The sequence below is a fragment of the Heterocephalus glaber genome, unplaced genomic scaffold (assembly GCF_053883595.1).
Source record: "Heterocephalus glaber isolate CG9 unplaced genomic scaffold, H.glaber_assembly_v1.0 deba00001444, whole genome shotgun sequence".
Classification (NCBI taxonomy): Eukaryota; Metazoa; Chordata; class Mammalia; order Rodentia; family Bathyergidae; genus Heterocephalus; species Heterocephalus glaber.
In genome coordinates, this window is record NW_028258297.1 from 10,477,267 (window position 1) to 10,599,162 (window position 121,896).

At 54.3% G+C, this 121,896-nt stretch overlaps 4 protein-coding genes and 1 long non-coding RNA gene across 10 annotated transcripts; 3 read left to right on the forward strand and 2 right to left on the reverse strand.

Moving 5' to 3' along the window:
* Positions 1–7,984: 7,984 nt before the first annotated feature.
* On the reverse strand, positions 7,985–10,159 carry LOC147827472 (uncharacterized). Its single transcript, XR_015452301.1, has 2 exons — positions 9,151–10,159; positions 7,985–8,273 (listed from the first exon to the last, which is right to left on the reverse strand). It is a non-coding gene; the product is annotated as an uncharacterized LOC147827472 (long non-coding RNA).
* A 3,790-nt stretch (positions 10,160–13,949) lies between these two features.
* Positions 13,950–36,499, reverse strand: Cyth4 (cytohesin 4). 3 transcript variants are annotated; one of them, XM_004845664.4, is made up of 13 exons: positions 36,263–36,499; positions 29,646–29,728; positions 27,731–27,795; positions 27,315–27,381; positions 26,377–26,495; positions 25,603–25,683; positions 24,581–24,693; positions 23,164–23,312; positions 19,050–19,161; positions 17,193–17,269; positions 16,863–16,934; positions 16,268–16,422; positions 13,950–15,237 (listed from the first exon to the last, which is right to left on the reverse strand). In XM_004845664.4, the coding sequence occupies exons 1-13, from the start codon at positions 36,279–36,281 to the stop codon at positions 15,165–15,167; spliced, it is 1,185 nt and encodes a 394-aa protein (XP_004845721.2). In that variant the 5' UTR covers positions 36,282–36,499; the 3' UTR covers positions 13,950–15,164. The 3 variants fall into 3 exon arrangements, with proteins under 3 accessions (XP_004845721.2, XP_087070060.1, XP_087070061.1); XM_087213934.1 differs by lacking the exon at positions 36,263–36,499 and adding an exon at positions 29,819–30,695; XM_087213935.1 differs by lacking the exon at positions 26,377–26,495 and having other exon boundaries at positions 36,263–36,495.
* Positions 36,500–66,355: 29,856 nt separating this feature from the next.
* Positions 66,356–79,030, forward strand: Rac2 (Rac family small GTPase 2). 4 transcript variants are annotated; one of them, XM_004845666.2, is made up of 7 exons: positions 66,356–66,548; positions 68,370–68,441; positions 74,836–74,953; positions 75,563–75,625; positions 76,062–76,221; positions 78,007–78,138; positions 78,430–79,030. In XM_004845666.2, the coding sequence occupies exons 1-6, from the start codon at positions 66,514–66,516 to the stop codon at positions 78,135–78,137; spliced, it is 579 nt and encodes a 192-aa protein (XP_004845723.1). In that variant the 5' UTR covers positions 66,356–66,513; the 3' UTR covers position 78,138; positions 78,430–79,030. The 4 variants fall into 4 exon arrangements, with proteins under 4 accessions (XP_004845723.1, XP_004845724.1, XP_087070063.1 ...); XM_004845667.2 differs by having other exon boundaries at positions 66,371–66,548; positions 78,632–79,030; XM_087213937.1 differs by having other exon boundaries at positions 66,371–66,548; positions 78,471–78,607.
* A 17,370-nt stretch (positions 79,031–96,400) lies between these two features.
* Sstr3 (somatostatin receptor 3) lies at positions 96,401–104,243 on the forward strand. The gene is made up of 3 exons (XM_021259039.2): positions 96,401–97,023; positions 98,008–98,158; positions 100,841–104,243. Exon 3 carries the CDS (start codon positions 100,876–100,878, stop codon positions 102,172–102,174), a length of 1,299 nt encoding a protein of 432 aa, XP_021114698.1. The 5' UTR covers positions 96,401–97,023; positions 98,008–98,158; positions 100,841–100,875; the 3' UTR covers positions 102,175–104,243.
* Positions 104,244–110,803: 6,560 nt separating this feature from the next.
* C1qtnf6 (C1q and TNF related 6) lies at positions 110,804–118,479 on the forward strand. Its single transcript, XM_004845669.3, has 3 exons — positions 110,804–110,981; positions 113,086–113,338; positions 116,171–118,479. Exons 2-3 carry the CDS (start codon positions 113,092–113,094, stop codon positions 116,716–116,718), a joined length of 795 nt encoding a protein of 264 aa, XP_004845726.1. The 5' UTR covers positions 110,804–110,981; positions 113,086–113,091; the 3' UTR covers positions 116,719–118,479.
* Positions 118,480–121,896: the final 3,417 nt, after the last annotated feature.

The following is a 121,896-nucleotide window of genomic DNA, read 5'->3' on the forward strand; positions in this document are numbered from 1 at the left end:
ATGCAAAGCCTGGGAAAATCGCTTTCTCTAAGCCTCAGTTTCTCCATCTGTCAAAGAGGTCCATCCCACTGGCCTTGCTGTGGTCAAGGCCCCGTGTGGAAAGGAGATCTGGGGTGCCATGGAGTGGGACCTTCAGAAGGGAGGCTGAGCCTCAGGGGCCTGGCAGATGTCCTGAGCCCAGGAAGCAGACAGCTGCTTCCAGCAACCAGGAAAAGCTGGTTGGTTCGGAGACAATGACAGCAGGACTACAGACCATGCCAGGGCCAGGCTCAAAGGCCTGAATGTCAACCAGAGCACTCTGCCTTCCTTCCCAGGGCTGCAAGAGTCACAGTTGGTTCTAGAGAGAGGGAGGAAGCTGGAGGATGTGCACTGGGAGCGCCTGTGTCAGGGCCCTGAGACTGGTACCATGGACAGCAGCCTGGGCAGTCACCCTTGGACAGGCTCTCCAGGGTCACTGGAGGGCACCCCCTTCCTTGGCCTGGATGCTGACGTGGTTAGGCAGAGGCGTTTATTTGTTACCATCTCTGGGGAGGGGTGAAGAGCTGGGGAGCGAGGAGGAGTGTGGCATGAGAACAGGCCAGGCCTGCAGCAGGTCACCGATGAGGTCCCCTGGGGACATTGCACACGGGGGGCTGTGTCTTGTGGGGGTGTGGGAGGGACGCTGGTGGGACCCCAGGGGCTGCCCCTGCTGCTTTGAACCACCCCTCCAAGCCGAGCTGTGAAGAGGGGACTCCCTGAAGCGGGGCTGGGAAGCCCCTACCACGTGGGGTCGTGGAGGCTGAGGAGGCTGAGCTGTCCCCACCCCTGCCTGCTCCACCTGGGAGGTGGCCAGGGTTGGCCGGTGGCCAGGGGCTGCTGCACAAGGTGGGCTGCGGGGGGCAGGGGCCGTGCAGACGGGAGAGGTGGAGAAAAGAGACCAGAGAGCGGAAGCCAGCTGGGCGAAGTGACAACGCAAGGAACGTCGCAGGAACTCCCACGCACGTCACAACACAGGCCAGGTACTAGCATTATTTTTAAAGTTTAGCTTTGTAAATGTTTGTGTTTTATTTTATTTATTTGTTGGAATTACTAATGCATTTATACGCTTCAATATTTAAAAGGTAAGTGTGCGCCATACGGAGACTCAGCCCCCTCCTTCCCTGGGGACCAGACTCCCTCCTGGGAGGCAGCCAGCTTCTTCCAAGGTGTTGGCTGCCAGGCAGACATGTGTGCAAAGTCAAGCTGATACCTGGACAGTCTCCCTCTCTAACCCATTACAGGGCAGCGTTCCATCATCCAGCACTTCTGGCCTTGGAAGACACTACTGAAGTCCAGAGAGGTTAAGACATTAGTCTAGAGTCACACAGTGGGAGTGAAGAGGTATGCAGCAAATCACAGTACACACGTAGAGTGGGATGGGGGGCCAAGATCAGTTTCCAGAAACAGGGTGGGACCTCTGTACACGCAGTGGGGGCAGTGGCCACCGGAGCCCATGCACCTCTGATGGTCTCTCTGCCTGCAGTGACCGCCTTCCCCTCTGCTCCTCTCTCCGTCCAGCCTGGGTCTGGCCCTAGCTGGCTGGCCTGTGTTGCGCCACCTGAGTGTGGAGTGTGTGGAGTGCACTAAGCTGACCGAGGTGGACGAGGCAAGTAAGGGACCATGACGCCGCCCCCTGCCCCATTTCCCTCACCCAGCTCTGCAGTGCTGGGCCTCAGTGAAGTCCCTGGGGTGCTGGGCCTGGCAGCTCTGGGACCTGGCACTGCGGCTGGATCCTAGAGAGTGGCCTGCTTGCCCAGTCTGGAGTTCAAATCCCAGCCCAGCCATCTGTCCCTGTGGATCCAGCGGAGAGACCCCTTCTGCAGCCCCACTCTGCTCTTTGCTTTGCTCGTTCACTCGTGGGATGGTGTGGAGCAGAAGTCCTCTTTGGAAGGGTGGAATGCACAGAAAGAAGTAATCCATGGTGACTGTGTAGCTGGGCTCCTGGACCCAAGTGCTCAGTAAATGCTGCTGTTATTACTGTTAATTATTATTTATTGCAGTTTCCACTGGCCCCACTGGAGGCATCTTGAGCCAGCCTGCACCATGGAGAGATTTCATGGAAGTCCCCAGGGCCCTGATTTTTGGGGTGCCCAAGGTCTACACCTAACACCAGGAAGAGTCTCAAGTGAGAATTTTTGACTCTATCCCTCTCCACAATGCTTCACTGTCTGGTATGGAGCTCTCGGCCTTAAGCCACCCTCCTGCCTCAGGCTCAGAAGCAGCTGGGGCTACTCTGTCTTCCCCCATTTCTCTGAAACATCTGAAAGGGAAGGGCTGTTACCATCCTATAGCCTGACACCTCATCTTGCTGTGTGCCCCTGGGCTAGACACTCAGCCTCTCTTGGCCCACATTCACACCTGTTAGCTACCCTGGAGGTTTCCAAGCGCAGCTGTATATTATGATCATTTGGAAACTTTTTCAGAAGCTGCCTGGTCCTGGCCCCTCCTCAGACCTGGGTGAGCAGAGCCCCCCAGATAGTCCACCTGGCCTAGACTTGTACCTGTGATGAACCGGCTAAAGGGCCCTCTAACTATCGACCGGCAACCCTCTGAGGGCTCCTCCTGGCACCAGTAAGGATCCTGGGCCCAGAGAGTGGGAAAAGCCCAGGCTCCTAGCCCCCCAGTCCCTGCCCTTGCTGCTGGTCATCCCCTCGGCTGCCTCAGGCATCTGATGCCCACACTGTGATCCAGACCTGGGCGGTGGGGTGGAGGTGGGAGGCAGGCACCTGGGCAGCTGGCCCTGCCCCTGCGGAGCCCCTCCCTGTCACCTGCCCTGTCACCTGCACTACCTTGGGTAGGGTCAGCCTCACCTCTCTGAAGCCATCTGGGTTCTCTCCAATGGTGCTCATAGACCTCGTCCCCAGCCGGGCCACAGAGAAGGGTGGTATGGGGGATGGGAACGACAGGCCTGGGGTGGCTGGCAGCACATGGCACCCTCCATGGCCCAGAGGGGCTCGAGCTCTGGTCCCTACACAGGAGGAACGGTCTGGGAAGGAACTGATTGAAATGTACTGTTCGTTTTGGGAAATTAAAGTCCTCAATTTGAGAGCATGGCAGCAATTAGTGTTTAATCATGGGCGGATGGAGAGGGAGGCACAGGCTGGGTGGGGTGGGCTGATTGCCCTGCTTCCTGCTGGGGGTGCTGGGACAGATTAAAGGGTGATTGGAGCCATCAGTTTGTTTTCTGGGGTGAGGGGGAGAGAGGGGAAAGCAGAACTGCAATAGCAGCTGGAATCCTGTCCTCCAGGAGTCTCAGGGAGGAGGCAGCCCCAGAGGGGAGGCCCAGCAGCTTCCTTTGAAGTTCCCCATAGCTGAGTCCAGATCCTCCCTTTGTCCTTTACCAGCTGGGTGGCCTTGGTGCATATGCCTCAGGGAGAGTGTGGCACATAGTAGGTGCTCAGTAAAGGAGAGGGCAAGCTGGGTCTGCTGGGGTGGGAGGAGGTGCAATCTGCATCCAGCCAACAGGTCTCCAGATTCGGGACTTCCAGGCAGGAGGCCGCAGGAGGTCATGCAGGGATTCGGGAGCTGGGGTCACCTTGTCCATCCTGCTAGAAGTGTCTGTGTTGCCCCTAGCCAAGTGGGTTCCCAGCATCTGCCGTCTCCTCAGTGCCCCTAGCAGAGCCCGAGAGTGTGGCTGGGGCAGATGTGACAGTGGTGCTGATGCGCGGTACCCAGCCAGTCCTCCTTCAGAGCTGAGCAGAGTGAACAGCTGGGTACCAGTGGCATAGGTGACAGGCTCTGGCTGGAGAGGGCCTGGCCAGGAGATCCAGCTGCAGCAGAGGTGACAGGTGGTGCTCAGACCTGAATGCAGATCCTATCCATTCCTAGTTGTGCCTGGAGGCTGATGATACTGGAAACTCCTGCCCCCACTGGTTATTAATATTGGTAGTGTTTGCCTCCTTCTGCCTCCTGGGTGGTGGGTGGCTTGGGGGAGCCTCACTCAGGTACAGGACATAGTTCTGCATACTGACAGGGCCCAGGGTAGGGAGCCAGGCCTCACATCTACTGAGGATGAGCTTTGTGCCAGGCCTGGTGCTAGGCTCTGACTCCTTCCTCTTCCTGTAAGGGAGGGGTAAATAAATCCATTTTCCAAACTGAAACCGAGGCACACAGCAGTTACCTGCCTGGGTCATGCTACCCAGGGAGGAGCAGTTATGACCTTGGGGCTCTGGGAGTCAGAGCCAGGGCACTGCCCAGGCCTGGCTGCCTGTGGGAAGGCAGGGGTCTGGGGTGGAGAGGCTGCAGCTGGGCATGGGTGGACAGCAAGGGAGCAGGTCCATAGATCTTGGCATAGGTCTCCTGGTGTCCTGGCACACACGGGGCACAGATTGAGCAGGAAGGCAGGTGCATGCTGCAGTGGGGCCAGGAACTCTGTTGCCCCTTCCCCTTCCCCTGCCCCATTCCTCAGGCCAGGGAGGAGGTGGAGGGGGCCATGTGTGCCAGGCTTGGCCTCTGACTGCAGCTGGGCCTCAGCTTTGGCTTCTGCTCAGTGTGTGTCTGATCCTTCCTCTCCTGTCTTATTCTGAGTATTGAGGCCAGAAGGTAAGAGGATGAACCTCCTAAAATCAGGGGAGCAGCCAGGCATGGCGATGCCTACCTGTAATCCCAGCTGTCTGTGAGGCTGAGGCAGGAGGACCAAAGGTTTGAGCCTAGCCTGGGCAACTTAGTGACTTAGAAAGACCCTGTTTTAAAATTTAAAAAAATGTTAAAGGGGCGGGGACAGCTGAGAATGCAGCTTGGTGTAAGGGCCCTGGGTTCAGTCTCCACTATCGCACACACACACACACACGCGCACACACACACACAAATGGGAACAATTGCTGAGGTCACCACAACCCCCCCACCCTGCAACCACAAAATGCCCCATCTTTGGGGGATGCAGGCTGATGCTCCCGGTCTTACCAGAACCTTCCTCCCCCTACCCCAAACAGTCCTAGCTGGGGACTTGCAAAGCCAGGCCTGAGTGGGTGGGTAGGTGGTGCAGGCTCAGCCAAGAAATCCCTGCCTCGGATTGGATGCTGGTTTCCATGGTGACCGATTGATTGCCCGAGCTGCAGACTCAAGGGGAATGAGCAATGGGCCTTCCTCCCAAGCTGGACAGCTGGGGCCAGGGCCTAGAGGCTAAGGCAGCAGCGACAACTGTGTCTCCCCCTCCTCAGGGCTGATGGGCCCTTAGGAAACAGGAGCACTTAGTTCAGTCCAGAAGCTACTGTCGAGCACCTGCTGTGTGCACATCAGTTATGGGGTGCTAGGACTTATGCAGCACCTACTGTCTGAAAATCCAGCTGCAAGGGCTCAAATTGGACCCAACAAATCCCAAGCCTGGAAATTTGACCACCAGGCTAGGAGGCATCTCTGTGATATTCATGGGGACTAAACACATTTATGGGGGCCCAGTGTACACCCCTGAACCAGCAGAATGCAACCCCGCAGGGTGGGACCATGAGAGTCAGGGGTCACTCACTGCACAGGGAGATGGGGCTGGGGTCTGGGAGGATGGGATATTTTGGAATGCAAGGAGGGAAGTAAATAGGTCTCAGATGAGCAAAGGCAGGGTGGTGGGATGGGCAGGGCACGTAGGGCACTGAGCCCTCATTCTGTGATGTGGCCCCACTGTGATCACCCTGTCCCCCTCTCCTGCCGCCTGCCACCTGCCTGGGTCTGGGTGGAGGCTTCCAGGCCCAACTCTGGGCCTGGCCCTTGAAGGGGTAGGTGCCATCCCCAGGCCTCCGGCACCCTGAGTGGCTTCTTCCCCTCTTTGCCCTACTCACTCTTGCCTCTTGAATTCCTTATTTCACCTCAAAATTTCTCCACCTCTCCCCTGGACTAGGACCACCCACACCCTCTGTCTCTTTCCCTACCCCTAGAGGTGACTGCCCCAGCCCCATCTCCACTGGGACCTGGATGGAGCCTGCTATGGCTCCTGCCCCAGCCCTGCCCCCATCCTGTCTGTCCTGGCCCCTGCCCTGCCCTCTCCTCTCCAGCCCCTGCCCCTCTCTACCCCCAGCTCCTACCCTAGCCCTGCTTGTCCCTTATTCAGAGTCTCTCCCGGCCTCCACTCACCTAGCTCCTGGCCTCATTGTCATGCTGTCCACAGCAGCCTCTTGGCTGGCTGCAGACACTGTCGGGGGTAAAGGAGAAAGAGACACAGGATAGAGCTTCGGGTTGAGGCGGGGTCCAGGTCTGCTCCCTGAGGCCCCTGTCTGCAGGAGGGCTCCGCCAGACTGGAAAGAGCCCCCCATATTAAGCACCTTCGGGGGCCAGAAACCTTAGACTACAGCCTCCCTGATCCCCAGCACCCCCTCCAGGCCTACCCTGTGCTTACTCCAGGTGTGATGCAAGCCACAGACGTCTCCACAGCAGGCACTTACAGGATGCACCTGAATGAGGCCCCTCTACCTTTTGCAGTGGGGTCTGGGGAACCTGGGAGTAGCTGGCCATTGCTTCTGGTGGCCCTGGGTCCCTGAAGCTTTCTGAGGCCCTTAACGATGTCCAGAGGTCCCCCAGGCATACATGGGATGACTGAGGAGGGCAGATAGGAAGGGGGAACACAGGGGCAGACGCTTGTGGGACAGGGCTGTTTGGGGAGTTCAGACCTGGGGATGCGGTTCTAGCCGAGGCTGGGAAGTGACCAGTGCCAGCTCCTAGAGTCCTCTAAGGGAGCTGGAGAGCTCTGAGGGTCGTTGAGCAAGGGAGGGAGAAGATCTCATCAGTATTAATTTAATTCCTTCTTTCATGGATTCATTGGCTCTGAATCCTTTAATCTGGAAGGAGGAGTCCTCTCCCCAAGCACTCACCAGCTAGGAAACCCTGAAATCTTCCAGGGCCTCAGTTTCCCCATTTGTAAAGTGGGGCATAGCAGAAAACCCACCTGCAGGGTGGTTGCAAAGCCACAGTGAAGATGGCCTGGGAACGAACGTGCCCTGTCCCTGACTGCCTCGGTTTCCCTCCTGCACTCTATCTCTGAGCCTCCCACCTGCCTCCCACCTGCCTGAGCATCCCTGCCTCCCACCTCCATCTTTGCCTTCTTAATGCCAGAACAACGTCCTGGGTGTCTCCCAGCTGCCTCCTGCGCTACCATTGGTTTCTTACAAACGAGGCTTCCCCTGGGGTGGCGGAGGAGGTGGGGAGGGGCAGCTGCCCACTGGAGCTTCCCTGGTGGGCTGTGGTGGCTGCTCAGGGCCCTTTCGGGAGATCTGTGGCTGATTAATATGGAAATCAGGCCCAGCGACTCAGGAGGGGGGGCTCGGGAGGGCACCTGGTTCTGCTTGCCTGGCGGCTCACGGGACCTGCTCTGCCATCCGGGGGGAGAGGTGAGGGGGCCATTGCAGACCCTCCTCCTGGGGCCAGCGTGGCCCCTTGCTGAGCTAGCACAGCTGACAGGCAGGGCAGCAGCGGGAGGTCCCGAGGTCACCCTCTGCTGCCTGGATGCCCCTGGCTGGTTCTTTTCCAAGGAGCCCTGGGGTCACGGGGCCCAAGATGCTGGGTATTTTCAGTTCAAAGAGAGAAACAGGCTGTGGGGCTCCTGTCACCGCCCAGCAACAGTATCAGGCCTGAAAAAAGGCCCTGTTCACTGAGCACATCCTTGGTGTGGTGGCTGTTGATCTATTTAAATCCTACCCTTGACTTGGGCAGATCTTTGCCCATTTTGTACATCAGAGAACAGAGGCCCGAAGAAGCAAAGCTTGCAGGGCCAAAGCAATGGGGGAGAGACCCAAGGTGCTGGTTCCACACCTGTGGCCACCCTTCTCGGGCTGCTGGTGGATGACATGGCCTTCCTGCCCCCTCTGCTCTGGACTGCCCTGCCCCTGGGGGTGGGGGCTGCAGGTGGCTATGCATGGGGCAGGGCCTTGATGGGAGTGCTAGAGACCTCCAGTTCCTGACACGGCCTTATATCGTGACCAGAGGGTCTGGGTTGAGCCAGGAGGGCACCCCCTTCCCCTTACAACCATAAAGGGCCAGGAAATGCCATCATTCAAAGCCCAATTCCTTTTTATTTGTCACATTCTGGGGAAGAGCAGCAATCTAAGCTTAAAAGCAATAGAGGAAATAAAAATGGGAGAGGCAGATGGATTTGGCTACTCTGGAAGCCAGACAAATGGCCCCAGTAGAATGGCAGGCAGCAACCTGAGCAAAATCTTTGCAGCAACAAGAAAGGCCATGGTGTTTGTTATCTCTGCTCTGTAACGAACAGGTGAAGGAAGGCAGACAACACGCAGATGAACCGGGCAAAGGGCAGGAGCCGATGATTCACTCTAAAAAGGAAATACTAATGCTTAACCAGGGCATGGAAATAATTCATTCCTACTCAGATGTAAAAGGAATGGAAATTTTAATAAACGCAATTCCATTCAAATGAACAAATATTTTAAAACATGAAGTTATTTAATCTACTGCTGAATAACGATCACTATCTTTAACTGAACTCATCACATACATGCCTGGCAGGTCTCTCAAAGCTCTACAGTGTTTGCTATGCCAATCTCCATAGAGATGCCAGTGCACAGAGGGGGAAACTGAGGCTGAGAGGTTAGTCACATCATGTGCTCAAGTCACACCGCTGGTGTGAGGCTGAGCAGTCATCTATCAGGTTACAAGCAGGGTTCATTTAATTGCTAATAGTTCTCAAAGTGTGGCCTTGGATGTGGAACCATGGTAGAAACGCTTGGGATTAGGATCTGCTCCTGAACTATTGAATTCAGAAGCTGGGGATGGGGCTCAGCCATCTGGTCCCGTGCTTCTGATGCTGCCGGAGAGAAACTGCTGCTCTGGGCTGCGGGTGAGGGAACAAATAGCGGGCACCTGCCTGCAGGTGAGCTCTGCCAGCCCAGCTGTGTTGAGTTACATAGGGGCCATGGGTATGCTGAGCCTGCAAAAAGGCCAGGAGTCGCACCTCTGAGAAGCCCAATGGACAAGGCTTCCTTCAGGGAGATAATTTAAGACGGTATTTATGAACACGTAAAACAGGAAGCAGTCTGAGTCTCTAGCAATAAGGAACTAGAGGGCCTGGGATTTAGCTCAGTGGTTTTGCCACCTGCTGCGCAAGCGCAAGGACCCAAGTTCGATCCCCGGTACCAAAAAAAAAAAAATACACACACGCAATAAGGGCCTAGGGAAAAATCCGTAACTCACCTGTAAGATGGTTGCTGTGTGGTTTTGAAAAGTGAGTCTGTGAAGCATCTGTAACATGGTACAATGAACATGACAACTGGTTTGCCCAGGACTTTCCCAGCATTAGCATAGAAGTTCTGATTCCAGGAAGCTCTTTGGCCTGAGCAGGAGGAGATTCTTGGTCACCCTAGTTATAATCAGCATTACATTGGTGCTGCACACCGGGTATTTCTGTTCTTCCTTCCTGCTGGGTAAGTGGTTCATGGTGCAGTGGTAGCATGGTACTTCCTCTTTCCTTGAAGTCTGGTGACCACGTGACTTGCTTTGTCCAGTGAAACGTGAGCAGAAGCAACTCATGTCTAGACAGGGCTCCTGGAAACCCTTGTCAGTGGGGCACCTGCTCAGCCTGGGTCCCTGAGTGCCTGTGATGAGCAGAGACCCCCTCCAACTCTGGCCCAGGCATGCAATGTGAGCAAGTCATAACCAGCTGTTGTATGAGAAGCCACTGGGATTTGGGGGTCATTTGTTACTGCAGCATACCCTCACCCGCCCTGACTGGTCAACACGGGGATACGGTATTTAAGGCAGACACAGGTTACAAAATTGCTTTTGGTGTACCCTTGCAGAGATATAACTCTTAAAGAAGGTTGTGTGCTGGAAATAGTTGAACCTGCTTGGAGAGGGATATTTGGGTGTTCTGCCCCTTGGTTGTATGGTCCAATCTCCCACAATGCACGTGTCTTATGACTTTTTGAATGGGAGACATTTTATTAAAAAATTTCTTTGGAGCAAATGTCCTGGGCTCTTACTTATTCAATGAAAATCCTTTGGGGCAGAGAGGAAGAGAGTTAAGTGTTAGCCTGGGAGGATGAAAGGGGCTGGAAAGGTCACAGAGCTAATTCTTAGTTTTTGCTGAGCTCCTGCCAGTTGCTGGATCCCATGGTGATCAGATGCCACCAGCTGATCTACTCTGGGCAAGTCACAAACTTCCTGAGCCTGCACACCCTCATTTGTTGAATAGGAATAAAACTATTTACCCGTGGGCTGCTGGGAGGGTCAGATGTGACACAGTATGTTCTGCTCTGTCTTTCTCATGGAGCCTGTGGCAGGTCTTCTAACAGCCAGGAAGGGTAGTTTCCTCTTGAAGGAGGGAAGGATGTGATATAGTCCAAGGAATACCTAGATGGGTGTATCAGTCAGCTTTCCTACCATTGCAACAAAATACCCAACACCCACACTTTAAAGGAGAGATTTAATTTGGCTCATGGTTTCCGACAGTTCAGTCCATGGTCAGCTGGCTTGAAGGCAGAAACATCATGGCAGAAGGGTGTGGTGGAGCAATGGTGCTCAACTCATGACAGTCAAAAAGCAGAGAGAGAGAGAGAGCGGCAGAACTGGGAAAAAGAATACACCATTCTGGACCGGGGATTTAGCTCAGTGGTTCTGGCTCCTGCCTCGCAAGGGCAAGGTCCCAAGTTTGATCCCTGGTACTCCCCCCGCCCAAAAAAAAGAATATGCCATTCTAGTGACCCACCTCCTCCAACCAGGCCCCACCTCCTAACAGCACACTCAGCTGTGAACTCATCAATGAATGAAGCTGTTGATAGTACAGCACCCCATGATCTAACCACCTTCTGAAACCCTCCCCAACACATGAGAGTTTAGGGGACACTTTAGATTTAAACCCTCACAGTGGGACTAAGGCCCCATGCAGAAACAAAGAGGTGAGCAAGGAGAGGTTGTGGGCTTCGTCTCCTTTGGAGGTTGCAGGGCCAGCATACCTGCTTTTCAGAAACCTTAGGGAAGCCTGGGAGGGGTGGGGTCAGGGAGGCCCATGAAGATCATTATCTGTGCACATAGCACTTTGGGGAGATGTCCCGACTTCCTTGCTGAGCCCTTGTGAATATGTCTCATTTGTAGGATGCCCATGCCCTGGGGCACCGGGCAGTCTTGGTTTTCTCTTGTTCTTGCAGCATCCCTCTAGTCCAGCATCATGGCACTGTCAGAAGGGCCCCACCGTGGGTGATCACCTTGTGGCCCCCTTTGCCTACTGTGTTCCAGATCAGCCAGAGTTGTTTCCTCATGGACCCAGGTCCTCTGCTGAGCCTGGGTCCTTCCCCATGGGTGGGGTAACTGATTGGTCTTACGTGTTCAGGGGGCTGGCATGTTGGCAGAGGTCGAGCATGAGTGGGTGTGCCATGTGACATATGGATGGAGGACAGGGTTGGGGACAGAGGTGACTGGAACGGAGAAAGTACAGGGAGACCCCCCCAAGGTTAAGATCTCTACTGGGGACAGAGGTGGTAGGGGCCTCGTGACCATGCCTGATGCTATCCACCTGCGTGTCGTGCAGCTCCTCTGGCTCAGGGTGAACAATTCATCTTCCTGGCCCCCAAAGCCCCACCCTACTTGTCCTCTTCCGGAGCTGGACCGTCCTCCCCGCAGCCCTGCCCCACAGTGGGGGCCTTCTCACCTTCCTCTGTCTGCTCATCTTCGCAGCAGCACTCAGATTCATCCCTGCTCCCTGGAGCCCAGAGCTGGCTGGAACTTGGCCCTGGAAGCCTGCATCCTCTATGTGCCCAGTGAGGCTCTTCCCCTGGAGGGCAGTTGGTGGCTTCCAGGAAGAGGGGCCTCAGCTTCTGGAAGGAGCCCAATGTGATGGGAACAACTGCATCAGCCAGGAGGGGGAGCGGGGCCAGGCTTGGTGGGCCGGGGCCTCCCTGGTGAACGTGAGTCCATAGAGGCTCATCCACTTGTCCAAGATTTGGACCTGCCTGTCTAACCCGAGGTTTCATTCTTCAGCGCCCTGGGTGAGGTGTCGGGGGACTGGGGGTGTGCAGGTCAGAGAGGCGGGTCCTCCCATCACAGGAAGCAGGGTTGAGGCCGGCAGTGCCCTCGCGGGAGGCGGCCTACCTTTGATTCTTTGATGCTCATACTTGTGAACCCCTGGGGGACGCCTGAGTCATCACTGAGCCGGCAAACATATTTAGCTCCTTTCATCATCCCTAATGAATCAATTTCTCCAGGTCTCACACCTGCCTCCGGCTCAGGCTGCCCGCCTCCATCTCCTGTGCCCTGGCACTCTCGCCCCTGCCCCATCCACTCCTCTCAGGACCACCTGTGCCCCCTGTTCAGGGAGCCTTGGTACTGTGCTGGCCTCTACTCAACAGCTGTTGCCGAGTCCCCCACAGCTTCCTGTGGTGGAGCTGGGGCACAGGGACTCAGGGTCACAGCACCGTGCTCAAAGCCCACCCCCGTCAGAGCCTGGCATCCCTTCACCTTGCAACGTTGTGGCCCCCCGGGCTGGTGTGTGGGCCCAGAAATCCCTGGCCTTGTCCTGCACGCTCACCCTGTCTCTCATGGGCCCCCTGGCTGGAAAGCCCAGGCCTCCACTGTGCTTGCCTTAGGTCACCTCTTCCAAGCAGCCTTCCAGGATGTCCTCCTCCGCACCCTGGCTTCTCCTCCCTTGGCCCCATCTTTGCCTCCCAGGACAGTGCACACAATCTGCCTGTGATAATAATAAACCCAAGTAGCCAGTCAATGCTCTCCTGGGCATTCTGCTTCTATTCAGTGATTCCCATTTTATAGAGGAGAAGTTGGAGGCCCAGAGTGCTCTGCAAACTTTCTTAAGGCTCATGATAGAGCTGGGCCTTGAACCCCAGCCATCTGCATGGCCCTCACTGCTGCCCCCTGTGGCCTCTCATGGTAAGTGGCTTTCATTCTGGTGCCTGAGACCCTGTGCATGAGAAAGTCTCTTTGTCAAAGGTTTGTGCTGCGGAACTCAGCTGGGCCAGGCCCCAGAGAGAAAAATCACTGCGAGAGGGGACACAGCAGAAGAGAGCGAGTGAGTCCATCTTCCTGTGCCAGGCAAGGCAGGGGATGAGGAGCCGGTCCCCGCTAGTGTGGTCCATGGGCCTCTGCCAAGCCTGCAGGCCCTACTGGGCCAAATGCTTCCCACCCAGGATGTCCTGGCTGGGGCTCCCGGCTGACAAGTCTCTGCCAGGGTGGGGTGGGGCCCCAGTAGCTCTCATACACGTGTGGTGGGCGCCCCCTGCTGCCCAGAGTGAGGAGTAGCAGGATGGCCAGAGGTGGGCACAGGCCGCCTTGGCAGGGGTAGAGACCTGGGCCTGGGCCAGCGGGTCAGAGTGGGACCCTCCCATTTCCATGTCCTGATCATCTTTGAGTCTCTGGCTCCGTGGACGGATCCTGGTACACAGCAGATGCCCAATAAACATGGGCTGGAGGCAGGAATGTGTAGGAGAGTTGGCCAGGCTTCTTAGGGCCTTTGAGGACTGATGGGATTTCGGGTGGGGGCTGAGGTAGTATGTGGAGTGCCCTTAACACCCTCAGGGGGCAGTCTCATGCCCTAGGACTCAGGAGCACTAGAGGTGTGAGCCCGGGCACCAGGGACTCTGTCCTGTTCTACCCGTGCCTAGAAGAGTGCCCAGCACAGCACTGTGGCTCAGGCATGTTTGTAGGAGCACAGAGAAGCGAGCCCACAGAATCAAGTCCCTCCAGCGACAGCCTGTGCTTACTCCAGAGGCGGGGAGACCATCAGCTGTCTCTTGCCGCAGTGACTTTTTCTACTTGTAGACCTCGAGGCCAGCTCCCTTTCCCTGGCCGTGGCAGAATCAGCTTGGCCCTGCTCCTTCCCCTGCCCCGAGGGAGCCCTGCCTGAAGTCCAGTCCCTGGGCACTTCTGTCTAGTGTGGCAGCCCCAGTGTCCTAAGGACGGGGTTACAGGGCCCTCTGGGTGCCCCGCTTCCCTGTCTGGGGAAGGGACGAGGGCGAAGGTGTTGGGGAAGGAGCCTGACTCACGAGTTGGACCACTTGCTTTATTCTGACTTCTGAGTGAATCGCAGAACAGCTGCGCAGGTTGGTCCTACGCCATCAAGGATGGGGAGGAAGCTGAGGACCAGAGACGGGAGGCAGTGGACTAAGGGCACACAGCCCATGTGTGCCAGGGACAAGAGAGGACCTCAGAAGGCCCAATCTCCAGCCCAGTGCTCCTTCCACGACCTCCGGTGCCCATTCATGGGCCAAACGGGGCAGCTGAGGTGGGCTCAGCTCACATCCCCAAATGTTCTGCAAGGCCTCATCCAGAGCAATATGGCTACCAGGTGCTCGCACACCCTCGAGGACAGGGGTCTCACCCCTTCACAGGTGGCGACGCCATCCTGACCTTGTGAAGCGTGCTTGTGTGGGGGCGGGAAGGAGGGCGGTTGCCTGGCGACCTGCGGTTCCCCCTGGGGAGTCTGCCTGCTACACTCACCCACTCAGCCTGGCAGGGGGCAGAGGCATTTCCTGTTGCCCAGCCAAGCAATCTCCCTCTGGGGGCTCCCTGGGCCTGAGCGAGGGTGTGAGACATTCTTCTGAGAAGTGGGGCCTCCCAGAGCCAGAGTCGCCTTCGGTACCAGGATGCAGCGCCTCTGTGACGTGGCTGCAGAAGGCCGGGATCCTGGGTGCTGGGAGCTGGCTCGCTGGCCACAGTCCAGCAGGGAAGTCCCTGGCGAGGCTGTCCACCCAGGCCTGAGCCCTGGGTCCCTCGGCTCACCACTGCTTCTGCACAGCGGCCAGAGAGTCTGAGGCTGGGGCTGGGGCTCCTTTTGTCCCCAGTGTCCTGGCCCTGGGGCTGGGCCACAAATGTGCTGAGCTCTGCTCCAACAGGTGGAGCCGAGCCCAAACTGAGGATGGGGGGCTCACAGAGACACCCTGAGCAGGGGGCAGCCTGGCTGAGGGCACGGAGCCCCCAGGAACCCCAGGGCCTGCCGCTTTGGGGGCTGATGGCATCTGAGGGCAAAGAGCCCTGAGAGATGATGCAGTTCTGGGGTCTCACCCTCCGCTCCTCGCCTCTTCTGTATCACGGGGGACAGGGGGCAGGGCCGCTGGGTGCCAGGACCTCAAGATGGGTTCTGCACCCTCTGGGGTTCCCACCTGGCCCTAGAGCTCTGCCTCCCCCATAGTCTTCTCCGGGTGACTGGGGGTCTTTGGCCAGGAAAGGTGGGAGGGGCCTCCCCACGCCACCTCCCTGGCAGCTCACTGCTTGCTGGCAATCTTCTTCTTCCGGGCAGAGACCAGGTCGTAGAAGGGGACGCGGGTGATGCTGGCCCTGCAGTGACAGCAGACATGAGGATCAGGGCTGAGCGGGGGCCACGGAGTTGGGACTCCTGGGGCTTGTGACTGGGGGTGTGGGGCTCCCAAGGAGGTGACCCCAGCAAAGCCCACACCCAGTGTCCCGTGGGCAGGGGCTGAGAGTCAGGAATCTGCCTTTCTAGCTCCCCGGGGAGACTGAGGAGGAGGAGAAGAGGAGGAGAAGAACCTGGGTGGCACCAGAGACCAGCTTAGGGGCCCAGCACTGCACCTCACTGGCTCTGTGACCCCGGACAAGTTTTTAATCCCTCTGGGCCTCAGTTTCCCCATCTGCAAAATGGAGATGAGAAGGGTTCTGGCCTGGCAGCCTCACAGGGCTGCTTCAACGTCTGAGTCAAAAAATTCTTCAAGCCCCTGGGACAGTGACTACCCCGACTACTTCAGGTAACAGTCTCCCCTGTACCAATTTCCTGCCCAGAGCATGGTTTCCAGCTCGTCCCCACTGGGCTCCCGTCCCCTTTCTCCATCAGTGGCCACTGTGGTGACACAATCTAGTCCCCACACTGTGGCTTTTCTCAGATGTCCCTCCCTATTCACCACTCTGTGGCTCCCCAGTGCCCCAGAGGAAGCTGAAGTGTGTCACCATGGGGACTGTAGCCTCACTCTCTGTGGTGTCCTCTCCCACTGCTCAGTCCCCAGCCTCACCTGGGCCCTGGGGTGGCATCCAAGGGGCCCCCATGGGCCTGTCCTCTTGTCTCTGCCCATGGTGCCCCTGCACCTGGAGAGCCCTTCCCTTCCACCAGGGGCGGGTGGTGGGGAGGGCACCATTCAGAGGGCCAGGGGATGGGCAGGAGCTTCCTGGCAACTCGCTCCCACCAGCTCCTAAAGCTGGTGCCTCCCTCCGGGGTCCTGGGCCTGGCACGGAACCCGGCTTTCAGGGCATGATGAGGGGACCCTCGTGGGAGGGACTGTCATGCTAGAAGCTGAGAACCCAGAGAAACAAAGGCTCTGCGCGGTAACAGGAAGCTGTCCCACACTGCCGCCCTTACTGAATGGCTTCGATCCACTGGTCACGCTCCTCAGTGCTGGCCGCTGAGATCCGGTAGGACCCGTGCTTACCCTCCACCACCCTGCCGTCACCATCTGTCTTGCAGGCCTTGATCCTCTGGCCTCGGCAGCGGGGGTTGTAGAGCTCCAGGCAGAACTAGGGGAGGGCCAGGGCTCAGGCGGGCGGGCAGGCAGCCGGCCCCGCTCTCTGGGGGCCTCTAGGGGAGACAGGTGCTCTAGTGACCCCCAGGAGGACACCCCCCAACCCTGACAGGTTCAAGGGCAGGGGCTACATCTGCAACAGGCCCGGCTCCAAGTAAATCACTGCTGTCCCATAAGTCCCCATATGACAGGTGGGGACACGGGCTCGGGAGACAGCTGTGACTTATATGAGGTCTCCCAGCCAGTGTCAGAGTCAGGCTCTGTAAAACAAGTGGGGCCAGGCCCTTTTGATGGCACTGAGCAGACCCGAGGGTCCACGGTCCTAGGAAGGAGCATGCGGAGGGCCGTGTCCAGGAAACCCTGCTTCCTGACCCTCCTCTCCCCTCAGGGACACTGCACAGCAGCTCTCTGGGGGGCGGCCAACATGACACATACTGGCTTCTTGGGGTCGTCCACCTTCTGCACAGAGAGGTTCTCCAGGGGGATGATTCCCCGTGGCTCCTTGTCCTATGCGGGGAAAGAAGGCAGTCGGCCAGCAGAACCCTGAGGCCGAGGGCAGGGAGCAAGGCTGGGCTCCCCACACCCAGAGAGGGAGCCCATCTTGCCTGACTCGACCCAGCCATGGAGGGGAGCAGGGAGGAGGGCCCGCCCTTGGCCCGCCCCTGCCCACTCTTTGGCCTCACTTTCCCCCCTCTGTAAAATGGGCTCTGCCAGGTGACGGCCTGGTGAGGGACAGGAGAGGGGCCAGGGGTAGGGGTGGCTCACAGTGGTGAACTCGAAGTAGTAGAGGCAGTTGTCAGTGAGGATGAACCAGCGCCGCTTCCAGGTCTTCACACGGCCCCCTGAGGGAGGTGGACAGCACAGCCAGGTCAGTCCTCCTCCTCCTGGGCCCCGGTGGCCCCTCCCACACTGACCTTCTGCACCCCACAACCTTAGTGGCTCCAGAACCCAGGCTCCCCCTGAGCTGCACGCAGGGCTGCCCCAGGCCTGGCCTTGGGGGCGACAGTGCCCTCCCTACCCTTCCTGGCCCCTGCTCCCCTCTGAGCACCCCTTGGTCACTCCCCCCAACCCTGTGCTAAGCATCGAATCTTTCATCTGCCAGGCAGGGTTCTAGGGGACTTAAAAAATATTCTCTTCTCCATCCCCATAGCCACCCATGAAGAGGGACCATGTTCATCTCTATTTTATAAATGAGAAAACCGGGGCAGAGAGAGAGACTCAGACATTCGTCAGGGATGGGCTTTAAACGCCGTGTCCTGATTCCGCAGCCTGAGCTCTTGGTGGCTTTGCTATACACTGAAGTCTGGGAATCTTTGTCCCTGATGTCCAACTGCAGAAACTTGGGCCAGGGTGAAGGAGCCCAGGCTATGAGACTCTGAGGCTCAGGACCGGTGACAACACTTATTTCCCCGGGGCTGACCAGGTCTGGGGTCAGACTGGCCATGGCTGGGGTCCTGCAGATCCCTATGCTGCTGGGCCAGGGCAGGTGCTGGGGCCGTGTGGGGCTGGAAGCTGCCTGACCGAGACCCCCGCGTCTCCTCTGCTGCCTCGAAAGGCCACTGTCCCTGGCTGCCTGTCCCTGTTGGGAGCTCTGGAAGTGTGTGTGCAGGATACTGGGGCAGGTAGCCTGCCCTGTTATTCCCTGGCTATACCCTGCAGCTGGTTCCACTGCCACACCTACTATAGCTGCCACCTCCCATCTGCCACAGCATCCCCTGAGCCACATCCTGTCACACTCCCTCCCCTCCTGCATCCAATGCACTGCACCCCTAAGTCTGCCACTTGCTGTCTGTGTGACCTTGGGCAGATGCCCTACCCTTGCTGAGCCTTGGCTTCCATGGAAAGGCCACCCAAAAGCTGGGCTGTACAGGCCCCTGCACCTTGGCCTTGCTTATTAGGTCCTGACTAACTGGTGTCTCTCACTGAGATGCATTTCCCCAGCCCTCAGAACTGTGTATGGGCCTCTCTGCCTCCTGCCCTTACAGCTCAGCCTTCCCACGCTGCTTCATTCCTGGGCCAGTGGTGGCAAACTTACAGCACGAGTACTGCAGTAGGCTATTAGTTATCGTTGAAAGCTCAAAAGGTTCCCCATCACCGCCTGGGACCCATGAGTGGACAGAGGGATGGATGGATGGACAGGTGTATGGATGGGTCTATGGACGGAGGAATGGGTGGACAGATGGGTGGCTAGATGAACAGATGGGTGGATGAATGGATGGATGGATGGACAAATGGGTGGGTGAACAGATGGATGGATGGATGCATGGATGGATGGATGGATGGATGGATGGATGGAGAGATGGGTGGGTGGATGGGTGGGTGGACAGATGGGTGGATGGATAGACAATGGATGGGTGGATGAATTGGTGGATGCATGAATGGAAGGATGGAGCAGGCAGACCATTGTGCTGTGGTTCATGAGATCCGGAGCTGTGGCAACCCGACCCCCAGGGCTGCATGTGACCATGTACACAGTGTCAGCCATGAGCCTGCACTTGCCTGAGTGTGCATGTGAGCTAGGGTGTGTGTGCAAGTGTGCATGTGCATCAGAGTGTGTGCGAGAGCATGCATAAGCATCAGCACGTGTGCATCGGGGTGTGTGCACACAGACAGGCCTCTCACCCAGCTTGAGCAGCCAGCCTTCTCGGTCTGGATTGAAGAAGGTGTAAGTGAGGTCACTGCCATCGTCCTCAGGGATGGAGAAGGGCTCACTCTTGATGCTGTCGAAGAGGTTCTGTAGGGAGCACAGAGGAAGGACCTGAGTGTGTGACCTGAGTGTGCGGGAGGGCCCTGTTCCTCCTGTCCTGCAAACCCTTCACTCCTGGCTGCTCTTCGTGGCCCCTGGGGGGCCCACTGGTCTCCCCCTTCCACCCTGGGCCTGGCTGCACCCAGCTCCTTGACCTGCCTCCCTATGAGGGAGGTCAGGGTCAGCGTCTCAGAAGCAGACCTGCATGTGCACATGAGCTCCGGGCACAGCAGCCAGCGTGAGGACCACCCCGCCCCAGGACAGTCCCTGCTTCTGCTTCAGGGAGCAGCTGAGCCTTTCTTATGCATGCAGGGTTGGGGTCACAGGGATCCCTGGGGCAGGGGGTATTGACTTCTCCCTGTGAGTGGCCTGGTGGAAGGAGAGGCCCCGGAAGGGGTGCCGACTATGCTCTCCCTCCAAGTCCCCTTTCCCAAGGAGCCCAGGCTGTACAGGCTCCAATTGCAGGGACGGGGCTTGGGGGTCCCTGAGAACAGATTTCAGGTCTCCATGGAGGACTCTGGGAGTAAGAGCTGCCGAGATCTGGCAGGTGCAGGCCTGTAGAGAATGAGCTCCCTGTCCCTGGAGGTATGCAAGCCAGGGCTGGGCCTCCCTGAGGGCAGGGTGCAGGTGCTGCCCTGGATGCTCCTGTGTGTTTTAAATGTCCTGCCACAAGGCATTGATTGGATTCCAAGAGCCGCCTGCCTGGATTTCCAGGCTTCGGAGGAACACTATAAACTGCTTGGCTCTGCTTGTTAAATCAGACAAGACTCCATCTGAAATAATGAAACTGTTTCCTCCTGTTGCGTCTGTGTGGGCTGCTAATGGTTTCCTTGAGATTTTCAATGGAAAATTTCACGAGTCTTTTCCATTCTCCCCAAGTTTGCGAAGTGGTGCTTGCTGGTTGTTTACTTCCTTTCTGATCTGAGAGCTTGGGGGTTTGGAGTGGGGTGCAGGCTGAAAGCCACTTCCCTGGGCTCTGTAGAGGTGGGGCTTGGGCCTGTCTTGTAATCCAGCCTGGCCGCGGTGGTGGGGTTGGGGGAGCAGGGACCCATGCCTCCCGGGAGATCTGCTAACGCCAGGCTCAGCCTCCCCTGGGAATTGCTAGGTGGCACCAGCTGGTAGAACAAGGGCCTGTGGCAGAGGAAGGCTCCTTGGCAGAGCTGTCACCAGGGACACACACGGGGAGGCCCAAGCAGGCGGGCAGGGGTGGGAGGTGGCCTCCTCCAAACCCACAGCGGGCCCTGCAGCCTTTGCGGTCACCATATCAGCTTGCACATTCTGCCACCACAGAGAGGCAGTTTAGCTCACCCACGCTTCCTGTACCTTGTAAACACCCTTGTATCCATTGTTACCAGCCTCCAGCCCCACTGTCCCATGATTGGGTAGATAGCAGAAACACTGGGCTCCTTCCAGGAGCTCCGCTGGCCCTGAATCTGCCTATCCCCCAGGCCTGCAGAGTCACCTCCCCGCTAGCTCTCCAGGGCAGGGTGTTTGAGGGGGGTTAGTGCCCCTGGGCTCCAGAAGGGAGAGAATGACTCACATCTGGCTCAGCTGAGCCTGCCATGCCCCTGGTGCGGTGACTGGTTCAGGGTGGCATATGTGACCCAATCAATAGGTCAGTGAGCCTCAATTCTGGGACTTGAGTTGAAGCAGCTCAGAAGGAGGATGCTAAGCCAGCTAGATGCCAGCCTAGATGCCCTCTGCCATACTTGGGGAGAGGCTGCTTAGAGGGAGGCCACCTCACAGGAGAGGGGCACTGAGACATGGGGCCACAGAGGGACGGGGCTCCTGGATGAAGTGCTCATGTCACTGAGTGCCTGGATCTAGCTGAGCCTGAAGCCAACAGTCTAAAGGCCAACTGATTCCTCATCTTTTTGGTGACAGGAGTTCAGGGTCCCCTAACCAGGAAGTAACTGGCTGCTGGGAAGCAAAGCCAGGTCCTCTGTCCACAGATCTTGCCTTCTACTCTCTAGAGAAAAGGGCTCTGGAATCAGATGTAGTGTGTACTAGGCCTCTTCACAGGTGTATGCCTTCTGACCTGTTGTGTCCCTTGGAGCCCAGTGTTTTAGCTGTACACCAGGGAGTGGGAAGTAAATGAGAACACATAGCACCTACAACTGTGCCTCATACACAGGATGCTCTAATAGAGGGATCTGGAAGGGACCCAGAGGGTCCAGGGCTGAGAGACTTGGCACCTGCCTGGGCCTCAGTTCTCCACCTGTACCACCAGAGGATGGAGTGCCTGGTCCCCCTGCCATCCTCCCTGCTTGCCAGAGCCCACCTCTGCTTGTAGGAGAACACTGAGTCAGAGTCATCACTCCACTGTACAGATGAGGGAACTGAGGCCAGTGCCCAGTGTCACAGCGGCAAGGGTAGAGCTGGCACTGATCTCCTGGCCCTGTCTCTTTGCCTGGAGCCCCCTGAGCTCTCTGCCTGGCCCCTGTGGATCAGCCAGGGCCTAACTGGCTCCAGGCACCTGTCCCCCACTACCCCCTCACACCTTGAAGCCTTTCCCACCTGTGCATCTGCAGGGCCCCTGTGTGCCCTTGGGGTGACCTCCATTTAGGTCAAACATCTGTGCCTTTAATATTGTACATGGGGCACAGGAAAGTATTATGTGTCCTCTCCAGCAAGGGCCTGTCGGGGGTCTCTTCATCAAGAGTTCTCTTCCACAAAGAGGCTGAAAGCCCTGCGTTTGCTGATTTGGGGAGAATGAGGCCCAGAGAGAAGGGCAGAGGGACCCCAAGTCCTTGCAGCTACCTGCGAAGCTCTTTAGTGGGGTCAGGTCCTGTGTGCTCCATGACAATGCCAGCAAAGCTTTGAGATTCTTTAGCCTCTCCCCCTACCCAGGCACTTTGCTGAGTGCCCAGCACTTCCACACTGACCTCCGAGCAGGGGCTCTGGGAGCCCAAGCCCGTCGCCCGAGATCTCAGCCAGGGAGGGGGCCAGCTGGGGCGGCGGTGGCTGGGACTCGGCTCTCTTTTCTTCCCTCCTCTGTGCCACCTCTGGGCTGCCAGGAGGATAATAACCCTTTGCAGATCCCCCAGGTGGAGTCAGAGGCTAAATGGAGACAATAAGCTGACCCAGCCCTGCGAGATGATGTTCCCAGCTCCACGTACACTCGAGCACTGTTATTAACAAAGACCCGAGGTGGAAATGAAGAGCGAGGTGCCAAGGAGGCTGCTGGCAGCTGGCGGCAGGGATGCGGCATCTGGGATACCTGGCAGGGCTAGGCGGGGCCTGCAACTCACACCTTCAACCAATGCCAAGATCAGGGTGTGGCCAGCAGCGCCCACAGGCCGGCAGTGACCAGGCTCGCCAAGCCTCTGCTGCTGCAGCATTTCACCACGTGCTGTTTGTCTCAGTATTAACCGTCCTGCACAGGGACACGAGCCACCGTGCAGAGCCCACATTGGGCACTTGGCCCGGGCTGCGCCCTTTACATTGGTAAAATTGCGACTCAGAGCAGCTCTGTGACACAGGCCCAATTGTCCCCACCCTCTGTGGTCCCCAGTGTGTCATTACCCAAGGTCACTCTGCGGGCAGGCAGGGGCCGTGGGACCCCTCACGCCCTCATTCTATGGCCTGGCCCTGTGGTGTCAAATGTCCTGCTCTCGAAACTGAGGCAGCCAGAGGCTCAGAGAGAGGCTCTGCTCCAGCCAGGGACAGAACCAGTCCAGAACCAGCCCTGCACCCTGACTACTGAGGCAGGAGGTTCTGGGGATGCTGAGCCTGAGTGGGGCTGTGCACATCCCCTTGGGCCCTGGCCATTCATGTGGCCAGGCCAGGCTCTGCCTTTCTCCCGAGCGTAGATTGCTCCTGGCTCTGCACTGCCCTGAGCCTGTCACTCAGAGGCCGGGACACACTGGCCCACATTCCTGCCAGTAGCCCGCATTGGGCTTGGCTGCATTTGTGATGGTTCATCTCAGCCATCTAGGGACCAGCCCTCCTGGCCACCCACCTGCCTGCAGCAGTGACTGTGCCCCTTACCCGCAGCTGCTCCTCGGGCAGGTCCCCGCCATCGTTGATGCCCCGGTTCATGGACACGAAGCGCTCAAAGGGCGGCCGGTCGCGCACGTTGGGATTGTGGAGGCTGGTGTTGAGCATGATGATGGAGAAGGACAGCACGTAGCAGGTGTCTGTGGGACCGGGCCATGTCACAGGCCTGGCAGCGCTGTTCAGGCTCTACCTTGGGCTGCCCTTGTGGGGCTCGAAGCCAGTTCAGCTCCTGTGTGGCCCCCACTTGTGATCAGGGTGAGGCGCGGGATCCCTGCTGGCTACTCTGGGCCCTACGAGGGGCCTCCGGCTCCTTGCGACCTTGGGAAGTACTCAGCGCCCTTGACCTGCAGCTTCCCTGTCTGTGGCTTCCAGAGGTGGGGCACTGCTGCGGCTCCATGTTCTAGAACATGGGCGACTGCACCTCTGGCAACTGCAATGGCTCGCAGGGTGCTGCTCTTGCTGGGAGCGAGGCTCAACCTCCCCATGCTGCCCTTGCAGGCAGCTCCCATCCCTCACCCCGTTTCACAGAGGGTTGCCACCTAGTGCTTTGGAAATCCCTTCCTCCCGCCCTGGGATCTGTTGAGTACCGCACCGTGCTGGGGCCTGAGGCCCTGGTGGACAGGGCTGACATGGCCCTGCCCTCGTGGGATGCGTATGTGGCAATGTATAATGGCTGGGGAGGGCAAAGGCTCTAAGGACTTGTCCCTGGACGTGGCTGAGGGGCTGCACATCTGCTGATGTCATCCCCTCTCTGAGTCTGGAGGATACAGACTCAGGGACAGACACAAGTAGTCATGACCTTGATGCAGGCTGGTAGTGACCTTGCACCCTTGTACTCTCCAGTCCCCAGGCCAGCTCCATAAATGGAATTGGCTGGTATTATTTTACCTCTAGATCCACAGAAGAGGCCAGGGCAAGTGGGCTGCATGGCCCCTTGCTCACCCTGTCCTCTGGTGTCTTTGTATGGGCATTTGGTTAGCCCTGGGAGAGAGGGTGGAACACTCAGCTTTGCTGATCTCCTTCTATGGTCTTTGTCCCTTACACCCTGCCCCACCGTTTCATGCTTCTGAGCCTTTGTTTAAACTGAAATTCTAGCCAAAAATATCATAGAGAACTCCTATTCATCCTTCAAAACCCTACTTGGACTTTATTACCTCTGAGAAGTCATTGTGGACATGCTGACTCCCCTACCCCTGCACTCAGACAGGGTTGCTGTTGCTTTGGCACCTTGTGCCACCATTCCTTGCCATCTCAGGACCGTGTCCCCAGGCAGCTCTGCCTGACAAGTGCCCAGCAGAGTGCCTGGCATGGAGGTGGCACTCAGGGAAGGCAGAAAGGTGTGGGCTCCAGGGTCTGGGGCTCAGGAAAGACTGTGGGGGTGGAGCCTGGCCGTGCCAAGGGGTTGCACCTGTGGACTGGAAGACGCCTGGGTTGCAGAGGGAGTAGCGGGCGGCGAAGGCCTCCATCATGCGGTCAATCTTCTGGGCCTCACCTGGCAGCCGGAAGCTCCACAGGAACTGCCTGGGAGGAGCGGGCAGCAGAGGGGCTCATACAGGCAGGCAGCAAGCATGGACTGTGAGAAGCACTCCCCGTACCCCTCTGGACTGTGGCCCAGTCTGCCCCAGCCACTGAGCCCCGGGATCTGTCTGTGCCACCTTGGGGAAGTGCTTTCCCCTGGCAGGGCCTCTGTTTCTGGAACCTACGCTTCCCTCCTGCGCAGGAAGCTGGAGATTGCAGGGTGAGCCCCCTAGGGTACAGGCTGTGCCTGCTCCTAGCAGGAGACTCTAAGCCATCTACTCCTTTCCTTTAAAGATTGTGGGAGATGGAGGGTGCTGGCTTCTTTCTTGCAAACTCCTACTCATCCTTCAAAGCCCAGATCAAGTGCGCCTTCTTAGGAGCTGACTTCCCTGGCATTACCACCAGCAGCAAGTCTCCCTAAGCACCTCCTGTGGGCCGGTTCCAAGGGCTTCCTCATTTAGTACTCACAGCCCTACGAAGGCAGTACAGTTATTACGCCCACTTTACAGATGAAGAACCTGGGGCACAGAGACTTGCCCTGGGTCACATAGGCAGAGTGGCAAAGCTGGCACTGGACCTGGTCAGTCTGGCTCCAGAGTTTGTGTCCTGAACCCTGTGCCTGATGTTTCTCATAGTGATGAAATTGCAAATCGCAATAGCAGTATCCTGACCAGAAAGCACCAAGTGCAGGACATACTGGGTGGTATTAGTTAAACAAAACCAGCACTGCCCCCAAAGCAGCACCTTCCCAAGGGGCCAGGCCCTGGTCCGTGCCTCAGCCCCAGGCAGGGGCAGTCTCCAGGCTCCCGGGCTCTCCTGTTTCTTCCCCATGGCAATGTCTTTGCCTCTGGGGATCCCAACTCCACACCCCCAGGCTGTCGCCCTCCAGGGCAGGCCCTGTCCACCACTCACCTGAGAGCCTGGACGAGGTTGAGGTTGGTGAACTCGTGGCAGTCCACGAAGGCCTGGAGGACTTGCAGGTTGAGGGGGTCCCTGGGGAGAAGGTGGGGGTGCACTTGGGAGCTTGCCGGTGGCCCCTCCTGCAGGGGCGGCGAGGGAGGAGATGTCCAGCCTCCCGGGATGCCCCCCAGTGCTCATATCCAGCCACTCTTCCCCCGCTGTGCCCTCTTGCCCTCTGCTCCATCCCTATGGACTAGCAGGAGGGTGGTTTCACATCACTCCTCCACCCAGGCCCCTCCCGCAGATCTTACCTCAGCCCTACCACGTCCATCATCCCCCTCACTCCCTTCAGTCTCCCCAGCCTGCTGTTCCCTGAGCTGCTCCTGCCCCAGGGCCTTTGCACTGGCTGTTCTAGCTGCTTGGAGTGCTCTTCCCCAGATGTGTGCACTGCCCACCGGCCACCTCCTGAGAACTTTCCTGTCCATCCTCCCTACAATCACAGCAGGGGACCCAGGGCCATCGGTACTCTGACCCCTCTGTGCCTTTTCTGAACATCAGGCAACTCAGGGCTGTATGATGAGTGGCACCCACTGGCATCCATCTCCCCGCCCCAGGGCAGGACCTGCTGTCTTGGGAATCAGGACCTAGAGTGGTGCCTGCAGCAGGGAGACCCCAGGGACCAGCACCTGTTCAGTTCATGAGGAGGGTGTGAGCAGCCCCCAAGCTGTGACTCCCCTGTCACTCTCTCGCACACCCCCGATTCTGGCCACCCTGCCCTGCCCTCACCTCTCCCCCAGGTAGGTGCCGATGGCCGTCTTGTTGAGGCCCTCGCCCTTGTACAGGAACTGGGCAATGTCCTGGGCGCAGGGCGGCAGCAGCTTGTGCTCTGTGAGATACTGGATGCCCTGGGGGGACAGAGCCTGTGGCAGCCCCGCCAACAGAGGCTGACAAGGAGGAGGAGGAGGAGGGCAGGGAGGGGGAGCCCGGGGTCCCTTGTTCTGGAGTGGCACAGCCTACTCTGGCAGTCTGTCCCTCCCTAATAGAAAGTGCCTTTGTGAAGTGGTGAGTTCCTCATCCCTGGACCAACCAGGTTCGTGCCAGGCACTCCCCAGGGTCCCCTTCAGCCTGGAGCCTTTGCTTCAACAATTCTATGCATTCATCATTCTAAGATTCAGCCTTTTCTTTTGTTCCCCGAAAACTTACATTATTTAAAAATACTGTTTCTCTTTGTCACACAAGTAATCCATGTCCATTGTATAGAAGTTGGAGAAAAAAAAGAGCTAAATCCAAAGGGCAGGAAACAGCCCAAGTCCCCCATGGCCCGCAAGGTCTGGCTTCCGGAGTCCGGAGTCTGGGACCAGTCCTGCTCCCCTGGACGGGGCTGGCAGGTGGGGTCTGGAGGTGCGTGGCGGGGGAGGGGCGGGAGGCGTGGATGGGGCCCGGGCCTGGCTGTGGCTGTCACTGTGAATGAAGTGTCACTCCGGGCTGGGCTGGGGGAGAGACAGGGCTGGCCGGTCAGGGGGCTGCTCTGCGCGGCTGCGGATGGGGGCCTCCATGCCGGCAGGGGGCGGTGGTGAGACCCCAGGAGGGTTCCCCCCAGCCCCGGGCAGGAGCACATCTTTGGGGACCGAGCCCTAGATCTAAGGATCCCACTGTGCAAAGAAGGGAAGGAGAGGACGCTAGGAGGGTCCCCGGGTGCAGCCCCCACCCTGTCCCCCGCTGACCTTCACGGGGTCCATGTTGAACTTCTTGCGCCCGATGCACAGCTCCTTCTCTTTCTGTGCCATCCGGCTGCGGACCCGAGGGCAGTCAGTGAGCGGCTTGGGACCCCGCGCCCCCCTCCCCAGGGCCCTTCCGGGGAGCCACAGGGCCTGGGGCTGCAGGTAGGGTGAGGGGCGCAGGCCCCGAGATGACTCCTGGGTGCAATTCCCAGCTCACCACCAGGGGGAGCCGCTTTGGGAGAGTCACTCCCTCCCTCCAGGCCTCGGATTCCTCATCTGTAAAGCGGGTGACAGCACCCCTTGCCTCCACACTGCGGGGCGTTAGGGCGCTGAGAACCGGGGGCGGTGGGCTCTAGGGGCTCTAGGAGCTGGGGACGTGGCAGATGTGCCTAGCGCGCAGCCGCTGCAGCTCCCCTCACCTGTCCTCCGCCCTCTCGAAGCAGTCGATCTGGGCAAACACCTCTGCGATCTCGTCCTTCAGCTTCTGCGGGGTGGAGTCAGGCCCTAGGTCAGGCCCCTGGGGTGATCCGGCTCTGCCCCTCTTTCTGACCTCTGCTCTCAGCCCCAGTCTGAGGACCCTCCTCGGAGGACGGCCCCTCTGACGAGGTCTCAGGCCTTGAAGTCCCACGAACTCGCTGCCTCTGCGCTCATCTTGCCCTTGCTCTTGTGCCAGCGGTCGACTGGCCCCATTTCCAGCCTTGCCTTCTCTTCCCACCGCTTTGGGACATCTCATGCCCAGAGCCAAGCCTACTGCTGGGCCCTCCTCACCCGTGGGGGGCTTTCCCAGGCATAGCTTGGAGCCCGCCCTTCCAGGCTCCAATCCCTCCTGGGGCTCCCTGCTGCCCCCTCCATTCGGTTTCCTCGTTGCGGTCAGGCCCCTCCCTGCTGGCTTCACTCCGTGCTCTGTCCCTCTCTCCTGTCAGTCCCTGCCACCTGCCAGACACCACAGGCCACCAGGACATGGGGCTCAGGGCACAGGCCCTCTTCTCAGGGACTTTGCAGCTCAGTGAAATACATTGAAGGGGACACTGAGGCACAGAGAGGTGAAGTGAGGTGCCCAAGATCTCACTCCAAGCTGAGCTCTCTGACCCCACCCCAGGCCTTTGTCATCTTGACCCCAGAGTGCAGGAGACCCCTGACCTGCCCCTCCAGCCACATACTGGGCAGATGGGGAGGTGGGAAGCTGGCCCACATCCCCAGCAGGCAGCATGTGAGCACCTGCCAAGTGCCCCCAGTGAGAGTCACCCCAAGATTTGTGGGGTGCTGGGCATGGGCTGCTCCTAGGGGCTTTTTCTAGGACTCAGCGATATCGTGGGGGCCTAAAAGCCCTTCTCTGAGCCCAGGCATCTCCTGTCCGTGCTATCTTGGGGGAGTCATTAAGTGATCCCCACATATAAAGTTGGGGCTCGCTGGAAGGTATGGACCATGCAGAGCCTGCATGCTCTGACAACTGGGCTGGGCAGCCAGGACTGGGCTCTGCCTTCAGGGAGCCCATGGTCTGGTGGGGCTGGGACCATGCAGCCATGAGGCAAATGAAATGACAATGCATAAAATTATCAGAGGGCTTGTACAGAAAGAAACTGGGACATAGTAGGTGCTCAATGAAATACTAACTGAATACATGATTTTGTATAGATCATACGTGTGCATGTGTGAGTGTTGATGGGAGAGGACGGCGGTGGTAGCCAGGGCAGTCAGACAGCCTGGAGGAGGAGAGGGAGAGTTTGAGCCAAGAATGAAGTTATGAGAAGCAGAAGCCAAGAGGGGAGATAGGAGAGCCCCAGGCAGAGGGCCTGGGGCAGGACTGAGCAAGGCATCTTCCAAGGACCCAGGCCTGTCTTAGAGAGTGCTGAGTCAGATGAGCACGTGTGTAAGAAATGACGAGGAGGGCTGGGGACGTGCTCAGTGGTAGTGCTCTTGCCTAGAATGTGTGTGGCCCTAGGTTCCACTTCCAACATCCCCCCAAAAAACCCCTCCATAATCCTAATCAGTGGGCTGGCAGATGCTGGGCACACAGTGGGCATCATCTTGGCTAAACGGTCTAGATGGGGAGGGGCAGGCCTGACGGAGGCCACACAGCTGGATTCCACCTGTGTGCAATCAAGGGGGCGAGAACGGGGGTTACGGGGCTCAGCACGCGCTGGGCACTCTGTGCGATTGCTCCCCGTCCTCCCAGGGCCCAGGCCACCTCTGGAATTCCCGCTGATGCCCACTGTTCTTGCCCCCACCATCAGTCCCAGGTCAGGTTGGGCCAGGAGGGAGTGGGAGGTGTGTGTGTGTGTGTGTGGTTCTCGGGGGTCCCGTGCATGTGTGTGTGGATCTGAGTGCACACACCTGGATGTCCTCCAGCAGCTGCTTCCGGTGCCATTTGATCCTCTGCAGTTCCTCTGTCTCCCTGCTGCTCAGCTCGGCAGACTCTGGAGAGAGAAGGCCCTTGCTTTGGCCACTTGCACAGCGCCTCTGTCCCCAGAAGCGGGCCTGGCTTGACCTTTGCACTTGGGCCTCACCAGGGTGCAGCCTCCTGAGAGCCTGCCCCGAGCACGCTGGTTCTTCCACCCTTGAAAGAGAGACACTTCCCTCTTTCCCCGATTAGACTCAGCTCCTTGGTCATTCAACCATTTTGCTTTTTGCCCACTGCTGTAATCACAGCACCAGTAAGGACTAAAATATGTTTTGCTGAAGGCCATTGTCCTTCCCTGGAACTCCCACCGACTTCTTCACCAGCTCCTGTGACTATTATTTATTTACCTACTTACCAGGAAGTGATATAAAATTTTGCCTCATACTTGATTGGCCTGAGCATAGTCACATGGCCACCCTAGCTGCTGGGGAGGCTGGGAAACGAGCCTTTAATAGGGTGGTCCTGACATCCTCACTCTCCAAGACAGGGAGGCTGGATTTGGGAGACATTTGACAGTCCTTGCCCCTAGAGACTGAGGCTCAGAGAGGTGAGGTGACCTGGACAAAATCCCAAAGGGACATAGTTGCTGATCTAGGCTGAGACCGTGGGGTGGGCTGGCTGCAAAGCCAGTGCTTGCTGATCTGGAAATGAGTTCACTGAGGCAGTGGGTGTGGTGCTCTGTGCAAGATGGGGTGACCTGCTCTGTCCATAGCACTCTGTGGCTGAAGTCTCCTTGGACTCCCTGCCACTGAGAGGAAAAATCTTCTCCTGCCTCTGGGCCTTCCCAGTGTCCCCAGCCTGTCCAGCCGGCCTTCCTCCCACCATTCTGTACCCGAGCCTTCCAGTCCAGCCTCAGGCAGCTCCTGTCCTTGGAGACGCCCTTTCCCATCCATGTATCCAAATCCCCCCTGAACTTCTGGTCCTAGCTTGAGAAAGGGCCTGGTCACAGTGCTTAAAGTTTTCCCCAGGGTATATGTCCTCTCCCCTGAGTGAACACAGAGAGAGCACCGAGCACCCCCTTTCCCTGCTCCCCACCCCCTCTGACTGAGCAGCCAGCTTGGACTTGGAGATGGAAGTCCCATGTCGAGGTGGCAGGCACCAGGGGAAGGAGCCTGGTTGCCGGAGAGTAGTGTCCTGCAACGCCTTAGCAAGTGTACAGGGTGACAATCCTGCTTCTTCCCTAAAGCACCACAGTAACCGTACACTGGGAAACAAGGGTCTCCAAATATGTTGAGGACTGCCAGCCACAGGATCCAGGCCGACCCTGGCACTGGGACTGGAGTGTCACCCTGGGCCCCTTAGAGGGTGGAGGTTAGGTGGCTGATAGAGTCCACCCAGGTCCAGCTCGCAGTGTGTCCACTTGGTTTGTAGCCACTTTCCTGGTCTACAGGTGTCATTGGAGTGGACTTGGGGGTGCTTGACCCATACCGGACCCTGGCCTGAGGGTCAGGGAGTCATGGCGGTGGGGAGGTGTTGGGAAGTCTGTGAGCTGTCCGTCACCCACAGCTAAGAGGAAAACACAGTGCAGGCCGAGGGGAGAGCAGGGTTATGGCCACCCTGGGACTCGCAGGGTGTGGACGATGGCCTTCATTACCCCCTCGCAGGTCACCAGTCTAGAGGGCAGCTGCAGACCCCACAGGCTAACCAGACTGTGGCAGCTGCTGCACCAGATGTGGGATCTTTGCTAGAGCAATGAACGGGGCCTTGGCGCGTGGTGCAGGCATCAGTCTGGCAGATAAATTCCTGTCACCTGTGTCGGGAAGGAGGGGTAGAAAGGGTGTGTACCCCAGGGCATGGACAGCTGGGCCCTTGGCAGCCTTGCCCCAGGATCAGATCCCCCTCCTGCCCTCCATCACGACGGAATCGGAAGAGGCCTGACCATTGCAGTGATGACAGCCACCATATAGGTCACAGCGTGTTCATGGACAGACGGGTGAAGATGACAGGTGGATGGGAGGCCTGGGTGAGATGCACGTGCCTGGCACATAGCGTGCAGCCTGCCAAGGCCAGCCTTGCCACATCAGCGCAGCCTTCCAGGTAGGGACAGGTGCTTCCTGACCACTGCTCGGCCACTTAGGTGGAAGCCCATGCTGCTGGGCCCCTTGGCATGCTAGGACAGGCACTCCTGGGAGACAGGCAGGTGCCAGCTTGGAGTGAGGCTGAGGCTGGAAGGTCTCTGGAGTGGCCGGGCTGGGGTGCAAGACCCCACTGGTCCCACCCATGGGGAATGCCCCCCTCTCTGGCTGGCTGTGCGGGCAGGGGAACTCCCGCTCCTTGGTCTGTGGACAGGGCACACCTGCTGGAGGGGCGAAAGGTGCTCCAGGCTTCGGATTTCTTTTTTTTAAATTTTATTTTGAGATAGGGTCTCCTTAAGTCACTAAGTTGCTCATGCAGGGCTCTAACTTGTCGTCCTCCTGCCTTAGCCTCCCAGATTGCAGGTGTGTGGCACTATGGCCGGCTGGGCTTCAGTTCTGATGGGTGGTCCCCAGTGTGGGTAGCCCAGTCCTGGGCCACCTCCCCTCTTCCCAGGGGCTCCTACCTCCTCTTGGGCTCAACTCCTTCTCTGAGCTTTAGACACGAGCGCCCCCTCTGTACTCAGCCATTGCTGCTCTTGTCATTGTGCCCAAAATTGGTCCCCTACAATTCTGTTCCACCTGCTCTTCCTGCATCCTGAGCTCCCAGGAGCCAGCCTGAGTCCCTCCTCACTCTCGCCCTGCACACCCCTCTGTCACAAGCCCTGTCCATTTCCCTCCTGCTGTCACGGCCCCCACCTGCACCCTGCATCTCTGGGACTGGTATGCTGCTGTGAACAGCGGGACCCCTGGGCAGGACAGGCCTGGGGGCGAGCACTGGCCGTGTCTGGGCCCTGGACGCTCTAGCTCCTCCCATCCGCCAGCTCAGGGACTCCCCAAAACTATGCAGCGAAGGTCTTTCTATCTCACCCCGCACATGAGCACCTGGGGCTGAGAGGTTAGGCGACCTGCCTGGGCTGATTCAGCCAGGAGGAGGCAGAGCTGGGCCAGCCTGGGGCTCCCAGACCTCAGTCCTGAGGTTCACTTTGAGAAGAAGGATGGGAGATGTGAAAATGCAGGGATCCTCCTCAAAATCCTCCCTCTCTCTTCAAACACACCCATCCTATCACCCTTGCCACTGTCTGAAGCAGGTCAGAAGTCCTCTTTCCCGAGTGTCTTTAGTTGTGCTGTTGTGTCTGCCTTAATGTCGTGAATTGATTCAAATTGTTTATTTTTCATAGTTCTTCTCATGACAGATCTGGTGAATAAAGTAGATAAGGACACATCATAATGTTTTTACGAGCCTGCCTTTCTATAGGCTGGCACTTGGCAGCAGCATTCACTGTATTTTTGATCATGTCTCATAGAGACACTCATGAAAGAGGACTTCAGGAACTGCTTCAAAAAGTGGCAGGAACAATGGGATAAGTGTGTTCAAATTGAGAGCGAGGATTTTGAGAGAGATTCATGGCAATGTGTTTTACTATAATAAATTTTTAAAAATTTAGGCATTCATCTATATTTTGATCACTCCTCTTACCCCCATATAAATTGCCGAAACCCACTCAGCACCAACCCTGGACATCCTGACAGGGAGTAGTTACATATTTGAGAATGACAGAGATGCAGAATGATGCCAGTAGTTGGGCCTCCAGGCCCCTCCCAAGCCAGCATTGTAGAGCTGGGGAAACTGAGGCAGATTACGGATGGAAATCAACACAACAGTAACAGTTCCCCACAGAGTGGTGCTGCATGGGTACAGTCAGGGGTGGCTTATGTCTTCCTTTGCACTCCACGGTTGGCAGGTGTATTTGGGGACCTCTCAGCGGACTGTCCCCTTCTGTCCAGATTGTCCCCAGGGGTTGGCAATTGGCCAGGCACATTCCAACCCTCTGCACACCACTGACGGTCCCCAGCTGCAGCCTGTGACACGGGGCATGTGGGGGCACGGGGGCCTGTGATTCTCTGTCTGACTGCTTCTTAAAAGGGGGGCATTTCTGCCCACTTCAGAGCTGAGGACCCTGAGGTTTCAGGTAGTGAGGGACCACTTTGGATTCTCAGCCCGGGAAGGATGGGATTTCAGACACGGGAGATGTAGTTTTGATAATATTGCACAGAAATAATAACATTTCCATTCTGCCCACACTGCTGAGCCCTGCCTGCTCCCCCTCAGTGCTGAGTCTTGCCTGCAGCCCACAGGCCCTGTGGTCTGCTGACCCCTGTGCCTGCCCTGCAGCTGCCTGGCGCTCAGGCCTGCTGGGGACCCACTGGTTGCCCACTGGGTATCTGGTGCCACCCAGCCAGCTCCCTGGGTCCTCTCCACTTCCCCTTTGTCCTTCCTCTTTCCTATCGTATTTTTAGAAATCTTTGTACTTGCAGCCTGGTTCCAGGACAGCTGGATCCACTTCCCCTTTCTTGAGGGGCAAGGGGTCACCTTCCTGGCTCCCCGAGGCTGGAGGCCCCCCAAGAGGCTCAGTGTGAGGCGCTGGGCTTAGGGCCTGCCCTGCCTTGGCCCCAGGCCCCAGAACCCTGCAGATATGGCCGGGTGTGGCTTCCTGTCCCAGCCACACATGCTCTATTTTTAACTGTGCTGCCCGTGGTCCTCCGCAACTTGCCTGGGGTTGATGGCCTGTCACCATCCCTCCTTCCGGACAGGCCCTGGGGAAGGCCTAACCTGCTCCGCATGGATGTCACATGCCATGGCGGAGGTGGGAGTTGGCCCCACTGGGGGGAACCTTTGCCACCACCCTGTGCTGAGTGAGGATGGGGAAACTGAGGCCCACATCAGGAAGGGGCTGGACAGAGCTGGATCCAGGCTCATCTGCTGACTCCAGGTCTCTGCTTGCGATGCTCTTCTGCATGAAGATACATGACATCACCTGACCACCAAGCACCTCCAATTAAGATCCAGCCTGGGCAACTAGGGGTGGTACCAACCTCCTCCAGGAAGATCTGCCAGATCTCCCCTCTGGTGGGAGAGATGCTTCCTCCCCACCCCAGGTCAGGCTCAGAGCGCTGCAGCATCTGTGTCCCTCTTTCCTCTGAACCTCAATCTCCTGGACCCGTAACTCCCCCACCCTGCACATTGCATGGAGGACTGTTCCGAGAACCAATGAATGAATGAATGAATGAATGGATGGATGAATGAAAGGACAAATCAACCCTTGGAGACTCTGGGTCTCCCCACAGAGCCTGCGCTGAGCTCTTCAGCGCCCTTCTTCCTGGTCAGCCCACAGCAAGGCAGAGACCCCTCTTTGGTCCTGGGGTGCCCAGGTCCTCTCCACGGCCTGGGCCAACCTGGTGTCCTCTTCTCTGTCTCCAGCCCTTGTCCTTGCTCAGCCACTTGACCTGGAGCAAGCCAGCCCTCGCCTCCAGTTCACTTCTGTGAGCTCCGGTTTCCCTACTTGTGACATGGGGCAACAGGCCCTGTCATCTCAGGGTGCTAGGACCCAAAAAGCCAAAGTCATAGTGGTGGCCAGGCAGGCAGGTGGTGTGGGAGGGCCGCTTGTCACGGTGTCACTTGCCTGCCGGGGACTGGTGAGTCAGGCCCTGCGTTGCCCTCAATCTCTTCTTGCCTCTTGCTGTCTCCTAAGCCATGGCCACTGAGCCTAGTGGGTGGGAGCCGTCTGTCCCCAAAGCCCCTGGGAGGAGAGGTGGCCTGGGGGGGAGAGTCCTGCCTCTGCCACCCTGAGAAAGTTCTTTCCTGGCCTCTGAAGTCCAGGCTTCTCCCTAGGGGACACCCAGGGTGGCCCAGCTGCTCCACATTAGGTTTTGTTTGAAGAGCACCTGTGCTTCTGCTGGACCCGGGGAGCAGCCAGCTCCTGCTGCCCTAGCCTTGGCTGCTGGAGTTGCAGGCGGACGTTCTGAGAATCGGGGCTCAGCCCTCTCCGGGGCCCCCTCCACCTCCCAGGGAGCAGCTCAGCAGCCCTCATCGTCCCCTTTGCCCCTGGAGCTGCTGTCCTTGTCCCTGAGGGTCACAGTCCAGTTCTGTGCTGCCCGTGCCTGGCCTTCTGCTGGCCTGAGGCAGTGTCCCCTGCTCCCCGAAGGCCACCATCAACCCTCCAGGGCCAAAAAGGGGCTTCAGGGCTGTGTACCACCCAGACAGGCACCACTGCCACCAACAGTATCACCTTTTTCACAGTGAGTCATCGTCCCCCACCCCACTCCAGGCCTCTGCGCGGCTGCTCCTGCCTGGAGGAACTCAAAATCTCTGCTCCCCTGCAGGGCTGGGCTCCAGCGCCATCTCCTCCTCAGCGCCTTCTCCCCTCTGCCTCCTCCTGCACTGCTCTTGTCCTGCCTGCTACCAACTGACGTCGCTGTCACACTACCTGTCATCTGTGCCCCACCCCCAGGGGCAAAACTGCACAGGAGCAGGGATGGCACCAGCCCCAAGCCCTGCTGGATCCAACCTGGGCTCTCCAGGGTCCTTGCTGGACTCTGTGCTTCCCTCTCTGTCCCTTCCAGGACCCGCAAGGCAGCCACTAGGTCCCCGCTCTACAGAAGAGGACACGGAGGCTGGAGACTCTGCCCATGCTTACCTGGGTGGCACAGGTCCATTCCGAAGCCCTGGGGGAGCAGTGGCTGTGCCCCTTGTCTGCTGGCCTAGCTGCTGCTTGGGCTGGCTGGGCAGGAATGTGTCACCTTGCTGGTGACAGGCCCTTCCTGCCTGCCCTGCCTGCCTAGTCCTCGTGGGGAGGAAGTAAATCCAGGCTGCTGGGGTCTGTGCAGCCTTCTGATGCCGCTGCACTTCCTAAAAGCACTGAGTTTTTACTTTGCATCTGAGGTGTGGGAGGGGACACAGTGTGATAGAGACAAACACGTGCTTAGGACTTGTGCAACTGTAGAGGAAGAAGTCAATGAGGACACAGCCTTTTCCAGGAGAGCGTGGGCATTTGGCCCCCCTGCACATAGGTCAAAGGACAGCTCAACTTGTATAGTCCTGACAGCCCCATATTCTACCCCACAAGGTTTCTTTTGTGAACTCCCACTTGAGCGCAAACAAATGAATTCAGTGCTAGGAAGGGCTTTGCTTTCCTTCAAAGACATGCCTGCCTGGCTTTTGGCTATCTAGGGACGAACTGGGTAATACGTCCAGTTTCCTGTTCCCCCCAGGCTGCTGGGAAACTCACTATCAAAGCTGAGCTGCATCTACAGCTATTCTAGGACAGTATATGGAGTGCGGGGCCAGACTTAGCTGACTGGTTGTCAGCTGTGTCACACAGGACCTTGTAGATGTGGCTAGCCCGTTCCCTGTGGTGAGCCTTACTTTGTTTACCTAGGAGAGGAATGGTAATCTTCACCCCAGAGAGGCGGAAACCATGGAGCAAGTGGGTGTGAGTGCTCGGGACACAGTGCTCACAAAACACTTTCTCCATTTAAGCTAGGCTTTCACTTTCTCCCCTGGTTAAAAGTCAAAGTTTTATTGCTTATACTTTTCTGGCAGGGTCACTCAATTCCTTTACAGAAAAGATGCTGTGTAAAGAAATAACTAGAAAATAAACGTTCATTTCTTGTAGCTCCATGGCTCATGTGGGTTTATTTGTCGTTTCCCCATCTGTTTGGAGCCCTGGAGGACAGGGTCAGCTCTGTGCCCTAGACAGCCTGTTCCAATGGGGAGACCGGTATCCACTCGAGAGGTGGAGCCCATTTCTCCTCCCTTGGAAATTCATGGTCCTTGGGCTTTTTCTGTGCGCAGTGGAACATGGAAGAGATGACGTTTTGGATATTTTTGTTTTTGGTGCTGGGGATTGAACCTGGGGCCTTCATATTGGGCTATATCTCCAGCCTTTTTTATTTTTTGAGGCATTGTCTCACTAAATTGCCCAGGTGGACCTTGAACTTGTGATCCTCCTGCCTCAGCCTTCCACACTTCTGGGATTATAGACCTGCACCCTGCACTGGCTCGTTATGGGACTTTTGAGACCAAGCTTTAAAAGTCCTCACAGCTCCCACTCTGGCACTTGGGCTCCTGCCTGGCTGCCACCAGAGCCAGCCTGGGCCAGCTGCTGAGGGGCGCAGAGTCACAAGGACACTGGACACCAGGCCTGGCTGCAACCAGCTTGTCAAGGGCACACAAGAACCATCAAGCTGAGCCTACTGTGAATGGCTGCCCCAGAGAATTGCAAAAATAATAATTTTTGCTGCTTTTAAAGATTTATTTTTAATAAAAATTTTAATGGACACATACTTTGAACCTGTACCCCTCTCCTGCTTCTTCCATAACTCAAAGTTATTTTCCGGGGAAACTTGTTGACATGACCTTCACGATAAACTAGATTTTTCTTAGCACATTTGGACCTGGGGCACCACACACTATTTCCTGGGTCATCTCAGAGAAGTGTGGAGAGAGACAGAGATGCTGCAGGCCCAGGGCTGCTGCCTAGGGACAGCCAGGCTGTCAGGGGCTGCTGTGGGGACCTGGAGCTGGACACGGCTCCCGGCTCCTCCCTGATCGGCGACAGTGACTCTCAGGCTTGGCTGCTTGGGCGAACAGCAGTCTGTGCTGTCTCTGCTTTCCTGCTGTCACTGTTGGACCCTGGCAGGATTAAGTTCTGCCAGGCTCAGACCCTTGGCAGCTGGGTCTGGGGTCCTGTGGACGCCCCTGAAGGCCTCTTGGCGGCTCTGGCTCTGGGTTCTTTCCTGTTGTGGAACACAGCTGTGAGCACAGCCATCTGCTGAGTCCCGGAGTCCTCCTTGTGAGGCATGGAGCCCTGGGGGAACCCAGGACCCTGACACTCCTGGGGTAGACCCAGTGGCTGGCCAGCATCACACTGGGCACCAGGCTCCCTGTCCAAGGGCTGCTTGAGGGATTCAATTGTTATTGCTGCCCCATTCCCAAGGCTCAGACCCCACCTCCTCTGTGAGGAGCTGTCCATGATGTGCCTCACTCCCTCTGCCCTCCCTGCTGGGTCCTTTTGAACAACTCGTGACTGTGTCTGGCCCGGGAGAGAGAGACTCTTTCCTGGTGGGCAGCAGAGTTTGGTGGGATCAACTGCAGGGAGCCACTGAGGTCTGGGTTCAAATCTTGACTCCTCACTTGCTGGCTGTGTGATCATCCCCCTCCCCACTGAGTCTTATTTTTTTCGGTACTCTCTCTTTTTTTTTTTTGATACCAGGGATCAAACTCGGGTCCTTGCACTTGCGCAGCAGGCGGCGAAACCACTGAGCTAAATCCCTGGCCCTGAGTCTTATTTTTTTGTCATCTGCAAAATGGACACAGTTGCTGGGGTTGTTTATCTGAAACAGAAAACCCAAATGATGATGGTTTAAAGAAATCAGAGATTTGCTTTTGTCATATGGGAAAGAAACCTGAAGTAGTTAGCATGGGGATATGCAGCAGTCTGGTCATGCAGCCAGGCACCTCTAACTTTCTACTTCTATCCTTGTCTCCTCATGGTCCAAAGTAGATGCCTCATCTCCAGTTATTGGGCCTAAATTCCAGGTGGGAGAAAGGATGAAGGTGGGAAGAGGCGCCTTTACAGCTCTTTCTGGCCTGTGCTCAGTGTTTCTGCTCTAAATGGGGCTCTGTTTCCCATCTGTGTACTAGGGAGGAGATCCAACATTGGTTATGGGACAGGACAGCATGTGGAAGTTTTCAAATGGGTCGGAAAGTCCTTCAGCAACCATCATTACCATTGACAGAGCACTCTCTATGTGCCAGGCTCTGCTAAGTGCTTGTTCATCATTTTATTTAATACCTTCCAAAAACCAGTGAAGTATATTGTTATAACCCTTATTTGGAAACGGAATTCAGAGAGGTTTAGTCACTTGCCAGGAAGAGGCAAAGCTCAGACTCGAACCCTGAGTTGTCTGACTTCAGATTTTTCACTTGGCACATTTAGGAGGAAGTTCCTTGGGGTACCCTCTTCCTTGCCTGTCCCTGTCCCCAAGGAGAGATGGGAGGGCCCAGTCCCTGGATGGAATCATAGCAGCACCACGGGGTGACACATGCTGCTTGTCTGAAAGCTCAGGATTCCGCATTCCGATGGCGCTTGCTCAGGGGCAGGGGAGTCAGGAGCTGAGAAGTGGTTTCATTCAATGACCTCATTCACAGATGGGAAACTGAGGCCCTGAGAGGGAGAGGACTTCTCAGAGTGGATTAGGAGCAGAATCTGTCCCTGAACCCATATTTGGCTGCACCATCTGAGCTCTCTTCATTCATTCACTCATTCATTCTCTCACTCACTCATAACCCCTCATTCATCCATTCACCATTCACTAATTCATTCACTCACTCATTCCCCTATTCATTCATTCATTCATTCAGCTGATGTTGTTGGTGGCCCACTGTGCAATGTACTGTTTCAGCATGGGCACAAGACAAAGACCTATCCTCCTACACATGTGGCTGGGACTCTCTAAACCCAGGAAGGGATGGAGGGCGAGGACAGTGGGTCAGTGGGTCACACTGGGATGCTCAAGTTCATGCCTAGGAATTGCCTCCAGCACCAGGCTCATCCCAGCACCCCTGGCACCAGTGACTTTGGGGAGCTTCTGAATGTCCTCTGAGAGTGAATGGTTAATAAATAATGCTATGACAGGAAAATGGGCCAGTGTGAGTCATTAAAGTGAATAATGATGATGGTGAATTCAAGATCATCTCTTTTTGGTTTTAAGTAAATGTGACTCAGACTGGTTTAAACTGGAATTTACTGTCTCAGTCTTGGAGAGTCAGTGATGGCTTTGGACTTGGGAATGCAGATAGATACCAGAGACTCAAATGTCCTAGCTTATTCTCTTTCTCTCTCTCTTTTCCACTCCTTCCTGGGCTTACACCAAGTCACTTTGGACTTTGAGACAGGAACTACCCCCCCCCCCACCCCGAAAAACTCAGGGAGACACTCTGATTGGCCTGGTCTGGGTCATATGCATATCCCTGGCCCAATCCTTGTAGCTGTCTAGGAGGAACACTGTGATTGGTCAGGCCCCTGGTCACATGCTCAGCCCTGTTGCCAGAGGCAGGTGAGAAGGATGGATTTCCCTGCTAGAGCCATAAGAAGGGCAGCTCTTTAAAGAGTGAACCTGGGCCAATAGAAAGAATAGACCTCCACTCTTGTTATTTATTTGTTTATTTTTGGGGGTAAGTTCTTGTCTTCTCTTTCTCTTGTGTTTATTATCTGGATAATCCTAGATAATATTGATTAACATGGAAAATGGTCCTCAGTATAGAAGCAAGCAGATGTCTGTTCTCATGTAGCACCGGGGCTGGAACTTCCTGTCCTGACTGCCACTTCACCATTTTCTCACCATGGCCTTGGGCAATGGATGTCACCTCTCAGGCCTGTGGTCCCCCCACCCCCCAGCACTCTGATGGTGAATGACTGGTGTGGGGAAGCATGAGTCAAGCCACGTCAAGCATGTGTGACATGGGTTCAGCTTTCAGTGAATGTCAGCTCAGAGCAGTGTGACCACCCTGAGCCCCTCAGGGTCAGAGGGGTAAGCCACTGAGGGAAGTGGGCCTCCCAGGGACACAACAGGAGTGGTGGAGACTCTGGTAAGGAGAGGTCTTGGCCCCCCATGTGCTAGGCAGCTGGTTCTCAGTGACGGTCACCATGAAGGGACCAGAATGCAGGAGGGCCCGATTGCTCTGTTTTCCAAGGACAGCTGGTTTTATAAACTTTTAGATCATTTTACAGATTTGCCAAACGCCAGGTTGGAGGTCATGGTGAAGGCCAAGGATGCCCCGAGGGAGCCACAGTCTGAGGACAGTCACCGTTGTGCAGCTGACATTGTCCCCGAGGTGTGAGATTTAAAATGACTCACACCCTCTGTGCCTTTTATGAGTATTTAGACGTTTTATTCAACAACAAAAGAGAGGGTGGGAGCTGGGTGGGGAGCGTGGGACAAAGAGGTAGGAGGGAAATGCAGATCCTGAGAGTGTGGGTGACCCTGAATCAGCCTCCCGGTAAGTGACCAGCCTCAGGGCTGGGCCAGTCGGGCTGAAGCTGAAGTCTCCATATCAGTGACTCTCAGGTTTCTGTCCAGCTTCGCAGTGTGGCGTGGGGAATGTGCCTTACCCTTGGTGCTGGCTTCTGTAGCTGCTGGGGGAAGGTAATAAGTCTCCTCTTCTCCTGTGTTCCTGAAGAGATGGCAAAACGGGGCGCACAGGCCTGGCCTGCATTGGGGATCCTGGGCCAGCTGCCAACAGTACGACATGTGGTGACCGTAGACCATCTGTCTGCAGATCCCGTGCCTTTGCCGTCTTGAGTATTATGACCCAAGGGTGGGACTCTGGTGGTGGCATCTCAGGCAGAGGCCAGCAGGTGGCCAAGAGTCTTGGGTACAAACTGCACCATGCTGAGTGCTGGGGATAAATAAGCAGCTAGCACCATGACTCTGTGATAAGCCCGAAGTGAGGGGCTCCTAGCCCATTCTGTGAGGCTGTGGCACACCGGGATGCCTGCCTCGAGTCCTGGAAGCCACTCGGGAGTCTGAGTCAGGGAGAGGGCGAGGTGGGGCCCTGAGTCAGGAGTGGCGGGTTAGCCTGGTCCTGCTCGAGTCTCTCCCTCTCCTGTCCTCTTCCTCTCAGCTGGGCTTCTCCCCTCCACTCAGCCCAGGGCCCACTTCCCCTTTCCACGTGGAGGGCAGGAGTTTCAAGAACAAGACCTTTTCTGCTGGGATTGGAGTGTGCAGGGCAGAGTGCATGCCCGGCTCTCTCCCTCCCACCTCATGAACAGAGGCCTGGAGGGAGCGGAAGGTCCCCTGTGGGCCCAGGTGGCTGAGCTGTGGGCTGGGAGGGACTGAGGTCCCAGGCAACCAGAGGGAGTGTCTCTCTGTGTCTCTCCTCCTTCAGGGTTACCAGATGGCTGCTGCAGCTCCAGGTGTCTCTCTCTCTCTTTTTTTTTTTTTTTGGTACCGGGGATCGAACTTGGGTCCTTGCGCTTGCAAAGCAGGTGGCGAAACCACTGAGCTAAATCCCTGGTCCAGGTGTCTCATATTAACTTGACAGTGCCCACATGGGCATGCTTATCCCATTTGGCCAGAGTGGGTCAGTGCTCACAACTGTATGCAGAGGATCCTGGGAAATGGGGCCCCTGGCATTTGCAATATCTAGGTGGGAGGTGAAGAGGGGCTGTCAGTAGGAGTGAAGGTGCCAGCCTGTGGGGCCCTGGAAGGGACCAGGTGTGGTCAGAGGCTCCAAAACAGGGTTGGGCCCCTGAGCTCCTATGTGTGAGCCCCTGGGGGTTTGGGATGGGGAGAGGAGGGAGGCTGAAGCAGCACAGACCAGGAGGCTTCGGTACAGAGTAGCCACAGGCTGGCCACAGGCTGCCCACAGCCAGGGTGCAGCCCAGGGTCTGGCCCTGATGACTGAGTCCCGGAGAAGTCATCTTTCTGGGATATCAGGCCTCGCTGTGTCCTGCCGAGGGCTGCACCTGACACTTGTCAGCTTAAGTCTACCAGAGTCTCAGGGTTTCCCCCAGAGGTCCAGCCATGGGGCTTTAACACAGCCTCTGCTCACACACATGTGTACCCTGGGTCCCTCCATCTCTATCGTGCCAGTCTGGTCTTATCCTTTGATGCCTATGTCTATGCTCATGGGCCCTGGCTGGGGAAGGTGCTGGGTTCGAGTCCCAGGCTGGGCTTGCCACACCATCCAGAATTACCCCCACCCTAGGGCAGTGCTGGGCTCCTGGGACCTCAGCTTTGAAGAGCAGCTGACCAAGCTGTTCTGTGGGCCCCAAGGGCAGTGCTGCCTCTAGAATACACCAGGATTTGCATTCATGCAGGAGTGGTGAGGTCAGTAGATGAGGAGGCACCTGCCACTGGGAAGACAGAGCATGCCACACAGTTCCCAAGAGCAAGAGGTGTGCTGGGGTACACTGGGAGGCACGAGGTGGCCAGGAGGCAGAGGGGTGAGGGTAGGGCCTGTATTGTATTTTATTTATACTTATTTTGCAAGCAGGAATGGGTAAGGCTGAGCAGACTTAGGATGGGAAAATTGGATACTCCTGTGGTCCTTCATTGCCTGGTGCCCAGCCCCGTGCAATCAGGGCAGAGGAAGGTTAGGCCACACAGTGGGGAGGATGGTTTTTGTACCCATGCAACTTCTGTCTCTAGGAATTACCTCACCCTGGCAGAGACTGTCTCTTCCAGTCAGGGGACCCCAGATGCCAGAGCACCAAGAATACAGAAAACAAGACATATAGCTAATAGAGTTGCATCCCATTAGTGCTTGGGGCTGGTGTGGTTTGCGCTGTGTCCTCTGCACTTAGGGCAAACCTGGCACACAGCAAGTGCTCAATCCATGCTCACATCAGAGATGAGATGAGGCTTGGGCTGTATCTGTGGAGGGCTGACGTGTGCCACAGCTGGGACAGGCTCTCCCTCGGTGTCACTGCAGCCCAGGGGATCCTGACCAGTCACCCTGGCCTGAGTGCCTCTGCCTCGGAGCCCTCACCAGGCTCAGCATCCTCATTTGTAGTGACACAGCAGCGGCCTTTAGAGTGCCCTAGTGGAGGCGCGCTGGGGAAGGCAGGGCCTTGCTTGGCATCCTTGAGATCCAGGAAAGGGGGTCTCAGGTAGGCACCCAACACCTGGATGCCAGAGCCTGCCAAGGCAACTCTAAGCTTCTGCGGGTGCTCTGGGGTGGCTCTTTCAACTCATTCTCAGCTGTAGGGACCCCAGCTCCTCTCACTAACCCCGTCAGTGTGTGCCCAGAGCTCCAGGCTGCAGTCTTCGACAAAGATATTGTTAGGAGAGGAACAAGGATGCCACATCTGTGCCGCTGCCGCCTGCTAAGGCAGGACTGTCCCGCACCTTGAACTCAGCGCCAGCTTCTTTAGCAGCTGTCAGGAAAAGCCAGCTCTCTGGGCCGCTGCTGCACTTCCCCTTTTCCAGGAAGGAGAACTAAGGAACTTGCCTATTTCTCTTTTTGTCCCAGCTGCCAGGAAGCAGGCAAATCTACAGCTCAGCGGTGGCAGCCTGGCACCGGGTACATCCCCTTCTTTTCTCCTCGGCCCAGCCTTCCACTTTCATGTTCCTAGCTTTGTGTGTAATGGGAGATGGTCTGGGGGCTGCAGATTTTCCAAACAGAAGGAAGAGGCCAGGGATTTAGCTCACTGGTTCTGGTGCCTGTCTTGCAAGTGCAAAGTCCTGAGTTTGACCCCCGGTACCCCCCCCCCCAAATGTCCCAAATAGAAAAAAGAGAAGAAGGAAGGAAGAGAAGGGAGAGGGGGAGCATATCTCCAGAAAAATATGGGCGCCATGGTCAGGGGAGGCCAGACTTAAAGTTTTGTCACCAGCCAAAGGGTGGCCTGGGACCCCTCCCCTCACTCCCTGATTCCTCTGACCTCTGAACTCCGTACTGGTCTCCTCTGCAGGCTGCTCACTGTCTGCCTGTCCTTCATTGATCTTGATCCTTTATTCATTCGACACATAGCTACAAAGCACCTACCTGTTCCACTCAAAGCTTCTCAGCAGATTTAAGCATTCATTCTGCTCACAGATCTGCAGCCCGGGCTAGGTCAGCTGCTATCTGCTCTGCTTGGCATCCGTGGAGTGTTAGTACTCAGTGTCCTGGGCTGAAGGTCTGGAGCAGTCTGATGTATCCCTTGGTCTCCTAAGTCTCCCCACGCAGCCCCCAAGCATGGTGCCTCTGATTCCCGATGACAGGATCTTCTGACTCAGAGCTGGGGAAAGAAGACTGGGCCAAACACGGCAGGCAAATGGGTTCTTGGTGAGAGAGCTTTAGTGGGGCAAGGGACAGGGCAGGGGCTTCAGCTGAGTTGGGCTTTGGCTAAAGGGGAGCCAGCAGTTGGTGGAGAGAGTGACTCATACAATAAAGATTGATCCCTGGGTGGGGCTGGTGTCCAGTCATTACCCCAGCCAGATGTTTCAGGTGTTTCTCCACATGATGGACTCGGATGGTCCAAGGGTCCTGGTCAGCTTGTCCTCAAATCTGTTGACTGCTCCTGCATCTGGTGTCTTCTTCCTGTGTGAAACATCCTGGCCCAGGGGTCCATTCCTGACGAGGCTGAAGGACTTGGGTGGTTGGGCTTTAGTGGCTTCTGAAGAAACCCGGGGGTGGGGGGTGGGGACAGAACGGGGAGGGAGGAAGAGAGAACTTAGCCCTGCTCCCAAGGGCATTGGGCTGGGTTAACCCTCCATAATAGTCTTGGACCAGATGTGTTTAAATGGTTCATGTGTCTATGAGAAGAGCCAAGTAGACTGTCCAAGGGTGAAAACAGTGGAGCAGACAGACACCACATAAGGACAGACTTCAGCCTTTCCTTTCATCTCGGTCACCATCAGATCGCTAGGCTACTGGGAAGGGTCAGTCATGTTCTCAGCAAAGTCACCTTCTGGTCCCTAAGGAGGTAACCCAGGCAACAGTCATCTTCACCCACAAGTCAGAGGTGCTGGGAAGCCGGTGAGGTATGGCCCAGCTGTGTGGCCCTTGAAAAAAGTCATTTCTAAGTTGACTAAGAGCTGGCAAGCCTGGAGGGCTGATTTAGGCTTCTCCTTGGTTAACAGCTTTTCATTTCGGGCAAATCTCCTGCCTCTGTGGTTTTGTCAGGGCCTCACGATGGGTTTGTTGACACATGCTGTGCTGCAAAGGGTGCTCACGTACTGGAGCCAGCATTCCAGCCTCTGGCCCATGATGGTAAAGGCATGGTGGCCCATGACTGTTTCAGCTCCAGGGCAGCGGTGGCCTTGGAAGCCACAGTGCGTGCCCTGGGGGAGCCAGCTGGGTCTGGGTCACCTTCCACGGTCTGCAGTGCTGCTTCCACTGTCTTCACTATCCACCAGCCCCCAGGGAGGGACACAGGGTTGGCCTTTGGTGGCGGAGTATCAGCATCACATCGTGAGAAGATGCTGGAGACAGGAGACAGTGGTGTTGCTATCTTTGGAAAGTACCAGCTGCCACTCTGTCTGGTGCCAAGGAATACACCAGGCCCTGGGGACGTGGGGACAGTGGTGTGGAGGATGTCAGGGTTTTCTTAGGGTTTATCACAGGGCCTCTTTCCTTATCAGTAAAGGTCCTGTCCCCACACTGACACCCCAGGACCCCAGCATGCTTGGACTCCTGCCTATATGTCATTTCCTGCAGGACATCTCCGTCTTCAGGTCACAGTGGGTCCCAAATTGGGTTCTCCTTTCCCTCCTGTGTCTCAGCTCAGCCAACAGCAACCCTCCCAGCTGGGCTTCTGGACATCAGCTTCCTCCTTCCTCCTGTCCATGTGTCCAGTGTCCCATGGAGCCCAGCGTTCCAAATGGCTCAACTCTGATAATCTCACTGTCTGTTGCCTGTCAGGGCCACCACCGTCTTCCCAGTGGGAGCCCCTGGTGGCCCTTTGGCCTCTAGCCCTGCCCTGCCCCACCCTGATTCATTCCCCTCATAATGTCCAGAGGGATTTACTAGAACAAATCTGATCTGCCATGCATTTCCTCTTTGTTCCCAAGCTGGGCTTGTGAGCTGCTCCTCCTGTCACTCTTGGCCCAGAGGGGATGCGCTCACCCAAAGCAGCACCAAAGGGTGCCCGTGGGAGAGCTCCTGCTTGGACTTGACGTCTGGGGCCTTGCAGGTTTGGGCTGGGGACATGGGAGACAGAGGGACACGGGCAGTGGGGTCACGCAGACCCCACGCTACTCAGCCACACCGAGCCTCGGTCTCCTCGCCTGCAAAGCAGACCGATTGCTGTTACTCAGAGAGGGCAGGTGCTGTCTGCGAGGCCCGGGGCTGTGAACATCAGCAGTTGGCTCCTCCTGCCTCTTCCCATAGTGCCTGAGGCCAGGTGCTTCCCTCTCTGGGCCTCTGCTTCTTTTTCCGTAAAAACGGGAATGATCGCAGCATGTCCCACGAGGGAGGGATTTAAAAAATTTTTTAAAAAGGGACATTTTGAGGAAACTCAATAAAAAAAAAACCCTCCATGCAAAGCAGTTAGCGGAGGGCTTAGCCACAGTGGGCCCCGCGGGAGGGCGGGGTGGGTGTCTGCTCCTCCGAGCCTGGGCGCCCCCACCCCCACCCCCTGTAGCTGGACAGGCCCCTCCCGCCCCGCCCCAACTCGGTCCCAAGCAATCTCCTCCAGCTCGCAGCCCGCGCGCGCCCCCTTGTGGTAGCTTTGGAGACGGCACTCAGGAGACCTTACTGCCGGGGCTGTCCTGCAGCCCCAACGCCTCAGGGAACTACGGGGATGGATTCTAGCTGGGGTAGGGGCTGAACACAGGGGAGTGCATGCAGCTCCATTTCTCTTTCTTCCTTTTCCTTCTCCACAGCATTCCTCCCTGACCCCATGGCTGGCCTCTGTACTTCGGGGAGCTGCTGGGGAATTGGGGTGAGGGTGGTGTTGGGTAGGGGCTGTGGCGTGATAGGCTGGACCAGAACCAGGGTGAGGTGGGGCAGGACCCTTCAGGGCTGGATCAGGTTCCATCTTAGGTTTGTTTATACTGATTACTTTTGCATTACTTCTGACTGTTTTTGAACCGGGGATCGAACTTAGGACCTTGCGCTTGTGAGGCAGGCGAGGGGCCACTGAACTAAATCCCGGTCCTCATTACATCTGACTTTGAAGAATATTGAAAGCATTATTTATCTTGATTGGTGAGTTTTCAGCTCCCCTTAGATCTGTCACTCTCCTCCCTGCAGTGCAGCCCACCTCACCTCCATCCCCCTCCATCCATCCATATGAGGACCTTGTACCCTGCATTCAGGTGCCCTGGGTGACCTCTGAGTTCCATGCAACACCCACACTCCCATCAGATATATTTTCACCTTTAAAAATTATCCACATACTCCTTGAATACAATGTTTAAACGATAAAACATCTGTTGACCTCCTGATCTCTAATCTTCACAAGTGTTTGGGGAAAGAGATGATTATTCTCATTTTACAGATGGGGAACCACAGACAGAGGGTGAAGGTTCCTGCCTGGGTGGGAGATTATGGCTGATCAGGAGTGAGGCTGACTCTGGAGGGGCAAGTCCAAGGTCAGGTGGTGACACTGCTTTGGGACGCCTTGGTGCACATCATGGTAGGGGGTAGTGGTGCGGCAGAGCAAGCCACTTACCTCATAAGCCAGGAATCCAGGGTCCCACAGTCCCCTCTGGGCCACACCCCTGACTGCCTGTGACCTCCCACAAGGCGAACTTCTGGTAGCAACGCCCTGGACACCAAGCCTTTAGCATGGGCCTTCGGGGACACCTTAGGGGGCCTTATCTGAGCCACAGCAATAACCTCCTGCTGCTTTAAAAACTGATTTTCTGGCATCATGAAAATATTTGAAGACACAAATAAATAGAAAGTCCATGTTCATGAAGTAGCAGAATCAATGTTGTTAAAATGTCCATATTCCCCAAACTGATCAGATTCAGTGCAGTCTCTGTCAAAATTCAAATGTCATTTTTCACGGGCATGGAAACAATAATCCTAAATTTTGTATTGTTTACAAAAGTCACTAAATAGCCAAAATAATCTAGAGCAATAAGAACAAAGCTGGAGACATCCTACTCAACAAATATTGCAAAGCTATTGTGATCAAAGAAGCATGATGCTGGCTTAAAACCAGACACAAAGAGCCCAGAAATGAATCTGCACACTACAGTCAGTTTTCAACAGCAGTGCACAAACACACCGGAGAAAAGGCAATCTTCAATAAACAGTGTTGGGAAAACCGAGTATCCACTTACAGGAGAATGAAAGCGGACCCTTATTTCACCCAACAACAAGGTGGAAAAGGATTAAAGACTTAAATGTAAGACTTGAAATTGTAAAACTACTAGAATAAGCTAGAGAAAAGGCTTTTTGGCACTGGCCTGAGTTATGGTATTTTGGATATGATCTCAAGGCACAGTCAACAAAAGCAAGTGGGATTGCATAAAAATAAAAAGCTTCTCCACAGCAGAGAAAAAACCAGCAGAGTGAAGAGATAACCCAGGGAATAGGAAATATTGCAGATTGCACATTTGATAAAGGGTTAGTATCCAGAATATGTCAAGAACTCAATTCAATATTTTTAAAAAAACCCTGATTTTACAATGAGCAAAAGATTGAATAGACATTTCTCCAGAGACATACAAATGGCAAAAATGTTCCACCCCATAAATCATCAGGGAAATGCAAATTAAAACCACATTGAAATATCACTTCACCTGTTACATTGGCTGTCATCAAAAAGATGAAAAATAGCAAATGTTGAGGATGTGGATAAAGGGGAACCATTGCACACCGTGGGTGGGGACATAAAGTAGTACAGTCATCATGCAAAACAATGTTGGAGGTGCCTCATAAAATTAAAAATAGAACTCCCAAATGATCCAGCCGTTCCACTTCCGGCTATGCATCCAGAGGAAAGGACATCTGTGTCACACGGTAATCTGCACCCACATGTTCATGGGAGCACTGTTGACAATAACCACAAAACAGCAGCAACCTCCATGTCTGTCAGCTGATGAATGGATAAAGAAAGTGTGACCCATGTACACCATGAAATGCTATTCAGTTGAACAAAGAAGGTATTCTGTCATCTGGAACAACGTGGATGGCCTGGGAGGACATGATGCCAAGAGAACTAAGCCAGGCATAGAAAGTACTGCAGGATCTCACTTACAGGTGGAATGTAAAAAAAATTGAATTCATAGAAACAAAGTAGAATGGTGGTTTCCAGGGGTGAGTGGAGCAAGGAAAGCAGGGAAATGCTGCTCAGAGGATACAGAGTTTCTTTAGGAGGAGTAAATTCTGGAGATCTCTTGCATGACATGGTGATATGGCTAAAAATGTCTTGTGTATTTCAAAAACGCTATAAGAGTGTAGATCTTAAATGGTCTCACCACACACACACACAAAATAAATGTGTGAATTAGCTTGATTTAATCATTTCACAAAAAAACAAATACAAGTATCACAGTGTACTCTATAAATATATATAATTTTTATTTGCCAATCATATCTTAATAAAGCAGGGAGGAATGATAAATTAAGTTCAAATGTTATACCATTTCAAATCAACCGATCAATCCATCAGTCAATCAATCAACACTGTTATTGTCTGTCTGGGCTATAATAAAATACCATCCTCTGAGTGGCTTATAAATAACAGAAGCTCATTCTTCACAGTTTGGGGCGGGTGGGGGCGTGGAGCCAAAGATCCTGATGCTGGCAGACTGAGTCCCTGATGAGGGCTGCATCCAGGTCTGCGGATGGCCACCTTCTTGCTGCGTTCTCATGTGGCAGAAGGGACTAGCTGGGTCTCTAGTGTCTCTTTTGTAAGGACACTAATCCTATTCCTGCAGGCTCCACCCTTGTGACCTCCCACAGGTCATACCTCTAAATGCCATCACATTAGGGATTAGGGAATAGGTTTCAACACATGAATTTTGGGGGTGAGGCAAAACAGCCCATAGCAAACACCATCTGCATTCAGACAAGTCCATGCTGGGAACCTTCCCCTCAGCCAGACTCGTGTATCCAATAGGCTTCTCAACCAAAATGTCCATCGTGGGAGCTCGAGTCCTCTCTTCTCCCAACCCTCTTCCAGTTAGGCAACACTTCCATTGGCTGCCAACTTGCTCAGAAGGAACCCGGCACCCTTGTTGACTCCACCAGCAAATCCTGCAGACTCTGGGAGACATATCCTTCCTCCCACTGCTTCCCACATGCTCAACATCATCTCCCCATCTGTCTTTCTGTCTTAGTTACTTTCTCATCCTGAGGCACAATGAATGCCTGACACCCATAATTTGAAGGAGGAGTGGTTTATTTTGCCTCAGTTTGAAGAGGTTTCAGTTCATAGTCAGCTGGCTCCAAGGCAGGGTGGCATGGCAGAAGGGGCCTGGCAGAGGAGACACAGCTCATGGCAGGGCAGCAGGAAGCAGAGAGGTCAAGGGAGGAGGAGGGAGATCGACCTTTCCAGGCCATACCCCCAGTGACCCACCTCCTCCTACCAGGCTTCACCTCCCAAATCACATTTAGCTATAAAGTCATCAGTGGACTAATCCACTGATGAGTATCATGAGCGCATGAAGCTTTGGGAGATATCTAGATGTAAACCTAACATCATCCAAGCCTCTGCCACCTGTTACCTGGACACCACATCTGGCTTCTGCCCTTGCCCCACCGTGGTTTATTCCTCACACAGCCGCCAGAGGGCGCCTCAGGATTCAAATCCTGCGGTTTCTCTGCTCACACCCAGGGTACCTCCGAAGCCTCCCTGGGCCTTGCCCTGCTTCACCCTGCATTCCAGCCCTGCTGCCTTCTTGATGGCCCTGAAGCCACCCAAGCCCCTTGCCACCTCAGGTCCTTGGCCCTTGGCAGGTGCTGATCTCCCAGGGCCAGGGCAGAGGGAAAAGGCAGCAAAGGGGTTAAATGGCCTGGGGAAGGGAGGGAGGGAGGCTTTGAATTTAGCCTTGCCTGGGGGAGGAGACAGGAGGAAGTGCTCTGGATGGAGGTCTCTGCTTCTGTCCCTCCTGACGGGCAAAAGTGTCCATTCCTGGCACGCTCTGGGCAGTTCCCATGCATACCCAAGGCTGGTGCAGGCCGGGGTGGGGACTCTGCTCCTGTGAGGTCACCACAGGGCCTGGGGTTAAAGAGCAGGGAGTTGAGTAGGGCTGCTGGGGTCCAGTCTTGGGGGAGAAATAGTCGGGGGGGGGGGCTTCTGGATGAAGGCGGTGCCACAGGCTCAGTGTTGCAGGGGGAGAGCATCCAGGGTCTGGCTGGAAGGTGGCAGAGGTAAGCAAGGGATGGTGTGTGGGTGACGGACCAGAGGGAGGACCTGCTGGCCTAAATCACAAGCGTGGGCCAGCTGGAACTGGCCTATCTTTCAGAGGCTCACACCCCCTCTGCCTGGAGCTAACGCATCTTTAGGTCTGGGGACAAAGACTGTGCTCCCCAGGACCACGAGGGAAGGACATGGCTTCAAGTAATATTTAGGAGCGAGAAGTCACAAGGCCCTGATGGTGCCGGGATGCTGGGACTGAGAGAGGGAGGAGTGCAGAGAATGCAGCCCCATCCTCGAGTAACTTTAAACACAGCTTGGGTTTAGGGTGAGACAAGGGAGCTCATTACTTGTGGGAAGGACATTCTGGGTATGATCAAAAATATAGTGTTTAAAAACTCAAAAATGCATCAGAGTAAAAGACACATTGCCATTAATCCCCCAAAGTCCGCCCCCTCACAGCCATCCCATTGTCCTTGCCACTTTCTGAAGCAGCTCTGGAAGTCCTCTTCCATGAGTGTCTTTAGTTGCGCTGCCTTGGCTGCCTTGGTGTTCTGAACTGATTCAAACATTTGCCTTTCACGGTCAGTTTGACTTCGGGGAAGAGTCAGAGGTCGCACAGTGGCAGATCTGGAGAAAGGCAGCGGAGGACACGCCGTTATGTTTTTACGAGCCCGCCTCTCCTGTGGCTCCCACTCACAGCAACATCACCGTAGTTTTGATCACACCTTGTAAAAGACACTCAGGAACCAGCATGTCTAGACCTGCTCCAGAAAGTGACAAGAGCGATGCGATTAAATGTGTTTGTGAAGTGATGGGGAGTATTTTTAAGGGAGGTTAATGGCAGTATGGCAATGTGTCTTCTAGTATAATAAAATTTTAAAATTGAAACGTTCACTGTATATTTTGAGCACCCTCATAGATCACTGGGGAGGAGGGCACTGGCTAATTTGTTGCCATCGAGAAAGGTATGAAGCTGGACCTACCTTACAGAGTACCATGAGTAATATGAAATGTACCAAATAATTAAGTGTAAAAAGTTAAACCATAAAACCACAAAAAGAAACCATGGAATTGTTTTGGGTTTTCTTTTCTTATCTTTTTCGCAGTGTTAGGGATTGAACCAGAGCTCCTGCATGCTGGGCAAGTGCTCCACCACTGAGCTTCTGCTATGGCCCTGGCTCTTTCTGTTTTAGTTTTTGTTTTGAGACAGGGTCTCATTAAATTGTCCAGACTGGTCTTGAACTTGGAACTTCCTGCCTTAGCCTCCCAAGTAGCTGGGAGGCTGCCACTGTGCCTGGCCCAAAAGAATGTTTTTAAAGTTCAATTGCAGAATGGCTGAAGCCTTTCTAAAAATTTAGGGAAAAAAACCAAACAAAACCCACTCAGAAAACAAAAAATCAGAAGTCAAAAAGGACTTATTAAACTACATGAGTATCAGCACACCCACGTGGCTCCTGCCCCCAGCCCTTAAACTGGAGTGCGCCCTCAGGCTGGGGAAGGGAGCTGGTAAATTGGGGACAGAGAACTAATTTCCCTAATATGGAAATCAGTGAAAAAGTCCAACCGCCAATAAAATGGGCAAAGGGAATGAAGACACAGTTCAGGAAAAAGGAAACGCTACACACAGCTTGGCTTTTCCCCCAGTGAAAAGATGCTCACTTGCAGGAAAGAAATGCAAATGAAACACCACAGCAGTGCCATTTTTTTGCCCACTCGGGGGTCAAAACTAGTGTTGCCCAAAACGCGGTGCGGTTGACAGTGTGGAGAAAGGAGCTTTCTAATCCGCTGCCTGTAGGAGGATGACCGGGTGCAGCCCCCGCAGAGGGTCCCTAGGGTCACCAGTCACCTCCATTGCGCAAGGCGCCTCCAGACCCCTGCACCTGGGCAAAACAGTGCATGCCCACTGCTACTCCTGGCCGCCTGGAGACAGCAAAGAGCACGGTTGAGGTGGGGTGGGGGTCACGTACAATAGCGCTCTATTCAGAGAGGAAGCTCTTAATTCACGAACAAGGAACAAACTTCAAGGTGTACAGTTTAGTGGGAACCGGTAAGGTGAGAGCGCACTGGGGAGAGGGGAAGTGCTTTTCCCTGCGGGGACAGCCCCGGTGGGGTCCCAGAGGAGTTGGCAATGGAGGGGCCTGGGCAGGGGCCTGGGGGGGACCCCCGTGGGGCCGGAGGGCAGATTTATAATGAGCTCTTTTGTACTTCTTGAGTTCGGACCGGTGAACAGATTAACCATTGGGAAGTAAGATGAAAATATTAAAAAGTTACAAAAATATTTTAAAACATTTTTTTTCAGTATTGGGGGTCAAAGCTAGGGCTTTGGCACTGAACTATATCCTCAGCCCCTTTTTTATTTTTTATTTTGAGGCAGAGTCTTGCTAACTTGCCCAAGCTGGGCTCAAACTTGCAATCCTCTTGCCTCAGGGTCCTAGAGCTCTGGGATGACAGGTGTGCGCTGCCATGTCCAGCTAATTTACACACGTGTGAACATGTGTGCTGTCTTGGTCCCAGTGTAGGGGGCTGGGATGGGTCAGCTGGAGGCTGTTAGGGGGAAGGGCCAGTGGGGTGTTGGTGGGGGTGGCAGGCGGTGGGGAGAGGTCTAGGGGCCACTGACAGAGATGCCCTGGGAGAGGGGACAGAGTGAGGGCCAAACCGTTGGAGCAGCAGCTGTGGGAGGTGCAGAGGAGGAGGATGCACCTGGGGATCAGGAGGAGAGGAGCAGGCCCCCCCCCCCGCAATCCGTCAGAGGGCAGCCAAGCAGGGTGCAGAGGCTTGGTGTTGGGGCACAGACCTGACCTAAAGTGCACAATGCTGGTTTTCTGGACAGGAAAGCCCCTACTAAAAGGAGAGGCCCCCATTCTGCATGGGGATCTCCCGGGAGAAGGTCCCTTCCCTCCTCCTGGGTTTGTCCCATGGATGCCTCCTGGGCAAAGTTCCCTCCCCTGCAGTGCAAGGCGGACAGGGCAGTGACCAGGGCTGAGAGTGGCCTGAGGCTTAGCCCAGGGAGTGAGACGTGGGGGACAGGGTCACCTCCTGGGAGGACCTGCCAGGCTGGGGCCTGAGTCTCACCGCCGGAGACGGCACCGGGGACGACACCCTCTCTGTCCCCTCCTTGGTTGTGACACTAGTGGAGCACTGGCTAATCCAAAGGAGAAGGGACCATGACCCAAACACTTCCCAGCCCTGACACCAGGGTGCCTGCCAGAGATGGTGGATGAGTATTGAGTATTTTCCTTTTCAACATTTTAAAAAATCCACATTTCTACAATTTATTCAGCGCTACTCTGTGCCAGATCTCAAAATACTGTATAACACCTTAAAGTTGGCTACCATTGTAATAAAAGGTTAAACATTTTGGGAAGATACAATGTTTCTAATGTTCTGTGCATCTGATGAAATGGCTTAACAGTTTGTGAAGCAAAAATTAAAAAGTGACAGAGTTACTAGGTATATGGACAAATTCATCTTCCGAGAAGAAGAGTCAGCATACTTTTCTCAGTAGCTGGTAGATCTAGCCAGACAAATGGAAGCATATTTGTAATGATATAGAAGATATGAACAGCGTAGTTAGCATCTTGATGTGTTAAACATACGTGGTACCCCGGGTGTACACACATTTATGAGGAAAGACGTCTCAGGCTATGTCATAAAGCAAATCCCAGCACACTTATACAAGACGGGGGCACAGTCTGGCACGTTTGTTCACCAGAGAAGAAAACAGCACCATCAACTGGGATCTCATCCTATTAAAAAGCTTCTGCAGTGCAAGAGAAACCACTAATAGAGCTAAGAGATGACCTACAATGTGGGAAAAAACTTTTCCCAGCTGTTCCTCAGACAGGTCTACTATGTAGAATATATAAAGAACTCAAAAAATCAGACCCTTCCAGATATAAAGACTCAATTCAAAAATGGGTATCTGAAATGAACAGACATTTCTCAGACAAAGAAATAAAAGCAGCAAATAAATATATGAAAAAATGTTCAGTATCACTGGTCATTCGAGAGATGCTGATGAAAACAACACTGAGATTCCACCTCACCCCAGAAAGAATGGCTGCTATCAAGAAATCAACCAATAACAAATGCTGGTGGGATTGTGGGGAGAAAGGAACCCTTCTTCATCGTTGGTGGGAGTGCAGACTGATGCAACCACTGTGGAAATCAATATGGAGATACCTCAAAAAACTAGGATTAGAGGTTCCATTTGACCCAGTATTCCTCTGCTGGGTATTTTTGCAAAACAATTAAAAGAATCATACCACAGTGATATATGTGCACCCATGTTTATAGTGGCACAGTTTGTAATAGCTAAGACTGGATAAAGAAGATTTTTTTTTTTTTTTATAAAATGGAGTAGTACTCAGCCACAAAGAATGAGAAACTAGAGACATTTATAGCTAAATGGATGCATATTGAGGCCATCCTCTTAAGTGAAATAAATAGGACACATGTGTGTAAATACCGAATAGTTTCTCTGGTGTGAAAAATTAAAAGTGTAAATAAGGATACAAATGTATAATTGATAATGTGAAATAGGAAGAGAAAGTCTAAAGGGGTAGGGGAAATGGGGGGGGTAGGGGAAAGGAAAAAGGGAAAAAGAAAAAATATGAGAAAAGGAAAAAATGGAAACAAAGTCTTTGTAAATAGGGAAGGGTGGAGGGGTTGAAGGGAAGGCAGGGAAATGGGACAAAAATGAGATCCAAGGTACATCATGTAAAGGTACAAGATCCCAATGATGAATGTAACTGTATTGTATACCTAAAATGTACCAATGAACTGAATGAAAAACAATTGATGGAGCTATTAAAAAAGAAGAAGAAGAAAACAGCACCAGTGAGGGGACCATCCCTTTCTCCACCTTTGGAAATTAATAACACTCTTGCACATAACTTGTTGATCAAAAACAACATCATAATGAAAGATTAAAAATGTGTGGGATTAAACATAATAAAAATATTACATGTCAAAGCATTATCAACAGTGGCAAATTTTACATATATATATATTTACCACAGTTAAAAGAAAATCAATGGTAGGTTGAAGTTAAAGTAATATACCTTTAAGAGCTCTTGTCAAGCGGGGTGTGGTGGTGTATGACTGTGATCCTGGCACTCAGAAGCTGAGGCAGGAGGATTGCAAGTTTGAGACCAGTCTGGGCAACGTAGCAAGACCCTGTTTCAAAATAAAGTTTGAAAAAAGGGCTGGAGGAATAGCACAGTGAGAGCGTGCTTGCCTAGTATGAGCAAGTGCTTGGATTTAATTCCCAGCACAGGACAAAAAAAAAAAAAAAGAACGAGGTTGAAAGTTCATGAACTAGGCATTAAAACCGAGAAGTAAAAATAAGTAGAAGTACAAATACAGCAGAATAAACACGAAGTGTGTGTGTGTGTGTGTGTGTGTGTGTGTGTGTGTGTGTGTGGGGGAGGGGAAATGATAAAGATAAGAATGGAAATTAAGCAGACAATAAACGTACAGTGGGAAGGATTGACAAACCCAAAAGTTGGCTTCTTCGAAAGAGTAATTAAATGCACACAATTTTGGGAGCAACTGTCTCAGAACAAGGCTGAAGGCACAAATAATCCATACAAGGTACAGCGGAAGATAGGGAGGGACTGAAAAGATAGAAACACTGCCATCAGTAGCTTCACAGCAGGGAATTTGAAAACCCAAGCCAAAAAGGCAAATTTCTAGAAAAATATATAAAAGATTACTCAAGAGCTAATCGAAATTCCAAATAATCCCATGTAAATTAAAGAAATTGAATTAGCAGTTTAAAATCTACCACCCTCTCCTCCTCTATATTTCCCAAACCAGGTCCAGATGGCTTTGCACATTTTATAAAATATTCAAGAAAGAGGGGCTGGGGGTGGGGCTCAGTGGTAGGGTGCTTGCTTGCCTAGCACGTCCAAGGCCTGGGGTCCAATTGCCAGTACCCTAAAAAAATTCAGGGAAGAGATAATATTATCCAAAGCTCTGTAAAAATATAAAAAGAGACAATGTTGACAACTCATTGTATAAACTTGGTATCAAAATTTAAAAAAAGATAAAGACTGTATAAGAAAGGAAAATTTATTCAAGACGGGTGTGGTGGCACACGCCTGTAATCCCAGCATTCTGGGAGGCTGAGGCAGGAGGACTACAAGTTTGAGCCCAGCCTGGGCAACCTAAGGACTTAGTGAGACCCTGTCTCAAAATAAAAAATAAAGACGGGCTAGGGATGTAGCTCAGTGCAAAGGCCTAGGGTTCTGTCCTCAGTACCATGAAAGAAAGAAGGAGGGAGTGAAGGACCCTAGTTAGCAAGACGGACTCCATATTGCTGCTTGACCCACCTGCCTGCACTTTAGATGAACTCTGAAGGAGGAAGCTTAAAAACTTCCTCCCCTTAGAAAGTCTCTTTAGAAATAACAATTAATCAACTATTGTTTTACAAATGTTCTAACAGCAGGATGTTCTGCTTCTGTACCTTTTGCTTTACTAGTTCTGTCCCATAGAGGGGCCTAGAAACTGTTGGCCTCCAAGGTGTATAAAACATGTTTGTCTCCCCCAAGTCAAGGCTCTAGTCCGATGCTCGGCTCGGGTCCAGCCGGCTGGTAATAAACTCCTGTGTGGATTTAATATCAGTCTCTGGTTGGTTCTCTCTCACTGGGTGGTGTAACAGGAGAGGAAGAGGGAGAAGAAGAGGGAGAGAAAGAAAAGGAGGGAAGAAGAGAAAAAGGGAAGAAGGAAGGAAAGTGAAAAAAAGGAAAATCACTGGGCAGCCTCACTTAGGAACTTGGGAATCACCCCCTCCACCTCCAAATATTAGCAAGTCAAAGCCAGCAATATACAGAAGCCAATATACAGAAGCCAGTTTCTTATGACTCACTTAGCTGGGACATAGTTCAGAGTGCTGTAACCAAAAGTCCCCAAACCCAGGTCTTAAATGTCACCGACCTTCTCTCCCTCTCTCTCTCTCCCTCTCTCTCTCTCCCATCCTCTCTCTCCCTCTCTCTCTCCCTCCCTCTCTCTTTCTCCCTGTCTCTCTCTGTCCCCCCCCCCCCCCTCTGGCTGAGGGGAGCAGCTCTCCCATTCCCCAGCACAGCTTCCAGCTTTTCTGTTCCTGGTCAGTGGGAGTCTTTGTCCCTTTCTGCTGCTCTCTCAGAACGCCCGAGACTGGGTAATGTATAAAGAAGAGATATTCACTCTTCCAGTGCTGGGGACCTGGGGACCAGGGGACCAGGTGCACGGTGCTAGCATCTGGCAAGGGCCCTGGCTGCATGTGGACCTGGCAGAGGGGACCACGTGGTGGGGAAGCAGCAGCATTCTGGGTCTCTTGCTCTTCTTTTTTTTTTCCTTAAACTCTTTTATTGGTACATTTTAGGTATACAATGCATTTACATTTATCATTGGGTGCTTGTACCTGTGCATGATGCATCTTGGTTCTTATTTTTTCCCCATTCCCTGTGCACCCTTCCCTATTTACATAGACTTTGTTTCTATTTTCTCCTTTTCTCATATTTATTCCTTTCCCTTCTTTCCTTTCCCCTTCCCCTCCCCTTCCCCTACCCCTTGGGACCTTTTCTTCCTATTTCAAATTGTCAATTATTCATTTTCATCATTTTATTCCTTATTTACACTTTCAGTTTCTCACACTAGAGAAACTATTTGGTATTTATATATGTGGTCCTATTTATTTCACTTAAGAGTATCGCCTCAATGTGTGTCCATTTAGCTATAAATGTCTCTAGTTTCTCATTCTTTATGGCTAAGTAGTACTCCATTTTATTAAAAAACCACATCTTCTTTATCCAGTCTCCAGTTGATGGGCACTTGGGCTGTTTCCAAGCTTTAGCTATTACAAACTGTGCTGCTATGAACATGGGTGCACATATATTGGTGTGGTATGATTCTTTTAATTCTTTGGGGAAGATACCCAGCAGGGGAATAGCTGGGTCAAATGGGACCTCTAGTCCTAGTTCTTTGAGGTATCTCCACACTGATTTCCACAGTGGTTGCACCAGTCTGCATTCCCACCAACAATGGAGAAGGGTTCCTTTCTCCCCACAACCCCGCCGGCATTAGTTTCTTCCTCTCTTTACAAAGCCACCAGTGCCAGCCTGGGGGTCCCGCCGACACACCGCCCTCTACCAGCCATCTCCCAAGGCCCCACCTCCAAGTGCCTAACATAGGAATTTGGAAATTATGTTTCCAGGACAAACTTCGGGGGACCCATCCACACCACAGCCACGGCGAGAGGGACAAGACTTCCCTGGCGAGGGCCCAGAGTTGGCTCAGTGACTGTGCCTGCGCACCTCTCCACCCCACACTTAGTCACAGGCCACACCTTGCTGGACAGATGCTGAGAACCGCGGCCTTCAGTTGTGTGTGTGGGTGGCGGCCACAACACTTGGTTCTCTGCTCTTAAAACGAAGCAGAGGGTGACTGGTTAGGGGCAATCAGCAATGTCCGCCAAGGTGGGCCAAGTTCGGGTTACCTCGGAATACAAGGGAATGGAGCATCGGGAAATGTGTTAGTGGGATTCATAATCCATACATACTGAAAAAGTATTCAATGAAATTAAAACACTCATGATCAAAACCAAACAAACTTTCTGAGCTAATGCTATCAGCCACAAGCCTCCAATGAACACGGTGTTCAGCTGTCAGATGAGGGGCATTCTTTTAAAAATCAGAAACAGATGCAAATACCTGTCATGACTGATTCTATTCAGCCTTGCAATAAAGAACCTAGACAAGCCAAGAAATTAGTGTTATGAAAATTGGAAAGGAAGGAATAAAACTATCATTTTCACAGATGATAAGACATCTGTAAGAGTGTCTTAGATTTATCAGCATCCAAATCTCTAGGTAAACTACAATGAGCCTCTCCACCCAGACTCCATGTTTGTAAGTCCAATATGCAAAATTTGACATTTTCCCTACATATAGGGGACAAATAGGAAATTCAGTTTAAAAGCATTAGTTGCAATGGCTCTGAAGGTAATAAGATATCAGAGAATAAAACCTTTTGAAAAATGTGCATGACCTTTCTGGGAGAAAATTATAAAACTTTATTGAAAGATATAAAGAAGAAATATACCATGTTAATGGCTAGCAAGATTGAGTGTTATAGAGATGTCAGTCCTTTCCAAACTCTGGGAGAAATGGAATATAATTCTGATCAGAATCTTGACACATTTCTTTGGGAACTTGGTAAGCTTATTCTAAAATTTATGTGGAAGAGGGCTGGGGATTTAGCTCAGTGGTTCCGGCGCCTGCCTCACACGCACAAGGTCCTGAGTTCAATCCTTGATACCAAAAATAATAATAATAATAATAATAATAATAATAATAGTAATAAAAATTTATGTGGAAGAGCAAAAGATCAGTGGTAATGGAAATAATTTTGAAAATATTCAACAGAGGTGAATTTGCCCTGCTGGGTGAAAGAGCTGATGTGGATCTAGGGTATGTGGGCCAGAGTGGGGTGCCCTCCTGGGTAGACATGAGGTCCAGGAGCTGGAGAGGCTAGGAAGCCACTCACAGACTCCACTCCTTGCATTCCGACACCCTGGCTGTAGATCCCCAGACACAGACAGGTGGCACTCTACTTCTCTGTATCTCACCGAAAGTAAAAGCAGTCTCTATTTCATCTAATACCCATCCCAAGCGTGTAAAAACCTCTAGATGTAAAGCAAAACATAAAGACTTCTGGAAGATCAAGCCAGGTGTGGCACAGGTCTGTAATCTCAGCATTCTAGGAGGCTGAGGCAGGGTGATCTCAGGTTCAAGCTCAGCCTGGGCAACGTAGTGAGACCTTGTCTCAAAATTTAAAAATGTAAAAAGGGCTGGGGAGATAGCTCAGTGTGAAGACCATGGGTTCAATCCTCAGTGTCACTGAAAAACAAACTAACCCTGAAGAACATGTAGGAGAATATCTTTATGAAATTGGGTAGGAATTCTTAAGCAAGATTCAAGGAAGGAAATTTAAAATTGGGCTACAAACAAATGAAAATTTTGTTAATTGAATGTCACATCTTGTAAAAATAAAAACATCCCACAGACTGGAATTAAGCTATGCAATTCCTGTAGCAACACAAGCCTGGAAATCAGAATATACAAGGAATCCCAAATAAATATAAGAGAGAGACAAAATCTGCCCTCCTAAAGAAATGGACAAAAGATACCAAATGGTGATCTATAGGATAGTAGAAATCAGTTGTTAAAAATCAAAACCACAACGAGATGCTGTCTTAGTTACTTTCTCGTTGCTAAGACAAAATACTTGACACCCATAAGTTAAAGGAGGAAAAGTTTATTTTAGCTCACAGTTTGTCGAGGTTTTGGTTCACAGTCAGCTGGCTCCAAGGCAGAGTGGCATGGCAGAGGGGCATCACAGAGGAGAAACAGTCCCTGGCAGGGTAGGCAGGAAGAGGCAGCAGCAGCATCAATCCTTTCCCTTCTTATTCCACTGAGGTTACAAGGCTTTGGGTGGTGCCATCCACACCCAGGGTGGGGCTTCCTTTTTCAGTAAACCCACTCAGCCACACCCAGAACCATACCGATCCAGTCAGTGGACTAATCCAGTTACCATACACCCATGATCTAGTATCACACAGCCTAGATCCAGCCACCTCCAAAATGTCCCACCTCTGAGCACATGAAGCTTTGTGGGGACATCTAGACACAAGCCAAACAGATGTCACATCATGTGTACCAAGTTGCCAAAAGCATCAAGTCTCACAAGGCCATGTGCAGGCAGGGGTGTGGGCAGGGGGACTCAGAGCATGACACAGCACTGTCTTCAGAAATGAGGAATCGGGTAGGGCTGGGGATTTAGCTCCATGGTACTGCTACCTGCCACACAAACGTAAGGTCCTGAGTTGAATTCCCAGTACAAAAAAAAAGAAAGAAATGAGGAATGGGAGTCCCCTACATGTCTGCCAGCCTACTCCTAGAGAAACATCCTATGCCTACTCCAGGAGCCCACAGATCCTCACAGCAGAGTTGTTTATAATGCAAACAGTGCAGGCCACTAACATGGCCACTCAGAGCAGGTTGGATACAGACATTTCAGTACATTCATATAATGGATTATTATACACCAAGGAAAAATCACTTAATGAGAAGTATAAATTAAACATTTACCAGCATACTCTTGGGTGAGGGTGGTACCGCCTAAATCCCAAGGCCCATGTTGAAAGAAGGGGGCTGGCTGATCCTGAGTGGCCCCAAGAACTAGGACCTCTGTAGGGGCAATCCAGTCATGTGGATTTGAGCTGAAAATGAGGAAGGGGTTTCTAACAGACCATCCTGGCCAGGGATGAGCTCTCCACCATCGGAAGTATGTAAGTGGGGTCTGGGCAGCTGCTGCATGGCCTTCTACATCCATGGTGCAAGGGCAGGACTGAGGATGGGAGGTCTTGAGACCTCCTAGACCTTGTGGCTCTGTGACTCACTGAGTTTGTAAAGTGTGCTCAGAAGAGGAGGGAATGATGCAGTAACCAAATCTTTCACCCAGTGACACTTGCGGGAGCTGGGACCACGCTCCCTGGGCCACAACATGCAGGAATGTGAATGCAGCTGCCAAGCACACTGAGTGGAAGGAGCTTGCAGGGGACCCCCAGACACTGGCCTGTGGAACTCTAGACCTGCAGAGTGACCTCCGGTTGGCGGAGGTGGAGGGAGGGAGGAGCAAGGTAATGGGCCAAGTTGGGCGATGCCCTGGTCTCGGTTGCAGTGGAGGATTGTGGGGGCGCACAGCCATGGAAATGCCTGTAACCATGCACTTGGGGAGGATGCGATGTGTTGCCTGTGGATTAAGCCTGGTACAGGTTCTTGGAGGAAGGGAGGTAAACAGGACTGGACTGGAGGCCAAGGCTTCTGCATCATGACCTTGTCATGTGGACTTGGGCCTCTGCTTTTCCACTTGTGTAATGGGAGATACAGACAAGGAGACCTGGGTTCACTGGCAGTGGAGTGTGTCAACCTGTGTGCCTCAGTTTCCTCATCTGCAGAACGGGAAAGAGGGGGACCCCCAGCAGCCTCACTCTCACAGCGGTGTTCACACTGCCTCTCTGACCCTGTGGCTGTCATCCCTCTTCTGCCTTCCCTATCTTGTCACCCCCTTCCCACCTGCCCACGCAGCCCCTGGGCCACCGGCAGGTTGGGGACAATCCCAGAGGTCCAGGGTACCTGTGTCGTGTTCGGTGTTGTTCAGGGGCAGCTTTCTATTGTTGCACGTCCAGAGCTAGGTACTTAGGTGGTGCATAATTATGGCTGCCAAATGAAACAGCAAGTCGATGGTGGGCGGCCATCTTTGGCGTGTGCTGTGCTGGAGAAGTAGCTTTCTTGAAATGGACAGCGGGTGCAATGGTAGAGCTGTGAGGCCTTGTATTGTTGGGCAGGTTGTGTACTGTACAAGGAAGCTCCGCTCTGGGTGTGTGTGTGGGTGAGTGTGGGGTGAAACCCAATACACAGACTGCTTTCCAAGCCACACTCATTGGCTGGGTGTTCTCAGAGGAGTCCATTGTTCTTTCTCGTTCTTCTTTTGTTTTTGGTGCTGAGGATTGAACCTAGGGCCTTGAGTATGCTAAGCATAAGCTCTTTTCCCTGAGACAAAGTGTTTGTTCTGGAGTAATTTTAGATTTGCAGGAACACTGTGAAGAGATAAGAGTTCACCTCTGTCCTCCACCCAGTCCCCCGATCGTGGGTCAGCATCACTGACATATCCAGGGTACGTTTGTCAAAGCTAAGAAATGAACCCCAGCGCGAATCTGTGAGCTGAATTTCAGGCTTGACTTGGAGGTTACTTCTCCTGCTAATGTTCCTTGTCTGTTCTGGATTCAGGTCAGGGCACCACACTGCACCCTTTAGATGGACCCTGGGGCCACCTTGGGGTCCAGCAGAAAATGGGGAAAGAATTTGGATGGAGGGGGTACCGGAGATAAAGGGCCTTAGGTGGCTGAGCAGGGCAGGGCACCAGGATGGTGAACGGGACATCTGGGCTCAGGCGCAGCCCTTGGCACCCTCCTGTGGGTGACAAGTCCAGGGAGGGTGACCCCATCCGGGGAGGCGCTGGGGGAGGACAGTGGCCGTGGGCAGGGACCTTGGAGCCAGCGGGGGTCCAGCATTTTTGTGAGCCCTCCCAGAAGTCTCTGTAGTCAAGCAGAACACATGCTCCCCCAGCCCCGCTGCCCAGCTGGGACCTTGGGCTTTGTCCCCTACCATAGCAGCTGAGGTCGGGAGCTCAGAATTGCCTGTGCCTGGGGCTGGTACTAGGCTGTGTGGTCTTAGTGCATCAGGTGACCCCTCAGCTCTGCTCTCTGCTCTGCTCTCTGCTCTGCATCTGCAAAATGGGCCATGGTCCTTTGTTCCAGTCCCGATGCCAAGGGGCTGCCTGGAGGGGGCTGCCCTCCTCCTCCCTGCCTGTACCTTCTTCATCAGCTGCCCCCCCACCCCTTCCTGCCTTCCCCCACCTCTACCCTACCACGTGTACCCTTGCTTAGGGGCACCTCCGTGTGTGTCCAGGCGAGGCCCACTTGGACACCACATTCCTAGTGCCAGCTTGAGATGTCACCCTGTGGGTCCCAGCTCTCCCTCCTTGGTGACACAGAGGTCCTTCCTGCAGTTTCTCTGTGGCTCTCTAGTCACTTCCTGTCTCATCTTCAGGCACCTGTGCGGAGGCTCTGTCTCCGTTTGGGTGAGGTCTCCTGCACCTTGCTTGGAACATCGATCCCTGGTGTGCAGCAGGGATTCATTAAATGCTCACACTTAAAGTAGAGCCCAACTGACCTTGGGGAAGCCTCACATTTTGGGGGAGCAACATCGGCCCATTCCTCTGAGAGGAAGTGGGTCTCCCAGTCCAGCGGGTGCCCAGGTATCCTGCTAGAGCCCCAGGGCAGGTGTCTGGGGGTGGAGGGGCAGGGCCCACACCTGAGGCCCCCTCCCCTGCCCGCCTGCAGGCCCCGCCCTCTGAAGGCCAGGGGCCACAGCCTGGTGAGTTCCCCTTCCGCTTCCTCCTGCCTCCTGTCCCTCGGCTGCTTCTCCTCCTCCCCTCCGGGGCACCTCGCCAGCTCTCCAAGCCCGTGGTGCCCACAGGCACGCTGCTCCTGGCCCTGAGCTGTCACTGCTGCACCCCAGGCCCCCGACACGATGCAGGCCATCAAGTGTGTGGTGGTGGGAGATGGGTAGGTACCTCTGGGATACCTGAGACCCTTCCGCCCTGCATCCCGGCAGATAGGCAGAAGGGCAGATGGAGGAGTCCTGGGGTGCGCTAGGTGGAGTCCAGAGGGTGCACCTGGGGTGGCCGATCGCAGCCTCAGTCTCCACACCTGTCCCACCCTGCAAACGGCTGGGCTGGCCGGTGGCAGTGCCTCGGGCCCTCGCCTGTGCCCTGGGAGTGGGGCAGGTCTCCCATTCAGTCTACAGTTCTGTGGCTGCAGGTGTCAGGCGGGGACCAACAGTTTCGCCTCTGTCCCAGGCTGACCTGGGCGGTGGTCCCTGGCTTGCTGTTGTAGCAGGGGTGTGTGTGTGTGCATGTGTGTGTATGCGTGTGTGTGTATGTGTGTGTGTGTATGCGTGTGTGTGTGGCTGGTCTCAGCACGACTCTGAGTCTCAGCCAAGCCATCTGGGAAGAGACCCAGGTCCCCAGCTGCTATGGGGTTTCAGGGACCTGCCGAGTCGGTCGTGTGTGTTTCTACCCCACCACCTCCAGCCTGATGGTGGGGGAGGATGTGGCAGAGTTAGGAAGGAGGAAGGCAAGCAGTCTGGGGGGGTCCTGGAGGGCAGGCTGGGCCAAGGGCCTTCTCAGTGGTCTCATCTTGGTGACCTCAGCAGTCTCGTCCTCTGTGGGCCTCAGTTTCCTCATCTGTAGGATGATAGGGCCAGTGTGTCAGGCTCTCGGTGCCTCCTGGGTCCCCCCAAGTCCACCTCAGCATGGTCCAGCTGGCCCATTCAACACGGCGACAGCCTGAGGCCTTGGGAGACTCGCATCTCTCTGGTACTGAGCCACAGGGGCTCGAGTTTGGTTGGGATCCGGCTCAGTGGGGGCACAGCCGTTATCTGCCCCATCTACCCACTGCTTGCCCCAGCCCGCCCTGCTCACTTCTGCTTTGTATCTGAAGGGGTAGGCGTGGAAGTCAAGGGTAACGCTCCCGCCACTCCACTCCCGTTGTCGCTCAAAGTTACCTTGGTGGCGGGCCCTGGGGAGGGCGGCAGTGGAGAGAGGGTGAGTAGTCTGCCGGGAACAGGAAGTGACAAAACCCCACCGAGCTGGGGAAGGCCCAGATCTGTCCCCTCGGCCATTCAGCCACTCAAGGAGCCACATGTGGCCTGCTCACCTGGCAGGCCAGGAGAGGCATCTGGAGTAGCGGCCATCACCACTTAGTTATTGTTTACTATGTGCCAGGCACCGGGTTCCATCCCACCCACCGACCCTAATATCAGGTCCATTTAGACAGCCGGGAAGATGGAATCTCAGAGAGGGTTACTAATTTGCCTAAGACCTCACAGGATTTGGACCCAGTCTCTGACTCCAGCCCTGTGGCCATACCTGCCGTGCCCCATGGTGGGGTGGCGGGAAGAGGACCAGGCTCTCCTGAGAGTCACCCGTCGCCCCCGCTGTGCCAGGGCTGGCTAATACTGTCATGGGCACAGTCTGAGCCATGCCCCACACACTCCTAGGAGGATGGACTCATTCTTGTTTTCTAGATGGGGAAACTGAGGCAGAGGTTGGTTAGGTGACTTCCAAGGCCACGCCACTGGTAGTAGATGGGATTTGTGGCTGGGAGTGTGGTGGCAGAGCTGGGTCAGAAACCCAGGCCTGTGCTCTTATTCCTGGTTCTGTCCCCAGCCATGGACCAGAGTCTCTGGTGTCTCGGGTGGGATCCTGAACCCAGAGGTCTGGGCCGGGGCAGATGCCAGGTTTCTGGTGCACTTGGCAGGGACTCAGCCCTCCCCGAGTGCTCAGCAGAGCCCTCGACTGTGTCCTCTCGCTTCCTGTCTTTCAGAGCTGTGGGCAAGACCTGCCTCCTCATCAGCTATACCACCAACGCCTTCCCCGGAGAGTACATCCCCACCGTGTGAGTGCTACCGCGGGCCACCCCGGGGCTTCCGGGCCAGGCACCCCAGGGGTCAGGTGGCCAAGGGGCTGGGGCTTGATGGAGCTGCCTGATGAGCCCACCAGGGCAGGAGGACAAGAAATGGTCAGGGTGGGGACAGGGTGGGAGCTGGGAGCTGGGAGGTGACCTTCAAGCAAGAAGAGAAGAGAGTGGAGCAGAGGGCTGGCCAGACAGAGCAGGAGCAGGAGGTGGAAGAGAGGCCAGGTGGAGAAGCTGATGGGAGGGAAGGAGGAGGAGGAAGAGGACGGGGAAGAGGAAGGGGCGGAGGAAGAGGGCGTGGCTGTTGCTTTGCTTTCCTTCCAAATGTTTTTTTTTTTTGGTACCAGGGATCGAACCCGGGTCCTTGTGTTTGCACAGCAGGCAGCGAAACCACTGAGCTAAATCCCCAGCCCCGTGCTTTGCTTTCCATTCCCTGTTGCTGGGTGGATGTTCCCTGGGCACTTGCACCCCAGGGCCTTGGCTCAAGCTCTTCCCTCTGCCTGTGATGCTTTTCCTTCTCATGTCCATGTGTGTAGAAGCTCCAGCACAGCTCTGGGGCCCCCTGCTCCAGGAAGCTGTTCCGATCTACCCTGAGAGGTGTCCCACTCCCCATATGACTTCAGAAGACCTGTTCTGTGGCTTGGTTCTGCGTGGGCCTCCCTGTGGTCTTGGGCGCATTGTCTTGAACGCAGTCCTGTGTTTTGAGGTCACCTGAGCCAGACAGCATGGGAGGGGCCCCAGGAGGGTCACCACCTGGCTCTGTGTGTGATGTCACATGTGTGTGATCTCATTTGATCCTGGGCATTACAATACCAGGACACAGGGAAGGTGCATCTCACTGTAGCTAAAGGGCTTGTGCCCCAGGGCCACAGGGAGGTCACTGGGGTCCTCATTTTGTGATCCTAATGGGGGCCCCTCAGGTGCAGTAGACTCAGACCCTTTGGGAAGGAGAGAGAGAGGCAGAAAGAACAGTGCCCAGGTCCCAAGGTGCCTTTGACTGCCCCCTAAGACACTGGAGGGTCCACCAGGATCCCAGTGCCAAACCCAGACTCCACCCCTAGCCTGGCCTGAGCTTTTGGGCCCCTGTGGGTGGGTACAGTGTCCTCCCTGCTGATGGCCCTCCCTCAGGCACTGGGCTCAGCCAGGAGAACAGCAGGGAAGCTGGGCAGGGCCCAGAGAGACCCTTCCTGCTCAGCTGGTCCTGGGGCTGCGGAGTGCCCCTCCGGATGCTTGTGCTTATAGGATGAGCGAGCAGGACTGAGGGCTCCAGCTGGTTGCCTGACATCCTTTACCAGGCTCCTCCCAGTGCCAAGGCAGGGCTGGCTCTAAACCTGGACAGGGAGGCAGGTGCAGGATTGGGAAGGTGGCGCCTGCTGAAGGCCACTGTCAGCAGAAGTGTGTTGTCACCACCTGTGTCCCCGAGTCTCTGGATGCTGGCTGAGATCCCGTCCTGCCTCTGCCTGTTCTTTCCGGGTTGAGAGATCCCATTTGCTGATGGATCTTGGACCCATCATTTTCCCTTTCTGGACTCTAAGCCTCAGTTTCCCCTTCTATGATAGGCAGGGGCAGGGGCAGGGGCAGGATGCTGGACGACTGAGGCTTCTAGGGGCAGACAAGGGCCAGCTGCTCCCAGCAACTTGGATTGGAGTGCGTTGGGGTCCCAAGTGGCCCCGAGTGTGCTAAGTTGTCCTGGACTCAGAGGAGTCAGGGTGGAGCCATGGGTGCCATTAGTCAGATGCAAAGCATGCCATGCTCAGAAGGGTCTGCACGTGGCTTAGTCTCTGATATCCTTCTGCATTTCTCTATCAGTTCTGAATGAGGGCCAGCACTTTTACCTTGCACTGGGACCTGTGTGTTTTGCAGCAGCTTTGCCTCCCAGGGCCAAGTGGCTCAGCCCCAGATGAGACTGAGAGAAACTCCTGCTCCGGAGAGGGGAACGTCAGCCGCCCTGGGCACTTGACATTGCAGCCTGTGGTGGGGTCTAACAGCCAAGTGGCCAGCACTTTCCCTAGTGAGTGGGCTGTGCTGCAGGCCAGCCAATCAAGCGCTAGGATCTGTGGCGCATCCCTGATAGGCTCTTTTCATCCCCTCCCTCCACGTCCCTTTAGAAGAATTCCTGTACCCTTTTACTGCAGGGATGCAGAGGCTTGGATTGCAGGATTGCGGTAGGGATTTCCTCACTCCATGCTATGGCTGTGGAATTTACAACCTGCTGATTTATGCCCTGGACCCAGTGTCAGAGCCAGTAGGGTCCCATGACCTCACTGCACATTTTCACAAGGCTGAAGCCTGCTCTGGGGATGGTCCTAGTCCTGGAGGAGGGTTGGAGATACACAGATGTGGCAGGAAGAGCTCGCCTTTGGGTGCTTGTGACATACAGGGTCTCCCCTGTCACCTCTGTCCTTATAACCATGCTCAAAGCGAAGTCCAGATGAGCTTTTCAAGGTGTAAGCTAGAACCACATCTTGCCTTAAGACCCTCCCTGCCCCCTGCATACATTTTCACCTTTGCTTTCCTTTCCTCCTTCCTTCCTTTTGGGATGGTACTGGAGATTGAACCCAGGGCCTTTGCACTGAGCTACATCCGGCCCTTTTTAAAGAAAAAAAATGTTTTTGAAGTAAGTTCTCACTACGTCCCTAAATTACCCAGGCTGGGCTCAAACTGGTGATCCTCCGGCCGCAGTCTCCCAGCGTGGTAAGATTACAGGCCTGAGCCACCACACCCAGCCCCTTCACACTTAAGAGCCATCTGCTGTCCCAGTGTTTAAAGGGCTGAAGCCTACCCCCCACTGCTTCATCTACCGTGCACCCCCAGTCCCCACCCCAGATGCGGGGATCCTGCATGATCCCAGACACGCCAGCCTCTGAGGCCCAGATCACTCCTGTCTTCCTGGCATCCAGTTCCCTGCCCAGCGTGGCTCCCTGACCTGCTGTCTGAAGTGCCCCTTCCCTCTATCCCACCGTGCTGCCTTGGTTTCCTCCTAGCCTGTAGAATCTGACTTGATGCCTCTGCTCCGGGCTACATCCTGCTCGTGTGAGCTCCCAGGGACAAGGTCCTTGTCTATCTCCTGTGCTGCCCATTTTATAACAGAGCAGCGGATGGTCGCTGGTGCTCGTAATGCTGGGACCACCTTGGCAGACTGCTGGGCATGCTCTGTAAGCAGGAACACATATCGTTCCTTTAGGTATTTAATTTTCATCCTCATTTGTGACCCTCCCTTCAGTGCACTGACAAAGCAAGCCTAGAATTCCCTGGGAAGCAAGACATCCAGGCTTCAAGCCCCTGCCTGGTCAGTCCTCCCCTGTTCCCAAGTCGCCATTCAAGCATGCCCGGGGGTGCGCCACATCCTTCCTTAGGGGAGGCTTGGGGCAAGGCCAAGTGACACTGGGTGTAGAGGCCCCTCTTACCTGCCCCCTTCTCTATTCAGGGGAAGGTCTGGGCCTCAGCCAGAGACCAGGCCTCCAAGTGGGAGAGGCTCAGACAGAAACCTGCCCCCTCATCCAGCTCTGTTTCCAACTCACAGCCCAGGCTTCGCTCAGTTGGGCAACAGGATCTGGGCCCTGCTGCCACCAACTGACTGGAGGTCTTGGTCAAGTCCCTTCCTGCCTGCAAGCCTCGGTGTCATCTGGAAAATACAGGGGAAAGCTCAGCCACGGTGGCATCTAGAGTCCCTCTGTGGGTCTCATAAGCTGGAGGGACCCTCAGGAGTGTCATATCATCAGTGTGTCTCTGCAGCTGACCCCAGATTCTGGCAACTGGCTCTCTAGAGCGGAGCCCAGTGGGGGGCACTTGGGGATATAAACAATGAGATTGCTCAGCTTCTCACATCTCCCATTGGGAATAGCTGCAAGAGACAGCCCCCCCCCCCACCAGTGACTTGAGTCAGGCTCAGAGAAGCCAGGTCACTCAGCTGCGTCACACCCCGGGAAGCAGCTTCACGGGGAACTGTCCTTCCCAACCTCAGGCAGCTGTCCCTGTCCCCGACTAAACCCACCGCCTGCAGTTCCCTTGTCTGCTCCCTGCATCCTTCATCCCAGGAAGAGTAGTTCTTGGAGTCCAGCTCCTACGCTGCCGAGCCGGCTGGCTTGGAAGTGTCATTTGAACTCTTGGAGCCTCGGTTTCCTTATTTGTCAAATGAGAGTATGTTAAGATCCTTTTGTTTTGGGTCACATGGGAATTCAAGACTCATAAAAGGCCCCTGGTCCCTGCTTGGCCCTGGAGTAGGTGTTTAGTGCCATCACAGGTCGCAGCCCTTTTGTCAGTGGCACTGCCTTGCCATCCTGGGGTGACCCAGAGGACACAGACACTTCTGGCTCAAGGGATTTTGGGAGGGTCTAGAGCTAGAATTTTAGGTGGGACATTGGAAGGGGAGAGTGCCCTGGCATCCCAAGCTTGTCCCAAATGTGTGTTTTCTGGTCAGAGCCTAAAACACTTGTTTTCCCAGCACGCCTGGGTGTGGCTCTCTGGACAGTGCCTTCTTCCCGAAACCCTGTAGTGTGGGTGACTCTAGAGCGAGTGTGCTGCAGACCTACTGTTTGCCAGGCCCTGAGCTAGCCTCAGGGTGCAGAGAGGAGCAAGCCCGGCCCAGTGCCTGCTGCAGGGACTCTGAGCCACCAGGGAGTGCTGGCTGGGTGGGAGGGGCCTGATCTGCAGGGGCCCAGGATGGGCTCTGCCTCTTGAGCAAGAGTCAGCGGGTGGCCGGTGGGGAGGAAGTGGAGGGAGGGGAAGCCACATGGGGAGTGAGAGCCTATGATTATAGCAGTTTTCCAGGCCCTAGGGGGTCAAGGGAGGAACTGACAGGTGACCTGGCCCAAGTGCAGGGCAGAACCAGCACCGTGTGTTACAAATGTCAGCTGCTACTCAGTGCTAGAGCACTTGCTGGGCATGTGTGAGGCCCCAGGTTCAACTCCAGCACTGAAAAAAAAGTGGGTTGTCCACAGTTTGGGATGGGGTGTCTGCCTCCGAGGGGCGTCTTTGGTTTTTTTGAAGCACTGGGGCTTCCGAGGCCTGGCTGAGCCGCATTCTGTGTGGGTTCGTGGAGGAGGTGGCTGCCGGAGAGTTTCTTCGGTTTATTCTAATCCTGTCCCATCTGCGTTCACTGGGCACCAGGTGGAGGTGAAGCATGCACAAGCCCAGTCCGCAGGGACACGCACATGAAACACCTGCTCAAAGTCAAGGTCAAGGTCAAGGCAAAACAGTCACCCAAGGAAGGGACCCAGAGCTGTTTCTGAGTGGGGACAGGGAGTCCCTCAGAGGGAGAGTTGCCCAGGAGGGTTTTGAAGCATGAATAGGAGGCAGGAGAGGAAAGAGGTGAGAGAGCCTGGATAGCAAGGAGTGCAAGGTCAGGAAGTAGGGGAGGGGCACAGTGGGAGCAGTAGGGAGTGGGGCCGTGTGGGGATCTGGGTGAGGAGGTCAGGGGATCCCTAACCTCGATGGAGGCACAGCTGTGGCACGGGGCAGGGAGCTCTGGATGTGGGGCCAGACAGAGATTCTCACCCAGTTGAGTCTGTCGCTGACTGGGTGGCCTTGGGCGAGTCACTCAACCTCTCCGATCCCCCGTTTTCTCCTGCCCAGCATGAGGCAGCAGCACCTTGGCCTGGAGATGTGTGCAGGGCCGGCTGTCTTCAAAGGCCTTCCCTACTCCCCCCTGTTTGTCCCCTGCCCGGACGAATGCGTCTCAGCCTCACATGGGCTCTGAGGGCCCGCTCAGCTTTTCCAAGGTCTCATGACCGCAGCTCTCTGTGTCACTCAGGTGGCCCTCTGCCCACCGGAGAAGGGAAACAGTGGAGAACTGTGGACGATTGTTCTGGCGTCCTGCCCTCTATGAGGAGGCCCTCAGAGGCTCCCTCTGTCTCCTGGGAGCCCCCACAGGCCTCCCAGCCCATCCTCTATCGGCCTCCGACCCTTCCTTGTCTCTCGTTGGCGGCTCCCCTCTCATGGCTTGCTGGGGTCCCTCCCAAATAACCCCCTGCACCTCCTCATCTCAGGATTTGTTCCCAGGGGATCCAGCCTAAAACAGGGACAAACATTCATTCAACAAATGTCCGGTGAACAGCTAGGTGCCCAGATAGGCGGGTAGATTTTTTCTTGGAGGGAACAGTGCTCGGTCTGGGTCACTCCTCCTAAGGATAGCTGAAGGCAGAAAAGTGATCAAGAGCTAGTATTTTCCTCCCATTGTTTACTTGCATTTAAAAAAACTTAAATAGGATGAATCGGTCATGAAAAACTACAGACTCCATCGTGCTGTGTGACTTGGGGCCAGTCCCAGCCCCTCCCTGGGTCTCAGCCCTATGTGGAACGATGCCAGGCTGGGCTAGAAGCCCCAGGCTCTGGGGTGTGAAGCTGACCATGTCCTTGTCTCGCCCACACCCCACAGGTTTGACAACTATTCAGCCAATGTGATGGTGGACAGCAAGCCCGTGAACCTGGGGCTGTGGGACACGGCCGGGCAGGAGGACTACGACCGCCTGCGACCGCTCTCCTACCCACAGACGGTTCGCTGCCCCCTGCTTGGGGTCCTGGCCCGGTGCCCCACTCTATGTTCCCTCTGCGTGCCCCATCTTGAGCCCTGCTTGGCTTGATGAACCCCATTCTCCCTTGAGACCTGGCTGTCAGTCGGCCTGGGCAGAACCAGGGCTCCTGCTGCGCTCCTGATCCTGTCTGTCCCCTGTTGTCACTGGGCCCATCTTCCTAGCTCTGCCTCTTGGGTATGGCAGGGGCCCCAGTAACAGCCAGGCTGTGAGCCTGCAGGCGGCTCTGCAGCTGCCAAGCCTAGGGTCCTGGGCAGGAGGGGGCTGGGGCTGGTGGGTAGCACAGTGCATGGTTTAGATGGATCCTGAGGCCTGGTGTCCTGGTCCCAGATGTGCATGGCAAGCCCCTCATCTTCGTGAGCCCCGATGCCCCTCAGACAGCAGAAGGGACACCGAGCTCTTCCTGCAGGAATAGGGGGACAGGAGGCTTTGGAAGAGCCCCTGGCCTCGTGAGTGTGAGACAGAGCAGCTCGTGGTGGGGCCCCCAGAACCCCCTCAAGCTGTCCACTCTCAGGGAGCCCCAGGGCTGTCCCACTGGAGCCCGCAAGGCAACCCTGGCTGTTCTGTCCCCAGGATGTCTTCCTCATCTGCTTCTCCCTCGTCAGCCCCGCCTCCTACGAGAATGTCCGTGCCAAGGTGAGCTAGGCAGAGGGAGCTGGGGACGGGGGCAGGTGCCCGGGGATGGGGGCAGAGGCAGGCGATGTGAGCCCTCCCGGGGCAGCAGAAGCCACCTTGGAGACAGTCCTGGTGCTAAGCAGGGCTCCAAGGGCACAGGGTGGGGACCAAGACTCAGAGGAGGCCTCCAAGGGGGCTGGCAGGATGGACTTCCTCCCTGCCCGCCCCCGTGACCTTGTCCTCCCTCCTGGCCTTGCAACCTCGTGCGTGTGTCTTATCTCCACGCCGCCTCGAGCCCACCTCTTATCTCTGGCTGCTCTGGTCGTGTGACCATGCGCCTGGCTCCGGCTTGCCTGCACCAACGGCTCCTCTCGTTCCTGCCCTCTCACGCCCTCTGCACTGGTGCCCTCTGTGCCCTGTGCCCACCTTTCTCCTTCTGTGCCTGCTGCCCGCCCAGTGGTTCCCCGAGGTGAGACACCACTGCCCCAGCACGCCCATCATCCTGGTGGGCACCAAGCTGGACCTGCGAGATGACAAGGAGACCATCGAGAAGTTGAAGGAGAAGAAGCTGTCGCCCATCACCTACCCGCAAGGCCTGGCACTGGCCAAGGAGATTGGTATGGGGTCGGGCACAGGTGGGGAGCTGGGTGCAGGGTGAGCTGGGGCACAGCCTCACCCCACGGCCAGGCCATGTGGCTGAAACTCTGGCTGTGCTGCACCGGCTGTGTGACCTGGCCCAATCCCCTGGCCTCTCTGAACCTGTGTCTCCTCCTCTGTAATGCGTGACTGTAGTGACAGCTCCTGCCTAGAAGCAGTTAGCGAGGAGTGGTCTCCCTTGCTGGCTCTGAAAATGGGGGACGAGGTTTGTGCAGACAGACTGGTTCCCTCTGGGAGGGCTTTCTGGAGGTGCCGCTCTCTGGCAGCACATTCCCCAGCTCCTCTCTGCTTCCAGGCTGACCCTGGGCGGAAGAGTCATAACTTTCCAAGGTCACCAGCCTGGAGGTGGCCCCACTGAGATTTGAAGGGAGGATTGCAGATTGCAGGCTGGGGGTGGGGTCGGGGTTGCTTGGACCTGCGGCTCTGCCCCTGTCCTGGTCAGGCCAGAGCAGAACAGAGACCCCCAGCTGGGCCGGGCCACCCTGAGCTGCTCTGCCCACAGGCCCAGCTTGTCCTCCTACCCTGCTCTTCCTCCGGAAGCGGGAGGGGCCCCTCTCTCACAGGAAGACAAACCGCAGCAGCCTCCTCCCTCCCGTGACTAGCAGTGACAAGGCCCTTTCCCCCAGGGGCCTTGCTGGGGCTTAGGCCCTAGATCCCCTGCCTCATACCAGGCCTTCTGCACTGTCCTCATAAACTTCAGGGTTTTTGTTTTTTGAGACAGGGTCTCATTATGTAGTTCAGGCTGGCTTTGAACTCACTATGTAGCCCAGGCTCCCAGTGACCCTCCTGCCTCAGCTGCCCCAGTGCTGAGATTACAGGGATGTGACACCATGCCTGGTCATCGCCTCACAAACTCTGGACAAGCGACACCCTTCCTTAGCCTCCCTGTCCTTGTCCCCACCCAGCCATTCCTCCTGGCCAGGGCCTGTGGGTTCTTCGGGGGCACACCCTGCATTCACGATGCCTTTTCCCAGCTGTGAGCCTCCTGGCCCAGGCTTCCCCAGCAGTTTCCTCATCTGGCAAGTGGGGAATCACAGGATTTCTTCACAGTGCTATCGGAGATGCCCGCACAGACAGGTGCTGACTCTCTGTCCTTCCACCTCAGAGGAGACTGGGGCCTCTGTTAGGGTGCAGAGTCCCCTCCTCCCCTTCCTTCCTCTGATTCTGACATTGCCCAGGCCTCCTTGCAGTGGATTCATGGTTCCTCCTTCCGGGTCCGTGTTCATGTTGCAGCAGACACTGAAGGCCAAGGAGCACTGTACCGAGGGTGGGGCGCGGGCTGCCCTTCTCAGCATTGAGGTCCTGTCTGTCCCCACCCCCACACTGAGGGGTCCCCAGGTGCCCCCGGTGGAGGGGAAATGTCCAGCAGGTGATAGTGCACAAGTCACACATGCTCCCTGAGCCTCAGTTTCCCCCTCTGCACCTGGACACAGGCACATGCTGTTTCCAGAAGAAAATAAGAGGCAAAGACACGGGAGCCCGAGTGCTGCCTGCCTCCCACCGACCACAAGCTCCCGTGTCTGAGAAAGACGCACGCTGCCCTGGGGTCTCCTCCTACTCCAGATGGGGGAAACTGGAGCTCCATGAGGCAGATTTCCTGCTCAGGGCCATGCAGCTCCCAGGAGGCCTTCTTGGGACTGGAACCCAGACTGGGGACTCTGCACCCTCATCAGGTGTTTTGGGGTGTCTGCCTGGAGCCCCGCCCCTGGCTCAGGCCTTGGTCCCTGCCATCTTCCCGCCCCTAGACTCTGTAAAGTACCTGGAGTGTTCTGCCCTCACCCAGAGAGGCCTGAAGACCGTCTTTGACGAGGCCATCCGTGCTGTCCTGTGCCCTCAGCCCACGCGGCCACAGAAGCGCCCCTGCAGCCTCCTCTAGGGTGAGCATCCTCCCCACTACTATGACCCCCAACACACACACTAGCTGACTCTGGTGTCCACTGAGAGGATGGCGTTTGGGCCAGGTAGAAAGAGGACACCCATGACCTTGGTGGGGTGGGGTGGAAGGGGTGCGTGGGTCCAGTGCAGGCAGTCTGCAGGGCTTCCTGGAGGAGGACCCAGGAGGCTGGGGAGGAGTGTGTGGAGGGTGGGAAGGAGAAGGAGCAGGTGCCAGGTGAGCTATGCATTCTGCCTGTCCCCCAAATCTCACCCCTTGGCTGCCTTCCTCCCAGGTTGCACCTCAGCCCTCCCTCCCAATGGTCTGACCCTCCAGGCCCTAGATGGCACCTCGGCTGGCCATGGCATCCCTTCCCTGTGGTGTTTCTTAATGGCTGCAGAGCTTGGCTGATTGTTTCCATGCTGGAGGCCCCTGGGGCCATCAGGGGTGAATTTGCAGTTGCTGCCTCTGATCCCCCCGTATTCCTGCCTTCTCAGGATGGGAGCCGCTGTCTGACTCCCCTCTGGGAACTTTGAGCCTCATGGCTGCCAGCCACCACTGTGGACCTTCAGGGATGGGCTCTTGCTCCAGTGTTGATGATCCTGCTTGTCTGAAAGTCCTCCTTAGACTGAGCAAAATGGGTTTCTCTGGTCTTAGTTCTCCTTTACTGGGACAACATAACTCAATTTCTCTAAACTCCTGTGGATATCTGCCAAGCTATCCAAGAGTCACCCCTGGCCATCTCTCAAGACTTTCCACTCTCCTGGCAGGCTCCTGAGCTGTATGTTTCTGGAAGAGTCTTAGGACTTTCTTACTCTGCCAGGCAGTACTCTTACTATTGCAGATAGAAAAGCTAATTCAACCTGCTTAATCTGAAAATAAATTTATTGATTCAAGTTTGGAACTCCCATGATTTCAGGTGCAGCTCAATGAAGGGGGTGGTTTCCAATGACGTCATGAGGGCTTGTTTCCCTCTATCTCTTGGCTCTGCCTTGTGGTGGCTGGTTCATTCTCAAGCAGATGACTCTCAGGCCTCCATTCTTGCAGGTTTGAGCTCAGCCAAAGAAAGCAAGTATGTGTCCTGGACAAAATTCTAATGAAGGTCTACTCTGATTGGACCAGTTTAAGTCTTAGGCACTCCCTTCAACCAATTATATTTGTCAGAGGAATGCTGGGCTCTGATTGGCCAAGTGTGGCCCACATGCTGTACTGGAGTGAAGCCATGATGGAACCTCAGGAGGGGATCCCTCTGGACAGTTCAGAGGGACAGTGGTCCCAGCAGGCCCCAAACTCAGGAAGAATTCTGAGCAGGATGGCAGAAGTCCTCGCCTTAGCATTTGCTGGCTCAGAGGAACACGCCAGACTTCCCATCTTGCAGTCACCATGTCCAGCTAAGCTTTCCATCCATCCATTCAACCCATGTACTGGCCACTACCTTTGTGTCTGGCACTGTTCTAGCTGCCAGGGATCTGGGGCTGACACTCCAGAGAGGCTAAGAGACCAGAGACCCCAACCAGGCAGCCCAGAAGCCCCTACTCCAACCCCGGAGGCTCTGTGATTGGGGGTTCTGTTCCCCCAGAGCTTCAAGCATTCCCACTGTCCCCAAATCCCAAGGCAGGCCCCCCCACCTCCCAGGACCCCACCCCAAAGGGACCTGGTGAGCAGGGAAACCTCTCTTCTTCCCTTAGTTTCTGCTCAAAGGCTGTATGATTTTACTTCTCTGAAACAGAAAGGAAACACTAAAGCTTATGCATGTGAGCCCAGATCCCTTCAAGTCTGCATTGAAAAGCCCTGGGGCGCTGCCTCCACACAGCCAGAGTCAGAGGAGGCAGCTTTCTGCTTCCTGCTCTTTGCAGGGTCTGGGGATAAATTCTAGAGCCCTCCTTGGTGGCCCTGAAGGCCTGGCCACGTTCCACCTCCTTGCTCTTCTATGCTTGCGCCTCCACCGTCGGACTGGACCCTCAATCCTGAAAGCTACATTCATGCTGCTCTCACTCCAGGGCTTTTGCACATGCTGCCCCCCTACTTCCCTGCATGCTGAAAGTGGGCTGGGGGCTCGTCCCGTCGGAGTTCAGCCCCCTAAGCCTGCCCCCAGGGGGAGTCAGTCTTGCTTTTATATCAAGAGTAAGGTTGGTAAATAAATGGCCCCATTCACTGTGTTGCCCCACCTAGTGTATATTATCTCATTTAATCCTCTGCAATATCTTTCATTGTAGGCCCACTTTGCAGAGGAGGAGCAGAGGTTCAGAAGAGCATAAGAATTCAAGCTTAGATGATCAAGGCAGGCTCTATGCTCTCCACCCTCTGTCACTACTCCCACCCACTTGACGACAGAATACTAGCTTTGTGCAGGGGAGCAAGGTACCTAGCGCTACACAAAATATTTGTTTTCCCAGTTGGCGTTGCAGCTGGTGCTTGGAGGTCACACAGTTTTGGCCAACCAGACGTGTGTGGAAGTCAGCAGAAAAGGCAACTTCACTCATTTATTTCTGCTTTGCAAATGGGCTGAGGATCAGAGGCCTGCAGGCAGAAAAGAGTAGCAGTGAGGGAGGCCTGCGAGAACCTGTTCTGAAACAGGAAGAGCAGCTGGGCGTGGGCAGGGGCTGACGTGTGGTGAGGCTCAGTCACCAGCGACCAGCCTGGCGGGGCTCCATGCAGCACACCCAGCCCATCTTGGGACGAACCCATGCCTGCCAGGCAAGAACACCTCCTTTAGCAGAGGATGGCGCCACACGGCTATAATTCCAGCCCTCAGGAAGCTGAGACAGGAGGATGGATCACTGAGGGTTCCAGGCCAGACTGGGCTACATAATGAGACCCTGTCTTAAAAAGAAAAGAAAAGAAAAGAAAAGAAGAAAAGAAAAAGACCACTTCTTTTGAGACTCTGTCTTGGAGCCTGGCTGCTCCTTATTCCGTCTCTAAAGCAGGGATATTGGGGTGCCCCAGGCTCCTATTCTCCCACCCCAAATATTCTCTCATATTCACTGGTCAAGCCTGGACAGTTTGGCTTCCCAGTATCAGCCAAACCCGTGCCCTGTCTCTGCTGTACTCTGGTTCTGGGCCTTACCACCTGTCCCCTGGCAGCAGCAATGGCCTCCTCTCTGGACTCCCTTCCTCCCCTCTCTGCCTTGACTCCATCTCCCACCAAGCAGTGCGATTGTCCTCTTCAAAAATAGCGAGTGGGGCTCCCACATCTGCAGAGAGCAGAAAGTGCCCCTTTGCTTGGCTGTCCCCTGCACACTCAGTCCCACTGCACTGCCCAGCCTTGCCCCCAGCAGCAGGTCCAGGCCTCAGACTAGAACTCTGAGAGGCATTCTTGATACTTTCTGGTGTTTCACCTTCTCTTTCCAAGGCAGCACTGGACGGATACTGCCCAGCAGCCCTTCCTCTTGCCTTCAGTCCATGCCAGCCTTGCTCCCTTCCTGGGTGGCTTCAGGGGCTCCCTGTTATAGTCAGCAATGGACGAAGTACTGCTGTGTAACAAAACACCCCCAATCCAGAGGCACAGGGTGGCAAGCTTTTTTCTCACTGCCCAGGGTGAGCTGGCCGACCTGCCTCAGGCTGGGTTGGGGGGACCTGCTCCTGCTTCAGGCTGGCTGGGCTGTGCTCTCTGGGTCTCTCAGCCTCTGGCCAGTGCTGGCTGGGACTTGCTCTTCTCCTGGTGGATCACAGAAGTGCTGTGGCAGAGCTCCACCCCAGCACATTGGAGGCCTCTGCTCATCTTGCACGTGGCCAAGGCCACCACTTGCGGGGAGAGAAGCAGGGATGAGAGCTGGGCAGTGGGGAGGTTTGCTGAGTGCCATTCTGACTGCTCATGCATCCTGCTTAGCCTCCTTACTTCCACTTTACTCTTGGGCTCAGTTTCTCTCCAGAGAGCTGCCACAGCCATCACATCAGAACCCAAACCAGATCAAACAGCTCCCATGTCTGAGCCCTCTAGTGGCACCGCAGGGCATTGATCAGGGAAGCCCCAGCCCCATCGGCCCTGCAACCCCTCCTCAAAGATCCCCAGACCCCAGGGCCACTTCATCAAGCCTGTCTTCATCCACCCCAGGACCTTGGCTCAAGTCACTCCCACCTCCCACGAAACCCGACACCCGCTGGCCCCGGGCACCTCCACAGCCACTCCACCCCAGCCCTCCTTTGCCCCTGTGGAGGGGTGGTGTTTATGGCTGTTTGTAATGAAGTGTTAATGGAGCACTTCCCCTACCCAGTAAGCCCAGGGAAGCAGGGCCTGTTTGTTCCACAGTGGGACCCCAGCTCTGAGACCTGAAGCTGCTGTTTGTGCAAATGAGTACATGGGTGAAAGAGGAGGGCTGGGAACGCCAACCACTCAAGTGACCCCATGGTCACTGCAATGCTACAGCCATGTGTAAGAGCCATCTTGGATGTGGCAGCCCAGAGTCCCCAGGTCACGGTGGCCTAATCCATAACCATGGGGAGGAGAAAAGCTGCCCGCAGGAGCCCAGCCCCCTGTAGAGTCACAGAGAGGCCCATGTGCTGCTGCCATCACCACTAGGTCTTGGGAGCTGGTTCCCTTGGCACTGGTGCCCAACAGCGATCTTTCTGGGCAGGGGCTCTTTCGATCTCTGCCCCTCCCTCCATATCCTCCATTTCCCCCCATCTGGGCACCAGGCAGAGTAGGGCAGGCCCTGGGGAGCAAGATGAATGTCTGGGGACTCCTGCAGAGGGTCAAGAGAAAGGCAAAATGAACAGTGACCCATGTAATCCCTAATTCCACCTTGTCCAGTTCCCATGTGTGCACTGGGTATTCTGGACTGGAGTGTGCAGGGGTTGGAGGTGCAGAAAGAGGAGGCACAGCCTGTCCTTCACCATGACCTGGAGCCCAAAGGGAGAGGCAGAGACACAAATAAACCTCCACCACGAACCTTGAGCCACATGTCACATGGCACAAAGAGGAAGAGTCTGTGGTCTCAGGGGGCCATGTAAAGAAGCAGAAAGACAGCAGAAAAAGAAACAGAAACCCAACGCCCATCTTCAGAGAAAGCAAGAGACACCTGTAACCCCAAACCACAGCGTGCGAGGGTGAGAGCAGATGGCAGGGTGAATAAATGATTTCCCAGAGCCCAGGAAGACAGACCTCAGTGTCCACTAGGATGTGGTAAGGGAGGGCCCGGGTGGCTTTCAAGAACCCCAGGGAGATTCAGGATTAGGGACCCATACACTCCAGATGGGAGGAAGGAGGTGCAAACAGTGGACTGGGTGGCCTGGGAGTCTAAGGAGAGCTTAGGGTCCCCGTGGTCCTCACTCCTGCATGATGCAGCCAGGTAGCCCCCTGTCTCTGAGCTAGACAGGGAAAATTCAAACAAAGAGCTGAGGACTGGGGCAGGATTTGGGTGAGGCACCAGACTGACTTTGGAGGCTCAGCAGATTCCATTCCACTTAACAAATAACCACTCCTTGGCCCCCACTACCCTGAGACCCAGCTATGGGACTTGCTCAGTCACAGGAACTTTAGCACAAGTTTCAGAGGAGACACCCAAGTGTGCCTGTGCCCTTGGGCCTGCTTTCGTGTGCTGTAGAAAATGAACTTGCTGTGGGTGAGCCTGCTGGTGCCAAGCAATGAGAGAAACAGCAAAGGGGAGGAGTGTCCACCTGAGCCTGACACACATCTGCCCAGTGGGACAGGTGTAGATCCACTCATCCCAGCTGAACATCATCAATAAGTGCATGCTGGTGTTGCCACAGAAATTTTGTGGTGGCTTGTTACACAGCAGCATCTGACTGATACAGGGGGATTAGTGAGTCTGACTTCTGAACAGGCTGCTCCCAGCCCCTTCCCTGGACCAGGTCAGGAGTGCTAGTGCCAGGCATATACTCACCCCAGACAAGACACTGGGGGACCTGGTCATCCCAGAGGAAGGGCTCAGGTGCTGACTTCCAGGTTTCCTTGACAAAAGCTGTAGGTGCCTTACAGAGATGCTCACCACTGTGTGCCTGAGCTCCAGCCAGAGCTCTGATGCCTCATTTTGAAATAAGAATGCATAACAAAGAATGGTGAGCTTAAAACATTTCTCCCATGAATGGCCCAAATCAAGCAAAGAGAAGAAGAGCAACCAGCAAGAAACAGAGACAATGAAGTGAGAAGAAAATTTGAAGAAACTATCACTGCTGTCCTTGGAAAGAAAAGGAGGTATAGTCTATCTACAAACAAGCTCAAGACTTCAGCAGCCAGGAATCAGAAAAGAGCCCTGGGAAATTAAAAATATGTTTGTTAAGATGATTGGAAGATAAAAACAGTAAGCAAAAAAATCTTAGAGATAGAACAAAATGGTACAGATGAACAAGAAAGTTAAAGGGTTAATCTGGGAGGCCAAATATTCAAGTAGTTCAGAAAAAATAATAATAAAAATCATTCCTGGAACTGAAGAACATGAATCTCTAGATTAAAACAGTACAAAACAATGAAGGGGAAGAAAAAAAATCCCCAAAGCACATTATTATGAAATTTCAGAATTTCTGAGTTAAAAGAAAGATTTTGGAAGTTTCTAGAATAAAGAAAAATGTTACCTAAAGTTATTGTTAAAGTTGTGCTGGCAGCCAGAGACAGGGACAGATGCTTTCCATCTGCTGAACCAAAGTGATTCTCAGCCTCCAGAATTATTTTCTCTCCCCTCCCCCATTCTGGCCTGTGGATTAAACTCAAGGCCTTCACACTGAGTTACATCCTCAGACATTTAAAAAAATTTTATTTTGAGAGAGGAGTCCTCCAGGTTGGTGTGCCACAGTTCCCAGCCCGGAGGAGGCTTCTGAGTAGGCATGCCATGGCTCCCAGCCTGGAGGAGGCTTCCAGGTAGGTGTGCCACAGCTCCCAGCACAGAGAGAGTGAGCCATGGGCATGCCAGGAACATCCCCCCCCATCAAAATGAGAAGACATGTAAACAAGCCTCAGAACCAGACTTCCAGATCACGTAAAGCAACCCCAAAAGGAAATGAGATGGAGCACTCTGATACCCAACCACCTGGACTCCCTGAACTAACAACGAAAGAAGATCTGGAAAAAATGAAATCAGAAATAATTTCTCGCATAACAGCAGAGATTGTGCCCATAGTGCAAGACATGATTAATAAATCTAGAGAGGACACAGTTAAAAAAAATAGAGGAGCTGAGGCACATGATGGAATGCCAACATAGGAAACAAACTGAATCTGTAAAACAGGTGCAAACAGATTTCCAGGAGATCAAAAACTCCATTAAGGGCTGGGGATTTAGCTCAGTGGTTCCGGTGCCTGCCTTTCAAGTACAAGGTCCCGAGTTCGATCCCCAGTACCAAAACCAACAACAACAACAATAACAACAGCAACAAAACTCCAAGGAAAGTCTATGCAGCAGAATGAGCCAATGTGAAGACAGAATTTCAGATATAGAAGATAAGATTGCAATTAGTGAGGAAGAAAAGAAAAAATTCTTTAAAATTGTAAGGGACCATGAGAAATCAATACAGCAGCTGCTAGACGATGCAAAGAAAAATAACATGGGACTGATTGGAGTCAATGAAGAAACAGGAGAGAGTGCAGATGACATAAAAAAAAAACTGTTCACAGAAGTGATGGCAGAAAACTTCCCAAGCAGGGGAAAAGAACTTGACATACAGATAAGTGAGGCATATAGGCCTCCAACTAGCCTTGATCAAAAAACAATCTACACACAGGCATATAATTGTTAAGATTCCAGAAACCCAACAGAAGAACAAAATTCTACAAGCAGTGAGAGAAAAGAAACAAATCACATACAAAGGAAAGCCCGTCAGAACCACAGCAGGCTTCTCAGTGCAAACCCTCAAGGCAAGAAGAGCTTGGAGTGATGTATTTCAAGCCCTAAAGGAAAAGAACCTCCAACTCAGATTGATGTACCCTGCAAAACTATCTTTCAAAATTGATGGAGAAATAAGATACTTTCATGACAAAGAACACCTTAGGAACTTCATGAATAACAAACCAGCACTCCAAAAACTTTTAGACAAAATCCTAGGAAAAGACAATGAGGATCACAACCCCAGGAAGCCCAGCAGAATGAATCCACTGGGCACGACAAGAAATTAAAAGCAAAGGAGGAGAATCAAACAAAAAGAAAAAGTCATGACAATGATAATTCAATATGGATCAGTTATAACCATCAATGTTAATGGTCTCAACTCACCAATCAAAAGAAATAGACTGGCAGAATGGGTCAAGAAGCAAGATCTAACAATATGCTGCATACACGAAACACACTTAATTCAAAAAGAAACTCATAGACTGAAAGTTAAAGGGTAGAAAACAATACTACATGTGATGAGAACCGAAAAAAAGCAGGAGTAGCTATCCTCTTTGCAAACCAAGTGGATTTCAAACCCACACTGATTAAGAGAAACAAAGAAGGACACTATATCCTCGTAAAGGGAACAATCCAAGAGGAAGAGATGACAATCATAAATATCTATGCACCAAACACTAGTGCACCCAACTATATAAAACAAATACTAATGGACATGAAAAACTGCTAAGCACTAATACAATAGTAGTGGGGGACCTCAATAACCCATTGTCACAAATAGATTAGATCAACTAGACAGAAAACAAGCAATGAAATACTAGAACTCAATCAAACTCTTGAACAAATGAATTTAACAGATGTTTACAGAGTGTTTCACCCCACAAAATCAGAATATATATTCTTTTCAGCTGCACATGGGTCGTTCTCCAAAATAGACCACATACTTGCTCATAGGACATATTTAGGTAAGTGCAAAGGAATTGAAGTTATCCCCTGTATATTATCAGACCATAGTGCCATGAAATTGGAGATCAATAACAAAAGAAACTGCAAAAACTTGATAAACACATGGAAATTGAACAACACATTTCTGAGTAACCAATGGGTCATGGAGGAAATTAAAGAAGAAATCGAACAGTTCCTTCAATTAAATGACAATGACAGTACAACATATCGGAGTCTATGGGACACAATGAAAGCAGTCTTACGAGGGAAATTCATAGCAGTGAATACTCATATTAGGAAAATAGAGCAAGCCAAATTAAACAACCTGATGCTGAACCTCAAGCTTCTAGAAAGAGAAGAGCAGGACAAACCCAAAGCTCATACAAGGGAGGAAATTATAAAGATCAGAGGAGAAATCAATGCAATGGAGACTAAGAGAACAATACAAAAAATCAATGAAGACAAGAGTTGATTCTTCAAAAGAATAAACAAAATTGACAAACCCTTAGCCAACCTTATCAGAAAAAGGAAAGAAAAGGCCCAAATCCATGCAATTAGGAATGAAAAGGGTGAAATTACAACAGACCCATCAGAAATCCAGAGGATCATCAATACCTATTTCGAGAACCTATACACCAATAAGATGGAAAACACAGAAGAAATGGACAGATTCCTAGAAATGTATGAATTACCAAAGTTGAATGAAGAAGACCTAAAAATTCTAAACAAACCAATATCAATCAATGAAATTGAAAATGTAATTAAAAACTTACCAACCAAGAAAAGCCCAGGTCCTGATGGGTTCACCACTGAATTCTACAAGACATTTAGAGAGGAACTGCTGCCACTACTGTTTAAACACTTCAACAAAATTGAAAGGGAAGCAATACTCCCAAATTCATTCCTGGAAGCAAGCATCACCTTGATCCCCAAAGCAGAGAAAGACCCAACTGAAAAAGAGAACTATAGGCTAATCTCCCTAATGAACATAGATGCAAAAATCCTTACTAAGATACTGGCAAATAGAATGCAGAAGATCATCAAGAAGATCATCCACCCTGACCAAGTGGGATTCATCCCAGCGATGCAGGGATGGTTCAACATACACAAATCAATCAATGTAATACACTATATCAATAGAGCCAGGGACAAAAACAGTATGATCATCTCAATAGATGCAGAAAAAGCATTTGACAAAATCTAAAACACATTTATGATAAAAATCCTACAAAAAATTGGAATAGACGTTCTCTACCTCAATCTGATAAAAGCCATCTATGAAAAACCAACAGCCAATATCATACTAAATGGTCAAAAACTGAAATACTTCACACTAAAATCAGGAACAAGACAAGGATGTCCACTATCACCACTCCTGTTCAATATAGTTTTGGAAACATTAGCCACAGCAATTAGACGAGAGAAAGAAATAAAAGGAATAAAGAAAGGAAATGAAGAAGTCAAACTGTCATTATTTGCAGATGACATGATACTCTATATCAAAGACCCCAAGAACTCCACCAAACGTCTTCTAGACTTAATAACCAAATTCAGTAAAGTAGCTGGATACAATGTCAACACACAAAAATCAATACCTTTCCTCTACACGAACAACAGACTCACTTAGAGAGAAATAGGTCAAACAATTCCTTTCACAATACCATCCAAAAAACTGAAATACCTAGGAATCAATCTAATGAAATAAATCAAAGACTTCTTCTCTGAAAACTGTAGCACTTTGAAAAAAGAGATTGAAGGGGATATCAGAAAATGGAAAGACATCCCTTGCTCCTGGGTAGGAAGGATCAACATAGTGAAAATGGCCATACTTCCAAAATTGCTATATAGATTCAATGCAATCCCAATTGAAATCCCAGCACCATACTTCATGAACCTTGAGAAAACAATCCAAAAATTCATTTGGAACAAGAAGAGACCCAGAAGAGCAAAAGCAATTCTAGGTAACAGGGACATGGCAGGGGTTATTACAACCCCCAACTTGAAACTCTACTACAAAGCTACTGTGATAAAAACAGCATGGTGCTGGCAAAGAAACAGATCTGAGGACCAGTGGAACAGATTAGAAGATGGAGAAGCAACTCCAGAGACACTCAGCCACCTCATCTTTGACAAAAGAGCCAAACACCCTTGCTGGAGGAAAGATAGCCTCTTTAGTAAATGTTGCTGGAGAAATTGGGTTTCAACTTGCCAAAGACTAAAACTAGACCTATATCTCTCACTATGCACTAAATTAAAATCTAAATGGATTAAAGATCTAAATATTCAAAGAGAAATGCTGAACCGGCTGGGACAGAGATTACGTAGAACTCTTGAAGACATTGGGGTAGGAAAAGACTTTATGAACAAAAACCTCAGTTGCTCGTGAACTAGCACAAACAATCAATACCTGGGATCTTGTCTTACTAAAAAGCTTCTGCACAGCAAGAGAAACCACCAGCAGTGTGAAGAGACAATCCACAATGTGGGAAAAAAATTTTCACCAGTGGTCCCTCAGACAAAGGTCTACTATCTTGAATCCATAAAGAACTTAAAAAAATCAGACCTCCCAAATTTAAAGATCCAATCCAAAAATGGGCATCTGAAATGAACAGACATTTCTCACACAAAGAAGTAGAAATGACAAATAAACATATGAAAAAATGTTCAACATCACTGGTCATTCAAGAGATGCAAGTGAAAACAACGCTGAGATTCCACCTCACTCCAGAAAGAATGGCTGCTATCATGAAATCAACCAATAACAAATGCTGGCGGGACTGTGGGGAAAGAGGAACACTGCTCCACTGCTGGTGGAAGTGCAGACTGGTGCAACCACTGTGGAAATCAGTATGGAGATACCTCAAAGAACTAGAACTGGAAGTCCCATTTGACCCAGCTATTCCCCTGCTGGGTATCTTCCCCAAAGAATTAAAAGTATCACACCACAGTGATATATGTGCATCCATGTTCATAGCAGCACAGTTTGTAATAGCTAAAACTTGGAAGCAGCCCAAGTGACCATCAACTGGAGACTGGATCAAGAAAATGTGGTTTTTAGGCCACCGTCCCAGGCTCCTAGGGCAGAGAAGCTCAGCTGGTCCCAGCACCCGGAAGGAAGCTCCCCCACCGCCATCCCAAGCTCCTAGGCCAGAGAAGCTGAGCCAGTCCCAGAACCTGGAAGGAAGCTCCCCTGCTGCCATCCCAAGCTCCTAGGGCAGAGAAGGTGAGCCACGTGGGCACCAGAAGCACCCCCTCCCGTGGAAATGAGAAGACACATAAACAAGACTCAAAAACAGACTTCTGGATCACCTACAGCAACCCCAAAGGGAAACGAGATGGAACACTCTGATACTCAACCACCTGGACTCTCTGAACTGGCAACAAAAGAGGATCTGGGAAAAATGAAATCAGAAATAATTACTCAGATAACAGCAAAGATTTTGCTCGTGGTGCAAGACATGATTAATAAATCTAGGGAGGACACATATGAAAAATAGAGGATCTGAGAAACATGATGGAATCCCAACATAGGAAACAAATGGAATCCATAAAACAGATACAAACAGATTTCCAAGAGATTAAAAACTCCATTGAAAGTCTGTGCAGCAGAATGAACCAATGTGAGGATAGAATTTCAGATATAGAAGATAAGATTGCAATTAGTGAGGAGGAAAAGAAAAATTGCTTTAAAATTGCAAGGGAACATGAGAAATCAATCCAGCAGCTGCTAGACGATGCAAAGAAGAATAACATAAGATTGATTGGAGTCAATGAAGAAAGAGGAGAGAGTGCAGATGACATAAAAAAACTCTTCACAGAAGTGATGGCAGAAAACTTCCCAAGTAGGGGAAAAGAACTTGACATACAGATAAGTGAGGCATATAGGACTCTAGCTAGCCTTAATCAAAAAATATCTACACATAGACATATGATAGTTAGGATTCCAGAAATTCAACAGAAGAACAAAATTCTACAAGCAGTGAGAGAAAAGAAACAAATCACATCCAAAGGAAAGCCCATCAGAATCACAGCCAACTTCTCAACACAAACCCTCAAGGCAAGAAGATCTAGGAGTGATATATTTCAAGCCCTAAAGGAAAACAGCCTCCAACCCAGACTGATGTACCCTGCAAAACTATCTTTCAAAATGGATGGAGAAATAAGATACTTTCATGACAAAGACCACCTCAGGAACTTCATGAATACCAAACGGGCACTCCAAAAAATTTTAGACAATACCCTAGGAAAAGACAATGAGAATCACAACCCCAGGAAACCCAGCAGAATGAATCCGTTGGACGTGACAAATTAAGCGCAAAGGAGGAGAATCCAACAAAAAGAAAAAGTCATGACAAGGCTTTTAAAACTTTTAACTTCGTCTCCCTAATGAGTGTGTAATTCAATCTTATTATTGTACTGATTAGTATTTTTCTGATTCTAGAGTTACACACCATTCCTTGTGCTATACTGGCTATTTATCATCTTCTTATGTCTACATTTTAATTGGGTTGTCTATTAATGAGCTCTAAGAATTCTTTAAATATTCTGGTCATAGGTTATATGTATTGTAAATATGGTCTGTTTAAGGACTACTTTTCATTTTAATGATGTCATTTATAGTTCTAAATTTTGATGGAATCCCATTTATCAATTTTTTTTCTTTTATACATCATGTTTTTTGTATTCTAGTTAGTTCTTGCCTACCCTGAATTCATAAATATTTTCCCTTATAATTTCTTCTTAAAGTTTTATACTTTTAGGCTTTCTTATTTAGGTTCATAGATCCCTTCAAGTTATTTTCATGTATGGAAAAAAAGAGTTGAGGTTAATTTTTTATGTACGGATATCAGGTGTTCTAGTGCCATTTGCTGCAAACACTATCTCTTCCTCGCCTCTTGAATTGAGTTTATATTCTATAAAATACTAATGTTAAATAATCTTTCAAAACTCAGTGGACCATATATGTGTGGTTCCATTTCTAGATTCTCTGTTTTATTCCAATGATCTATATGTCTTTCCTTACACAAACACTGCCTTGATTACTGTAGCTTTAGAAGATGTCTTAAAATTAGGTACTAAATGTCTTACAACACTGTTTTTGTTTTTGTTTTTGATTTTAACTTTTCTAGGTCCTTTCTACTCCTACAGAACTTTTAAATTTCAATATCCATTTCTTCATTTATACCAAGTATACACAGACCTGAATTTTTATATATACCTTGTGTTTTCTAATCCTGCTAAATTCAAATACAAGTTCTAGGGGCTCCTAGAGATTTCTTAATATTTTCTCTGTAGATGATCATTTCATCTACACATAAAGATTTTGCTTCTGCTGTGCCACTCCTATCCTAGTTGTGTCATTTTATTGCCAGACTATTTTGGTGGGGACTAGGTTTCAAAGTTTAATGAACAGATAAAGAGTAAGCATATCTGCCTTGTTCCCCACCTTAAGGAGAAAGCATTGTGTCTTCTCCATTTATATAAGGCATTCTCGCTGGAAGTATGGAGTACATGTCTTTAATCTGTTGAGAAGGTTCTGTTCTACTTCTAGGCTCCTGATAGCTTTTACCATGAACAGCTGTAGAATTCACTTGGAATCTGGAAACATCACAGTGAGGTATGGAGCTGTTGGGGGATAGGTGGAAACACTTGTCCAAGAAAACCATGACATTTCAGGAAAAAACAAGCTGAGCAAATGAAAAAAAATGAGGCAATTATTAACTCTTAGTTGAGCAGAAAATAATATTTACATTGAGTTAATAATGAGGACCCTGAATATGTATATAACATAAGCCACACTGAGAAGATGGAGAGGCGGCATGAGGATTGGAAGAAGGGAGGAGAGGGAGTAAGAAATCTACACTCCTGCCAGGAGTGGTGGTGCATGCCTATAATCCCAGCACTTGGGAGGCTGAGGCAGTGAGTTCAAGGCCAGCCTGAACTACATAGAGACTCTATCTCAAAAAAGAAATCTAAACTGCTCACCTGCTCTGATAGGAAGCCCATAGATATGAGTAAAATTGGGGAATCAAGATTGAGAAAAATAGGGCTGGGGATTTAACTCAGTGGTTCCGTTGCCTGCATCGCAAGCTCAAGGACCTGAGTTCGATCCCCGGTACCAAAAAAAAAGATTGAGAAAAATAAGTATGATGTTTAGCAAATTGGAGGTAAACAGGAGAAATAGCTATGAGGGTAGGGTTACCTCTGAGACAAGGGAGGAGGGTGGGGCCATAAGAGAATGACTATTTTTTTTGACAGTTGCAAACCTTTTTAGCACAATTGGCTTTAAAATTTTATTTGCAAACAGTGCCTTGATACAATAAAATTAAATTAAATTAAAATAATTGCATTATTACAGAGGAAGAATGGGCAGGAGTGAGAGAGGGGCTGGCTTCAGAGAAAGCTGTCCTGAGAACATGATTGCCCTGCCCCTCACTGGAGGTGAAGGGAGGGAAAGGGAGTAGCCTGTGCAAAGGGCCTGGGGCTTACATGAGGCTCTGACCAAAGGTCACAGTGCTTTAGAACCAGAGGAGGGGGTGAGTGGGAGGGGAAGCAGGCAGCAGCAGATGACAGGGCATAGGCAGGCCATAGAGACAGCAGGTTTCATTCAATGGGCAGCGGGTGACCATAGGAGAGTTGGATGCAGGCATCCATTGTGTCTAAAAGACTTGGCTTCCCTGCTGAAGACAGAAGCAGGGGACCAAGATGGGTGATGGGGCGGAACAGAGGCAAGATTTTTGCTCTCTGCCCTCTTTGAGTCTCTGGCTAGGCCCAGGAATTAAACTGACATGGGTCAGATGTGCAGGAGAAAAACAGGAATCTGTTCCCATGCGCTGTAAGAGAGAGCCCTGACCCCAGGGGGCCCCAAAGAGCGGGCTGGCGTCTCTGCCCGAGTTCGAGGAGGACGTAGGGAGTGTGTCCCCTGGATAAGGGGTCCTTGACAAGGTCTGCGGAGCAGCTGTTCCTGCCTTTCGCCCCTGGGGCGGGTCGGAGGGTGCCTTTTCCCACAGCCTCCGCTCTTGCTATCAGGGAGCCCCGGCAAGGTCACTGTGCCCTGCTGACTTTAGTTTAAAAAGAATCAACATGCCAGACTGGCAGGTCCTGAGCTTCCCCTGTGGCAGGCCCAGCAGGCTGCCCCAGGCTGGAGAGCGTGGATAGCTTAGGGACAATGTGTGGCCGAGGCTCTCTGGTCTACTGCAGCAGAAAACCTGAGTTCCAAGAGGTTTCGCAGGTAGGTGCTGGACTCACATTCCTCTGCCCAGTGCCCCAGCCCTTGTTCCCCCACCCTGGGGAGTTCAGAGGCGGCCAGGATCGCACTACTGCGTACTGTGGTGTCTCTGCGTCCCTGTAAACGGGTTGACTCATTCCATTGTCATGGCAACCCTACACAGCAGGTGTTGAAGATGAAAGACTGAGGCTCAGAGAGGTTAAGTCACAAATCTGAGGTCACACAGCCAGTAAGTGGCAAAGCCGAGCCTCAGACCCATAGGAACCAGTGGGCCTAATGACTCAGATGACACCCTTGAGGGAGACTGCAGGGAGACAGCCTAGAGGAGGCTGTTTGTCATCTCTTTATTTGAGATGACAGATGTCCTTCTCAGCTGCTGAGCCCCCTCCTCCGAGGTCCTCTCCGGCCTAGGCACTGCAGGCAGAGAGGAAGGTGGCAGGAGGCTGTGTCCTGGCTCTCAGGGAGGGGACAGGGCTCCTGGAAAACCACCTGTCTGACGGTGGAGGCACCAGTCGGAGGGTGCAGCCACAGCCCTGGTTTTGGAGGAGCTGAGTTCTGACAGCATTGTCTTGTCTAGGGATGGCAGCTGGGCAGCTCCCAGGATCCCAGCAGACCTGACAGGCCAGGCCTGAAGTCGGGGGTCTCAGGCTCCAAGTCCCAGGCCTCCAGCACTTCAATGCCAGTAGGGCAGGGCCATCCAGCTTCCAGACACCCAGTGCCCTGCTCCTGGAGCTCTCCCTTGAGCTGTTCCTCAGGCCACTTTTTCTGGGAGCCCTTGGGGAGGCTGGTATCTGATTCAGGTCACACCTGCCCCAGGCTGGCACCCAGGTCAGCCCTACCCCAACCTCCGAGCGTCCGTCCTCTTCATTCACTCAATGTGCAGCAGACACCTGCTGTGTGCCAGGCCCAGGACACAGCCCAGTGCAGGGACAGACACTGCCCCCTTAGCTGGGAGCTCAGGGGTGGGATGAGGGCTGGGCTGATGGCTTAGCGGAGGCTGGGGAGGACCCCACCTTGGCCGAGAAGGCCTCCGAGGGGACAACTGGCTCCTTCCGGCTCTGCCTTCCTTCGCCAAGCCCAGGTCAGTTCCGGCTCTATTTGTGTGTTTGTTGATTGCCTGTCGCCCCCAGAGTGAGCCAGGAGGCAGGGGTTTGTCCTGTCCACCAGTGTCCCTGGGGCTTAGGAGGAGCCTGGCACCAATCGGTGTCTGGAGGACAAATGAAGGGTGAAGGGCTGAGCAGGGCTGGGTGTGCCGGGCTGGGGCGGGCGAGGGGAGCAGGGCTTGCTGGGTATGAAGCCTGGTGGGGTGCAGGGGCTTTATTGGAGTGCAGTGAGAAGCCCCAGTGGGCAGAGGGGACAGTGCAGCCTGCCCACATGGTCCCGGGAGCTGTGTGGAGTCCACCTACATTATGAACTCAGACCTGTGGCAGCCTGAGGCCTGGAAGAATGTCCCGGGACCTGGTGACCCAAAGCAGGTCAGCCTTGTTCCTGAGGAGTGACCTGTGATGGAGAGGTGCTCAAGGAAGACTCATTTCCTTCCCCTTCCCTCTCTCCGACTCTCCCTCCCCTTGTCCTCTAGATGCCGGGGTCAGGGAATCTCAGACCAGGCGGGTAAATACACCTGTGTCTACAGAGCCCACGAGCTAAGAGAGCTTTGTGCAGATTCGCACAGACAGCCCATCTGCTGACAGGAAATGCCAACTTTGTCCCTTTGTCCTCCAATTAAGGCAAACATAATCCTCTCCCAAAGAACTCTATTCTTCTCATTAGCAGACTTGTATTATAAAAAAATTGTCCTATTATAGTGATTATATTTTAAATTTTGTCAATTAAAAAATAGTGGAAATTTGTTTTCTCACTGAATGATAGCTCTGAAGTTGCCTCTCTGCTCTCAAAGTCTAAAAATACTCATTTCCTAGCCTGTCCTCTAGCTTCTCCCTCCGCCTGGGGCTCACCAGGTTCCCAGGACCCCAGGATAGTGACCCCCACCCTGTGTCCGCTCAGGGCCGTGCACCCCACTGCAGACACCCAGCCCCACACCTGGGAGCACAGCTGTCGCCCTGGGGGACAGGGGCCACAGCAGCCTGGGGCGCGTCCTGCCACCAGCTGAGCTCCAAGCTTCCTTCTGCTCCCCTGAGAGCCAAGGCCAGCGTGGGTGGCTGAAATCTCCCCGGTAACGGGGTCGGCCCCTCCCACTTCCAGCCTCCTCCCCTAACCTGCTGCCCCCCACCCTGGCACCTGCTGCTGCCCTCGGCCCCTCCTCCTGCCCCTCCCGCAGCCCCACGCCACCTCAGATCCCTCCTCTGCTGGCTCTCCATGTCACCATCTGTGGCACAATCCTTCTCTGTCACTCTCCCTGCCACCCCCTCGTTCTGTCTCCTTCCTCGCTTGCACGCACGGTCCCTGGCTCTCTCTGCCTCTCTCTCTTGTCCCTTCTCTCTCTTGCCTGCCTTTCCTCCTCCTCTGCTCACCACCACACATCTCTCTCTGCTCCCCCTCATTCTGGCTCTCCACCCACTCTCCTTCTCCCGCTCTCTGCACCTCCGAGCGACCCCCCTTTCCTCTATCTGTATTGGCTTCTTACGGTCCCCTGTCCCAGTCTTCCCCTCCTCACCTCGGGAAGCCACCTCCTCCACCCCACCCGAGCCTGCAGACCCCCATCTGTGCCCCTCACCTGCCAGCATGTGTCCCACAGACGGGGGATGACGCACTGGGCACCGGTGGAAAGTCAGGGCCAAAGAGCAGATGGGAGCGGCTCTGTGGGCAGACGTGGGTGCCCAGGGCCTCAGAGGGGGCCCATGCCCACAAGCAGTCTAGCAGTGGTGCTGCATGAGAACACCAGCTAGGGGTCCTCTGGGGGCACCTGGGGACTGGGAAGCGGGAGGGTGCAGCAGGATAATGACCAGCCTGGCAGCAAGGAGCCCTCGCCCCGTGGGCAGGTAAGGAGGCTGGGCTGGGGTCCTGGAGGGGGGTGCCAGGGCCTACCCTCTGCCCTCGATGAACATGGGAGGCTGGGTTGGGGGCTGGCAGAGTCCTAGGGTGCAGAGTTGGAGGCCTTCCTGGGACCTCTGGTTGGGCTGCAGGGTGGGGAATCCTCTCAGAGTTTGGGGTACAATTCTAGAATCCTGGGGTCTCAGAGTAGCTGAGGGTCAGAGCTGGGTTCGAGGTGTGGTAGCCTGTGGGACCCCCGGGGGCAGTGTGCCTGAGCTCCCTCTCTGCAGGGTGCTGGATTGGGCTCAATCCTGTCCAAGCTTTACAACCACCTTGGCAGTGGGTACCTGCATCTGCATTTAAATGGAGGGAAACTGTCCAAGGTCACACTGCAGCCTGGCACCATCACTCTATAGCAGAGCTCAGACCCCAGCCCAGGACTTGTCAGTAGAAACCAGGGGTCAGACCCAGGGCTAGGGTAGGAGCTGTTCAGTCAGTACGGATGGGCACAATCCAACCTCTTTGGAGGACGGCTTGGGGTATGGAGGACAGCCAGAGGCCATTGGCCGGCCCTGTCCAGGGCTGTCCCAGGCCCTGATTCCTCCCAGCCTGAGGCTGCATGGCTGGGAGATACTGATGCTTTAAGAGTAGAAAGAACCAGGTTCTAATTCTGCCTTCCCACTCAACATCTGGGTGACCTTAGGTGAGTTGGCTAACCTCTCTGATACTCAACATCCTCTTCCTGGGCCTCCTGAGGGTTTCCTGACTGGAGTCTGAAGCCTCCGCCCAGGAAGATGTCCCTTAGTGCTCTCCTGGCCAAAGTACGTGGCCTGCCAATATTTACCAAGTTCTGGGTGATATGCTAGGTGCTGAAAGCTGGCTCAGGAGGGGTATCAGCTGGGAGTCTGGTAACCCCGAGGGACCATCCTTAATCGCTGTGGGGCTCGGGGCAGCCACTCACCCTCTCTGTGCTTCTCTCCCCTCCTGAACAGAATGGTCCTCGGAGGAATCCGCCCCCAGCTTTCAGGCAAGCTGTGCCAAAGATAAACCAGACAGAGAAGAAAATCCCCTCCTTCCCGAGGATGAACTAGATCATGCCCAGGATTCCAGCTGCTTCCAGAAAAACCGGCACCTAAATTGCAGGTCTGCCTAACCCGGTGCAAAGCTATAATTTCCTTGCTCTTGTGGCCCGCCCGCCCGGCCCTCAGGCTGTTAAACTTTGACGGAGAGAATGGGCGGGGACTGGCTGGAGTCCTGCGGGCGGGCTGCAGGGGGCTCCGTGGGGGGCTAGTTCCTCCGCCTGTGCAAAGGGAGGGTCTGGCTGGGGACGAGGCTCTCCTGCTCAGCTGTGTGTTAGCACAGGAGGCTGCTCCTGTGTTTGCCCGGCAGGAGGAGGAGGGGGCTTCCCTGAGGGCATCTGTCCCCAACCCTGGAAATTAGGTTGCCTGGCTCTGCTGCTCTCCAGCCTGGCACTGCCTTCCCTCTGCAGCCCTGGGTTGCGATTGGCTGCCCAGCAGGGTCGCTGTAGAGAGGCTCTGTGCAGAGCAGGGGCAAGGTGGACGGTGACGTAGGGGACCCCCCTCCCCCCGCCACGCACCGAGCCCTGGAAGAAGGACGTTAAAGGTCCTAGACTCCACAGTTCTGGGCTGAGCAAGGACTGACTCCTGCACTGTGGAATTCTAACATTCTGCTTCAAGGACACTGAGCCTGAGAATCTGTGACTGAGATTCTATGACTGTGCTAAGAATTTAAAAGGCTATTTATAGGTCTCCTGCAGTCTACAGCTCTCGGCCCGTGGTCTCAACAGTGAGGGGCAGTTGCAACAGCTCTGAGCTGGCTGGCTGTGGCCCTCTACCAGCCCTCCTCCCTCCTGGCCTGCCTCAGTCTACCGGCCTGTGAAATAGAGGTGCAGGTGGTCTTGGGAGCTCCTCCCAGCTGTGCCCAGCTGCTGCGTGGCTGGCCTTACCTCCATCCCTATCTGTCACTGAGGACAATAGCAGTGTTTCCTTCAGGACACCAGATGCTGCTGCAGCCACCAGCTTCCCCAGTAACCTGGCATGGTCAGGGGCAGTGATATGCAGCTGGCAGCACTCAGCCTAGAGCCCACTGACCCGGATCCCAGGGCCAGAGCCAGAAGAGCTGAGAGTGAGCAGTTTGGTCGGGTGGAGCTCAGGCTTCCCCAGGCTCAGAATCCCACTTATCTCCCAGCTGGCGTGCAGAAGCTGCTCTGAACTCAGCCAAAGGGATCATGGCCCAGGGGTCCTCTGCTATCCTCAGTGTCACCCGGTTGGCACTCAGAGTCTGAGGCGTCTGCTGGGAGCTGGCTGCCTCCTGGTCCTGGGCTTTGCCCCTGCAGAGGTTCACCTGTGTGGGGCAGCACCTACTGCAGGTCCTGGGGGGAATTTCAGGCCATGACAGGAAGGGCTTCTCTATCTTCCCTTTCCCTGAGCCCCCAGAAGATCCCCGAGCCCACAAGTTCCAGATTAAAGTTAATGTGTTCCCCCATCAGTTTCTGCAGGGAAAATCAGAGGCAGCCAGGGCCCAAAGGCCTGGAGTGACAGGTCGTTAGGAGGTAGGGGGCTCTCAGCCTGGCCCCCAGGAGCCAGAAGTCCCACAGAGAAGGCTGGAGAGTCCCACGGGGCCTCGTTTCCATCTGCCACTGCCCCTCTGTGCTGAGGGCCATCGGCTCCTGCTCCTCTGACTCATTCACTGTCCTATGCTGGGATTCGATGCGGGTGGAGCTATGGGTGGCTAAGTGAATGGAAAGAGACTGGGAAGAGGGCTGGGTGTGTCTCCACACTCAAATGGCACAGGGTCCAGCAGGAGACCCAGGATGGCGCCCCAGCCTTGGCGCACAGGAGGTGTGATAGAGAGGGGCCGGCCGAGGGCACGTGCAGGTGCTGGTGGGCATGCTCCTGCCCCCGATTAAATTCCCTCTGGGACGTCCGCTCCTCGTGGCTGCAGCTTGGGGACCTGGGCATCCTGCGACAGCACCCACCATGTGTTCACAGACGTCTGCCTGTGGGGGAGCAGGGGCTTCTGACCCCCCCCCCCACCGGGGCACAGCTGCCTCCCTGGCAGGGCCTCGGGGTGGGAACTGGTGGGATGGCCAGGCAGAGGGAGTTGCCGAGGGCTGCCCGTCCCTGAACCTCTGGGTCCTTCACTCCATTTGGAATGAGAAATCTGGTGAAAGCTCTGGGCTCTGCCAGAAAAGGCAGGCATTTTTGGTTTTGTTTCGCTTTGGCAGTATTGGGGATTACACCTAGGGCCTTTGCTCTGAGCTATAGCCCCACTTCTTTTTATTTTAAGACAGAATCTCGCTAAGTCACTCATTTTCTCAGGGTGGGGTCCAACTTGCAATCCTGTCTCAGCCTCCCAGAGTACTGGGATTTCAGGCATACACCCCCACATCTGGCTCGAAGGCACATTTTCACCTGGAGTCTGGGGGCTCATGGCTCCTCTGAGTTTCCCAGAGAGACCCAATTCAGCTTGAGGACTGAGGCTTGTGAGGGCTGAGACACACTGAGGGGCAGTGCAATCCCCTTCCGGGGGCCCTGCCAGCCGGGCGCTGTACCTGGAACAAGTATGAAACAGCAAAACTTCCTGTCCTGTACCACACCCTTGTAATGTGATCTTGGAGAGAGGGTCACCTCACTTTCTTGAGACTCAGTTTCTCATCTGATAAATGGGACAGACACACCTAGTCTTGCCAGGCCATGCATCACGATAAACTGGCGTGCAGCTGGCCTCCAAGTTCAATGCAGTGGGAGAGGGGCTGAGACTGCCATCCTCTGCTGTGACTCAGCTGTGTCCTCCCTCCTCCAGGCCAGTAGCTGACTGCTGATCCGCTGCCCTGGGCCATGGACACCCCTGGCTATCCCTCATCGGTGGTCACGACCTCAGACCCTGGCGATGCCTCCTCAGCCTGGCCTCTGGATACCACCCTGGGAAACAGGTCTGCAGGCCCGGGCCCGGCAGGGCTGGCTGTCAGCGGCATCCTGATCCCGCTGGTCTACTTAGTGGTATGTGTGGTGGGCCTGCTGGGCAACTCGCTGGTCATCTATGTGGTCCTGCGGCACACAGCCAGCCCGTCGGTCACCAGTGTGTATATCCTCAACCTGGCGCTGGCCGACGAACTCTTCATGCTGGGGCTGCCCTTCCTGGCCGCCCAGAATGCACTGTCCTACTGGCCTTTCGGCTCCCTCATGTGTCGCCTGGTGATGGCTGTGGACGGCATCAACCAGTTCACCAGCATCTTCTGCCTCACTGTCATGAGCGTGGACCGATACCTGGCTGTAGTGCACCCTACGCGCTCTGCCCGCTGGCGCACGGCCCCAGTGGCCCGCATGGTCAGCGCGGCCGTCTGGGTGGCCTCAGCCGTGGTGGTGCTGCCCGTGGTGGTCTTCTCGGGTGTGCCCAGGGGCATGAGCACCTGCCACATGCAGTGGCCTGAGCCGGCGGCCGCCTGGAGAGCTGCCTTCATCATTTACACAGCCGCACTGGGCTTCTTTGGGCCACTGCTGGTCATCTGCCTCTGCTACCTGCTCATTGTGGTGAAGGTGCGCTCCGCCGGGCGGCGGGTGCGGGCACCCTCGTGCCAGTGGGTGCAGGCACCCTCAGGCCAGAGGCGGCGGCACTCTGAGCGCAGGGTCACACGCATGGTGGTGGCAGTGGTAGCGCTGTTCGTCCTCTGCTGGATGCCCTTCTACGTGCTCAACATTGTCAACGTGGTGTGCCCGCTGCCTGAGGAGCCCACCTTCTTTGGCCTCTACTTCCTGGTGGTGGCGTTGCCCTACGCCAACAGCTGTGCCAACCCAATCCTTTACGGCTTCCTCTCCTATCGTTTCAAGCAGGGCTTCCGAAGGGTCCTCCTGCGGCCATCCCGCCGTGTGCGCAGCCAGGAGCCCCCCACGGGGGCTCCAGAGAAGACAGAGGAAGAGGATGAGGATGAGGGTGGAGAGGGGGATGGGGGGGAGAGGGAGGGGAAGGAGAGGAAATGGCAGGAGCTGAATGGTGGCCGGGTGAGCCAGATCACACAGCCTGGCACCAGCAGGCCAGAGCGACTGCCCAGTGCGGCAGCAGGCAAGGAGCAGCGGCCCCTCCCCCAGGAGCCCTCTGCTGGGGAGAAGTCGGGCCCCCTACACATCAGCTGTCTATAGGGACCAGGGAAGGAGCTGGCCCGCTAGGAAGGGCAGAGGCCATGCATGCCGCCACATGGGACGATCAGAGGCCTGGGCTCTGATCCTGTTATTACCAGGATTGTTGTGTGACCTCGGCAGGTCAGTTGCCCTCTCTGAGCCTTGTTTTCTTCTCTGTGACTCAGGGATGGGAATAATCAGCCCGGATAGGCTCTGTCAGATGAGAAGCATGGACGGCATGGCTGCCAGGCTGACCTTCCAGAGTGGGGCCCCGGTTAGGGGATGGGCTCTGACTGGCTGGGAGCTCAGAAGAACAGTCCAAGGCCCGGACTTCCTGGGCTCAGTCTGGGACACTGGGGGCTGAACTGGAGCCCGAAGAAGAAAGTTGAACGTGGCGGGGAGGAGGGTATGGAAGGCTCAGGTCCCAGCTCAGCTCTCCATGGCCACCGTGAGGCTCGGGCTGGTTCGACTCCTCTAGGCCTCCACCTCTGCCCCCTGCACACTCTGGTGCCCTCCAGGGCCCACGGGCCCAGACAGTCTCTCTGGAAACCTCATGGAAATCCCATGCTCCTGGACGTGAGGAGGAAAAAGAAGCAGATTTTCCAGCAAGTGAATTAAATCTTGCTTCAGGGTCTCTTACTGCTTGGGTCCTCTGGGGGCCCCACACTCATTTTGTATTTGTGATTTTGTATTCCTTTTCTTAGAGAGGGCCCCAAAATGCATAAGCTTAGTCTAGTTGGGCCCCTGTTGAGCTCAGCCACCTGATCCCCAAGGCAGCTAGCGTCCCAGGGCTCTCTGTCCCAGAGGGCTCCCTAGGTAGGTTCTTGAGGGCTCCAGGAGCCTCCTGTCCCTCTCCTGCAACCTGTATCCTCCCCACTCTGAGACCAGGTCGGGGCTGGCATCTGCAGGCAGACACGGAAAGGCAGTGTCTAAAGAGCAGAGTGAGGGACAGAGGAAGAGGAAGAAGAAGCAGGAGGAGGAAAAAGGAGGAAAGGGAAAAGGAGGAGGGGGAGGACCGATGTCTTTAATGACCTTGGAGCTAACCCTGGCCCCACTGAGCTGAACTCAATTGCTGTATCCAAGGACCAGGGCTGACTGATGCCCTGCCCAACTTGTCTCTAGAAAAGGATGTGACAGGGGAAGCAAATGTCCCCAAAGGTACAGGGCCAGTCCCTGTTGTGCTGGTAAGGCCAGTGTGGCCTTGACAGAGATCCGGGTACTGGACATTGGGAGGGTGAGCCTCTCACGTGGGGGTATCAGGTCCTTCCATCCCCCCACCCTCTACACTCCCAGGGGCTTCAGTAGGACCATGGGGTGCACTGTCCAAGGCTGGCCGGGACACCTTGCTGAGATGACTCCTTAGAGCCACAAGGAGGTGGCCCTGGGGCAGAGGGTACTTCTGGCCAAGCACCCCCACTCCACCCCCACCTCTCTGAGGGGAGGGGGTCCTCAGGGAAAGCATAAGAACCAGAATTTTGGAGACTTGGGTCTTCAACTCACCTCAGGACCCTTGACCAGCTTTGACCTCTCTGGGCCTCCATTTCTCTGTCATAAAATGGTGGATGCCCCAGCCTGCCTGCCTCCTGGGATTTGGGGACAGAAGCAGCCATACCGAGGAGACAGACAGTCACTGAAATGGGTGGGCTAGGGCAGCTCAGATGACAAAGTGGAAGTGCCCTTCCTATCCCCAAGCTTGGCCCACACCTCTCTCCTTCATCAAGTGGCCTCTCTGGGTCCAGCTCTTAAGGGTGAGGCTGCTTCAGGCCTTTAGAAATGGGGGTAGGGGAGGCTAAGGGCCAGGGGCAGGGCCTGGGGACAGAGCAGACTCCTCAGAGGGGAAAGAAGGACATAAAAACAAACTCATGTAGAGGCTGCAGGCCTGAGGTCCAGCTCTGGTGGGGTGTGGAGCTCCTCTGAAAAGGACCGAGGGGTCAGACGGAGAAATTGCCCCTGGCACTCTAGCCGCCCCTACTTTCCTGACTCCTGGGCAGTGAGCAATGTGTTGCAAGGGGAGCAGGAGGCAGTTTAGGAAATCCTTTGCTGCTTCTGCCCCTAGCTCTTATCAATAAAGATGGTGACACATGACAACAGCTGTGGCCTGGGCCAATTCTTCGGCTGGTTACTGAGTGCTCAGATAGGTGTGAATGTGTGGGAGTGTTTGGGCTCTGTGCATCCTGGACTCTTTTTTTGTGGCTTCCCAAAGTAGGTACTTCAGAGGACATGGAAGATACCCTTGCCAGGCCAGGGCCACATCCTCATGGATCTCATCCAAAAGCAGTAGATAGCTTTTCTTCCTATTATTTAACTATAAAATCCCATGGAAGAAAGCTGATTGGCTCCAATTGAGTCACATGACAGTTCCTCGGGCCAATCACTAAAGACAAGGTGATTATAGGGTGCCGTGATTGGTCACTGTAGGTCACGTGTCTATCCTTCCAGCCAGAGAGAAAGTGAGGGACTATGTTGGACAGTCTGGCCTGGCCATTGAAGAAGGGGGTAGGTCAAGGACAGACTACCATGGCAAGGGAGGGTGGGCCAGGCCACCCCAGCTGCCTGAGCATGCACAGGATCACCACATGGTTGCTTTTGCTGGGTGGGATGAGCGTGGTTTGCATTAGCACAGAGCTGGGAATATACTAGGTGCTCAGGACATCTCAGCTGTGAATGTACACTGGGATGTTCCATTTGGCAGGTGTATGTGGGGAGGGCAGAAGGACTCCTGGGCCTGGGCATTACATGGGAGTGGCTGGCTGGGTCAGGGTCCCTCCCTAGGTCCCATAGCCCTGCAGTGTCCCACACTGGGTGTCCTTGCCTGCACATGCTCACATACATGCACATGTGTTGGCATCCTTGTCCCACACACACACACATGCTAGCCCTGAATAAACAAGTGTGGGGTTTAGGTGAGTGGGACAGGAGGACCTGGCTCTGGGGACTGGGGTTGGAATCTGGGGGTGCAGGGGACCTTGGGGGATGCAGCGTGAGTGGCGGCTCTGCAGTTGAGTCTGAGCAGGGAGGGAGTGGTGGTGACAACCCACCCTGCTTGAGTCCTCTCCAGTCACTGAAGTGGTTCAGAGTCAAGGTAAGAGGCTTTACTTCGAACTTGTCGCTCAGAAGTGGTTGCCAGGCAACAGCCCATGACCACCAGGCCCTGGACCAGAGCTCTGCGTCAGCGTCAGTGTAACAGAGAGGAGCTGGGAGTCACAGGGCCTGTGTCAGAGGAAGCCGAAGCCCCCAGATCTTTGAGATCCTCTTCACCTAGAAGGCATGTTGGAAGCCACTGTCCTACAGGAAGGTCACACCCTGCCCACCGTGACACTCCAGACACAGAAGAAAACTCTCGAAGCAGTGAGAATCCCACACTGCAATGTGAGCAGCTTCCTGGAGTCCTGCAAGGTCACTGTCCTGCTACGGCCTCAGGGCACTGCCCACCACTGGCAATCCTGGTGAGAACCTCGGCCGAGTCCACCGCAAGGCTGGTGGGGTGGCATGTATCCCCAAAAGTCAGGGATCTAAAGCCAGGAGGCCAGGGCCCTAGGCCCCATGCTGCTATGAACCTATTGTGTGGCCTCGGGCTGTTTCTCTCACCTGTCTGGCCATAGTTCATTTGGTTAACGAAGGTCTTTGGGACAGTAACTGCCAGGTGCCAGCCCTAGGCCGGGGTACAGGTCCTTTCCCTCTGCACCCTCACAAGCAGCTGTGGGGGACTGACTGCTTTGGGCTCCATGAGGAAGGGGTGTAGTGTGCTTGGCATGGAGGCAGGATGAGGCTGAGTGTGCCCAGCAGAGGGAGCTGCACGTGCTAAGGCCCTGAGGTTGAGAATTCAGGGTGCGATTGTTAGAAAGGTAGAGGGGAGCCCCGTTTGGGGTAGAGGTTATGTCAGAAGGGCTGGCAAGGGAGTTCCGTCCTGTTAGGGGCTGGACTGTGTTCCCCTAAATTTGAATGTTGAAGTCCTAAACCCCGGAACCTCAGAATGTAAACATACTAGGAAATACGATGTGAGAAGCAGGTATAAGAAGTGAAGATGAGGCCACACTGGAGTAGGATGGGCTCTTAATCCAATGACTTGGTGTTCTTAAGGAAATGGGAGGGCAGGTGGCACATGTCCATAAGCCCAGCCACTCAGTTGTTCAAGGTCAGCCTGAGAAACTTAGCAAGACTCTCTCAAAATACAATTTTTAAAAGGGCTGGGGATACAGCTCAGTGGTTGTGATTGTCTAGCATGTAGGAGGCCCTGGATCTGATCTCCAGTACTGAAAAAAAAAGTAGAAGGAGGAGGAGAAAGGAGGAGGGTTGGACAATTTGGACACAGCCAGACAAGGAGAAGCCCACCTAAGCATGAGGGGCGATGTTTCTCCAGGCTAAGGGATGCCAGGGATTGTCCACAAATTGCCAGAACTGCTTCCTTAGAAGCCTCCAAGGGAAGCAATCCCAGCGACACCTTGACCTTGGACCTCCAGCCTCCAGGACTGTGAGAAAACACATTTTTGTTTAAACTGCCCAGTTTGGGCACTTTGTTAAGGCAAATGAATGCCATTCCCCACTTGCCACACTTGGGCCCCAGAGGTCTTGTTGAATCCTTTCATTCCTTCATTCAAATATTCCCCCGTGCTGCCCATTGCGGAGGTCGAGGGCATAGAAGGGCAAGGCCTGTTTTCTAGGTGCTGAAGAAATGACAGCAGTGTTAAGGGCTTGGACTCCAGGACTGTTGAGGTTTGAGTCCTGGCTCATCCATTTGCTGTTTGACTTTGAGCCAGTTAATTAACCTCTCTGTGTCTCAATTTCCTTTGAGATGAAGATGAAAGGAAATGTCCCTACTGTCAGGAGACTGGAATGAGTTAACATTTGCAAACAGAGCAGTGAGCTGCATGCTAAGGTCTGTGGAAGTGTTAACCAGACAAGGCACTGCTTTGATCCAAGTTAGGACCTTTTTGGGGTGTGGCAGAGCTGCACAGGGGCCAGGCAGCACGTGGCGTCTCTGCCTGCTTTCTGGTTGAACAGCCAGGAGATGTGTCACTATTTGCTCCCGGGGGCCGCTGGCGGCTGCATTTGGTCCACACGCCCAGAACCACAGTTGAGTCTGAGTTTCCACCATGGCTTCTGCCATCGGACTCACAAGAAGGGTTGCTGCTGCCTGATCCTAATAAACAGCCCCTGTTATGGGGAGAACAAGGCAAACACAGCGCTTGTTTACCTGGGTGCAGTGGCAGGTAGGCGCTCAGCCACAGAATCAGGTCTGGACCCCAGCTCCTTCATTTCTTAGCTCGGAGTGCCTTTGGGCCAGCATAGGGACGCCTTGGAGACTTAGTCTCCTCATCTGTCAATCAGGTTCCATACCCGCTTCCCGCAAGACTGTCCTGGGACTGAGAGGCAAGGTGGCCCTGCTCAGCTCTGTGCACTGTGTCCTGCAGAGGGCGCTGCAGGACATTAAGGGCATGTTCCGCAGCTCAGCTCGGCCTCGTCATGACTCGCCTCTATTCGGCCACTCTCGGATCCACTCGGCCAGGTTCGGCTCTATTCGGCTGAAGATGCCTAGGGTCGGCCAGACTCACCTCTTTTCCGCTGTGCTCGACTTTTAGCTCGGCCCTGGACACTCAAAGACCTCTCCCTCGTTCGCTAGCGGTTCCTGACTTCCTAGAGCCCTTGGGTTTCAGGGCTTTAGGCCCGCGGAGGTCTAGCAGCGTCCTGGTGGACAGAGTCCCGTTTGGCTGGGTGCCAAGGGTGCCACGAGCGTGGCGGCGAAACCGGCAGCCGTCTTTTCCCCCTAGCCGGAGTCGGTGGAGATGGAGTCCTCCCGGGGCGGCAGGGGACTCTAGAGCCTAGCTTGGGGCCCCGCGACGAGGAGGCGCTGCTGGAGACAGGGACGCTGCCCGCTTTGCGGGGGAGTGCTGGGGTGTGGAGGAGGCGGCGAGTGAATTACCCCCACCCCTGCGGCCCCTGCTCCTTTGGTCCCCTAATGGGGGCGGTGGCCGAGGGAGAAATGAGGTCAGAGTTAGGGATAGGGTTAGGGCGCCCCTGGGCAGGGGGCGGCGCGGGCTGAGGGTGTGGGGCTCTCCCCAGCAGGTGGCGCTCACGTTACCCTTTGTTTAGATTTAAAATTGGTGTCTGACCTTGAAAGATTAGATCTGTGACTGCATAGTTTGCATAGCTGACTTCTGGATCCCGGAGTGACTATCTTCTGGAAGAGGGGAGATGTGTGTGGCTGGGATTCTGGCCTTGGTGACGTGGCTCAGGGCCGCTGGGCTGGGGTTTTGACTTTGCAGATGGGAGTTGTGGAAAAAGGTTGAGGGTATCCTGGACCCCAAGACTTCCTCACTGGGATGTGCATGAGGAGAATGCACGCACCTCATCGTATTCAGGGCTCAGCCAGGGAGATGCACTGAGGGGGTCAATATGGAGCACCCCCATTGGCCGTTTACCAGGCATACAGCCTTGGTGTCCTCGTGTTCATCTGGCCCAGGGCACTAAGGTTCAGAGGAGTAAGGAATCCTGCTCAAGATCATACAGAGGGATGTGGCATTGAATCATAACCCAGGTTTGCCTGCCCCAGGGCTGGAGCTGTCTCCAAACCTCTTAACTGGCAGAGATACTGGTGGCTGGGGGACTGTGTTAGCTTTCTGAAAACATCAACATAGGAGGGAGGCTCATAGTTGCAGAGGCGTCCATCCATAGGTGGTTGGCCTTTGTCCCTGAAGGCCTGAGTGGAGGCTGAACATCATGACAGAGAGCTTGTGTTGGAGCCAGACTGCTTGCTTTGTGGCAGCTGGGCATTGGAGAAGGGAATCAGAGAGGAAGGAGCCAGGAACAAAATGTCCCCACCTCATGAAACTAGGTCTCACCTCCTAAATTCCCATCACCTCCCAGTCAGCACCATTGTGACTCCATTCGTGGTTTAACCCACTGATGATGTCAGAGCCCTCCTGACCCAGTTCACCTTCCCGAAGGCACCACCTCTGAAGACTGCTACCCTGGGGACAAAGCCCTCAACATGTGAGCTTTAGGGGAATATTTCAGATCCAAGCTAGGACAGACCGAGATGAGGCAGGACTTTTAGGTATGGTGAAAGACAGGGGGAGGGAAATAAGTGTAATTATCCTGTGCTCTGCTTTCTTGTCTGCTGTGCGCCCAGCCAGCTGCCTGGACCCAGGGGGACAGGAGCTCGCCTTCAAACCTGCAAGTCACATTCTCATGGGTCGCAACTTTGTCTTTTGCATAGGGGTGCTGAGTGTGTGTGGGGTGCACACTGGGTGTGTATGGGGTGCTGACATCCCTGGACAAGACTGCTGGATCCCTAGCCTGCTTCTCTGTCTCTATGCATCTCTCTTCTCCACCCCCTTTCCACAGCCTCCCAGGCTTTCTAAACCAGAGGGCTCAGAGACAGCCAAGCGCCACCCCCACCCCCAGTGCTGCTGACTCTGCCTTTTCCAGGGTGGCGTCTGGCAGTGTAGGAGGGTGGCTCCCCTGGGCCATGGTGTCCTGTCTCTGTGGGTCAGATGGAGAAATGGGATAAAATCATCTCTAAGGAGCCTTCCAAGCCTGATTCACAGCTGTCTGACTGCCCACCCCCACCCCCCAATAGGAAATCTGGGGCCCAAGGGTAGGTGCTGGTCGAGGACACACAGCCAGGGGCTGTGCTGTTCTCTGAGACCCAGCTGTGAGTGGGAACTGAGGCTCAGTGTGCAGAGACTCAGACTGAACATATGTCCCCCACTGTTCCCCACACCTCTCCCCTCCCTGGCCCATGCTGTGGGCTCACATGCTTTGGATAGCACTTCTGTTCTCCACCCAGTCCTTTTCCACCTCAGTGTGACCTTGGGCAGGTCACTCAGCTGCCCCTGAGCCCGGCTCCCTCTCCTGAGGCTGAGATAATGGGTATAAACACATTTTGGGGACCACAGACCCCTGAGAGGTGAGGCTTGGCTCAAGCAGTAGGTATGAAGTGACTGCGGAACAGGAGGGTGGAAGCAGGCCAGGGACATTTGAGGCAGTCTGCACAGGGTTCTGGCCCCAGGAAGCCAGGGTGGAGAGCCAGGGCTGCAGCCTCTGCTAAACTTCCCCCGCCTAACCAGAAGGAAACCGAGGCAGGACCCTGCTCAGACCCAGGGCCCCACAGACTGTTCTCTGAACTTGTCAAGGATCATTTTCCTTACTGTAAAGGACCAGAAAGCTGAATAAAAATGACAGCAGAATCCCAGGCTGAGGAGGACTTTGGTGTCCACTGGCTGCCTCCCATCTGGCATCTGAGGGGTCCTGCCTGCCATTCACCCAGCCAGCCGGGCCCGCTTGCATGGCGTTTGGGTGGTGCCCTCCCAGTCCCCTCACCACCATCCACCCCCCGTCTGCCACTCAGCAGTGAGCTTTCGTACCCTGGACTAGGAAGTTTCCAGTGCCCTTAACAACTTAGGGGACTCCTGCCCCTCTGCTGGCTGCCTTGGTTTCCCAGTCCAGACATGGAGGGGCCTCAGACTCCTTGCTGCTCTGTCTTTCCAGGTCTTTGAATCAAACCACATTCATCAGGCCTCCAAAGAGTTAAGCAGTGGAAATCCTAGTCCCTTCATCTCCAGAGCCATCTGGCGCAGGGAGGGAGGAAGGAGGGATTGGGAGGAGGGAGTGGGCAGCCAGCTCAGCGCTCCCGCCTCCTCTTCCTCCTCCTTCTCCAACGTCCTCCTCCTTCTCCAACGTCCTCCTCCTTCCTGCTCCTTCACTCCCTGGGCTGGGGGTCAGCCAGGCAGCAACAAGTTACCATCACAGGATGGGCCCAGGAGCCAGCAGCCGCCCAGAGGCCCCGGGTCCGTGAGCCACTGTGCAGGGAGGCTGCAGGACACAGGGTGAGTGGTGGGAGGTCTCTTGCAGGGCTCAGCCGAGGGGCCTGGGGTCCAAGCCGGGGATTCCTCTCCTGCCTCTTCCTGGGCAGCCTTGCTGCTCTCTGTGGACCGCACCAGCCTGCTGCGCTGACTAGACGCTGTCTTGTACTACCCCAGCCCAGCTGTGGCAACCCCTGCAGTATTGAGGGCCACCTGGATGATGAGGGTCACCCTGCTCCCCCTGGAGGACCAAGCTCTCCAGCAGAGGCAGCAGTGAGCCTCTGATACCATGGTCCCCCACACTTGGTCCCGCCTGGCACCTCCCCCAGGGCAGGCCAGTTATTACTGTCCTTGGTAAGGCCACTTGGCTTCCTGCTTCCTGTCTCCAGCTTCTGTTCTGTGTCTCACAGCTTGTGACTTCCATCAGACTGGGGCCAGTAGGAAATAGAAATGTCCCCAGACTGTGCCAGCCTCCTGGGAGGAAGTTCTGTGCCTTCCTTGGCCTACTGGCACAAGGTCGGGGAAGGCACAGACTCTAAAGTGTTTTTGACAAGCCAGGAGCTTCCCCTGCATGTAATCTTCCCAGCTAACTGGGCACAGAGGTGGCATTGACATCTTGTGGATGCCAAGAAACAGGCGGCCCAGAGAGGTTAAGCCACTAGCCTTTGATCACAGAGCTTGTACTCTGGCGTCTCAGTTCTGACTCTGAGGCGTCAGCTTTTCCCACAGGATGAAACCACATCCCACAGAGATGGGAAAAGAAGGAGGGTTTACAGGGGTCTGTGGTTTACAGAGGAAAGTTGGTGATCATCGCAGGGGGCGCCATGCCAGTCTCTGAGGGTTGACCAGCTGGCTGGGAAGCTCAGGGAAGCAGCACCAGGGGAGGCAGGAGGAGTTTGGGACGGGTCGCCTCGGGAGGGGGGTGCTGTGGAGACTCCCTGCCCCTCCCCCCCGTTGCTACCTGGTCCCTGGCGAGGGGGAGACGGGGCCCCTGTACCCAGCGCTCAGCTGGGCTAGGGTGGCATTTCAGTCATTTTACCTCTACCTGTATTAACCACAAAAAATATTTTTGAATTGTACTAAATGTTAAAAGAGAGCAAAAGGAAATAAACAAAGAAATGCTAGAAGTGTAAAAACCGGTCTGGTTTCAGAAGCGAGTTTCTGATCCTGCCATCGCTGGGGGACGCCAGTCCCTGGGGGCTGCCACTGCCTCAGAGGCTCCCTGCTGGGTGTCCTGCCCACCTGCCCCAGCTTGTCTCCTCCACTGGAGTCCAGGCCACCAAACTTAAGGTCCCTGCATGGCCAACCTCAGAGGCAGATCCTCACCAACCCTTGGGCTTCTTTGACCCTTTTGAATTTTCCACACCTCATAGTCTTAATTCCAGTTTTATCACCTCAGTGGCTGATGGGCAGGTCTGTGATGATTGACACCGCTACCTTCCAATGACTTAACTCTGAGCCTTCCCTGCAGAGTTTCTTGGTAATGTTGGGTTGTGTAGGTTGTTGACTGCACAAAGGTGCTGAGGGATGAGATGGCTGACACCAACCTTTGCTAAGCTGCACACCCTTCAAAGGGGATTTGTTTCTCACTTGTCCACTCAGAAGGGTGCCGCCTTCTCTTCCCACAGTGGCGCTGCCAAGGCTGGAGTGGCCTGCAGTCCATGACACATCTCCCCAGTGTCTCAAGGATATGCTGACACTGTTGTCAACCCCTCACTTGCTGGGGCTCCCTCTCCGGTGGCGTTGTGTCCCAGATGCTGGAACTGACAGGCTCTCCTCTCTCCTTTGTCAGGATGAATGTCCCCTCTGCAGAGAGCGAGGCTACAGATGCCAGTGTGGCGTCCCTGGTGCCCCAGCTCCTCCCTGCCAACCCAGGGCACAAGCTGGCTGGGGTGGGAGGAGGGCTCTACAGCTGCCTTGCTTATCCCCATGGCCCCTGGCATCTCCCTGCCCACCCATAGCCCAGGCCCCCAGGCCCCCCGTCTGCTCAGTGTCCCCATGCAGCCTTCATCTTCCTGTCTGTCAAATGGGGGTCCTGCTCCTGCCCCCTGCACTTGCTGAGGGAGGCAGCAGCCACATGGGAGACCGGGAGGGAAAAGCAGTTCTCCTCCGTCCTTCCTTGTTCCAGGTCACCATGGGGATGACCACCCCGCGCCCTCTCTGGGCCATGCTCTTGCTCCCTCTTGTGGTGTCTGGGGTCTCCACTGAGGAGCCCACCTCTGGGGAAGCTGTGGCCCCCAGCCTCCCAGGCGGCTGCCTACGGTGCTGTGACTCCGGGGATGCGCTGGCCCCCACCGATGCTGCAGATGCTGCCTCTGTGTCCGCCCTCCCCTACGCCCTGCCCGAGGTCAGGCCCTACATCAACATCACCATCCTGAAGGGTGAGTCCCCATGGGGCAGGGCAGGCTGGGTGGCACCCCGGGGAGCAGAAGAAGCCAGGAGGAGCAGGCCACCTAAGAACCCCTGGGATGGGAAGGTGGATGGGGGAGGGGTGCAGGCCCATGGGGTGGGGGCTTCCAGGCTGGGGCATAGCAGGTACCAAAGCCCGGGATGGAGGGGCTAAAGGAGCAGGGCAGGAGGAGACCGGACAGGGCCAGATCACCCATGCTGTCATGGTAGCCAGCATGCGATCAGGGCTTGGGCCTCTCCAAGTGGGATCAGGGTGAGTTTGAGCTGACGGGGAGCTGATCTGACTTAGAGGTCTGATGGAGCCTTCTAAGGCCACATGCAGAAAGAACAGAGAGCAGGGACGGAGGCAGAAAGGACTACAGCAGTGGGGCCCACTCGGGCCATGGAGAGCGGGCGGCTCCCTGCCCTGTGACATCAGCTACGAAGCAGGCTGGGATGGTGAGGGCTGCGGCCGAGCCCCTGATACCCTCAGCCTCTGTCTTTGCTCGCACTGACCCTATGAGTTCACTACTCTATCATTCCTTCCATTTTGCAAATGGGAAAACTGAGTCTCCAATTGGGGAGGACCTCTCCTCCAGTCACACGGCTGTCAGGGATAGAGCAGAACTTGTTCCTGAGGGCTCCACGGGGCCACCACCCTCCAGTGACCAGCTGGTGTCTAAGGTCCCCGCCCCATTCTCATTTGGAATGGGGAGGGATGTCTCCCTTCCTGGCCACCCCTCCTCACCAGCTCCTACAGCACAGCTTCCCTGGTGGACAGTGCTCTGCTGAGGTTTGTGGGAGGGTGATCAGTCCTGTGACTGCCTAGAAAGGGGACCAGTGAGGACTAAAGAAAAGAGGATAATAGAGACTTGTGTAATTTCAAAGTCAGGAGGTCACTGCCTCAGAGTGGGCGAAGACAAAGACTCTCTGAGCTAGCCAGTGTTTATTGGATACACTCACAATAATTGGAGGAAGTAATGGGGGATTTAGGGGGCAGCAGAGATCCTATGTCCTTAGGGATCTTATGCTGATGAGGGCAGAAAGGAGAGCATTCTTACAATAGTAATGGGATGAGTTAAGCTGATAAGGAATTTGTCGTGTCCCCGTCCCTCCCCCCCCACCGTGAAACCTTTCTCTTTTTGTATTACTACTCGGTTCTCAAAGAACCAGGCTGTTTTCAGCTGATGTAATCTTGCCCTTGAGCATCACAGTATCCTGGCTCCCATTAAGACCTCAATTTGTGACCAGAGGCAAAACAGAGTTATGTCGAGCCATGCCCGGAGTTTGGCTCAGTGGTTCCTCTACCTGCCTTGCAAGTGCGGGGTCCTGAGTTTGATCCCTGGTACCAAACAAACAAAAAACCCCAGAGTTATGTTTCCCTATGCCACAGCCAGCTCGAAAGCAAGGCAACATTGGACCTTAGACAGCTATAGTTGTACTTTAATTATGAAATGATTTTTTTCCTCAAAATTTATGTAAAATGGCTCTTGACAGCGGTTGGCGGTGCCTGCATGCCAATTGTCCTTCCCCAAGCCCCACGCCACTGCATGCTGGAGGTGGCCTGTTTGCGGTGACAGAAGGCCCCAGGTGGCCTCTGGAGTCCTGGGTCCCTGCCCCAGCTCCTTGCCCATGTGTCAGGCTGGTCCCCTCTTCTAGGGTCTGCTGTCCTGCCCTGTACCCTCCTCCCTCCCCTGAGTGCGGGTGGAATGGGTGTTCTGCAAACCGCGAAGCGCGGTGCACACTTAAGGCAGCTCTCCCATGTGGAGGCTGGGGGACTGACCTCCACGGAGCCATGGACCCACCTGGCCCCCTTCTCCTCTGGCTCCTCCTTCAAAGGCCTATGGCCCCTCTCCAACCCTGTCCCCACCATGGTCACGGATGTGCTGCAGGTGTGGCCGTGGGCATGGCTTCCGGCTCTGTGTCCAGCTCACAGAAGTGTGAGGGATGTAGGTGCTCACCTGCCTGTGTTCAGGGTCAGCCTGGAGCAAGGCCCAGCAGGTATGCCTGTCTGGAGACCTGGGGACTCAGCTGGGGGCTGCCAGCACCCTGGGCAGGTGGGATGCCCGGGAGTGCTGGGCAGGCAGTTCTGCCTGTTGACTGCGGTCTGCCTGAAAGGCTTGTGAGTCCTCAGGGTGAAGCACATTATGGTCTGGGGTTGGGGTGTCCACGTGGTCATGGGGGATGTCCTCAAGATGGTGACCTAAGGTGTGCATTCCTGGTGTCTGTTGGGTTACCTGTTGGCACGCTGAGTTAGAATTAAACCATTTGCATGTGTTTGAAGTTTAGAAATAGGGGACCCAGTTGATAGTGCTGTTTCACTGAGAATGGGAGACTGGAAGACTGAGTCCATAGTATCGGAAGAAAGGCATGGACCCATTTTACAGCTTATTGTATCTTTTTTTTGGTAGCAGGGATCGAACTCGGGACCTTTCGCTTGAGAGGCAGGTGGCGGCACCACTGAGCTAAACCCCTGGCCCTAGTTTATTGTATCTTTAAGGCTCTTAGCTTAGGGATAAGAAGCCTGGAAGGGAGAAACAGGTCTAAAGGTGGAAAGGGCATTGGAACCTTTGAGTCCAGAAGCTGCAGTTTTCTTAAAAGTACAATTTAAACATTGTGACTTTCATTGTCTCCTTTCTACCTGACTTTATTTCTTCTGTCCTACTCAGAGAGATGTTTGGGGAGGTGACATCTGGCACACAGTAGGTGCTCAGTAAATCCTGACTCTTCCTCTGGCCCAAGCGGGGACAGCCTTCCAAAAATGCGTGCTTGGCGCAGGCTCAGTTGTCTTCCCTGACTTCTCCTTCTCATGTCCCCAACCACAGGTGAGAAAGGGGACCGAGGTCCGCTGGGCACACCAGGGAAGCTGGGCAAAGAGGGCCCCCGTGGGGACCGAGGCCCTCAGGGCATCAAGGGTACCAAGGGGCAGGCGGGCAGCCCGGGCAGCCCGTGCCACACACGCTCCTCGGCCTTCTCGGTGGGCCGAAAGACCGCCCTGCACAGCAGTGAGGACTTCCAGCCGCTGCTCTTCGACACTGTTTTTGTGAACCCCGACGGGCACTTCGACATGGCTGCCGGCCACTTTGTCACACCCCTGCGTGGCCTCTACTTCTTCAGCCTCAACGTGCACAGCTGGAACTTCAAGGAGACGTACATGCACGTGGTGCACAACGAGGAGGCGGCCGTCATCCTGTATGCGCAGCCCAGCGACCGCAGCATCATGCAGAGCCAGAGCATGATGCTGGCCCTGGCACCCGGTGACCGAGTCTGGGTGCGGCTTTTCAAGCGTGAGCGCGAGAACGCCGTGTACAGTGACGACGTGGACACCTATATCACCTTCAGCGGCCACCTCATCAAGCCTGAGGATGACTGAGCACTCCGGTCACCCTCTTGGCTGGTGACTCAGGGGCTGGGTGGCTTTGAGCTGGCCCCGCCCCGCAGGGCTGGGTTTGCCCCTCTGGGAGGTGGGGAGGCCCGACTTCTTCTTTTTTCCTTACCACCATTATCCTTCCTGGTCTGCTTCTGTGTCTCTCTCCTCTCTGGCATTTGTTTCCAGGAACTTTCTAATCTCCATACTCTAGAACTTTCCTAGCCTCACAGCGCAGCTCTCTCGCTCTTGAATGCGTGCATCTGTCTCCTGAGGATCTTGTGAAAATGCAGATCCTGATCCAGCTGGTCTGGAGTGGGCCCAGGATTCTGCATTCTGACAAGTTCCTAGGTAGTGCTGAAATTACTGGTCTATGGACCATACTTGAATGATCAGTACTCTATTCTGGTACTTTCTGAGCATTCTAGTACATTCTAGAACTTTCTGAATATTCTAGTATATGTTAGTACTTCCTAAATAGTCTGGAATCTTCTAGGTGCTCTAGAATTCCTAATATCCTCAAATTCATTCATCATTGCAGAATCCCCCTCTGTGTTCTCTTTGCTCTTCCCTTCCTGTCTTACTCTTCTCCTTACCTCCATATCTGCAGGGATCATTCATTTATTCATTCATCAGACACTGAGTATTTGGTGTAAGCTTAGCCCCAGGAAAGCAGAGACAAATCAAACACAGTCCCTGTACCTAGCCCTGCTCTTGGTGAGTGCCCAGTCCAGCCTGGTGGTGGTGGGGCAGACATTAATGATACACAGATTTGAATTCAGACCCAGAGAATGTGCAGGGCTCTCTTCAGACAGGCCTGTGCTCTGGGTGCTCAGGTTCTTCATTTTCCATTGCTACCTGGTGCACATGGTCCCTGAGGTGAGGGTACTGTCCCCTTTCCACTCTGTACCTTTCTGCCCATGACCATCATTAAAGCAACCCCCAGAGGAGCCCTGGCTAGGTCAAGGGTCCTGTGGGAGAGGACTCAGGAGTCTGGGAGCATTTGGGGACAAAAGAAGCCCCTGGGGAATGAAGCCCAGACTCCAAGTGCCCTACACAGCTTACGGTGGCCTGTGGGGACTCTGACCTTCCCTACCAGTCTCTCCTGTCTGCCCCAGGGCTTCCCAGGGCCTTGCTCCACCCCTCTTGCTAAAGCATCTGTCAGACATGATTCCAGCTGCTGTCAGACACGGATGTCTGTCCCAGGTGCTCTCTGATCTTCTGGGCCCCTCTCGCCAGCCCAGTGCCCCTGTCTTGCCAGGCTTTCTCAAGGTGCTAAGGCTAGGTGGGGAGCTCCCGCCATGGTGCCCTCCCTGGTGGTGCTGGCCTGACAGACATGGTGGATAGTGGGCCAGGACTGAAGGCAGTGGGCTGGGAGCCCTCAGTAGGTCCGTGGCAGTGACATGGGCCACATTCAGGTCACTGGGGGCCTCCCTTGAGCTCTGCTGCCATGCAAGGTCCTGGGAGCAGTCTCTGTCCTCCTTTCCTGGGGTGTGTGGCCACCAGTCTTCCTCTCTGCCTCCAGGTGGTCTGACCCTCTCCCCAGAAGGTCACAGCCTCTGGCCATTGGTGCTTCTGCAGACTCTGGGGCAGAGGGGGCCCTGGGGTGGGCTCTGGTGCTCACGGCAAAGGAGCCATGACTACCTGGCAGGGTGATGGGAACAGCCTGCCATGTGCCACCAAATCTGGTGCTATAAGCTACCCCCAGCTGGACCACACCCTGCACTACTTGTCCGTGTGATTAAAGGATGCTGTGTCACCTGGCAATTCAGGCTGCTTCTGTCTGCTCTGAGCCCTTGACCCACCCTGGGGGCACAGCTGCTCCTCATCCTGCTGGGGCTGGGACAGCCCTGGGCTTCACTCTGTGTGTTCCCTACCTGCAGAGAGACCAGACCCACACCTCAGTCACACACATAGCCACTGGGCCCTGGAGTTAGTGGAACCAGCTCAGAGTCTGCTGTGACCCAGGCACAGACCACATCTGTGAGGCTCCATTTTCTGGTCTGTAAAATGAGGCTGCTGATGACGGGGTGATGCAAGATTAGCAGGGAAACCCACGCTGCACTTCACAGTGGGTGTCCTGGCAGAGCGGCTGTCTGAACTCCCATGGGGCTGTGCACACACATGCATTTAAAGTCATGAGCCACCTGTGACAGCACAGAGCCTACCATCTTGCTCTGCAGGGCCATTTGTTTGATGGCTTTCTGGGCACCAAGTGAAAGAACTGTGCTGTGAAGAACCTTCCATCTGCAGTGGCCTCAGATCTAGCCCAGCAGCCACAGATGCAGGGCTCTGGTTCCTTGGAGCCCCCCTGGCCTGGAAGAGAGGCTCCCAGTGCATCCGGATATTGTGTAGTACTCTCCGCGACCAGGGAGCCATCTCACAGGTGCTGTGGCCAGGCTGTATTTGCCCCCATCTCAGACCCTGGTCTTGGTGGGGACAGTGGCCCTGGCCAGCCAGGAGCCTCTTGTCATGTGAGTTCCCCAGAACTGGTGCTTGGCTGATTGTGGAGGCAGCAAAGCTGTGGAAACTTCCTGCTGAACGCCTGCATGAGGATCCAAGTTTCTCCCTTGCAAACCAAAGCAGAAACTGGAGGGCATTTCCAGCCTGTATTAGCCTGGGGGCACCAAGGCTGGCACTGCATGCCCCACCTTGTCCTCCCATTTGACCACTTTATGCTGGGTAGGCTGAGGCTGTCTGGATGCTGGCGAGCCTTCAAGAGGCAGGTCACCCAGGGCCAGGTGAAGCAATGAGGGCAGGACTGATGGCAGGAGGGACCACGCTGTCGTCCAAGGAGGACACAGAATATTTGAAAATGGGGCAGATGATGGAGGTCGGGGCATGTTGAGAGGCTGTGTACCCACTGGCCTTGGAAGCAGGCGAGAGGTTTGATAGCAGAAGGGGCAGCCAGGTGGGGTGCAGCTTTGACAGAGAGTCTGTCTAGCAGGCTCTGTTACCCCTACAAGACTTTGCTCTGGGGCCTGGAATTTAGCTCAGTGATGCCGCCCCCTGCCTTGCAAGCGCAAGGTCCCAAGTTCAATCCCCAGTACCAAAAAAAAAAAAAAAAAAAAAGACTTTGCTCTGATCTTTGGAGGGGTCTGGAAGCGTCCTCTGCCCTGGCTCTGCCTGGGATCCTTGTTTGGCTAGAGGGCTGGAGCATGCTGGGTAACACGTTAGCCTTTATCACCCCCGTCCCCCGCTTTGTTCTTTATCTGCAGCGTCAGATTCAAAATCTCTTCCCCTTACCTATTGAGGATGCTTACTCCACTGAGGGACAGGGACTACGTGGGAGTGACAGTGTTTTCAGAGCCCCAGATCAGAACCTGTGGATAAATGAGCACTGATGGCGTCAGAAAACATAAAGTGCCTGTGACAGGGGCTTGGGAAGTTTCAGAGCAGTGATCAAGGCTCACATTCCAGGGTGCCGGCTCTGGAGCCAGTCTGGGGGCTCTGATCTGGACCCCTTTCCCTTAGCTCTGTTCCTAGCTTGAGCACTACCTTGTGACCCCTAGAGGGTGACCTGGGCTCATCGCTCCCGCTGCATGAGACTTGGTTTTGCTCTGGTTGAGGATGGGAGGTGATAGCCATCCTGTGCATGAGCAAGGCAGACACCTGAGCACTTCCTGCTGGATGAGTGACTGTCAGTGAGCTTGGGGGACTGGCGCAGGGGAAGCCAGAAGCAGGATCCTTGGCCAGGGGTGGGAATGCTACAGCTTGCCCCTCTTGCACAGCCCCGCCTGTCGGCCCCTCATGGTAGCCACAGGCTGCCACGTGTGCATCTAGAGGATGGGGAGAAGCAGGCCGATTCCACAGAAGCAGAAACAGATGTAGAGCACACTGTGGGTGGGGCTGTGCAGGGCGAGCTGGAGCCAGCTGAGGGCTTGGGAGCCAGAGAGGAAGGAAGGATTTCCAGGACAAGTCAAAAGTTCACAGGGCTGTGCAGGCCTGGCTTCAGGGCAGCTGGCCTCTAAGCCAAGAGGGAGGCTGGGCACCAGCGTGGAGGTGGAGGGGGAGCCATCGGCCGTCCAGGTGCATGGAGGTGATCCCCTCAGGTCAGCAGCAGGGTGAGGCAGGCAGAGGCACCCCTCATGTCCCAGTGGGTGGCTGGATGTCACTGGCTGACTGCCAGTGATTGACTAACGCCACACGCTGGGGTGTGTAAGAAACACAGCTTGCCTGCTTGTCTGGCTGATCCATTTCCACGGGGTGCTTCCATCTGCTGAAACGGAAGAAAACGTGTTTTGGTCCAGCGGGGCTCCTCTCCCCACACCCATGCACTGCCCCTCCCTGGTGGGAGAGGGAGCCCCAATGCGCTCCATGTCCATGTGTCCAGGCTGGGCTTGCCAGCGTCTAATCTGCTTGGGGCCCTGGGTCACTCACGTACCTGCTGCATTGTGCCCATCTGCAAAGCCTCTTCTGCCTCTTGGGACTCCCAGGTTCCTTCTGCACAAGCCATGGCCCCTGATAGCTACCTGAGCCTGGCCCCATCTGCTTGGATCCACTATGGGAACATTTCTCCCCCGGGGTTCTGCCCAGGAAAGAGGGAATAGCTCCTCTGAATCTCAGGTGCCCCAAACTTTCAGAAGTCTTCTCTGTAGCCCTCCACTGGGCTCAATTTGAGGTAGAGAGGATGGGATCACTTTGTCCAGGTGCCCCCTCACTGGCACTGTCCTTGTGTGCCCTCTGTCTCTCCCTCTGTGGGGAGCATTTTGGGGGTCCTCTCCTAATGCTCTGGGCTGGACTCCCCTTGTCTGGAAATGCAAGAGCCTGTAGTGTCCCTCCTCCCACTCTTTGCTACACAGCCCTTCTGTACTTGCTGACATGCTTTTGGGTGCACAAACACATGTCCAACAGGACACAGCAAAAAAGAAAAACGACCTTGCTATAATCCCAGCATTTGGGAGGCTGAGGCAGAAGGATCTCAGTGAATTCAAGGCCAGCCTAGGCCACATAGTGAATTCACTTGAGCTACATAGTGAAACCCTGTTTTTTAAAAAAATCCAAAATAAATGAAATGACTCTAAGTCACATGACATGGCAACTTCAGGGCTCATGGATTCAGGCTCTCAGTGACCTCAGCAAGGACTGGGATCTGTCCTGTATTTTCACTCTGTGTGCTCAGCACAGTATCTTTGTCCTTAGCCCAGTTTCTGGCACAGATGGTGGCCAGAGATTCCTGTTTGG

Bases quoted from the DNA above. Each gene is read 5' to 3' on its own strand.
- Sstr3 (XM_021259039.2), top strand. From the start codon at position 100,876: ATGGACACCCCTGGCTATCCCTCATCGGTGGTCACGACCTCAGACCCT.
- Cyth4 (XM_004845664.4), bottom strand. The intron at 26,496-27,314 runs GTCAGCGGGGGA...CTGTCCCCCCAG, and splicing joins TCAACATGGACCCCGTGAAG to GGCATCCAGTATCTCACAGA. The intron at 24,694-25,602 runs GTGAGTGGTGGA...CGCTCCTCCCAG, and splicing joins AACCTCGTCCAGGCTCTCAG to GCAGTTCCTGTGGAGCTTCC.
- C1qtnf6 (XM_004845669.3), top strand. From the start codon at position 113,092: ATGGGGATGACCACCCCGCGCCCTCTCTGGGCCATGCTCTTGCTCCCT. The intron at 113,339-116,170 runs GTGAGTCCCCAT...CCCCAACCACAG, and splicing joins CAACATCACCATCCTGAAGG to GTGAGAAAGGGGACCGAGGT.
- Rac2 (XM_004845666.2), top strand. From the start codon at position 66,514: ATGCAGGCCATCAAGTGTGTGGTGGTGGGAGATGG. The intron at 66,549-68,369 runs GTAGGTACCTCT...CCTGTCTTTCAG, and splicing joins TGTGTGGTGGTGGGAGATGG to AGCTGTGGGCAAGACCTGCC. The intron at 76,222-78,006 runs GTATGGGGTCGG...TCCCGCCCCTAG, and splicing joins GGCACTGGCCAAGGAGATTG to ACTCTGTAAAGTACCTGGAG.